The sequence below is a fragment of the Lepisosteus platostomus genome, chromosome 13 (assembly GCF_059453375.1).
Source record: "Lepisosteus platostomus isolate fLepPlt1 chromosome 13, fLepPlt1.hap1, whole genome shotgun sequence".
In the NCBI taxonomy this organism is placed as follows: domain Eukaryota; kingdom Metazoa; phylum Chordata; class Actinopteri; order Semionotiformes; family Lepisosteidae; genus Lepisosteus; species Lepisosteus platostomus.
The window spans coordinates 8,596,222-8,718,507 of record NC_142623.1 but is presented as its reverse complement, the minus strand read 5'-3'; the positions used below and the strand labels follow the sequence as shown (position 1 = coordinate 8,718,507).

The 122,286-nt window shown below is 36.2% G+C and overlaps 1 protein-coding gene and 1 long non-coding RNA gene across 3 annotated transcripts; one reads left to right on the top strand and one right to left on the bottom strand.

Annotated features, from left to right (window-relative positions):
- Positions 1 to 10,555: 10,555 nt before the first annotated feature.
- pacrg (PARK2 co-regulated) lies at positions 10,556 to 117,311 on the bottom strand. Of its 2 annotated transcripts, none has more exons than XM_088602996.1 (5): positions 117,075 to 117,308; positions 94,014 to 94,148; positions 58,474 to 58,645; positions 51,523 to 51,672; positions 10,556 to 10,956 (listed from the first exon to the last, which is right to left on the bottom strand). In XM_088602996.1, exons 1-5 carry the CDS (start codon positions 117,168 to 117,170, stop codon positions 10,796 to 10,798), a joined length of 714 nt encoding a protein of 237 aa, XP_088459122.1. In that variant the 5' UTR covers positions 117,171 to 117,308; the 3' UTR covers positions 10,556 to 10,795. The 2 variants fall into 2 exon arrangements, with proteins under 2 accessions (XP_088459122.1, XP_088459121.1); XM_088602995.1 differs by lacking the exon at positions 10,556 to 10,956 and adding an exon at positions 33,952 to 34,166 and having other exon boundaries at positions 117,075 to 117,311.
- Positions 78,804 to 119,804, top strand: LOC148649827 (uncharacterized). The gene is made up of 2 exons (XR_015925941.1): positions 78,804 to 79,098; positions 119,119 to 119,804. It is a non-coding gene; the product is annotated as an uncharacterized LOC148649827 (long non-coding RNA).
- The last annotated feature ends 2,482 nt before the right edge of the window (positions 119,805 to 122,286 follow it).

Genomic DNA, 122,286 nt, shown 5'->3' with positions numbered 1-122,286 from the left:
ATGAAGATATATGGCCCCTGTGGCAGGCAGACATCAGCGTAATATGGAAACGGTGTTTGTTTCACCCGCTGAAGAAACAGGACCTCACGTCTCACCTGAGTGTTAAAAAGCAGAAGCAGTCTGGGATCCCTGGACGTTTTCAGTTTGCAGTCACAGATTCAGAAGGATTTGTATAGCAGTACTGAATAAGGAAAAGGCCTCTGTTATAGCATATTGTAATCATTACTTATTGACGTCTTATACATACATTCTGTAAACTGATGTGTGATAAAGACCACAAGGTGCACATGGTACATTAACTAGGGCATGTATCATTTAGTGACGAGGACACGTGAAAGGTCACAAACAAGAATACTCCATTCGGACCATCTTACTTGTTTGGTTGGCAGTGTACAGTAGTTGGATGATCAAAGGATCTCTACCAGCCATTTCTCAGCTGTAGCAAACAATTGTGAAAAAAGTAGTATTTGAAGTTGTAAAGTTGCACTTCCTCTCTCTTTCCCACTGGTGTCCTCAGGCTTCATTGTTGATCCAGAAATAGACCAGTGGATTTACTTTGTCACTTCCTTTCTGAATTCACCAGCCTAGTATCAGGTCAGCTGGTGACCTCTTCCTTTGCAGACAGTGAAACACCTCTTTATTTATCTGTTACAGTAGGTAATGTCACAACGCAAGCAGGCAAAAAAAACAAAGAAAAGCAGTGTCAAACACTAATAAACAATAAGCTACAATTAATTATAGCTATAGTATTTGACAATGTGCTACACCAGCAGAGTTGCTAACACCCTTGTGACATTCAACTGCTCCCACTCTGGAAATTTATAATTACTCATGTACATTTATTGACCTTCTAAGTGGCCTCAACACTGTTCTTTTCTATGCTGTTCCAAAACAAAAGGAAATTAAAATGACAGTGTTTAAAGCAAGCTTCATCTACCTTAACAGAGACATTAGCCACGTTTGCGGTTTTATACAGTATGTAAAGAATGAAATGTGCAAGGAATGTGCAAGGAATTTCTTGCTAGATTTTTCGAGATACTGGGTGGCCATTGCACATTAACTCAAGGATGAAACAATCACAACATAATTCCTATCTACCCCGCATCAGAAACTTCAATACCTTGTTCTGTGAATTTCACCTTTATGGATCCAGGGAAGTTAGTTCCCCCCAAAAAATACCCAGACACTTAATTTGTAGCACAGAAGTGTTCCCAGGATATGTAGAATTCTAATGAATGTTTACCTAGTTTCTACAGAGTGTCTTTGTTTTACTATAGGTCAAGGGTATCCAGGGGATCATGAAGGGCTCAGGAGTCTTTAGGTTTTCTAGGTCTTTCTTAAGGCACCAGCACATGAAAACCTATGAGAAGCTTTAAAATTGATCCAATTGATCCAATAAGGCTTTGTCAATAATTGAAGTCATGAAGCACTATACTGGAATAGAAAAAGGCTATGGCCCTTTGGGTAGATAAGCTTGCTGTAAGTTGTTATCAAACTCTTGGTTTTTTTTTATTTTTGGTTGTTTTTCGCACTTGATTTGACGAATGGTGGCTCCTTATCAAAGGAACCAACAGGTCTTCTATCTGCAATGTAATATCTGGTATGCCCGAAGTATAAAAAGGCTTTAGAAGGTGGTCATTTGATTTTAGACACTATTTCAACACCCCTTACTCCGATGCCTTCCCCCACTAATGCCCTTTTTGAAAGAAAGTCAAGACTTCTCAGCACTTCCATAGCACTAAGCAGGGACCTGCCACTCTGCTTAGATAAATGTTTTATAGAATTCCTTAGATACCAAATAGCCACACAGGTCTGAAGTTATCATGGGACTGAAAAGTAACTTTTAGTTACTACGGAGAATGGTTAATGTGTTCAATACCACGTGTATGCCAGTTCTGTACTTTAATTAACTCTGCATTGCAAGCTATAACTACCCAATGCATCAAAAAAGAACAATTAGTGAACATCACTCTATGTTGTTCAGGAGTCTCCTCTGCTGACAAAGGTTATCAAGTCCCTTTTAAATATTTATAATCCTTCTGAGCACAGGCAGATCTTGAAATGTGTCAACAGTCTCCCCACAAATCTGTAACCGTGTAGTTAGTAAACAGAGCTCTCCAAAGAAATCCGGAGTAAAAGGCAAATTGAGTGACGCTCCGAAGAGAAACCGGACCTCTGCAGGTGGAGTAAAGAGATGTCAGACGTAATCTGGATTTTGCCCACAGCAGTGTCTAACCAGCTACCCTTGGCTGGGATAATATTTCACAATATTTTCTGGAGAAAAGCAGAAAAAACACTCACAGCCTGTGTTGCAAAGGCAGCTAAATTACTCACACGGGTGACATTTCATATTTTTCCATGAATACCAACAATGAAAATGTGAAGACTTCAGCATCAGGAAACATGGACTTGTTTCAAAGCCTTTTGAAGCAGGTTAGTTCTGGTCTTACTCCAGATGGAAATTTGTACCCAGCCAATGTTATGGTTCACATTTTCATATTTTCTTTTAATGGCAGAGATCCTAGCAATTAATCCCATTAAAAAGAATTGCTGACAATAATACGCATTTTAGTCTCTTTTAGGAGCACAGATCTAACAAAAAATGAATTTCATAACAGTTCGGAAGCAAATTATACATAGATTATACACTATCCTCTATCATGGAGGATGACATTCAAAATGCAATTTCTTCTACAAAGAGCACTGGATATTTATTTAAGAGACTCAGCTACCCACCTATATGTTAAAATAATACTACATCAAGGGAAATGGACAATGCACAGGAGGGGAGCGCAATCTGTGCCTCTTCCAGGCATCTCCACTGCAGTGTTTTGATACAACCAGCACCTTAATTGTTATATTGGTCCTGCTAATTAACAATTAAAAACATAATTGGCTGTGGCAACATTGTACATTGTAGTGGATTAGAAGAGTATCCCCCTGGATGGCGTGGAGGAAAATATTGTCTGGACAGTAATTTGATCATGTGTGTGTATTGAGGTCAATGGATACTTAATGGATACTGGTTATTGTATATATAACCCCAAAATTAAAGTTATTCATATAACAACCAAATGATCAGTCTTTAGAAGAATCACGGCTCTTCACATAGTCAAGATTTTTATTCAGGTGGTGATAAAAGCCTCTTAGTTGTTGTGTGAAGCAGAATTGCCAGTTTGTTGAACTTAATAGTCTCTGGGGAATCTTTGACCCGTCTTTCAAGTGCCCACAGAGGTGAGAATCAACCGGGGCAGGTCAGAACCTGGAGGGCAGATACTGTAGGATGTGATACAGGGTTACAGTACAGGTGGGGGATGTAAGAGCCACATGGAAAAAGTTACAACCTTAGACATACAGTAGGTTCATTTTCAAGCACATTTCCTTTGCCCTCCTTTGCTGGTTTGTTAAAATGAAAGCAGGGTGTTTCACTCTCATTGTTTCTCACAAATTCTGAGGGACATAACCATTTTGAGTGTCAGCTGCAGACATGGTTTTAGAAGCCTAGGAACCTAAAGTGCTATTATTATTATTACTAATATGGTCTATAGAGTGGATGCACCAGTAACACTTTTTTCTTTTTACCATAATAGAAGAGGTCAGATTGCTGCTGTATGCCCCTTCTGACAGTGTACTTACAGCATAGGGCTCTGTTAGGGCCCTAGAAGAATAGAACATAGAACATCCTTTTTTGACTCTACCCCCGTCTGCCTAGGTTCAAGCCTGCTCCTGTGCTCTAAGTAGAGCAACTGTGCGTGCCTCAGCCTAGAATCCACTGCACGGAGAATCCAGGCAGACAAAAGAATCAGAACGACAGTTTCAGCGTGTCCTGCACAGCCAAGCAGTTGCTTGCTGTTTGTGTCGCTTAAGATATTGCCTTACACTCTTGTACTTCCTGAAAGGGTTTCGTATGGGCCTGGAAGCTTTTGACCACTGAAAGTGATAAAGCACGCCTGTCAGGATCTGCATTTGCCTCCTTTTCCTGAAAATGCCTGATTTCTGCGCAGCTGTGACACAGCAGAGCAGAGGAAAGTCAGAAAGGTGCTTGCCCAGGCATCCCCTTGCTCTCCCAGGCTCAGGGTCCAAGAGCTAAACGCAGCTTTCCGCTCTCACGTGGTGGATTACTCCTCTAATCCAGTCAGTGGCTCCTGGTACCACATGATTGATGGTGGGTTTTCTTTCAAGTAGTGTAATCTAATCGAACCTTGATCCCATGCCACTGCAGCGTCAAGCCACCCAGCGGTAATGTGCTTTTGTTCCCACAGGACCAAAGCGGCACTGCGGTTACTCTCCAGCTGACACACCGCTGGGTGCAGGTATACTCCACGCATGTCGAGGGATGCCCCTTAGCTGGTCTGTTTTGCCAGAAAAGATAAGAGCTGACACTGACTTTGCTGCTTACTAACGGCTTCCAGACAATAGCTGAGGCTGAATAATTTATCGGCACCGCTGCTGGGGAGGGGATTTATGTCAAAGTCAGAAGTCAGAACAACCAGTGGCGACCTGTTCCTCTCACAGGTTCATTGTTAATGGGAAGTTTACTTATTTATCAAAAGTTAAAATTACTTTCGTTTAGCCTTTTGAAGACAAGCCAGTCAATGTTATTGACCACACTCTTTTCTTGTCATTATCCAGGTGCATTTTTTGCCGTCAAGGCTAAAATCCAGCTCCTGTCCCTAGCAGTATGAAATTGGTGTTCGCAAGCTGAAACCCAAGAAAAAGAAAGTCCACATCACAAAATCAGACAAACTCTGTCATCTGCCCCATTGCCTGTATATAAGAAATGGAAAAGAAAGGGATGCTCACGAATAAGATTTTTGATGTTCGTATGTTATACTGTATGTGACTGATTTGAACTTGGTGAGTGGTTCTAAATGTATAATACCTGAATAAAGGAAGCTGTCTTTGAGTTTGCACATGCTCAGTTGCTAGCAGCTTGGTTCAGACTGTGTAGGATTTGACTTCAACTAGACAAATTGTTCCCAAAGGGCTATTTGCTTCCATTGTGCTGTCCTCTCTTTCTTTATTGTTGCTTCTAACAATTTGCCTTTTCAAAGTAGAATTGACAATCCTGCCAATGCATAAACTGCATGTAAGCAAAGCCTGAAGCCCATTATTGCTCCATTCTGGCACAATTTGTCCTGCATACACAAGGTGGCTATAGAAGTCATCATAGTGCACGTGCAGATACATGCACGCACACTCACACAAAAGTCATTGTAGTGCACACACATATAAACAAGCATGCTCTCAAATAGGCATTTTCAAGGTACTGAAGAACAAAAGCTCCACTTGTCTGGAGTTTTAATTCTGCACCTCACTTTGATTTGTGAAACAAAAGGAGTTACACTCTCTGGTTCCACCCATCCCCTGAACAGTTAAATTCTTTCCTTTTTTTAACATTGTTATGTCTTTCAGCTTGTGTTTCCCAGGAAAGACGGAGCTACAGCTGGAGAAATGCAGCACAAAAGATTATGAGATACACTTGGGTTTAGAGCTAACAAGTTTTATTTCACTGACTTTGTATTAGCCAAACACTTAAAGTCATTATGACAGGAAAAATCTGTTATGAATACCACGTATTCAAGAAAAACAGTTTTACTATGTAATACTTAAGCACATTTTTTTTCAGTAAATATGCAAAAGCTTCCACCTCTATTCATTCATATATAATTCAAAGCTATTTTAGACATGGGTCTATATTTAGTGTGATGAATTGTGCCCTATAATTCTGATTAAATCAGAGAGAGATCACTTTATTGGGCATATAATTTCTTGTATAGGAATTTGTCTTTTTGCATACCCCAACGTGCTCTCCATGAGACGCACAGACACAAAGACAGGGAGAGAAGCTTGGGGTCAGAGCTCAGGGTCAGCCATTTATATGGCACTCCTGGAGCAGTTGGGGTTAAGGGCCTTGCTCAGGGGCCCAATGGAGTAGGATTCCTCTGCCGGGTGCGGGATACAAACCGGCAACCTTCCAGCCACAGACGCAGATCCTTAGCCACAGAGCCACCGCAACGCAGGAGCCAAATCAGTATGTACATCCAGGTATGAAGCTCCAGAAATTAATTTGCAATGCATTTTTGTAAATGAATTAAAACTAGTACTTAATATTTTTTACTTGTATTATTCAATAATTATTATTGTTGTTTTTATATAGCAACTTTCATGATACATCATCTCAAGGCAAGTTCCAATAAAACTATTGTCAGGAATACACAAATTAATACTGATCAGTATTTTATAATTAAAAGAGTATAAAATGAGACAAGATTTGAAAGTGCTGACTGACTTTCAAGATCTAAGATGGGATCTCAGTGCCTCATTTTGGAAACACAAAGAAAGCCAGAGTCCAGATAACACAAATGACATGTAGGTGTATAGGGAGTTATCATTTCACTGACATAGTCAGGAGCCAAACTGTTAAATCCCATAATGGTGAGCAGCAGTATTTCAAATTGTATTCCAAAATCCACAGGGAATAGCGCAAGGAAGGAAGTGAAATAAGTTCATATACTGTATATACATTTTAATTAAGATTTGAGACCTTAACATGTCATAGCTTGTTAAGAAATATATCTGGGACACAACAACAAACACTGCAATAAACAAGCCTAAATAAAATAGCGATAGTGTGGATTAGATATTCTGCATCAGATGGGAAGAAATATGAACAGATACAGATGATGATATAATGTTGCATAATTTACATAGAATCTGTTTGTCAACTATATAAAATAAAGGTAATTACAATGAAGAGTGAACCACAACTTATTGTCTTTCTAAATGCAAAATCGAATCAAATCCATCAAAATGGTAAATTCCTTTTCAAGCATTTTCCTTCTCATAAAGAAATAATTTTCAGTAAGTTAGTGCTTACTGTGAAAATGTGCTAGCTGACCTTGAATAAGTGTCTAAATCAGATAAAGACTACCTAGCTCTTTTAGTGTTTGTTTGTATTGTGAATAAAAAAATATTATTGGATTTATTTGGAAACCCACCTCCAAGACCAACTGCAAATTCAGTCCGATCAGAGGATGCAGAACCATAGGAGACTGAATCTTGATTGTTAATCAGTACAATATATCTTAGATTTATGGTTTCAAGTATATTATTAGCTAATGAAATCCCTTAATCTTACACAACAGGACAGTATGGAAATCACTTCCTCTGAATCAGTGCCAGCCTGTAAGTCAAAGAGCTTGTTCCACTAGAGCACAACTCAGAAATCATATTGAATAGCAATCACTGCTCTATCAACACACCACCTAAAAATCACGCTGGCACAAGAGATCGCCATAACAGCCCTTTTGTTTTCCTAACAGTGATAAACTTTTTTAACTTCATGGGTTTCAACAGAGAAAGGAAGCATTTCACAGATCTCACAGCTAAAGAAGGCAAATTTTGTTCTTCTGTGCTAATTTACTTCTAAGTAATAAGTAAATCACTAATTTACTTATTCATCTGTTATTTAAGGAGATTTCCAAGCATTGCCATTAGGAATCTGGAGAAATTAAATCTCAAGAAGCATTACTTCAGAGAAGAATAAATCAAATATGGTCAATATTGTTTAAAATGAAGACTCATACAATTCTCCATAAAATGTACATATTTTTGTTTAAAATTTTTGTTGGGCTTAACTTGCTCATTAGCAATGCAAATGTTCTGCCTTTTTTGTTTCTTAAATTGTTCTAACCGAGCGGCTCAAAAACAAGCTGGTAATCTCAGGCCTCAGGGGACCTTTTGTTCATAGCTTGGTAACTTTTGCCATGTGCATTTGCATTTATCAAATCCTGAAAGTAAAAGCATAAATCGCATTTTATGCTGATTAACTTCAATGATATAACCTAACTGAGCACATCAGAAGATATATTTCAACCTTAACATGAAAGAAGAGATTGAATGTAAGGTGTTTATAAGCATTGATCATTCTTGAGAGAACCAGACTACGGCTTTTTACATGTTTTGTTTTGTCGAAGAAATCCTAATTATGCAGTGATTCGTCCATGCAAATCGAAGGCATATTCTCAAACCTGAAATTCCTAAGGGAAGACCTAGTATCCAGCACAGATGTTCTACTTATTTTTCTTTCTAAGAAATTCTGATCCACCATCTCTTTAATTTGGCCTGCTTCAGAGGGTCTCCAATAGGTCCCAGGGCTTTTCTTGGAACTACCCACTAAAATATCTGTTGCCAAGATTTTCTTCCTCTTTTTGTCTTGTTGTACAAATATTAATGAATTTTGGGATTAAATTATCTGGCTTAAACCATCAGGAAAAGGGAAAGCTACATTGCACTTTTAGTGTTTAAAAGCAGGAGTAAGTATACTAAAGTACCTTTGTGTGAGTGGAGAGATGTTTCTTTGTTTATATTTTTTTCTGTTTTTTTTTTAATCCTGCAAATTCCGTTGTTTTGTTTCTCCCTACGTTTCTCCAACCTTCTGCCTTCCGATGATTCACACACTCAGCACGTGGAGGTCTAGCACCATATGCCCACAAGCAAAGTGGATTTTCAACATGCTTCGGGACAAGAGAAGGACAGGAAGAGCTGGTTTGCTGAACGGTTTCGTAATGGGGCGATGTTCACTTATCCCTTATTATTCAATTATTCACTTATTAAGAAACAGACCGAGCTGCTGCAGTTTATAAAGAGGAGGCTAAGGTGGCTTTTTGAAGATGTCTAACTTGGGTTTGGGTTCACCTTGATTACAATAAAAATCAAAAACTGGGGAAATGTAAAAAAATGTGTGTGTAAAGGAGTAACATCAGCAACCAAAGCTATGCAGAAATGCCTGCAAATGCTGAAGTATTTATGATAAAAATGTAGTTACAAAAAAAAATGCAGCTCTCCCTCAATTTAATAAAACACACCTATTACTGAGCTACTATACATTTTCTCATAATGTTTCATTACCTTGAGGAGAACCAGGATTATTCATCCTTCTGAACAAGCAGGGTTACAGCTCATTTAATTATTGTCTTCACAGAATAAAAGACCTGTCTAGACTAAAACAGACTTTAGTTTTAATCTCTTTGCTCCCCTATGTGAAGAAATCTGTGGCTAAACTAACCCTTGCCAATGTTAGGCATACAGTTCCCCACATCTCAGCCAAATTCAGTAATATCCATTTTTTTTCCCCAGGTTAATATGATTAGGATCCAACAGAGTGGGTTACTGATATCTGCAGCAGCAAATGAAACCACACAGGAATGCAGCTTTTCATCATTCCGATGGGCATTTCTGAGCATGCACAGACATGATACAGCAAACAATACTTAAGGGAGCTACAATTTTCTTAAAGACATATGGGGCACTCAAGCTTGTTTGCTCTGCTTTCCCTCTACAATAATAATCTTCTTGTAAATTTCAATTTTAATTTTAAACATCTCCTGGTACATAAGAGGAGTCAAAGGTATTGTGTAGAAATTGCAAGGTAGCAGCTTTTCATGTTGCAAAATAAAAGGAAAATGAAATTCTCTCTTGGTGCTGTAGGTGCTGGTGGTAGGGGTGAGGGGGATCAGTCAAAGACTTCACTCATATATGGAGGCTGAGTTGTTGATACCTCACCCACCCAGGCCGGAGAATCTTAAACTTCAGAGGGACAGCATAGCGGCAACTCTCAGCCACATCTGCAGTACACTGGTGTCATTCCTTGGGAAGATCCCCTGTACTTGGTTTTGCTAAGCCCCCTCTTCTATATGAACTCATCACACTGTAGACCCTTTTACACAGCTGATAGACAGCAGGCCTACTTGGCTTACTCCATGTGTGATGAGCTGAAATGCAATATCCCTAGGAGGAAGTTCCCGTATTGGAATTGTCAGATTAATAAATTAATACAATGCAAAGGTTGGGCAGAATATTCTACACAAACTGAATGAAAATTGAAAGAAATGTCATTTCATCACTCAAAACTTTAGAAACATGTAAAGCAGTGATACGAACAGCTATTGTACATAACAATGTTCTTGAGCCCTATCTTTTGATTGGGCATTGCAGAGCTGGTAGAGAAATTAAAAGATTTAAGAAGCATAATTTAATTGTTGTTAAAAATTCAGAAAATTTGGTTGGCATGGTGCATTCCAGTCCGGCATGCCCCTACATACTGTAGGTGGATAAAATCACAACCGTTTAAGGGGAAAAAGGGACTGTGCAGAACTAAGTATATCACAACAACACTGTTTTCTAAGGACAACAGCTTAATGTTTTTATAAGTCCTTAATTATATAAAGGACATTATTTCAAATAAAGAAACTTGCAAACATTTAGTGCACTAAAATTATTTACTGTATACTGCCTAAAACGACATACTTATGAAATTCAGATTTAAAGCCCTCCTTTAAGTAAAATGTTTCATAATTAAAACACACAACCCCTTTCTTCATTTTAACATCTGTTAAAAATTATTTTCATCTTTACACCGGAATGAAACCTAGTTAGTTGTATCCTAATGCTATCCCTGAAGTGGCTTACAACATGAGAAATACTAGTTTTTCTCCAATAACCCAGCACTCCACCTATCAGGAGAAAAAAATCTGGAAAAATTATAGGAAAATGATTGAAAAAAATGTTGCTTTAATGAAGGATAATTAATCTTTTTTTCAAAAGAAAAAAAATGTGCTTTCCAAAGGTGTTTAACAGGATTGGGAAATACGAACAGGTATTTCAAACAACAGAAATAAAGAATGCTGTTAGGAATTTAATCATTTACAAAGAGAAGTTTCAGTCTAATGAAAGCATGTGGTGCTGTGTGAGGGTCTGAGGCTGAGGTCTGGGAGTGTGTGCTGACCTCCTCTCAGTTCAGCATGCAGGACTCGTATGTGGGGACCATGTATTTGATATTGATGAAGGCGTCTTCGCCCCCATAGCGCTCAAACACCTCCAGCGTCTCCTGGATCAGATCCCCGATGTTTTCTCTCTTCTGTTGGCTGTAGTCAATCCCATCTCCAGAATTTACTAAACAAGGATGAAAACAATAGGACAGGGAATGAGGCTGAGTGTGAAAGAAAGAAGGAACAATAAAAAGGTGAACTTGTGTATAAAGAAAATATTATTCAGGAAAAATTTGTAATGTTTCAACAAAACACTTTCCTCAGACAAACGAAGGTACAAAAATGCACATCACCCACAAATGACTGCCCAACAACTATCTCAGCTGATTAAGTGCACTTTGTCAAATAGCAACAATACGTTACATGTATGATGTGTAAAATCTCTTTTATTTTATATATCAACTGATTCATTAAAAATTGAAATAACTGTGAAAATTGTTAAAGATCAGTTTCTTAATTCATTTCTTCTAAGAAACAAAGCTTTAAAGCCTTAGTTATACCCAACACATTCCCCTCTATTTCACTGTTCATTTCTCAAATCTATTCTAAACTGCACACTGCGCTGTACCTACTATGATATGCAATGGAGCTGCTGCACTTCAGTGGAGAGAGATGTGGATACCTTTCTGTATGTAAAGTACTATAGCATTCTTTGGGAATAAAAATGCCATATAAATGCAACAAATTATTACTTTAAGAGTGTACATCCTAGAGTTGGAAGAATACACAACAGGGCGGTCAGATGGAATCAAATCAATCAAACTCTATCAAATCAGTAACAGGACCAAGACGTGGTGTCACCCCAGTAAAGTGATTCATGTCTCTTACGTTTGTGGCATTCCCTGAATTGTCTTGTACTACACAGTATAAGTTACATCACTGTCCAATCTGCCAGCATATCACACCACACTCCCCAGACAACACAGAGGAAAGGGACACTTATTGCCCAGGCAACCTACTAATGTGTACACTTCTGCAAGTGAAGTGTCATAAGCTGAATAAATCAAGTGTGGCCAATTTTTCAAATAGATTTTAGATTTCTGTTGAGTTTAGCCCACTTAACATTCAAATTCTCTGTCCTTTTCATTTCGTAAACTGTGTTGAGCATCTGAAATCTGTTAATATCCCACCCCACCCCCCACCATCAACAAATGCTTAATTGCTATGATAATTTTAATAAAATATTAATTATTATAAATCAAAACTTATTATACTGCCACATGGATCGTGTCATTGAAGACAACCATAGAGTCCCTGCCTTCCATAGCAAATCTAAAGGAGCACTAAGAACTAAAGAAGGACTAAGAACAAAATAGGATCACTTTTGTACAAAGTTCCTTAGTTGTGTCTATTAGATGTGGTAGTCTTTATACTCGGGAGTCTTCTCCTCACAGGGAAAAGTGGTAGCAGACAGATGATTTATGATTCAGGACATGCAAATACTAACACCATGACCTTGTGGTAGATAAAACTAAAGCAATACGCACTTCACATGAGACCATTACTGTGAGTAAATGTACTGTATTAGCTGAAGAAGCTGCCTGGTATTCTCTGACACCTTTTCACACTTGGTTCAGTATGATCAGTCAAGGCTGCTGACTGAACTGCATTTTTTTTACTGGTTGAAACTCTTTAAAAAAATAGAAACCGGTTTAAAGCATAGTACACATATATTGAATTTCATTTAATTTTTCTCCTTCAAAGACACTGTTCCCATAAGTTGTTTTCGCTTTTTTTCAGACATGGTTTCCAATTGTGTTGTTCTGTATGATTCTTGATTGTAGTGAATCAATATTGCTGCTTTGATTGTCATCTGTCATTGGAACTATTCCAGCACAAATTATACTAAGACTGTTCAAAAGTGTGAGGTGAAGTAATGGGTAATTTTATCAGTGAATCACAGGCCTCAATGCTCAATACCTCTCTTGAAATGGCAATATGTGTCCCCTAAAACTATTTGTAAAACAAAAATAACACTGATGTAGACACATTCTGTCTCTCCTCATGTGAACTGTATATTACAGATTCCTGCTTTAATAAAATACAATTACACTTGTTTTCAAGATGTCTCTTCTTATTTTTTCTTTACTTATAAAATCTTACAGACTGGCAATTAACAGGATAGTTTTGTTGTATCATTTTGTTCATTTAAGAAAATGTAAAATCTTCCTAGTTTCACCAAAATTGATTTTCTTTATATATAATATAAATTATTTCTAGTTTATTGATACACTACATTTGCTTCTGTGTATTACAGAGAACACGATAAATAGTACATTGGTAAGCTTTTGGATTCAAATGCCATTGGCATCGAATAAAATTTTAAATTGGATTGGTTGACTACATATAACTTTAATTATTTTTCAAATAGAATAATTGAAAAATTGTTATTTTCACTAGACAGATTTTTTACAATAAGAAATCAATACAGGTAAATGAAAAGCATACTAATCTGCCTAAACTAAGTATAAAAAACTTCCCTTAGTTTTGTTTCCCTTGAAGGTTAGCTTTCATCATTAACAAATCACACTACCTTTCTAATTATTTATGTACACTATACATACTTCATGTATATACAATGCTTTCCTTTTTAGTCCTGTCTTGTGAAATTACAAAATGATGCATACATATTGTTTAAACCTGTAAATTAAATTAAAATGTATTCAAAACATGAATGCACTAACTGAAGACTAGCAATTTTGCCGGGCAGTGTTGGTGCCCTGGGCTCAATTCCAGACTTTGGGTGCTATCTGTGTGGAGTTTGTATGTTCTCCCCATGTTTCCTGGGTTTCTTCCAAGGACTTTCGTTTCCTCCCACTATCCAAACACATACTGGTAAGTTAATTGACTTTGGTAAGAAAATTGGCCCTTGTGTGAGAATATGTGTCTGTGTCTCTGTGTGCCCAGAAATGGACTGGCATCCCATCCAGGGTGTACCCTGCCTTGCCCCATTACTTGCTGGAATAGACACCTGCTCACTTGTGATCCTGAACTGGACAAAATGGTTACAAAATGGAAGGATGGAAATGTCAGCAAAAACTAAAGAGAAAAAACTAAAATATGTTGATGGTATAAGTATTCAGACCTGTGACCTAAATACAGCATATGTTGCAAGCACTTAGGCAGCAATGATAGCCACAAACATTTTTGGGTAAATATCTCACAAATATGCAAACAGTCTTGATGCACTTTTTGCCCATTTATCCCGGCTGATTTTCTTAACTTCTCTGAATATGCTCCACCTTTGGATAGAGTTTTCAAGAATCTCCACATATTCTCAATGGGATACAATTCAGGACTTCAAGCAACTCAAGGACATTTACTTTCTTGTTCTTTAGCCACAGTATACCTTTAGCTTTGTTCTTCTTGTGTTTTTGGTCATACTGAAAAGCGATTTTTTGTCCCAGTTTTAAGTCTTTATCAGAAAGCAGCGGGTTTTCTTCTAAGATGTACCTATACTTTTCTCTATCAATTTTCCCTAAGTCTTGGCAAACATCTCTGTTACTGCTTACGAGGAGCAACCTCATAACATAATACTGTGTCCACTATGCTTAAAAGTAGGGATAGTGTTGACTGAGTGACTGCAGTGATGTCTTGTCTGCACTAGATGTAACATTTTGTATTGAGATCAAAATGTTCAGATTGTGTCATCTGACCATAAATCAAAATTTGCAGTAACTCTTAAATGCTTTGTTGCAAACTTCCTACAGGATATGAGATTTTTTTCACTAATTGCTTTCTTTCCACCTCTCTGCTATACAGGCCAGCTTTGATTCCTGCATATTTTCTTCGATTTCAGTCATGGAACTCTGTAGCTCTTCCAAAGTTGTTGTTGGATCATAATAGAATTCCTCACCAGAGTCCTTCTTGCCTGGCTGCTCACTTTGAAGGCTTGATCTAGTGTCTATGAGGTGAAATGCATCTTCCATTTCGTGATATTGAATAAATTGTGCTCTGATGAATATTATTCTGTACCCTTCTTCTGATCTGTGCTTTTTGTTGACTTTATCCCTGACTTGTTTTGTGAGTTCTTTAGTCTTCATGGTTGAGTCTATGCTTGAGATTTACTTCCTAAGCACCGAACCCCACAGAGACAGGCGTTTTTATTCTAAAATAATGAGAACCAATACATCGACATAGGCTACTCTATTAATTGAGCGACTCGTTAAGGTAAATTTTTGCACATAAATTAATTTGGTTTTGCCGCAGCAAATAGTTTGAATATTTATTAAATAATGACTTATCCATGTTTTTAATATAAACTTTTTTCTTTTTGTTTTTTGCCTTGAATGTGTGGAGTAGGCTGTGTAATAAATTATTAATTGCTAATTCAGTAGAATGTCTGCAAAGTTTAAAGCAACAAAATGTGAAATCTGTGCTAGGGTCTAAATAAAGATTTGCAAGGCACACTAAATGTCTCTTGTGGTTTAGGCTTGACTGACCTCTCAAGCAAGAGATGAACAGGTGGCTTTAATTCCTGTGAATGGACACCTGCTTTTAAATAGAGAAACCACAATGTGTGTTTCTCATATGGCAATGAAACACACTCATTTTGCAGGCTGGCTCCTGAGTAAATCTGCGAACAATCAGCTACAGTTCACCCCACCACAGATATACAGCAGTCTCTGTGTGGCAGTCAGCTCAGAGTGACTGTGAAGATGGCAGCGAGTGTCTAAAGCCCCAGTGTACTGTAGTTCCCCTAGATTCCCACATTCGTACAGTGTAGCAAACAAAACTCTCAATTTTTACATTTTCCAGAAGGGATCATGCTGGGTCCTGTTTAAAACAAATGTTATTTAAATCTTAAATAGGATGCACAACTGAATTAAAAACATAAAACTGAATGGAAATAAAGAGCAACACTGCAATAAACATGCACCTGAATCACATAAAAAGGAAGATGTCATTTACAGAGCATCTGTGTGTGCCTGCTTAAGTTTGTAATCTGTCATGTTTTTATACAGTAATAATCTAGCTGCCTAATTCATGCATTTAAATGCCTTCCCTCCTGCAAAAACAATTATAATTTTAAAATGCAGTGATAAAAAACACAAAATGTGTTGATCTAAATATACAGGATCTTTATCTCCAAAATAGCTTTATTATTGAAGCTCCAGCCTGGCAAACAACTGCTTAGAAACAAGCCACAGGTAAACCTACACGTCCTAAATGAAACACTCAAAAACCTTTCCAGGAATGCACCATAATAACATTCACCTCAGATATTCATCTAAATCGTGAATATAATTTAAAAAAATAGCATTATTTTTTAAGCAAACGTTATAGATAGATAAGATGTTATTGATCCCGATGGGAAATTGACATAATGTCAACATAGTAAACTTTTGGTGAATCCAAGCATTGTTCTGCACATAAATGAGTACTGCCAGGCCACTGGCTTAAGAAGAGGTCAGAGCTACATTTGTTTCTTCACCTGGGTCCTCAGACTATGTCCCTGTCAACTGGCAGCTGTGCTCCATCTGTCTTTAAATTATGGGAAATAACAGCGAGGAGAGAGGAGACATACATTTGTCTAAACATTTCACAGTTCACATAAAAGTGACAAGGGTGGATTTAGGATTCTGGGGGATGGGAAACATCAGAAACAGACACACTGAAGAGTCAAATCAATCCACTGGGACCAAAGCTGTTTTATGGGGAGTTTGGAAGAGAAGCAGACATACTCCTGGGAACAGGTCAAAGAAGAAAAATGTGATATGGAAGAAATAGGATGTCTTCTGAGATAAAGTGAGCTACTTGATTAGTTTGACTCTGCGTGACATGCTGTGAATTTTTAGTATTTTTTTTAAATGCACTAAAAAGGATTTACAGAATCCTGAACATCTCTATAATAAAAGAATTAATGTACTACATTTGAAAATCACTGCTTTGTTATACACTGTTTTGACAATTAACGGTAAAAAGTAAAACTTTGTATGTAAAAAAGTTCAACAACATCAATTATCCTTTTGTAAAAAAAGAACAGCAAATCAGACTTGTAATAAACGTGCACTTGTGTTTTTTTCTTAAGTTTCTGTTGTTCTAACCAGCTGTGCTAAACTTTCTGTTGACTTTCCTCAGATGCATTAGCACTACTTCTTCTCTTTAGACTACCACCTGCTGGAAAGCTTGCTGTGTCAGTCTAAAACTTCTTCTGATCTTCACATAATCCAAAGATGCCCTCACTACCAAAAAGTCGACTGGTCTGGGGGAAGGGCTGAAGACAACACAGCTGCGGAATACAAAAATCTCTGATTCAAAGCTGGCATGCAATTTCCACTTTAGACATACTAAAACAAAGCGCATGGTATTAGACACAGTTAGAGCTATCTGGGCATCATGCTCAGCCTCCTGTGGCATAATCTGTGGCTTGTGCTTACATTGGCATTCTTGGAGGGTTTGATCCTTGCTTGTTTTGACTCAATATGTTTGGTATAAAGTGTGAACAACAAAGGCCACTTAGGCAACAAAGCATACAGGATTAACCAGAACAGGTGGTCTTTGCTTTTTGCTTGGCGAGTCAAACAATCAAATGATAATGTGAACAACAAGTTGCAAACACTGATTTGGAAGTAAGCATTTTGCCCATGGGTCTTTTAGGGATTAAATGCATCAATGATACAAAATGAACAGAAACTCTGTTTCATTACTCTCTAAAGACAAAAATCTGATGTAATTGTGGATATCTGAATTATCTATATCATTTGTATTTATAACTATAATATACAAACACTTTATTTAAAAACTGAAGGAATAAATAGGACAAGTTCTACCTGTCATCTTTCTAGATACCATGATACATCTCAACTAAGTCCAAATGTACTGGGTAGCCTTGGAAATGTGGTTTTGAACAGAAACAAACTCCTGTCCTAAAAAAGAGTGGATCAAAGGAAGAGACATTTCTTATCCTTTGTCTGAGTGAACCTGGTTTCTTTACAGATAGATATGTACAAACAGTTCATGTTTGAAATGGGTCCAGTATGACCATAACCCAGAAGGATTGTTCGGGATGCTTACATTGCACAATGCTCAACACCTTAAAGGTGGTGAGGAAGGAAATGGAACTCTAGTGCTGTTGATTGCATGTTGGCCCACTCTATTCCTCAATTCTTCTCAACTGTGCCAACAGTCTCTCAGACCACATTTGTAGCATTAATAAACCAGACAAATGTAATTATCTTGACAACCTGACTATAGATTTTCATTGATTCATTACTGTTCACAAACATAATCAAACAATAAATTTGTTTGAATCTCCAGAAAATGTTGCTGCTTTACAAAGAACTAAGTGAAGAGTAATTCATTAAAAATAAATTTAATTCTTAAAAAATAATTTAAGTGAAAAGAACCTTGAACCACAGCAGGGAGAAAAGTTTGCTTCCGAAGAAGAGGTGTGAGCAGAGTGAAAAAAAGCTGGAATTTAGTACCTAAAAACCTGAAGACCAAAGACATCACATGAAGATCTGTTTCCGTTAACAGTATGTTGAAAGTGGGGAGACAGAATGAGCTAGGAGCCTATCTCCAAGAACCTCTGCAGGCCTCTAATTAAAAACACCGTGTACTGTGCTCCAGGACTATGATACTCTCATAAAGGGTAAAGTGAAATAAATAAGTACCCAGCATGAAGCGTTTTGGCAGGGTGGTGTGAGAGAAGTCCCTCTTAAATTCCTAACCCCCCCCCTTCTCATTCCTCAACTCAGCAGAAAGATGGACACCACAGCTGTGACTGCACTAGGATACACAAAAAGACAGGCCACTGGCATCCAGTCAGATGCTGCCCCAACCGGGACTGTCTTTCTATTCATTTCCGTTTGTTTATTTGATCAGTAACAGCATAGCTCTTTATTCCAATAACCTCTTTGCTCATACAAACAAGAATGTTTTGGTGGGTAGTCACTAGATACATGAGAGAAAATAAGAAACTTGAAATAAGAAATAAAAATAAGAAACTGACATTTAAAGATATGCAACCAGCTGTGTGCAAACATGGGCAACATGCATATAATACATACTCAACAAGGGATGTATAGTGGACAGAATCACAGGTTAATTATAGATGTTTCTCAGGGTAAGTTAAATATTTAATAATAAATATATTAACACCTAAAGTATTACAGATCTTTAGGGCAAAAAAGTGTTTCAGGTAGGAGGATTATTTTTTTTTCAACATTGTTGAATGAAGCTATGAATTTACCTGCTTTTCTAATTAAGAATTTTCTTACTTCACAAAAGAAGAAAATACTTTTCTGAAAAGATATAAACTCACAAGGTCCATATGAGCAGAAATTACCTCAATCCATGTGTAGAATTGTAATAGTTTTAAAAAAAAGTTTTTTTACCACTAGATATGGTAAATTCTGGCAAAATGTTGTACAGTTAATTCAAATCACATCTATAAATGTGATGAGATGATAACCTAAATTATACATAATCACAGAAAGAAAACCTATAGAGCATCACTAATTTGTTTAAGGATTGGCGGACAAGTGATAAAAGGTATAGAAAAAATAATTCTGAAAATATGTCTTTTGGGCAATGCTTTAATTAACTTTAATTTTGCTTCGTTTGCTAAACTTAAATTATATGAAGACCATACATCTTAACTGTGGAACATTAGTGCTAACAGTAAAAAGACATCTGCTTCAATGGGTAATTTTAATTTTTCACAGTCTTGCACATACTGTAGAAGCTCTGCAATTAAAAGCAACACAAACTGCATTATGTTATTTGAGAACCAAAGGCACAAGCTCAACCATTTTGCAATGTGGAATTCTTTATACAGGCTAGAAGCTTTCTTGTGTCATTAACATTTAAAAAAATGTAATAGATATGCAGAGAAATTCATGAACCTTATAAAAATAATCATGTACACATATAACTTCCACTGCTTAAATTGAGACAAAATGTGTTTTAATATAGTAAGCTCAGAACCACTGTCCATTTCCAAGCCTGTTACAATCTATTTCTCTAGGGGTAATGCTAATTGTTTTCCTATGCAGTCTTGAAGAATAAGAATAACCCACCTATTGTAAATTTCCATATAAAGCCTCCATTTGTTGCACTAGATTAAAAAAAATAATAAAAATGCTAGTAACTGTAAGGAACTATATCAATTAACTCACAGCACTCTTAGTGAGCTTCTTAGTGTACCAAGGCTGGCAGGATATCATCAGTTCTGTCAGGTCTGAATAAAAGTGCCTGGGTTTTGCTAATTACAACAGCATCCCCAAGGCTACTCTTTAATTGTGGGGGACCACTGCCTTCCATGGTAACAAAAAGTTTACAATGGCATTTTATACACACTCTGCAGTAGACGTCTGATAAAAAACAAAAATGAAGAAACTAACAAAAAAGCACTTAATTTTATTTCCAGTAGAAGAATGTCTGGAGGTCGGGTTGTGGGTATTTAAGAGGCTGACAAAGCTTGGTGGAGGGGGTTGTGGTGGGGGAGGGTTTGCTGGGAAACAAGATTCCAGGAGGGGGACAGATGCCCTTTGTTTGCTCGGAGTGGAGCTCTCAGTATGAGATCAGGCATGCAGAGCTCACATTGTCTATGGGGTGGGGGGGTGGGGTGGGTTAGAGATCGGCTGATGGGGTTGCTGGGGGAAGGGGCATGTGGAACACAGTTTCAAGTTAAAACCTTCGACTCTACCGCAGCTGTCTGTCTGCACGAAAAGGAGTGGGTGTGGGCTAATGAGAGTGTTGGACAAAACTGTTGTTGACAGCATTAAGTGTTTGGAATGGGATGGGTGGGGTCTGTCAGTGAGGAAAAGGTAATGGAACTCAACTAGGCCTTGTTTCCATACCTTTTAAAAGAGAGTGTGGGGAATCTTGCTATTTATCATTTTAGTTAAGTAGCCTTTAACAGAAATCAAGTCCTCCCTGGGATAATTCTCTTTTTTTGTCTAGTAATGCTTATATAAATTGCATTGTGAGAATACATTGCATTTAAGAAGAAAAAATACACTACAACAAAGAAGGAAAAATAAAGTCTAACTTATTGTATTGTACAAAATTCATATTGTAAAACTTATGAAAGGTAACCACACAAAGGTACTGTATATAGTTGAATTTACTATATTCAACTATGTAGTTGGATAGGTTGTTCTAGATTCCCAGAATCCCCTTCATAAAAATCGCCTCCTGTTCTTGGTTTTAAAATAACTTCCCTGTACCTTCCTTTTTTACCTTATTGATTCATGTTTTACTGTTGATCCTGAAACATTGTATTTACTTACATGATTGTGCTGCAATGAGCTGTATAGGAATGCATATTATGGAAGTCCCAAATGATTTTTAAAAATACATAGTAAGCAAAATATTGACTGCTACATTCGTTGGATGATGCTAAAATGTGTTTTATAGAATAGCATTCTATAGATGGCACGGTTATGGCCTGCTTAAGTTTTGTTTAAAATTGCATATTAAAACTTTGCACATGTTTTTTTTTTCAAATTATGAGTGGTAATCTATTTAGAGATGTGAAGATATTTGTATACAAGAGATAGAGTAAGTAGAACAGTTCATTTTTGCAATCAGAGAAATCCAAAAATAACAACCATGTATAACAGCATATTGTAATTAAAGAATGCATAATCCCAGAAAGATTATTAAAAAATAATTGCACAATTCATAACACTGTCGATAGTTATTAATGGCTTTCCACCTACTTACCATATGATAGCAAATCTTGTACACACAAAATAATAATCTATAAAGACCTGGATGGAAAATGTGGTTTGTTTTAGCCTTGCACCTAAATGCTGCTCAAAAGCACAGTGATTCGCTTGTTTATCCAAAGCTGTCTTGGTTCTGATTTTTCAATATGATTGTGAACATGCATCAAATTAATTAGCAGACCTGCTTGTTTTTTTCAATCAGCAAGAGATGTTTCATTTTACTAGTCATGTACGGTAGAAATAATTTGCATTCCATTAAGATGAAAACTGGATTTCGAAAGCTCTTCGCTGAGATTTAACAAGGCCTATTCATTCATAATCCATTTTTAAAATTAGTACAAGCTCTACAGTGTAATATGCAGCCAAACAGCAGCAGTAAAAGATGTGTCCACTATGCCCATATAGACTAATCTTGCAAGCAGTGCTCTTGCTGGTGGCAGTGCCAAAAAGAAGAGAAATCAAGAAGGATTAATTAAGCATTTCAACAGCCGGACACAAGAAAAGAGAAGAGAGACAAAGGAGAGATACAGCACAGAAGAGAGAACCGAAGAACACGGTGCAAGGAAACAATGAAACGAAACCCTTAAATAGCACACGGCATGGCAGAGAAGGATAAGAGAAGAGTCAAATAAGAAGGGAAGCATGGAAGAACTACATAATTCATTTTTAAGCTTGAAAGTTGTAAAAATGCCCTCCATGAATGCTTTTCATACCTCCTCACAACTTTAAACAATTTTACACAAAACGTTTCAAATAATTTGAGAAACAATAAAACACACTGAAGCCGAGTCATTTCCTAAACTAAATATAATACTATTTTTTTGATAATATTTTGAAATCCTGTGCACAAGACATAGGACTATGCTGAATGTATAGTACTGGACTGAATTCTGCCTATACAGACTTTTACCTTTTTTCTTCTGCAGTATTGACAGCACTCAATGTTTCAGAAGTATAAAGTTCAGAAGTTAAAGAAGTATCTTTAATGAGCTCATGGGTAATTTTTTCTAATTAAAAACAAATGGAAAGCAGCTACATTTCTGTTTATGCTATGGTCTTTGATTTAGTAAAAGCTCGAACTATTCCAAAAAGCAACCAAGCAACCAAAAACAATTTCTACAGAAGAGAGGTAGTGCACATTTATGAGGATTTTACAACGCTCTGGGAAAACTAATGGCAAAACCACAGAAAACATGTAATTCACTGCATACTGAATGATATAAACGTGTCTCCTATCTGTTACTGTCAACAGCAAACTGATATTATTACAGACAAATTTTTACTGAAGCCCATTCTCATGTGCCTCACTAAATTAGCATTTTCAAAAAAAGATAACATGACAAATGGTGAAAATAAAACACAAGATAAAAGACTTTCTGAAACAAATAAGCCAGTGTGGTCTCCCCTGGTAATACTGTAGATACAACCTGGATAGGAAATGAGTGTGTTTTTGTGAAGGTGTTTCTACACTTCTAATAAACTGTCAGAGGCCATAACCTCCACTCAGCCAGAACTTTAGTGAGCGAATTGTCACTCAACTCATATGACTCTGCAGCAGGTTCACTCAGTTTGGATTAGCTAAGAGCAGGACAAGTCTAAACTAGTTACAGTATGGATACAGACATGCATAAGGCCATCACACTTCTAATGAGTTTCAAAGTAACCTATTTTGCTGCCAATCATTATCAATACAGTTAAGCAATGCCCTTTCTGTAACACACTGCTATAAGCTGACTGTAATGTCACTAATGCTAATGTAAAACAGAATTTTCTTGGGTCAACATATACTTTACTAATTGCCTGCAAGATATATTTTTGTGCCAATAAATGTTTGTGCTTTTTTCCGTAATGGATGGCACGTGTATTTTATGAATAATATATTTCACGGTACATTAGTTTCATGGATTCTGAATCTGACAAACGTGTTAGTGATAATTTTGCTCAAATGTGTTGCTTGCATGTAAATGTTTGTTTTACAGTATTCTGTAATATGTTAATTAAATATTCATTTATATTTCCATTGAAGAATTTGTGTCCTGTTTGTGCATATATATCTATGAACAATTGCAACCAGATGATCTAGTGTCGTTACAGTGGAACCTCAAATGTCCTACTTAATATTCCCTTCAGGTAGCCTGCATTCTACTGTGCAATACAAAATACTCTATTAAGTATGGTTAAGATTTTATTAATACATAAAGGAGATTACAAAAGGACATTAGACAGTTTGTCTCTTTGATACTAAGTGCAGTAAATACACCTTTTATGGCCTCTTCCTGACAGTTGGATACAGATTATTACTGCACTTTTTTAATTAAAAATATTTTTACATCATGTTTATTAAAAACTACCTCTAATGGGATCCTCCTTAATATCTCCCCTGGGCTAATTATCAGTATCTGTCATCACTGATATAGAGCTGAACTCATTTACACCCCGATGTGTTAATAGTGGCAGTGTTTAATTATGTATTAAAAAACAAAAGAAACACTTGCAGTTTATCAATGTGGGCCATATATTACTTTTATGATTGTTTATTTCCCATAAGACCAAAGATCATATTCATAAAATTATTAAAATATGCCTATGCATGTAGATGTATAATATCTATCCATGCATTAAAAGAGGTTTTGCTGTCCTCTGGAGTTAATGGTAGCATTCTTAATTCAAAGTGGGTTTTGTATCATGGATGAGATGTGTGTGCTAAATAGGAAAAAAATGTAATTAACAACAAGGTGTCAAGGGCAAAGGCACTCCACATCATTACTGTGGAGAATTCCAGCATTTACTCTTGGTGAACAGTGGAGAGATGTTAACAGTCACCCCTCCCGTATCCCAATTACTAATTTACTCTTTTTCTTCCCTCTCTCGTCAGTTCCTCTTTTCTCTCTTAATCTAGGATCTCATTTTCCTTCCTTGCTCTATAGCTCAAAACTACTTTTGTGTTTCATTTTTCTTCTCTGTATCATTCCTTGCCTCTGCTTGTCTTTTCCCATGTTTTGTTCCAGTTAATACATTTCTCCAGCATGTGATACCATTTTAAGGAGAGAGATGAAATCTTGAGGAAAAAATGCATGCAAAATACATATTTCTTGTTCTTGTGGTGCTCTCGTAGTCTGCAGGTTCAGGCTTGCTCATTTTTTTTATTTGAACACATATAAAGGGAGAAGCTTTGCTTGAGTAGTTTTATAGATTACTTTTTTAAAACACAGATATTTAATTTAAATAAATGCTGATCTATATTACTGCCCTGTAGTCAGATTTTGTCAGATGTCAGAAGCTATGCAAGGTTGGGCCTGGTCAGTAGCAGGATAAAAGATCACTAGGGAACATCACATTCCTTCCATAAGTAGTGTTAAATACTGTTGGTTGACCAGTAGGAGGAACTTTTCCTTCTGGATCACAACTTCCAAACCAATGCCCCAGTTTGGGAACCAGGGACACTGTTCAGTAGTAGGCCCTGTCCTTCAAATAAGAAATTAAACCAAGATCCTGAGTGCTTGATCATTACAGATCCCATAGCATTTTTCAAAAGAGTAGCAGTCTTAACCACTGTGTCCTGGATTAATTCTACACTGTGCTTACACTTCGGTCCTACCTAAACTCCCCCCTTAATTAGACTGGTAGTAGTTTCTCAAAAAGTAGTTTCTCACTTTTCGTCCAGTTAGCTGTGCAGTGTGACTGCTGTGCCTCGACCAGGTGGGCACTGCACTTCCTTGCACACCACATGTATGTATAATAAAGGGCATTTTTGCCCACCACCAGCCATGGACCAAGCTTACAAGCTACCACACACCGGTGGAATGGGTTTGCCTCACAGGCAGCTTTGCACTCATTAATAAAAGATTAATAAACAATGGTGATGATGGGGATTTGGCTTTAAACTCTCATTTTTCCCACGACTCCCCAGGGATTGATTTCCCCCAGCATTTTGCCTTTCTCTTTTTGTAACTGCTTCAACACTCCTTGCTTTTGAATTGCTTTCAAATAAGAAAGAAAACCTCTCAGAAGCAAATGTTAAAGTTTCGGCAGCAGGTTCATTTACATAAGTATACTGAAGTTATCATTGTTTATTCTAATTATTAACTCCTCACTTCTTTCATTTCTGTTTAATATCAGCTGAGTAGCTATTATGGCTGCACAATCTTTACTAAATTTTTAGATAGAACCTGGCAATATTCATTAGAGGTAAAGCAATACTTTTTTATTTGTGTCAGTCCAAACTTGACAATCTGTAAAACACTGATTTCTGCTTATGACTTACAAGGTCATTTCAGAGGGCAATTGGAAATAATTTAAATCATGAGGCCAATTTTCTTCTTTCACTACAACACAGCGATCATAGGACTATGAAATATTAGCCTGTGTGAGTTTTTCCTTAATGAAATATTGTTTTTCCAATCAATCTTTCCAGTGAATTGCCTCAGTGGAACCATGTACAAATTGCTGCTATTAGTATTTTGGTTTTACTTTTTTTCCTCTATTAGGTAGCATTTTTGTGTTAGCCTTTCCATGTAATGCAGTGCAAAATGAGTTATTGCATTTCAGATCGGCTGCCTGCTTGGCTGGCAAACTGGGGCAGGGCTGGAGAGATTACAATGAAGAAAGACAGCACTGGGCACTGCCAGGAGGCTCAATTTATAGCACCTGTGGATGTGATTTATGAAATGAAGAGGGTACATTACAATGAGCCTTGCCTGCTAAACCAGTGATGGGGATATGGGAGTATAATCCATTGTATCTAGTTTTGTATCAGTTTCAAACCAGACTGGATTATAAGATTGCTTCTTATCCAGCTAGGTTGTGAATCCATCAATGCAGAAATCAGCTCAGTGAGATACTTTCTAGGATACAATATTAACATTTTATGAAAAAGCTCTCTAACACACATTCATTCTGGTCTATATAGTTATATATTATTTTCAAATTAAAATGAAACCATTTGGCATGTTGGTGTGGGGGTAGTTAATTGAGTAATATTATATTTGCTTGACCTCCATTATCCGCAGCACAAAAAATATGTTACAGCATCTTTTCTGATACTGAACATTTACAAAGTATTTGTATACACTACTATACACTGCATATTTATACACTATTGTACTTTTAAGTCCAATGTAAATATGTAGGGTTATATTTTAACAGTACAAAATAATCTTAATCCTTTCATGATTATTGCTGTTTTGCACTCAAAATCAATATACTCAAGTGTTTAATGTTGTATCACAGTTGAATAACATATCTGTTTGTCATAATTACTTATCAAAAATACTATTAGTATTTTTATGCTGGATGTGATTTCTCATGTAATGTATAGAACAGCTTTTATAAAATTAAATCCTCCAATGTAGCAGCAATAGCACTGTAATACAAAATTGATTAGAGAAATGTCAGGAATCTTAGATGGTAAGGAAGCTGACTGTAATAGCCCACTGTTTCGGCATTGTTTTAGTTTATTTTCTTTCACATGTTTGAAAACCTTCTAAAATAGCATAGTTCTTGTATGTGTATAGTGAGGATTGGTACTAAAATATGAACTGTTACACTGTGAGAAAACCCTAATGAATTTTATTTGTATTCTGTGAAATGACCTGGCAACTTAACCTACTAAACAAACATATAACGAAATGCTTAACTAGAGTCTGTTTACTTAATTTTTTTCTTATAATGACGATGGCCTTGACCAGCAAGCATGAAAGAAGATAAAAGTGGCAATGGTCGAAAATGTTTGTCACTCTTGGTATGTGAAAGAGTACAAGAAAGAACAATAACTACAGAGTTATCCAGCGCAACAGTCTGATTATCTTTTAAGGTATATGACAATGTTGCCAGGGTGGCATGGTGACGCAGGGGTTAGCATTGCTGCCTTGTAGTGCTTGGGTCCTGGGTACAATTGTGGACCTGCGGTGCTGTCTTCATGCAGTTTGTATGTTCTCCCCATGTTCACCTGGGTTTCCTCTGGGTGCTCTGGTTTTCTTACACAGTCCAAAGACTTCCTCTTAGGTTAATTTGCCTTGATGTGAATGTGTGCGTGTTTGTGTCTGTCTGTAACCTGACTGTGATGGACTAGTATCCCATCCAGGGTCTACCCCATCTGTGCCTCTGGCTTCCCTTTGACCCTGAATTGGATGAAGCAGTTAGAAAATGAATGGTAAGAAAGTGAATGGAAGGATAATGCTGGTATTCAATACTGCAATTAAAATAATATGTCATATGTGACAGTGGACCACACCTCCTACTGCACTTCCCACTCCGCAGTGCGTGGGAATGCATAGCGACCACACCGGAGGCTAAGCAGGGCTGCGCTTTAAGATCGCCACACGCCCGCAGACCTCTGCAGACGACTACACATCGGAGCACCGCATTGAATTAAGAAGCACTCTGCCAGTACTCAGGCAGCTCCCAATCAAATCCAACACGATCACATTTATATCTACAAAAACACTTGCAACTAGTATTTTTATCAGATTTATTAATAATGCCAACTGATTAACCTGTTTAGAGTATCATATTATGAGAGGTTATGTACAGTACCTATAGACAGTGAAGAGCTTACATTCCCTAATTTTTCCTTCTTTATGTATATGAAATGACAACACGTGTGTAGCAACAATTGTGTACGTTCGAGTTTACATATGCAAAGTATGAGTGACCGAGTTTGCAAATATTAAAAGCACACAGTTCTGGATGTTTCAATTAAACTGCAATTATGCAGCATCTGAATGAAAAAGAAAAGGCATGCTCTGGGAGAGTTACTGGCACAGATATTGCAACATGACATCACTAGGGCATTCAGGGTCCATTGAGCATAACTAGATACTAGAAGCACTGCCAGGTGACTGGAGATCCCATTATTGACCCAGCCCAGGTCAGCTGTGATTAATGACCCATGATGGACCACATGGGGGCTTACATCTGTGCAACAATCAAAATGACTGTTAACAAAATTGGATATCACAGTAAGTGCATGAACCATCAAGAAGAAGGACACGAACAGAAGTAGACTACCAGTTTTTATTCATGTTATGTCATAGCTCTGCAAAAGTGATAATGGATCTTGTGGCCACCTGATTAAAATTACAGAGAGAAATATGCCTGCTTAAGCATCCAGTTTTCTATTATTAAATCACCTACTATTCACACGATTCATGCTCAAGTCAAAAGGCTAAATGAACAACCAACAGTGCCTCCAACCTGCCCAAACCCTCTAACCTGATGCTCCACAGTTGGGGGATACATAATACATTTACATAAACCAGTTTTTGACCATTGGTTTGGAGTCAAAGCAATCAACACTCCCATATTAACTTGTTAACAAACCCGTTCAAATTAATTATTTATTAGTAGGGAATAAATTCTGATGTTCTGACTCCCCATGCAGAACATAGAAGGAAACCTTGCTTTCTCTTAGAGCAGCAAATCAAGTGTCACTGGACAGCTGAGTTTTACTGCAACCATTTAGATTGCAGTCATGTGATGTGTGTGGGATTCTGCGGCCTTACACTGGAATTTAACCAGGTCACTCTCCACACAAGGCACACTATTCATCAGCTGGTAGGGAGAGAAACTTGTCTGGCCCAAATGAGCCAGCGTAAAAAGGAAGCAAAGACGCACCCGTGAATAATCCGGTCAAATCCATTTCCAAATAAAACTTTTGAGAATGCATGGGAAGACGTTACCAGGGAGTATAAGCTGTTTCTCAACATTCCAGTGGAAGGAAAACAGCATGCAAGGTCAAGTCTGAACCAATAAGTAGCTCCTTGTGTATTGTTTAACAAAGTGGCATTTAAGACCAAGCTCTGAGCTGTTTATTTTAATAATGTTTGGGCAGCTCTATACAAATGTAATCCAGATAGAAGTGTGGAATAGTGGTTTAGGCTGTAGCTGCCAGACCGGATGGTTGTGGGTTCAAATCCCAGGTGGGACACTGCTGGGGTACCATTGAGCAATGCATTTCACTCCTATTGCTTCAGTTGAAAAAACATCCTGCTGTATAATTGTGTGCTCTCCAGGTTGTCTTTGTAGATGGAAATTTAATCTCAGTTGATTTATCTGTTTAAATAAAGGATTACTGCCTATGTGAGGGCATTAAAATCTATAGCACAATAAAGGCTGAATCTAAGGAATGAAGTACAGTATTTAGAAAATGTACAATTTCAACTTCATAAATTAAATAAATAAATCCTCCACTAATACTTCCTATGTGACCCTGGAATAGATAAGAAAGTAGAAACATTTTATTCCAATTAACTGTCCTAAAATATAATCTATTAGAAAGCAGTTAGTCAGTCCAAGTGATATGAATTGTATTTGGGATAGGTACTTGTTATTGTACTTCAGCACATCATTTTAAGTCATTTCACAGAAGAAATAAGAAAAGAAGTAATGCCTTGCACACATTGCCCTGCTCCACTGAAGTGTTTAGAAGGGATACTTGTGTTTTGTTATAGCTTTACAGGCATTGAGATCTGAAATAAGAATAATACAATCTATAAACACTGAGACCTATGAAAGAAATGTAAACACAAATTCTTCACTAATTCTTCCTCAGTGATTATAATAATGGCAATAGTAAATAATGTTAACTACATGACAACTTATCAACTACTGTACAAACCAATCTGAGTCAATGTAAGAGCTATGTATTGCTTTTCATGCTTTTAAGAGCAGGGAAAAAGTCATCCAAGGCAAAAACAAAGGAAAGAAATATCTTTGACATTGATTCTGAAGTCCTGCACTTATAGTTACACATTCCAAAGCTCTAGTACAGCAATATCTAAGAAGAAATATAGAATTTGTAGGTTTAGAAAAGCAGCTGATTGTTCTTATTATGATGGATAATAAGGCTTTTCCATTCTGCTTTTCATAACCGAAGTTCCTGGCTTGATTTTCAAAGCTTCAATGAGTAACAAATAAGAAAAGGATTATGATGCATTTCCTACCACCTTTGTTAAAGCCCACCAAATATAATTGTAAAGTAAAAGTATAGCCACTTTAAGTAAATAACTTTCACCTACCACGCAAAAATAAGCTTATAGAAATTTATCTAGGTAACCACCCACAGGTACTTGATTCCAGAGCCAAACATGTGCAGTTCCACACAGTATGTTTGGCAGTTGCAAGGATCCAACTAATTAAAGTTAACAAACAGCTCCACAAGTTGCAGAGTTTGGCTTCATTCCAGACAAATACTAGAGAATCACGTACAATGCACATTACAGAAAACAGCTCTGCTCTGCCTTTAATCGGGTGTGCAAAATCAAAACAGTCTGGATGTTGCCCAACTATCACTTCCCAACATTGCAACTTCCAGCCACCACTGAGTCTCTGCTTTAGCAGGCAAAATCTTATGCAAGTTATGCTTGTGTCTTTTATGAATAATAATAATAATAATAATAATAATAATAATAATAATAATAATAATAATAATAATAATAAATACAAAGTCCTGTAATCATTACTCTTGGAAGATACAAGGTCTTCTTGTTTTCATTCCAACTTGAGCTGTTCAGCACTTAATTAAATCAATTATTGACTATTGATATTTGTTGATTTCCTATTTACTGTTATAAATTCCCTTTGGGAATTGTGGAAATTGAGTCCCCCAAGAAACCTGCAGGGCTTGACTCTTCAGGACCAGAAAAGCCAATCTCTAAATAGCATTAGTGACCAGCATTTTGATTTCTTGTTGCTAGTTATTAAACTGCTTCATCTATGTGTGATATTTCTGGTTAAGTCTGATGCCCCGTCACGTGATCTATAATAATAAGATTTCCAACAGCTGTATTTGTGCTGGATAGTGCAAATCAAATTTTAACCTTTCTTCACATGGCCAACCATCGGAAGAAACATTCAAAACTAACAAACTGAAAAACAAACTAGTGTAATCCTTTATTCTCTTTCAGTGAATTTCAGCGAATTCCTTTTCCGTGTCTGTATGTCCTTCATGTTTCTTTTCCACTTGGTTGCGCAGCATGAGACAGTACAGTAATGATGGTTATGTTCGCACAGCCAGCTCTAGCGCACCAGCTGTGAGTAACAAGCACATCATTGTTCTCAGCAGTCAGAATATTTATTATCCTCCACAGGGGAGGGATAGGCCTGGTGATGGGAATGAAGCAGAGGTGTGTGTATGTATAAATATATACCATATATTCAACTTTTTGGTAAGCCATAATCAAATTATGTCACTACACCGCACTGGCTTCAAGGGTACAATTTGACCAAGCTGTGACATCACTGTTCTGTGCTGCCATGCAAATTTCCATTTTAAAAAGCAATGACATAAAACAGCATTGGCTGTAAAGTCTATAATATAATGCTCTTCCTCATCATAAACCAGTCTTACCAAATGCCTTAGGGCCTCTTAACACATTACAAAAGTAGAAAAATAACCAATAAGAAGACAATCCCACACATAAATACAATAACAATGCAAACGTTCCAGACACAAAGATGAAATTAGTGGCATTGGGAGTTTCCCTGTTTGATTAAGATGCTGAAAGCTCTATAACACATTGGGGGGATATATTGAAAAGTTTAAGCAAATGAAGAACTCATTGTTATAAACAGGAATATTTTAGTTGTTCTTAACTTAATCCTTAGTCACTTACAGTATGTATGAATGTGACTAAGGATTGCTTGTGGCAAATTCTGACAGTGCAGAGAAAACAAATAAAAAAAACATCCCAAGGTTTGTGCATTTTGACTTAGAGGTGGGGAAAATAGTTTGTGCAAACATAGTGCAAAAATGCATGCAGCATTCTGAATCTTAGAAAGCTAGAAATGTAGAAAGCTCCTGATGTGTCAAGGTAGTGTTTGCCTTTTTGTTACTATAAAAATACAACTAAGCTGGGAAGGACTTTAGTGGTTGGATGTTTCACTGTTTACAGTGCAGTAAGCACAGGGACATTTGATAAGGAATGTTCAACAAAAGGATTAAGATTTCTTTACTCAAGATCTTCATCTGGCGATTTCAGGATTTGAAATTTCAATAAAAATATTCCTATTGTAAGAAAATAAGCCCTTCAATATTCTGATAGGTTTCCTTGTAGCACCTACGGTACAAAAATATTTTTTCTTTTAGTTTTACTGCTACAATTTCTTCACAAGAAATTGGTCCACAGTTTCATGAAAAGCCAAATAGAACAAGTACTGTAGGTTAGTTATAAAATATATTATAAAAAGAGAGTTGAATATGTTTATGGACCTTCTATAGGAATATTACATTTTCAAGATAACCCAGCAAAAAATATTGACAGATCTAAATAGATTTAAGCTATTTAACGTTTGTAATTACTGTGTCCAAAGATCCGTTCTAAAACTAATCTATGCATAACTGTTTATTTTTTTGTCTCCATTTAATGATTTTGATCTGGATATTTAGCAGATCACTTCTTTTTAAAGCACCTTGCTAATACTGAACAAAATGTGATGGAGGCTATTTATCATTTCCACAGCCTGCCTCAATGAAGATCACCTCTAGTTTTCAGAAAAAATTAAATTCATAATGCCTCATGCTTAGACTGCTGTGCCTTGAGTAAGCAAAATGAAAGGTTTCATTATTCATAAAATTTTTATAGTTGTGTGGGTATTTTTGGTGGTGGTGGGGTCTAAAGACATAATTTTGGTTTGTATATATTTAAGTGTATACATTAGCACAAAGGATATAGTCTGCATTTTGCATGGCTTCATGATGAAACATTAATGAAAAAACATTGTTCTGCTTTTTATTGTCCACTTAAGAAAAGAAGGCATTTTCCTGTTACCATATTACCATCTATGACAGTCCAACCAATTAATAAATCTCACTTTTTGTTTTGTTATAATTATTTTGTCTGTAGCACATCCAAAACCTGTTACTGGGTACTTGAGAAACGTTTCATTTTGAGTAATTCAACACCAAATATACAAGTCTCTGAAGAGTGTAGACTTCAGTGAAAGTGACTTCATCATAAGCAGATATGGAATGCACTTTTTAAACTTAAACTATATCTCATCAGACATTTAATGCATTCTGAGTTTTCATTTAGCTATATATATCAAACATTATGACATTCATGTTTTTGTGTATTTAATATTTTTTGTCCACTGAGATTACAGAACCTAGATTGCCATGCTGACAGAATCTACCAAGAGGCTGATCCATACCCATAACTTTAAACAGACGCACATTTAGGTTTATGTGGCTTAAGAAGAAGCTTAAGTATTGTCTTGGTATTGTCCATGCACTGTCATTCAAAGTAATTTCTACAGAAAGCAAAAATCAAGACTTTTGCATGTCAAGGTGGTTTAAAAAAGACTTTTGCTTATCATTTTAAATGTGTCCATTTCATTTCTACGAAAATGTGGTGCCAAGTCTGTACATTGAGCAAACAGCTGTTCAACCTTTGGGTGGCATCTTAAGCATGTACCAATAAATACCCTATCTGAAACACAAGCACCATCAGTCACTTTATTGTTCTCTATGAAAATAAGATCTCTAGACCATTCGAGGGAGGATTAGGAGAAGAATGTGTGGGATATACAGAGTTGCTTGTGTGCAGAGGGAAAGACAGCCAAAAACAGACAGCAGCCCAATTAAGTATGATCCCAGCGGAGGAGTGTGCCCTTGTCTGCCAGGGCTCCCACGGAACATCCAAGGACACTGCTTTGGCTGGATGGGAGGGAAGGAAGAACATTTGTTAATCATTCCTCCCAAAAGACGAGCTACTTCAAGGCTTTGGAGGCACTGATCAGCCGCTTGGATAGTCAGCCATCTGGGAGACATCACTCATGTACAGTACCTGAACACAGCACTGTACTGCAAGCAACATAAATCAACACATTGCTATGGAACAAACTTTTCTTGCTGGCTTCTTTTCATTTTTGGTGTTGTCTTCTCTTCACACCCAGTATCATGAAAAACAGCTGTTATGTGCAAACTTAAATCCCACTGAATAAAGCACAAAAAAAAAATGTGTGAATCATTTAGCAAGACCAGTGCCCAGGGAAATATATGACAGGATTCAACTGTTTTCAAATACCAGTTTAATGTTAAACTGTAAATTGTTGTTTTTTAATTTATTGTTGAAAATAAAAATGTGGTGCAATTGCATCTGTGACCAGAAGAAAGAATTAACAGAATAAACAGAAAACTAGCATCTATACATAAGAAAGAAGTTAAGTCTTTGTCTCATTGTCTACTGTATTCATTTACTTAAACCTTTGAAACATTGGACTGCAAGCTGGCTGGTTCATTTTCTACTAAACAGTTAATGTAAGGGAGGGAGAGAGAGCACAAGCAGGGAGGAGGTGTTGTTGATGAGTTTGTACTCGAGCACAAAATGGAAAAGCATTTCTGGTTTTCAGTGTGTGGAAAAAGCCTGGCTCTCAGAAGCATCCTTATAAATTTTACAGGATCTCACAGATTCAATCTGAGCTGAAATGCAAATGCTAGACTCAGATGGTGCTGTGGAAGACATGCGGCTGAGAGATTGGATAGCAGAAGGATTTTGACATATTGGGCCACACTCCCGGCAGGCCTCAGATTAGCTCCTGTAAGGCAAAAAAAGCTGGAAGACAGAGACTAAATTATGAGCCTTCTTGCAGTGGTGAAGGAGTATCCGTAAAGAGCTAAAGGATTTGCCCCAAGCTTTATGCCATCACTCCTCTATCTTCACTGATTTTTAAGGTAGATACACTAATGTCTCTTAGGTCAAAATATACTTGTTAGGTTACTACTAGATCTCAAATTATTGAATGGGCTTTCTGAATTTTCTTCCTTTTTCATTTTTGGGAAACATACCACACACATATAGGCATGACAGAAGCTTTGCCTCACCATATCATTAGTGATAATGCCAAAATGATATAAAACTAACAATTTTTCCCAGCGTGTTTCCCAGCGCTTATGCTTAAAGGTTCCAAAAAGACTACAGGGTCTTGTTATTTATTGAATTCGTTTTATTAAATTCTACAAACAATGCATATTGGCTTCCAGAAGGAAAGTAAGGACCCACATTGATTATGGACTGCTTTTGGTATAAAAACATGATTAAAGCTGAGAAATTAAAAATAAAGCTTTTTGCAGCTGCTTAAATATAACCTTTCTTTGCCGGAGGTGCTGTCCTTTTCAATAACAGCACAATATTTTACAATAAATAAAATATACTGTTTAGCATGAAAGTTATGCATCAGTGCTTTAAAGCTAGCTGTGACACAATGAAAAAAATCCACCTCTTTCACTTCTTCTGCTTTTTAACTGTTCTATTTCTTATGTTTACCTAGGCACAAACTGATCCAAATCTAATTGGTCACTGTAACGCTTTTCTTGTGATTTGCCAGGAGAAATAGAACACCTTAAGTCACATGTTCCAATTTCACAGAACTGTGAAAACAGAATCTGGGAAAACATTTTCTCTTGGAGCCCAGTATGAATCATAAACAAGTTTAATCACAAAACACCCTTCTTATACCAAATAACCACTGGTCTCAGCATAAAAACAGGAAATGAAAAGATTGCTGTGGAAGGTAGACCGACAGTTGAACTTATTCTTATTTTAATGTCATTTTTAGATATTTTGCAACAATCCTGTTGCATTTCCTTAGCTCTAGATTCAGAAAGAAGCACAATAGGGTCCAGTACCTGGCCAAGTAATTATCGGTCTACCCACTAATAATACAAAAAGCATAGCACTTTAAATGTTTGCATGTGGACAGAAATTTTTTAGATTCTGTTTTCATCAACAGCTTTAAATACTTTAGCCGTTTTGTTGCATTAGATACAATTTCTGTTGCATACTGCATGTGCAAACAATTATAGGCCAGTAACCCATTTGAAAAAAAGCTTACCATCATATTTTGTATGCTTTTGTTTGGTAAAGGTGCCTTTTACACTACAGAAACCCATCTCTGGGCTTAAATGTGGAAAACTGAAGATGTTGGGTTCTCTTCTTGAATATTCAAGTGATTAGTTGTTCAGGAGAAATAAAAAAGACCCACCACTGCAATGCTCTGTATGACCTAATGAGCCAGTTACTTCCAATCATATCATAGTGCTACTTGCTCCAGTCAGCTGTTTTTTATAACTGTGTGAAAAATATGTTGCTGGTTCAATAAAACCTCTCTAGACAGGATCATTGTGGGTTCTGTTTCATCATCGTAGTCTGCAAAAAACTGAACCTGTGCAAGAGCAAAATATATTTACTCATTAATAAATAATAATGTATACCAAAGCACACAGAATTAAAAAAGGCAACCATTTTCAAAATTATGATCCAAATAAAATATTCATACTGCTCCTCACTGTTTCTTGTCTCTACCTGAATATATATTAGATCACCACATTAATGCTTTAATCAAGCAGATGCTAAATTTAACAATAGAAATGAAAACCTAATATAAACCTCATCTTGGGAGCCACCACACTATATTCAGCTGAACTAATTAGCCCACAGTTAACATTGCTGCAGCACAGAAGCTTCACCTACCCTGGGCTCAGCCTCCAATTGAGTGTTGTAAAAGTTTAACTAGATGGAACTAAACACAAGGGGCTCAATTTGCTATAAAACTTTACAACACCTCTCCTTTCTTCCAAATATATATGAGAAAGCAGGCCACAGAAAGAAATAACTTCAGGGCTCACAACAAGCTTCAAGTCTAAAATACAAAGTTAGCATTTAGAAAATATGCATGGGTTCTTCCTTCTTCACTATCGTTTGTAGACTAAACTTATCAAATTGGGCCCACAGAGCCCTCATATAAATATAATCTGAAAAGGGTTTTAGAGTCATACAGATTTACAGTTTTCACAGCAAACAGCCAATTATTACAAATAAAACCTCAAACCACTATAGATCACGGCCGAACGGGAAGTGAGAGGATTTTGAGCTTCAATGTGTTGCAGGAAGGTGTAATAAATGAATCTAGAAGTTGCACAGCAATGCTGAAAAAGTGAAGAAATCCCAGATTTTTTCAACAGAATTTTAATTATGAAATGTCTAATTTCTAAAGATGTACAAAACACATGGATGTCCATCATAGCCACATTCTGTCTTCAGAGGACAAAAATTAATATTTATATTTCAATCCAGTCTGAAACAACATAAAAACAAACTCCATTATTTGAAACCCTTATATGAAAATTAAAAACACAAAATTGATGTAATGACTTCCAAGTTCCATTTCTGCATTCATGGCCCAAGTGGTAGCAGTTAAACTTTGAAGACATCACTTTATATTTGAGCAATATATTCCATGTGGAGCTGAGACAAATAAATAGCCACCGAAGCAATGGATTCATAATTGGGCACTTATCCATACAAACTAATCAGTGGTGGAAATAATGTAATTTCTAATAAAACAGGTGTGAAATAGGAGTCAACATTATGATTTGAAGCCACCACCAAGATAAGGGTGTAGCTTTTACAATATGTGTAGCACCGATACTAAAAACCTACTGTGGACTGGGTCTTTCACATGAAGAATTGTTATGTAAAAAAGGAAACATCTAGCAAATTACAATATATATTTCATGTTTTAATATCTGTACCTCATACTTCATAGCTATATCCTGTAGTAAATGTGATCATGTTGAACATATATGAAGGATTCAGAACAGAATGGATGTCATTCATCAGTCAGAGCACTATAGTTTACATGGTTTAAGAATACTTTCTATACCCTGCCACTGCCAAAATATTAGTAACTTCCAATCAGATTTGTGGACTCCAGAGGCAGGCAAAGTGAGGTTGGCTTGAGAAGCAAACAATGTACTTTCATGGATGGCCCTGGTCAGAACACTCACTAGATCTTAATCCTATTGATATAGTAGAAGAGGTGTACTTTGCAGTTCAGCTCCACAGTCCACTACTGTTAGTACAATGTCAGCTGAAGGCTATAGAGCTGGGAGAATGAGATGGCATTGGATAGTACATTTTTCAAAACACAGAATACTTTGCTCTTCCTATTCATACTGTTGTTGCTACTGACAGATGCCAAACATGTAATTCAGTGGTGGTTCCCAATATTGTAGTCAATGTGTGTAAAAGAGAACATGGTATGTGCTTTCTGTTGGTCAATTTAACCCAATGATGGGCAATAGATTCCCTAACAATACAGACATCAAAGGTTTTGTTTAGGTCTCAAAAATTTTACAGATACTGAGCCATAAGTTTGTGTATCTTTCAAATCATATAGTTGGAATACCTTGAAAAATCAATAAACACATGCAGTTCAGCCAGCAATAACACAAATTAACTGAGAGTCAAGTGTAGTTATCCTTGATGAGTTTGACATGCTTGGTTTATAAAGTGTCATCTTTCTCATCTAGAGCTCACAAGATAGCTAACATACTGTCCAACCATGTCCACCATTACTTTGGTAAGATATTCTGTTTTATTCACAACTCGTGAGTTTCCAGTGATCCTTTCATTCATGACCACAAGAGCTGCAGAATCTAGAAATATCCCTTCAGTCTGGTGTCTCATTCTTTTTCTGAGTCCTATTTAAGAAAATAGATGAAAAATTGGGAAAATCAATACATTTCACAAACTATGGATTTTCTGCTTCGGAGCTCTAACCTAAACACTAGATTCTAGTGCCAGATAGACATTTCATGGGGCCTGATAGGCAATCACTTCACTAACAGGGCACTTCAATATTTAATGCAAACATTCTAAAAAAGTAAGGGCTTCTGTCATACAACTGAAATTGACAATGATATTATTAAGATTATGTTACACACTCCAATAAAATGTCATGGGCACACACTAATGAAGAGCCTCCTAGGAAATAAGTCAGCTAAATTATTAAAGGCTTTCATTTAAAAATGTCCAAAATGAAGCTGAAATGATTTACATTAAGGCAGAAAAGGTCACAACAGTATTGTGAGGTTTAATTAACCTCCTCACACCATCCATGCTCCATTATGTCTATCAGAGCAAAAGGGATAAATGGATTGCCAAATAAAACCTGCCATTGTCTGATAGTTCTGTGATACAGCAGGGTGTTCACAGGGTCCTCGAAGTTTTGTATCACATTCAGAAAGTTCTGAGTAGTGGCACAGGAATGCTATTATTGGTGCTTTTAGTTTTGACCCTCAAACAAGAAGCCTTTACCTCCAGAATGAATCCGCACTGATTACTGGTTAAAGTATTCTCAAATTCAAAGGCGTTGCACCCAAATTCCTTTTGGTTGGTAAATAAAAGAGGCTTATTTTTTATCCGTCTGTTACAGTGAAAGTCAAAGATCAGTGTCTGAAGTCCGTGAATCAAACCTTTTAAAAGGATTGACTTGTTCAGTGTATACCTATCTCTGTTTCTGTCCTTGAGGAAATGCTTTCCTGTAATGAAACCACAAAGGCAGGCCAGACATGAAAACTTTGAAGACTATTTGGTTAAACAGAAAAGTAAAATAAAAACACAGAGAAGCCAGTGTTCTGCAGTGTCTAGGGGGAAAATATATAAAAAGCCTCTTACAGCATTTTTGCACATACATCAGGGAATTGTAATTAAATGCAGTGCTTGGCAAAACTACTGTTGAGAATGTGCTTTCTTTACCTTTGGACCCAGGGTTTTACAACAAGAGCAAAGAGTGCACCACACAGTTTTTAGAACCCAAACATATTTTATCATTTTAACCCCCAATGTGAATTAAAAACTAATTGCTTAGTTGCTATGGTAATTTTTTATTTCTAGGATAGAGGGCAATTGTCAGATCCTGAGAGGGCCGGGTTGGTCCCTTAATCCAGAACAAACGACAAAGTGAAGAAAGTCTCCCATTAACCCCAAAGTTGCAAGACTGCTTTAAGCATGGAACTGTAGTTGTCTCCAAAGGTTTTCCCATATTTGCAAAAGCAATTGTTAAAGCAAATTGGATACAAGGGAATCAGCAGCAAAGTTTTTATAACTAAATTAATTTGGCTAGATTAAATAAATCAATGCTAGTGTTACATTTGACAAGAAAAACAAACATCTGTATACGTATGGTTTACAAAGGAAAAGTATGTAACTGGCATCCCATCCAGGCTGTTTCCCGCTTTATGCTTATTGCTTGCCTGGATAGGTTCTGGCTTTCCTACGACCCTAAATCAGATGAAGCAGTTAGAAAACGGATTGATGGATGAAGGTTGTATGTATTATTTGTATGACCGAGAAATCATTTTTTTCCTAGCATCTGTTAAGTTAAAAGAGTTTCTTCAAATTCTTTGTAACACAAGAGCAACTTCTTTCCACTTCTTTCCAAAGTGTGACTTCTTTAAGAAATGTAAGAGATAAACTTATGACATTTCAAGTTTAATTTGAATGTAAAAGAATTATGCACCTTTCAGTTAAAGGGATACTGTATCTACAGGAGATAATAGTTACAGAAATCATGACTTTTTAAACGTTTAAAAGAAACAGCTGGTAAAGCTAAACATGAAAGAGATAAAGAAAATGTTTGCAGCGGCCTGCATTGTTGCAGTATGTTTTTTTAAAAGATTTGGCCATATGTTCACTACAATAAGATCCTAAAGGAGCCACAGAAGCCAAGGACAGCTTCAAATCGACTCTTTGATTTTTTCCTCTGATTCTTGCTTGTGTAAAATCCATGACGGGCTATTAGAACTTTGTTTCAAGCTGACCTGGAGACAGGTCTCTTTTTGTTTATCCCTTGTTCTATCCTTTTGTTTGGGATTTTATTTGAATCATGGCCTGAGTGCATTCCATTTCCTGGCATCAGAGTACCCTGGCCTAAGTTGATATTATTTTATCAGGAGCTCTGGACTGGTAGGATGCATGGTGCCATGGTGGGTAGACAATGGAAGGCCGGAGTGCTGCTGCTGATTTTAGAGGATCTTACAAAAAAAAAATTTTGAGTGGTAAAGGTAATGTTATGTAAGTTTTGTATTTTCCTTAAATTGTTTAAAACACAACAAAAGTTTCACACAGTAAAACTGTTTTAGCCCCCAGAGGCTAATACATTTGGACAGAAATCTTTAATTTATGAGTCTTTAATTCTATAGATGCCACTATTTATTTGTTAAATTATATGCAGATTAATCAGATATATCCAGACACATAAAACAGGCTTTAATATCATTTTTCAATCTAGTTCTTATTTTTGCCCCTTTTGCAAACTGATCTGGTAATGTCTTCATGGGTCAGTTTTGGGCATGGTGGTACAAGTCACATAGGAGTGTTGCAAAAAGGGATCATGTTTCACTCTCTGCTATGATCTCACTGCCTTATGACCCAAGGCTCAGACTGGAACAATACTCTAAACTTTAATTTGAGAGTGTGGAGTGTGTTGTATCTTCATTGTGTGTGTTAAGACACATATTCATAAGTTACAGAAAGGCCCTGTATAAAGTAAATGTGTCTGCTATTGTATGTTTTTGATTTTACCCACTTGGCTAAACATCTGATACTTGGCAATACGATTGGCGTATCTGGCCATTCTAATACAGTGAAGTGAGGCGAGTCACTCAGAAGTGATCACAGGAGACAGATTTATATTCACAGTGATGTGATGATAACATTGCAATAGGTAGAAAAGGTTTAGCTAACCTTCCACTGGACATTAGCTATGAGCTCTAAAAATGTCAAAAGAAAGGAACTTTTTCGATCACTAGAGACTAGAACGTTTGTAAAAACTCAGTTTAAATATTTATATGACATCTCTGGCCTTTATACATAGGAGCTACATAGGGGAGACAGCCTTAAGGACTGGTATTGGTTTTAGTGTGAGTAGGTCTGATGAGGTACAGCATGTGGGCAAGTCTGTTAATGGCTCAGTCACAGTGACTTGCCGCACTTGCCTTCCTGGTGAAACTCTGTACTCAGCAGTTGCTATGGATTGGAATGTGTTTCTACTGAATGTTTTTTATTGGTGATCAATAATAAAGCCTGCAGAGATTAGTGGCTTGTGCACTGTTGATAGGCTTCATTCATTACAGGTCTTTAATAACAGCTGGGCCCTTAGGATACTGTGGATGTGTTCAGGCGTCCAGTAGCCATGAAAAGATGCATAAAGCCTTCCCAAAAGCTGATGCTCAGAGTTGTTGGGCATTAATAAAGTGACTGGAACAGGAAATTCTCAATGTGTGTACTGTATGTTGTGATATTATCTATTCTACATTATAGGAAAACACACCTGTGCAATGCACAGACATGTATGATTGAGTCATTTACAAATGCAACAGGTTTTTTTCCGTGCACATCTGTTCTTTAGAACGTTATAAAAATACAACAAAGCAGGGTGAATAACGCTAATTATCCTACATAATAAATATTTCCCACTTCCTTTCATTTTGATGAATAATCAACCCCAGAATAGTAATGCCTGGGGTAAAATTACTGCAATATGCGAGAATGGATAGATCACATTCCAGTGTTGTGCTTATACTAAGTCCTGAGATTATTATTAGTTTTTGCACACGGTGTTTGATTATTTTAGTGGGCTAGTTTAATTTACCTCTGCCCGATGGTGTACAGTTAAAAAATGTGCACTATGGATATTGGCAGGCATTAATGAAACAATGTTCTATGCACGCACATCTTAAAAATACTTTTTTTTTAAATTGAAATACAATTATGCAAGTTATCAAATCTGGGTCATTTTTGTAGTCTACAGATAATATAGAGCTAAGAAATCAGAGTATTTGCAATGGCCTTTACCAGCATGATAGTCAAATAGGTGATTTGGTATCATCCACAAGACAAATGCTATCCACTAACCCTTTTTTAACTCATCTGCGTACTTTGTGAATGATTTATTGTTTTGTATAGTGCTAGAATAGTATAGGAATGAGTAATAAGGTATCCACTATATAAATATTTGATACATGGGCACATTGAATCATTTATTCTGATGAGTGTGGTATGTACAATGCAGGGCACATGCTCAGTCACAGGATACAAAGCTATTTTAAATCATTAGAACCAACCTTCCCAAGGAACACACTTGTACTTCATGGAGATTTCATTTTTTTTTTCAGTTAAATAAGATTTAGAAGTACAATATCATGTTTAAGTAAACTATTTTTGAAAAATAATTTAAACTGTACCAAGAATAACAAGACCAGCCTAATTGTGACATTAACTATGATTCTAAACACGAGAGACTTTGGAAATTGTGCAGCCTTGAAGTAGCATGTTAATACTCAGGCCATTTCCTAAAATTTCCCACTACCAGAACTGCACTTCACCTATAATTCAGCAGAAAATTTTTTTTTTGTCCATCTGAAATACCTTACTGATCACTAGAATAAATACTTTTATATAAAGAGAAATACATCTGTTTATATTAATCTAAGAAACTACATTAAAATATTGCAACAGTCCTGCATGTGATCCTTTCCTCTATTTTCTACATTTCTACATGAATTACTATATTATACATTCTAACATGCACATTTGCATTAGTGTTTAGGCCAGCTTCAAGAGAGCTTCAACACCCAGGCACCACTGACTTGTTTCATTGTAAAGACTCAAGATTTTCCATTCATGGCAACAGACTACAAACCAGGTGGTAACAACAGTTGTCAGTTGTCTTTTTTTCTTATGTATAACATATATATATATATTGAATAACACTCCTTCACCCTTCTGTGGCCTCCCATACAGGAGACCTTCTGAGTGATTGAATAGAGCAGATTTCCTGCTCTTGTTGCTAATACAATATGGCAACATCTGCTTGAGTGGATCTACTTTCAGAGGCAAGAGAGTTATGGAAGAAGATAGGACAACTGGCTCTGTGAAAACAGGGGCCTCTGTGACACAGCAGGCTCTAAATGGTTAGATGGAAAAACTATAGGATGACACTTTAAAAAGACATTAAGACACAGCCACTATCTGCAGTGACCATGTGTCACCACATAATCTTCTGCGAAACCAGTGCCTGGGCTTGATCTAGGCATCGCTGTGCTTCTGAACAAGAAAGATCTGGTTACTTTTGGTAACCAGGGACAGCAGGTGAGAGACAGCAGGTGGAGTCTAATCAAAGTTTCTCTTATGTACGAATGAAAGACGCCAAGTGTTTAAGAATGTATTTCCTCATTGAAAGGAAATTGTGACAACAAGGAAAAGCTCCAGTGTTTGAAAACTATAACTGTGTTTCGGGTGGTGCAAAACAATATAACATGCACACATGCCACATAACAGGTTATCTTGCTGTAAGATTGTGATTCAAACAAGGCTGGACAAAGGGCTGCACTCATACCTGGGAAACGTACAAACATACCTCTGGGAACGTCAAACACAATGATGTAGTAGTGTGCTTGCAGGGAATTCACTGGCTGGTATTATACTGTCACAGATTCAGCTGCAATACCCTGAATGGAACAAATCTAATGCAGGATATTAACAGCATATCTCCAAATATATACACCTTCCCTGCAGTAAATCACTTGTCCAATCCAAATGCTTTTAAGACGAAAAAAAGATACGGTGAAATAGCAGCATGTTCACTTTACTGAAAAATACTGGTCTTGTAAGCAAAATTATTTATTTTTGTGTATAGAAAAAAAGGTTTATCTATACAGTTTTCCCAAAACAATGCAGGAAAGAAATTCTGGACAACATATCTAAAACAATACTTCCCCCTGAAACTACACATGAAAAAGTGAAAATGAGCCAGGCATATAAAGTGTTAATGGTTTTGCGTGGCTTTTTGAAGAACTGAAGATATTGGTGAACTAAGAAGAAACAATCTACACTAAAAAAAGCAAGAAGGTATGCCAACTGGAAAAAGAATAAACCAACATAAAGCTGCATCTGTCTTCTTGCACAAGGTTAATGCACAACTCATTACAACTTCGCATTGTGGAGGGCTCTGACTGCAGCTGTCCTTGCTACTTCTATCTACAATACTGCGAGACCTATGCACAGATTTTGGAATCTTGTACAGTCATTAATAAAATTTTAATTGGGGTTGGGTATGTTTGTTGGGGAGGGGGGGCAAAGCACCAGGAACAAAGCACATAATTATGAAAATAAATAAATAAAACTGCCTCTCGAAGCAGAAATGGAAAGTGTGACATGCCGGTTGCCTGAATTCCTCAGATTATGCATGAGCTTCAGCCTTATCTCGTGACCTTTAAATTGAAGGCAAGAAATGACTTCAGCCCAGGGCTTGTGGAGCATGCCTGATTGGCTACCTGCTCAAACCTGCTGACAATAGAAATTAACAGAACCACCAGGCATATCCAAAGGGAAATTATTTTAATATATATATTTATAGTTTCTTTCTTAAACATGGAGAAGCAAAAAAGTCATTATGTGCTCTCAGGCATGCTGAGTAGGAACAGCACTGCAATTACCTTTTGCTCTGTTGGAACCATGCTGCATTGTATTTTAATAACAGATAGTATAGCGCATTTGATCAAATGATAAATATTACATACCTATGGGGATAAAGTGCCGACGTGACTGGAAACCCTGCTGTGGGAACAGTGCAGTATGGGAAATATACTGCCTTGAGGGCTTTTACAAAATGGGTTTTTAGGAGAATTAAGCACTATCATAATGACCCAAGAGCCTATTCATTCAGGATCACTGTAACTTTATTCCTAAAAATAACATGACAATGCTTTTGAAACATATAAGTAGAGCAATAGAAATCTATTCCTTTCTTTAGCCTCATTATTACCAAGTCTGGTTCTTGTTAAATCAGAATCCATACTTGTTGTTCTATAAGGTCAATAAAAATTGGCCTAATCATGTGCATGTTAAGTGCATTTTTGAAAAGCCAAAGCAAAATCATTAACACTGACAAAACTAGATCGTGTGCCTGCAAAAAATGCTTTGACATCAAATAATAATGAAATTATTTTATGCCTTTTGAACCTGTTTCTGAGTTTCACAAATTCACTCAACTGCTGACACAGATGTCACAGTAAACATTTTTCTTTGCTTTTGGCATATACACTGACATGCAGTAGGGGTTTTGATTTTACAGACCCACAAGGAGGCAATGAGTCCTCAGCTGACAAATTCAAAGCAATGTATTAATTAAGAAAATCACAAAACATAAGATAAGGAACAACAGCACAAAAAGATCCATGACAAACTGTATTTCAGATGGTATGAATCAAGAGATGATAGTAGCATACATACAGGGACAGCTACATTTAATAAATATGCAAAAACTAAATATGGTTCTACAGTATTTAAGTAAGGAATTAACTTGCAGGTTATATTTTCCATTAATAAGTGTTTTGTAATAAGCTGTTGAAAAGGTTTCAAAATCCATTCATTTAAAATAAAAAAAGAATAGTTAAAATATCAATACAAATTCCCATTATTATTACCACCATCCACACATTTAATGAACTATTTGTAATAACAAATGTCAATAATAGTATATTAGAATAATACTATACTCAGTAGATTATAAATTAGCAAAAAATTGTGCTTTTACATTTTTGCAATGCATATCCCAAAACAGAATTAATATTTCACTGTTTAAGGGTCAGTCTTTAACTTAATCGCTTTGTAATGTGGGAAACCTTTCTCCATGGGGGACCTAAGTGAGGCTTTTCTGAAATTTTGTCAAGAGAAAAAATGTGCTATACAGACAGACAGGGAAGAAAGCCACTGCAAAATGTTATCTATGTTGGCCACATTCCTAGCAGGAAGATAAAAGGGGCAAAATTAGCTAGATCACACAAGGGGTGGCAGTGATGAATAGCATATAAAAGACCTACAATACAAAGATAAGAGAAAAAACAAAACAAGAAACATTATTTCAAATAGGACACAAGTAAAATGGATGCTTAATCACCATCAATGTCATTTTTTCTTCCTTTGGAATTTGAAATTTTGCTTTAGTTGTCACTAAGATACAACGTCAGAATTATTGTTAACTGCATAAGTTCATTCATATTCTAAAATTGCAACAGAAAGACACAACATTAATGATGAGACAGAGTCAAGAGTTCTCTATTAAAACTGTGATCTGATCATGACAGAAATACTGCTGCTGTGATCAGTTTCTTGCTTAGGTCATAGTCATTATCATGCTAAGTCGATGGTTTTAAGTATATATATAAGTATATATATGTGAATATCCCTTGTGCAATCAAACTAAATCAAAATAAATTTAAAATAAAGAGCATTCATACTTCTGTAATAAAGTAGATGACTAATAAAAAATTAATTGTTATGAAGAAACGTAAACACTGCATTGATTTACAACCAATTCCATTGCATCACAGGAACAGAATGATGTCAGCACTTTCATGTTACATGCAGTGACAAAAAACAGGTTAAAATCTCCCTTTTGCTGTTTTCTGACAATTTATTCACTCAAGCCTGGAGAAGACAATATTATGAAACAAAAAGGTATACTGTGTATAATTGGCCAATATAATTACTCAGATCACACAACTTATAAAAAGGTAGTGTTTTTACACAGATTTATGGTCTAAACATCATTGCAGTTTTAACTATTGCCACACTGTACTGTGGACTGATATCACACTTAGTCAGGAGGTTTCCCATTAATCCTCCAGACCCTCAGAAGACAGAATGGTGTGCTATTTCTTTCTCTCCCAGAGGCAGCACTTGTTGATTACAAGGCCTCTATCGCTCATACGCAGACAGTCATACTCAGCTGTCCTTCGCATAATGCAGTGTTGCCCTGGGTGTTCTCAAGTTAATAAGTCTCCCTAGACAACTAACACCATTTACCACAGTGTCTGGTTTTTCAGATCTCAAAGGCAAATCCCACTTTTCCTTTCCTTCTGAGATGAGATCCCTCAGCTCCATGTATTTTATGGAACCACACAATCTTCCAAATGCCTGTGGCATTCCAGGGTTACAATGTGCCTTTGTCACCTGACATGATAAAATAAACAGAGCCAAACAACATTTTTTGAGCCTGCTACAGCCTGCCTGGAGCCCACAGTACTGGACATTCTATGTTGTTCATGGCTCACTTCAACACCCAATTGTAGTATCTGCTTCATACGTCTAGTGTTTTATTTGCACAAATGGTTGAATTAAGTAATCAAACACCTAGGTGGAATGTAAATAAAAAAGACCCTGCAGCTCTCCAGAGCTGCTGACCAGGTGCTTAGATAGGCACACATGTTATTTTCCACTTTCTTAAAATGAGAATAATCACTTCTCTATGACTTCCACAAGCTGTTCGTGTTAGGAATGCCTTGAAGAAAACAGAGTGCACTATTTCCTTGATTAAAATTAAAATTAAATAAAGTTCTTAATATAAATATAATAATAAATATTGTATTTTGAAAAGCACACTGAACCAAATTAATCTGATCTGAAATGTTCCTTAAAACCAAAAGATCATGTGGTAAAACATTAACATTATCAAAATTCTGCCAAAGTTAAATGTGATTTTAAATATCTGAATTTGTGTTATGCAGCAGAAATGTACAGAATGGTTCATTGCTGTTGCTGTGCTGCCTTCACACATGATGTAGACAGTATTTACCAGTGCTAAGTGATAGACCTGAAGATGGGAAAAAAAAATTAGATCACTGCCAGTTTGTGGCTCAAAGAGTAAATTGCAATGAGAAATTTGTGCCTAGCACGTGGAATTCAATTGGCGGAAGATCTGGGGAAGGACAGTACAAAGTTGTCTGTTTGCAGTGGACTGAACAAAGAAATGACTTGAACTGGTAGAGAACACTACTACAACTGAAGATATGAAGGTCCTCTGTGTGTAGCATGAGGGCACAGGGTTTCTGGACAGTAAATCTTTCAATTTGGCATGTAAGCTATTAGTTTAGCACAGATCCAGCTCTATTTTTCCAACGAGAAGGATTATACATTGTTTATACACAACACAGGATTTAGGGAAAAGCTTAACAGCAGAAACTCTACATTGAAACAATAATAATAATAATAATAATAATAATAATAATAATAATAATAATAATAATAATAATAATAATAATGGTAGGTACCATTTGACAAACCAGGATGAAAAATTAGAAGGTTTAGTGTGTGGGTGAAATCCTGAAGATTTTGATTTATAAACTTTCTTATGAAACAGGATGTACAGGTAATGACTGGGTAGGCTACTTCTGAACTGAAGGGAAGCTTATACATTTTGAATTATGTATGTGGATTAGTACTACAACAGAGCCCTATAGCTTTGCTATTGTTTTTAAGCAATTGTCATTACTAATTCAGAATATCTTCTCTGAAAATATTAATATTCACATTGTACAGTAGAATTGTAATGCTCAAATGTCTTGCTGCTAAGATTTTTTTTTATAATTAATGCTCTTGTTGGCTTTCCCCTTAAAAAGCCCCTTACATAAGATATTTATAGTTAGAAACTTCAACAGACCAAACACTAAATTACAAGGGAATATGTTTGTGTTCCCAACAGGTTCTTTCAAGGCATAATTCACTATATTACGATTTCATCAATTCAACAGTGCCAGTAACTCATTTCAAAAGGTCAAATTTCAATAGCAGCCAAATTGCAGGGAAATGATATAAAGAAAAGAAATAACTAATGTACACAGCCAGCTACCAGCCAAAGATAAACTATTCCTACTGGGCAGCCTTGCTAACTACTGCATTTATGAAATACAGAGTTTCAATGGTTATGGAATTGATTTGAAAGCTAATATTTGGAAGAGTTACATAAAGAAAAAGATTAATACACGTCCTTTTTAGCGGAACAGATAATATAATAGTATTAAATGATGGGATTAAAATGGATATAGATTAAATGTGAAGAAAAAAGAATGCACACCAAGCGCTTTTATTAATCCTGCTTCAAAATGATTCATTTCCAGTGCAACATGTTGCTTGCCCTTCTCTGCCTCAGAAGAACTTTGATCTTCCTCTGGAGTTTATGTGAAATGCAGTAGCACTTACTCAATCTATAAATGCCCTATTATGACTAATAGTAACAATTACTGGCCTTACTATTGTTATATTAAAAAGATCAGAAACACATGTGAGTCTTGGGATGTTCTTCAATCTGGGGTTCTTTCTATCATATTCAGTGGGAGGCATCAGTGTTTAACATACAGTATATCCCATAAACTATAGCCATGGCTAAAAACACAATAATGAGATAATGAGATTCCTGTCCAAACAGTTCTTTTTATCTATTTTTTTTAACTGAGTATAACCCTATTCACCACATGGAAGCCAAAAGAACATGTCTAACTACTGAGGGTAAGCGTGTATGTGTGCTTTGTTCTGCTAGTAATTCTGACTAAAGAAAGAAAACTGAAAACACAAATTTCCAGGATATTTACAGATTCAAATGAAGTCAGAAGCAACCCATTTATGTCTAACTCTACTGCAGATTCACATAGCTTTGGCATTGTTTTTAAGTTATATTCATTACCAAATCAATGCAATTATGGATTATGGTTGCATTGTGATATTTATAATAATAATTATAATAATTGCTTATACTCATATAGCGCTTTTTCTGGACACTCCACTCAAAGCGCTTTACAGGTAATGGGGACTCCCCTCCACCACCACCAATGTGCAGCATCCACCTGGATGATGCGACGGCAGCCATAGTGCGCCAGAACGCTCACCACACATCAGCTATTAGTGGGGAGGAGAGCAGAGTAATGTAGCCAATTCATAGAGGGGGATTATTAGGAGGCCATGATTGGTAAGGGCCAATGGGAAATTTGGCCAGGACACCGGGGTTACACCCCTACTCTTTTCGAGAAACGCCCTGGGATTTTTAATGACCACAGAGAGTCAGGACCTCGGTTTTACGTCTCATCCGACAGACGGCGCCTGTTTACAGTATAGTGTCCCCGTCACTATACTGGGGCATTAGGACCCACGTGGACTGCAGGGTGAGCGCCCCCTGCTGGCCTCACTAACACCTTTTCCAGCAGCAACCATAGTTTTTCCCAGGAGGTCTCCCATCCAGGTACTGACCAGGCTCACACCTGCTTAGCTTCAGTGGCTTAGCTTTCATATCACAAAAAGCAAGAAACAACATAACAACATAATGTTAAGTCCCCAGTGATGGAGCTAGGGCACAAGACACCGCTTTGACCTGGAGCAAAATAAGGTAGAACTCACTGTTCATGTTCTTGAAGATATTCAGGATGGGAAGGATCTGCCTGTAGTAAGGCACCAGTGCCTCTCCCACCATTTCTCCTGAAACTACCAGGTGCTGCAGGACCTTCAACGTGGTACAGATCACTTGCTTGTTTCGTGTGTTCAGAGCATCTGCAACAGCACAGAGAACAGCAGGGGCATCCTGTTAAAATACATAAGCAAACTGTATTTTTTAGCAATGAAAATCAGTGGAGGTTTGGTTATCTCATTTTAGCAATTGGATAACCCTTGATGTCTGACTGATTCTGCCCTTTGACATCTCCTAAGTGCCAGGAGAAAGAAAGAGAGAGAACAAATAAAATGACAAATTGGAACTCTAAAATCCTCTATCTGAAACCTGCTGGTTATCACTCTTGCTCATCTATCTAGAAGTCAGATTTTTGTTGCAAGCAATTTTCTTCACATTTTCCATGTTTCCGCTGTTATATGTCACATTTTCCAATCCACAGATGAACCAAAATACCAAACAGAAGCAGCAATCATGCTTTGAACAAAAGACTCTTTGAAAAACAACAGATGATGCAAGGATCTTAAATGTGGTCAGTTATTGGACCAATAGATCATCATCTTCCCAGCGTTTTTAATTTGTGCTGTAGATTTTGTTCAGCTGCACCCCCTGATGAGATCATTGTGTCTCAGTGGGCCTGCACTATACTCCAGAAATTCATTTCACATGATATGATTGATTTAAAACACACTAACACAACATGTCTAAGCTTTTCCTTTCAGTATCTGTTTGGTCTGTTCTGCTAGTTTTCTTCCGCATCTCACAGCTCCTACATTAAATTAAGCAAAATGATATTAATAAAAAAGCTGATGATCTTTAGCAGGATTTGATTTATGTTTAAGAATCTCAGAAATACTTGTTACTTCAGTTTGAGTTCAGATCCTAATTTAACAATTTTATTTGGTGGAAACCATATGTGAGTCATCTAGGCCACAAGTAATATACAGGACTGCACAGTTAGTCTTGTCTGTTCAACAGACAAGATTTTTTTATTTCCCATTTACACATAACCCCATTTATTGATTAGAGAGGTTAACCGAATATGCAGTGAACTAAATCAACAAAAATGGGCTGATAATAATGTTATATTCTAGTGGGTTTGCATAATGCTATGGTAACAAGACATAAGCTCACTTTATTTCTGGCACCCATAAAACACATCTTTTGGTCTTACAGCCAAGTTTCAAGTTAATGATGATTTAAATAAATATCAGCTATAGCACTGTCAATATACAGTATGAAGGAAGCAATAAGTAACATTCACTCAGTTTCTTTTAAGTGCTGAAGAAGATGCGTGTGAGGCACAGCACCTTTTGCTTTTTTACAAGAATGTTTATTTCAGTTGCTCACCTTTACAAAATAATAACAGCTTTTATCACTCATATTTCCTGGCATTACAGGTTATGTTGTTACAGCATGAACAGTGAAGAAGTTCATTTAAAATGACCATTTAAAGGCATGATCTTTCTATTCTCTTTAACTCAGTATCCATACTTCATTCTACATTCTTATTAAGAAAGAGTCCTTCACACAAGTGAATTCAGCATATACGGATACACTTGAGATCAATATCAATTATTTATTGTTATTTTTGGCCCTTTTATATTGTGCAGAGGACACAACAGCTGCAGCACTACATATTTATGAGATATCAGTAAGCAACAGGTGGAGTGAGGTCAGTCATAAAAGTATGAAGCCCACTCTCTGGCCAGTAAAATGCTCCTCTAGTAGTTGGATCATAGCGTTTACATAAAACCTATTGAATTCCAACTTCTAGCAGAGCATATGACTTCATTGAACTCAAATAGACATCTTGGAAATAGAGATGTTTTAGCTCACTTTTAAAAGTTAGCTAATTTGGAACACACAACTAATGGTCACAGATATCTCTGGAACATATTCTATGTCCAATACAGGATTTTAAACAAAAAAAAAATAAAAAAATAGGATGAAATAGTCATGTCAGTCACTGTGCACACCTTCACCCAACAGAACTTTTCTGTTGAGAAGAACACAAAAAACAGATCACATCAACACACAAAGAAGAAACAGCAACCACTTTAAGCAATAATAATGAAACATTTTTGTTCCCTTTTCTCCTGAAAATCAATTTTCTACAGCTTTAGCTTAAATAGCCACTGCAATCAGACATTTTTAAATGCAGCTATAGAGTGGAAATAAGAGAAAGCCAATCAGGGGCAATTTGGCTGACAGCACTTAACCAAGACTCCTGCAGATATCCTCCTCAGGGGGCTGTGAGGAGATTCTTTAAGACAGATCTGTCACTTCCATAGAATTGGAGGGGGGGGCTCTCAGGTGACTCAAAACATCTGCTTATCAGTAACACTCAATTCATCCCTTACTTAGCCAATACAAAGGGAGAATTTGTTTTTTCAGAGAATAAGGTGGCTCTTGACCTTTGTGACACTTGTGTACATGACACATTTATTTTTTTACACCAGGACAATTATGGAAGTGATGGTAGTACAACAGACAAGATAAACAGCACCTTATAGGATAGTTTATTCTTTCAAAAAAGCCACAGCAAAAACATGTTTTGGAATAATGACAGCACCAGAGCAGTGACATACTGTAGAAACACAAAGCATGCAAACTAATTTTCATTCAAATAGCACTTTTATCTTGAGAGTAAATTGGGACTCTAATGTGCTACACTGGATTCACATCTAAAGAAGTATGGGTACGAATGGCAAAAAAAAGACATTCTGAAACATATAATAGATATTATAAAGATCCTTTGAAGACATCAGAAAATGTATCTAATAGGAGCTGATCGTTTGAATGCACATTCAGTTTCCAAATATAGAATACCATTTGGCATTATGATTAAGTTACAACTATATGTACTTGAAATATTTTTGCAGTTACAAGAACACTGCTGAGAATAAAGTGTTGTTTTTTTTGTAATTAGGTTTTGTGGCATTGTAGGATTGTGTCTTGAGGGGAAAGAGCAGTTCTTTTCCTTTCTCAAAATAGTTTCTTAGTGTACATAGACGTTCATATAGCACTCCAGGGCTATATTTGAAGTATACAGGAATATATATGATACACAGTAAAATAATAATTATGGGCATAAACTGTTTGCTTGACTTTGGCATTTGGACTGTAGGTATACTTAATTATTTATCTGATCATGCCAGCTGACTGGGGTACTGCTGCTTCAGTTGGATCAGTTCGGTATCAATTGTGCTAGAATTTATATGAACTAAGTAATAATTTATTCATAGAACCCTATTAGATTGGTAGCACATAAAATTCATAAATCCTGTTTCTTAAATGTCAGGAGTAGGTGACATTTGCAAGATTTTTTTTGGCAGAAATGAAATGTATTCTTGTTTAAGCTTGGGTTTTACAGTTATGAAAGTTTAATTTGAAATCAAGACAGTGAAAATGTTACTCTAAACTCTGTATACATGAGAAAGAACCCTAGATTTTGTTATTGTACAAACCTATTAAGAAACCCAATAAAATACCATTATGCTAGGACATTATTATTTATTACATATATATCACAAATCACATACTCTTGTCCATATACTGAAATAGAACTTGAAATGAAAGAAAAAAAGAACAAACCAAAAGTAATATCTGAGAATGAAAATTGAATACCTGGGCTTGAGCCTTATAACTGGAAATATATTAGAAGTATGTTAAAGTTAGAAGTAAGCTTCCTAAAAAGCATGTCTCAAAGTATCTAAATTGCAACTAGGATTTGTTTATTTAAACAAATGGCTTTTTAACACATTTTGAGCCAGTACCATTTCTTTATTATGCTTGAAAAATACATAATTAATTATAGCAATAATTAATCATGGAACAAGTAATAGGTTTATTCCATGCTGAAAAGAGAAGAAAGAAAACACAGCGTTTTGGCCGTGGCGCCTTCTTCAGGTGTAAAGAAGGCTCCACGGCACCTGAAGAAGGCTCCACGGCCGAAACGTTGTGTTTTCTCTCTTCTCTTTGCAACATGGAATAAACCTATTACTTGTTCCTTTGAAGCCTACGCATGCTGACGCAGCTACCCACCTGAAATAATTAATGATAATTGTCCCTGCTCTGCATTTTTTATTATATGCATACCCCACCTCCTAATGGCACAAATATTAATCAACTCAGTCCACTGTTACAACTTTTGTGCCAACATAGGTGGGATACTAAGGCTACCTTCTTTTTATTCATACTTTGCAACCCACAGCATGTAGAGTGATGTACAAGGGAATGATGTACAGGGGAGTTATCATTGGATGGAGACATTTTTTAACCTGTCTGTTTATGACATTACTTTAAAAGCAGGACTTAGTCTGGTTGATCTTTAAACTCTTTTCATGGCAGTATTCATTCTGTAGCATGGTGAGCAATAGCAAAGTAAACAAAGACAGAAGGAACTAAATAACAGGACAGCCCTGAATTTTTTCCCAGCTGGAATTTTACATTTCACGCTGGCTTTTTATTTTTCTGTGTTACATCATTCTCTAGATAATTCCAAAACTGAAAATACATAAAGATTGAAAACAAAGAACCATACATATTCAGTATAATAATCACAATAATACAATCTGCAAATGCAACCACACTGATATATCATGGATTCACATTAGGGTATTGGGAGTTAGGGTATCATCAAAATTCAAAATGTTCAACAGTGTTGATTCAACTTGATAAGTGCCGGAATGAGATTGTGGTTATACTCACATTAGAGAACTTTTGCGTTTAAGATTACAGAGGCTTATTTTCTGCATTTGGAAGCAATTAATCTGCAATACGGAGACATGCTCCAGCAGTTTCGGCATGGTCAGAAATGTGCATCTTTTAATAATGAAGAAACTCATAACGGTATGCATTTAAAATTCCATTATCATAACTATGTGTGTATTTTCATAAAGAATATTACCTTTGGTCTAGCCTTAGAAGGCAAATGATTGTGCTTGCTAAGCCCAGGTATTAGCAGTCACTGTGTGAGCGGGAGGATGTTCTAAAAAGTAAGTATCTCATATTCAGATGCTGTTTGAATATAATCTTAAAAGCTCCAAAGATGTGGTTTCAGTCTTGTTAAAACGGGCAGCACAACACACCCAGAGAGCCACCAGCTAGGATAAATACACATATAAGTGTCTGAAGCAGTGAAACAGTTGAGTACACTGAGGGATGAAGAACTTAAGCACAAAAATGAAAGCAATTAATAATTAATACAGCATAAAAGAGCATATAATGTGAAAGTAAAGAAAACAAAAACAACTAAAGTAGAAAAGGTATACCTTTTTGTAAAGTTTCAGTAGTGCCACAGAATTAGTAATGTTTCCACTCCTCTCTTTTCTATTTATACCCTCTGCTGGCGCCCTAATGGAATGGCCTCACTGTCCCTGTGGTCTTACTCCTGCTGTTGAGGTTGTCTGTCACCACTTTGTGTTTAACTGGGGGGTGCTGAAGAACGGATTGTTTATTTTGAGCTCTGGCCATGGACTCAACAGGCGAGAACAACTGACACAGAGCTCAGAGTGCAGAGCATTGCTTGCAGGATTCCTTTCGTTTGCACTTTGTGTCTGTGTGTGCACAAATAGGCATCTGGCTGAAGGCAGTAAAAGGTCTGAAGCCTTGCTTGCATTGGAAGCTTAGAAGGTCAGACAGTGAAGGGCAATACCAAGATTGTGGCATTTTCATTGCCCACGTGAAAATGTGACCAGCGACTGGTTGTTCATATTACAAAACACTAAGTACTTCCGAACGGTAGAGTAACTGCGACAAGACTGAAGTCATGCTTATTGGCACCCCCCTTCAACTTCGTAAAGCCAGTCCTGTAACCCTATCTGTAGACGGTTCTGTACTTGAACTTCACTCTAAATTGAAAAACCTTGGGGTTATATTCGATTCTGGCTTACCATTCGACCCACATGTGCAGCATACTGTCAAAACATATTTTTTTTCACCTCAGAAATATCGCTAGACTACGCCCTATGCTACTGTATCACTAACTGTGGCTGAAAAGCTGATCAAAACATTTGTGTTCTCTTGAATTGACTACTGTAATGCTCTCCTTGCTGGGGTATCTAAATCTACTTTGAACAAACTGCAGTATGTCCAAAACTCAGCAGCCAGAATCCTGACCAGGTCTAATGCTAATGATCACATGACTCCTATCCTGGAGTCCTTGCACTGGCTTCCGGTCAAATTCCGTGAAGAATTTAAAATCCTCATGCTCACCTACTGTATAAGGCTCTACATGGCTTGGCACCTCAGTACCTGTCTGAACTATTATCACTCTACTCCCCACCTCGCAACCTTCGCTCTTCTAAATCTGCTCTCCTTAATGTCCCCCAAGCCCGTCTACATTGTATGGGTGACAGGGCCTTCTCCTGTTATGCCCCCAAGCTCTGGAACTCTCTCCCCAAGGATATCAGAGAGTCGCCTTCTCTAAACTCCTTCAAATCTGGACTCAAAATCCTCTTCTTTAGAAAAGCCTTTACTTAACTGGTTCCATTCTTCACCCCTCTGCTTTTCTTAGTACCACCATCCACGGTCTCCTCTATATATTGTAATTGTGTTTTATCTTGTGTATTATTTTTATTTATTGTTGTTGTCATTCTGTAAAGCGCTTTGAGAAGCCACCTTTAAAGGTGCTATATAAAATAAAGTTTATTATTATTATTATTATTATTATTAATATTATTATTATTAGTGTAGGTCATTGTAGCTTTTAGGTATTCACAGATGCTCCCGCTCACCACGAAGGAAAAACTTTATCTTGGATGCATTATTGAAAGACTTAATAACAGGTAACTAAAAACATGGATCTGAAAAATACCAATTATCAGTGCAGGATTCAGAATATGTTCTATATGTTCTTGTTTGTGGGATGAGCATAGTAACCCTGTCCAGACTAGACTTACTCTTGATGGGAATGATCAGCTGTGGGATGACAGGGAGGATCTTGGTGCCTCCATGCTCCAGCATATCGTGAACCCCCTGTCGTGCGAAGAACTCATAAGGGTGCACTGTCTCACACAGCCCATCAAAAAACAAAGGCAGGTAGTGGTGGTAGTCCAGTTTTTCAATCTCCACCTGGACAAAGACAAAGACATGGCAAACTGCCCTTAAGATACATTACCTGCATTTATCCACTTTATCTGTGGCATTCCAATTCCAAATGTATTCTATCAAAAACAACTTTATTAATATTGTTAATAAATCATAGTCTTCTATCTGCGCACGGTGAGGAGAAATGTATATCTTCTTTTTTGTGTCTATAAAAATACACAAAAAATAATACACAAGCTGTCTGCAGGGTTTTATTGCGTTCAAGAATTTAATCTAGATATTTACTTGTTAATTACCTTATTGTTTCTTGTAACTACAAATAAAAATAATGTTTCAGTCTTGAAACACACATATTCGAAAAAGCTTTAAGAGACTGTAAAATAACAGTATATATGTGGTTTCATGCAAGTCCATTTATTTCAATTGTTATAAGCCCCCTCTAAAAATTACCAGCCATGCAAAGTGAAATGATTGAACAGTAGAGTGATTACAGAGAGGTATACCATACTGTTCAAGTTAGAAACACCAGCTATCCAACATGAAGAGGCTATAAAGTGCATCTTATTTTGAAATGAGTGAGTGTGTAATCAGTGGAAATTTTCACAAAGGAAGGATAAACACTGCAGATCAGTCAGGGGTCTCTAACACAGTTGCATGACTAAAACCCTGTCAGATTCCACTGCTGATAGTGAGAATGTCAATGAGCCACTGGAAGATACTTTGAAGGTTTGACCTTGTGGGTCCCCATTAGTGTCTTTCATACTAGACATCAAAACCAGGCTCCTGAAACACATTTGCAGGCAAACAGTAATGCCCTTGCAAGTAAATAACATTAGCTTTCAGGTGCAGCTGATTACACTGAGGGTAATTTTCTTCCAACCTTGACCTCTTGCTGTGGTCAAGTCATGATGCTGTGAAAGAAAATCCATCAGAGGTGAGAATATTTGATGTTAGGAATATGAAGACCACAGATTCTGACACTGTCAGATTCTGGGATGGAGATTAAACTTTGGGTAACAGTGTTAATTCAGACATTGTAAACATGAAATCCACTAGCATATTATAGACAATCACCCATTTTAATGTTACTGTAGTCGGACCAAAGCGTAATGTTAGAGCTTCAGTCTGGCTCCCAAAATCTAGAACCTAAGCAGGGAAAAGCACAGGAAAAACTTATTTTAACACACTGCCAACATTTGTTTCACTGGCTCAACCCTAACCATTTATTAGTCTGCCTCCAGAGTTGAACCATCATCTAGGAAATTATCCAGATGTGTAGTACAGATTTTAAAATGTACCAAAATAGGAGAATCAAAACAATGGTTCTTAAAAATGTAAATGAATGCTTGGGGATCTATGTTATTCAGGCTGTGTGAGTTCTTAGGGGCTCTGATACAGGTAAGGAGTCTTACTAAGGTGGTGGCAGATGGATAACGAGCAGAATCCAGAATCACCCACTGATTTAATTTTTTAAGAGCATATAATAAGTCTTTCCTATTCTCTGCATTCAAGTCAATGAAGCAGGAGCACCCAGGATCCCTGTCTAAACAATTAGTGGACTGCAACAAAACATTGCCATCACATTGGCAATGCTGACTCAACCACAAAACAGTGCCACCCTCATTCAATTAGCTGCACCTCAAGGCTAAATGCCTTGTAGACACAAGTCAGAAGAGATGAGCAGTTACGTCAGTTAAATCAATGCTTGAAAAGATTAAGTGAAACGTTTAGCCACCCATAACAGCACCAAAGTCAATCCTGTGCCAGTCTTTTCTACACTTGTAGGGAAGAGTAATTGCCAGTTCCAGTAATATTACATTAATTTGATTTCCTTATTTTATTATTTATTGCCACAAGAAAAATGAAAAAATCTAATTGTTTCATATCTCTATGGGTTCTTCACCACAGGTAAAGAATCCAGTCTTTGGTATTACTGAAGTAAATGTAGTTTTCTTATTAAAAAGAAATCCAACAAGGAAATTTCTTTAATTGCTTATATTTCTGTAGCATTTGTTATGTGAAAGGATCTCAAAGTTACACACATGTAGAGCCACCTACTGGTCCACCACCATCACCTAACCTTGTTTAACTTCTGTGACCTGACAGGATCAGGCTTCTGTGTACTGTATACTAGTATAAAATGATTCTTCAAATCAGACAGGTTAATAGTATAGGTTTTAACATGACTGCACACAGCAGGTGCTACAGTTTACTCACACCTTTCAAAGACATAGGTGACACAGGTGTTTCTAAATTGTGTTGGTGTGCTTGTACTTGTGTGTGCTCAGTGATGGAGTGACATCTCATCCTGTGTGGTCTATGCTTCTGGGATTGGGTCCAGGTTGCCATAAACTTTATCAGGAACAAGCAGCTTTCTGGTAACGTATGAATTCTCTAAATCTTCAAAAGTTTATTATAGATATAAAGGTTACATACTGTATGAATTGCACTTGTTTTATAACAGATAACTATTTATTTCTGATCTGCATTAATACACATGTTCTTTATTGTTGAGTTTAACGTGCATTGTTAAACAGACACCGAATGTCAGTCATCATGAATGTCGTCATTCATGACATTCACAATACCACAAAGGTATTGCCACTAACAGCACATGACAGCACCATTGACATGGGTTCATGTTGTATGCAGATCTGCCTTGGTAACAGTGATGATAACAGTAATTGGCATGAAGGGGAGGGGGCAGTAAATCTAAAACAGGCTACAGTATTCCCTTTACTCTCCATGCAGTGTTGCTATAATTAGTCAGGCACATTATTTTTATCATAAGGAGGAAAAAGCTTCACACAAGCTTATAAATGGTCTGCAGTAAGTGAGGCAGCACAGCAAGTCATGCTTCATAAAGCTAAAGTATGACGCAATTGGATTTCTAACATCAGATCAAGAGTACGGCATGGTATTTAGGGGTTCAGGCCCTAACACAAAAACGCAATTGGAAAAGCTACCTGCCCACACACCCCCACCACACACAACCAATCATATACACAAATACACACAGTCTAGAAACACATTTTGATATTTAGAGTTGGATCTGTTGGACCAGTTGGATCTGACAATAAACCTTGGATCTTTTAGGTCAATTCAAGGACAGTGTTAAAAGATTCTCCAGCCAAAGAAATACAATAAAGCAAAATGATGCAATAAAACAACATTCATTTAAAAAAGGATTTTCAACATTTATTTAAAAAATATGTCATAAAGAGGACTTGCATGTTACAATAATTTTTTGTTTATGTGTTTTAGAGTTCTTTGCAGATAAATATATAGGCCTGTTCACAATGATAGGATTGGTCACACTACAAAATTGTTCTCTAAATAAGTCTTCACCGTTAAAACTAACTGATATAATAAAGTTCAGCATATTTGAGGCTGTTATGAGTGTTTCCACACAGTCCGTAAACAACAGAAAATAATTTTACAATGCAGACTAAAATAAACAATAAAAGTATTTTCAGCAATACAACAACTAAAGAACAATGAAGGATGAAATTATATGTCTCAGTGGTGAAAGTGGAAAACGTTTAGAACAAGAGTGTCCAAAGTTTACAGTAGTAAGGGCTGTATATCACAGATATTATAGGACTTGGGCTACAATGTAACAACTACACAGCTAATGAAATAAAGTTACCTCATTTTAAGCTAATGTTGTGACAACAATATTCACCTGATTCATCATCACATATTTGTGTTGCCATGAACAGTAACAATAACCAGCGATTCTTTCAAATGTAATGGTTTATATTACAGGACTATTGTTGATAAAAGCAATTTAATGAATAAAATCAGAAGTAATACATTATGGATTTCGGATTAAGTCAATGTGTAGGCTGCAATGTAAACGATTTAGCTCATTTAAAGTACTGGTAAATATAAGGCTGACTGTTGAAATAAAACACTTGCTATACCAATACATTTAACATGTACTCTTTCACAACAGCAAGAGAGTTTTTGCACTCAAGAAAAAGTTTGCTGTCCATCTCTGTCACAAAATATTTGTCTATTGCTCTTGAAATATTAAAAACAATTGTTTGTACCCATTATCTCTCACTCACTGAACGATCCATTACTATGCAACTATTGCTATGCATAGTTACTGTGTTATGCAACACATTTAAAAACAAAACTGTTTATGTGGAAAAAAAGAAAGCAAACAATTTGTTTTAGAAGTAAATATTTTAAATTATGTATTATTTTCATATTTACTTGTATTAGCTTCTCAGCTGTTTAGTTCATCTCAGGCCACACATGTGTTCAACATAGATACCAGTAATAAATGACGGCAGTAAATGACTTCGCCTGCCACATTCTGTGTTCAGACCATACTTTAATTGTTTAATAGTTTTAAATAATTAAAGAGAAATGGCTGATATGTTAAACAAATATGTAACTCAGGTGTTTACAAAGGAAGAAACAATAAGCCTCTGGCTAAAGACAGAAACAAATTATCAGTAAAATGTGTTTCCTCCACTTTGTCTCTGAACAATCAATACACCAAACATGAAACACTCATCTTAGTCATTTGCATATTGTTTTGTTTCACATAAAAGTTAGAATGGTTTGCAGACCTGCTAAAGTGGATGTGATTGTGGTGATGTTCTTTTATGTTTTGCTTCTGTGAGCATGTGAATAAAAAGCCAAGGAAAATGTGCACTGACATAGCTGAATGAAAATGTCATGCCTGCCTCAGGAGGAAGGAAAGAGACCACTGGGGTAATGAGGGCAGAAATGTCAGTGCAAAGGGTCACCAGACATATAGATGTGCCCTGGTAAACAATAGCACACAAAACCATACACCCGAAGAAGGCTCCACAGCCAAAACGTTGTGTTTTGTTTCTTCTCTTTTCAGCATGGAATAAATCTATTACTTGTTCCTTCAACACCATAGAAAAGCCATTTCAAGTGGAAAACACTAAGCCTGAAGAAGTTGCCTATGAAAATGAATTTGGTGGAGATATGTCATGACATAACATTTACATCTTCTCGACAATGTGGGGAAACAACAAAAAAGACCATCAGAATGTTAGGACATAAAAAGTTAAAAGCATATAATTAAATAATAAAGGAATTTGATTTAGAATTGTACAATGCATTAATAATATATTTAGAATTTTGTATACAATAAAAGTCACCACAAACCAAAAATTATATTGCTGTTCTGGTACCAATCCTGGGAAGAGACACCAGCAGACACACTCCCAGTCTCAGACAGAGGAGACTATGAAGTGATGCAATTCTGACATTGTTCAAGAAACGACTGAACGCAATCACTGAAAAAATTAGGCCGTGTCCTTGCCTCTCCACCCTGCCGGTTCGTCCCGCAACACCTGAGTGCGAACCTGGGTCTCCGGCGTAATGCAACCGGGAGCCAGCCGAGTGAGCTAGAGGAGACCTCCCCCACCCCAGGCGGCTGAGGTCCCTGCTACGCACAGGGAGGGCGATGACATTATGTGTCCAAACTAACTCCGCTACATTAGCAACAAAGTCAGTTGGATGAAATGAAGGACTTGCTCTTGTTTATAATTTGTTTATGTTCTTAAAAGTAAATAAAAGGTTCTTTTGCAGAAATATACAGGGTGATTTTGAAAAACAAAACAGACTGGATTGTAAGTACCTAAACCTTATTTAGATGCGTATAATCCCACACCCAAAATGCTCTTCTTCAAACTAAGTGAGGGCTTATTTTGAGTAGGAAAAGTATATTTTTTATTTTGAAATATTTTATCTTCTCTACCAAGCAGTAGGTAACTGTTTAAACAGCTGTGGAAAGCTGTTGAAATGTACTTCCGATATTAACCCTCCTTATCTTCATAGCAAAATAGCACTGAAAAACGGTTCTTATTATCCTTTCTATGTTTTACACAATTAAGATGAGTCAAAAAATGGAAAAGAATTAAGCATGCTACCGAGCCTGGCATCACTGGGAGCCAGAGACTTCCCCTGAAACTGATCCAGTTTTAAAGGTGAAACTAAAAAAAAAGACAAGATTACGCAGTGCATTGTACTGGGGATTAAAATAGGGAGAGGGAATTAGGCCAGAAGTGAAAAACCTGTGGCAGCTGGAAAAGAGATGTACTCTATAGGATAATTGACTGTTTCAGCATCTAGTGCTGTCTGCAATATGTATAAGGTTAAAAATGTGACTGCAATTCACTTGTTGTACTTATTCCCTGTGAACCTGCAAATATGAACCCATACCAACTGTTATCTACTGTAGATTATTGCCGTGCATTCACATCATATTAAATATGTGCAATTTCTATGATTCTCACAATTTCATTAAAGGATTTATGTCCATTAAGTTTTTGTGTAGCAGTTGTATTATTGTTTCTATACCTTGTCAAAACACTTTATCATAATTTTAAACAGCTTCAGCCTCGGACCCAGTTTCTTGTGCTGGGAGTACAACACGGTTGGTCAATTATGGAAATAACAGGCTTAACAAAACCTTTGAACAGTACCTTAGAAGTCTACTGTGATGCATACATTCCAATGCTATTTTGTAAACCAAATCCTTAATTAGTTGATTGAATTATCAATTGATTAATAAAGTGAAGAGCCGGCCAACTTAAAATCCATCAATGAATGGACTACAATGCAGGATTTGTCTTACTTTCCACATTACATGTATGTAATCCTCATCTATCTTTCCAAAGTCTTACAGAGCAGTGCCAATATCAGGGCTGTTCCTTCTTGTGGCTCGTTCACTGACCACCAGCCTTTTTGTTTCCATTTCAAATTTGTGTTGAAAGGAAAACATGAAAAAATGAATCATGGCAAAATATTTGCCAGGTGTAAAGTGTACCTGCTCTCACAAAAAAACAATCCCTCTACAGAATGCAGAAGATAAATTCATTAGCTAGCTCTACAAAGAAACCAGAAAAAAAAGTCAAATGGAAAACAGTGTCTCTGTACCACATCTTGTCACAAATAGCTCTGGCTGATGCTTTAGGCTCCTTTAAGGCCTCTAGCACACAGGGTTTTGGCTATAGTTTTTTAAGCTACATCACATTGACGCAGTGACGATCAGCACTACCATTCTTCTTCACAGGGAAACAACATTTATTTCCATGGGACTTGGGAGTGAAGGGTTGGGGGTACTCACATTGACAAAATATGTCAGAATCCATTTCCTCAGTTTCTGGGGGATATTTTGATTTACTAACTGCTTTCTTCATCCAATTCAAGGTTGTGTGGTATCCAGAGCCTATCTTGGCAAGCAATGAGGGCAAGGCAGGGAATACCATGGATGGGATGTAAGCATTGATTTATTTTCCTGTTTAAATGTTTTCTCGCCATATTTATTGTTTAATACTGATCAACACACTATTATTTTTAGTAATACAGAATCTGTTAAAAATTAAACTTTTATCAAATTTAATTGAATGCAAAATATATCTTGCTGATGTTGCCTTTTTTTCTTTTTTGTTATGAACCCCTGGTGATATAATTTTCTGCAATGTACAAAACCTCTAGCTCTGCTTGTTAGTCAAACCTGGAAAGGACCTTAAGCCCTCTCACAATTTTTTCCTGAATCTCCCTACATATTAACAGGAACAGGTAAAGGTTTATTCCATGCTGAAAGAAAAAGAAAAGAGACACACAATTTCTGCTGTGGAGCCATTGTGTCTCTTTTCTTTTCCTTTCAGCATGGAATAAACCTTTACCTGTTCCTTTGTAGCCCATGTATGCTGGTACAACTACCTACAGTACTTGTACATATTAACAGCCTGCTACCAGATCATTAAGGCAATGTCTCATTTATTTATGTGGCACCAATAGACAGTTACTGAAAAAAATAAGCCAGAGTTCCTCCACCAACGCTAGGAAAATGCCTCTTTTCCTGTTGCCACAATTTTACTTAAGCTATATAATTTTTATTATGAGGTTTTGCAAAGAAATCAAATAAACCCAGTATGTGCTGAAGCATAAAGACCAGTTTCCCACTCAGATACATTATTCAGTGTTTCTAATAAGTCTAAGTAGACTCATGACTTATCATAAGACTTAAGACTTAGGAAATTAAGAGATATTCGCCAACCACAGACTAAAAAAAATAATTATTTTTGTAATGTAGCTGATGGTTGGCACTGAAATTTAGAAATGTAAACTAGAACTCTTAACTTTACATCACTATTATTTAGATTCATTTTCCATGTCTGCTTTTAAATATGTAGGAAGACAGTAGAGATATTGTAAAAAGTATATAATTAAACATTGTAAATGGACATTAAATCCAATGATCCTCAAATGAATCAATCTTCTATGCTCTTCTGAGCAATCTGAAATAAGGTGTTCAGTCAAGAGTTGCGGAAGACTTGTCAGTTGTATGTAAAGGGAGTGCTTGATTTTCCATCACCCAAACGCAGCACACAGTGTAGCATATTTCTCTGACACTGAGATGTTAATATTTCTGCCTGAAAGGTAGGTCAGGATGCAGAGGCGGCCTCCTCCCAGAAAGGTGACTCAGGCAGCCTTTGAAGTTGGGTCAACATTTCAGGCAAAGGTTCAGGCGGGTAGCATCATAGAAGCACTGACCTGTAAAAGGTGTTGGGATAAAGCTTTTCTGTCTAAACTCTGCATTTTTTATGAGGTCTCATTCTGACAAAAGAACAATTCAGCTGGCATATTTTGCAAACTAGTCCATTTATTAACTAGCCTAGTAATGACAAAAGACAAATTTCCCTGAAATAATCCAGTTCAGAGTGGTTGATTAGTCAATTGTTTCTGCAGAATTAATGCTGGCTGTGTGCTGTTTCTCTGGCTGGGATTTCATTTTAGTAATTTGAGTCTAGTAATTAATGTATCAAATAGACAAATTTGTTTGCTGTGGAAAAAAATTCTACCCGAGCTCAAAAAATCACTAAAATCAAGAATAGCTCTAGATTTGTGCAGCCAGAGCTTTTTCAATAAGGGTTTAATCCTTCTTCTGCCGTTCCGGTGCAATTGAGAGGTAAAAAGCAATCTCTGTACTGCTTGAAAGTTACTGTAGGTGCTAACAAAAAATTACCAAAGATCTAAGTTTTCCACTTCTTGCAAAATGATTTTCAAGCTTCATTTAGTTTTTTAAAGGACAAAAAAAAACATTTAAAGTTTACAAAATGTTGATATTTAATGCAATTTTAGAGCTAATGAAAAAACTGAAAGAGTTGTAATTACAGAACACATTATTGTGACTCCAGTCTATGAGCTCCAATGGCAAAATAAGTAATACATTATTAGTCAAACTCATTATGAAAACTGGGCTCAGTGTTGCAACCTGTTTAATGTGGAGCTGTTAAAAGGCCATTTTATTTTTAAAATGTGTGATTTTTTAAAAGTTCTCCATTCCCTTATGCTTGCATTTTTCCTATAAAAGAAAGACACAGAGGCACATAAGATTACTATCTCATTGTAAGGCAGCAAAGTCACACGGATTAGACAATACATTACCGTTCAGAATATTTTCTGCATTTTTTTATTTCTTAAAATGAATTTAAAGCTAGTTCCTATGAACCATTAAATAAATGCCTTATAAATGCCTCCAAATCTATAGTAAAACATGGACACACACTCTGGTGATTGGGTAGAATGTGGCCACAGTAGATTGTCAGAACATTCTAGAAACATTGGTGATTTAAATCCACATAAAAATACACATTCTAATTGTATTCTAATCGTAGTTTATTCAAATGTTTTCTTAAAAATGTCTTAATATGAGACTTTTAAACAAATCTTTCAAAACATTATTATAGGAGAGAGAAAAGAGACTGTAAGGAAAGAGATCTCAGATCGTAAACTTAGAAAAGATAGACATCTGAGGATTAGATGAGAGTTCTGACAAATTATTGCTGATATCTAGATAGTTGTACTCTGAACTCTGTGGGACCTCACACAGTACCATGAAGACTGCTCTTCAGAGTCAAAAAAGAAAGTCCAGTGTCAACTGGAGGTATTCAATTTTGTCTGTAAAGTTTCTTACACAACATTCAGTTTTTAGCTGCCTTTACTTTACAGTGACCCACTCAGCAAGAGGAATATGAAAGGGCCGCCCTAGGCTGAATATGAAGCCATGCCTCAGTTCCACAGACCCTGCAGAAACACTGCTCTAAAGCTAGTGGCTGGCCGCATCTCTTTCTTGTCAATGCAGTGGCACAGAATTGAATGAAGGTACACATTGGTTACCTAAAACAAAAGTCCATTATTAAATCAGACATGCCCTGCTAACAATAAATGACTATTCCTGTGTTGGCATAAAATCGTATGATCTGCTGGATCACTGGTTGCCCGGGCTGCTGGAAGGCTGGGGGCAAACTTTCCACTTCTTATTAAAGACAAAGGTCGAGGGTATCTGTGGAATGTGCCATCCTGGGAGGGCCTGCACTCTCACTCCATGTGAGGAATGCACACATACTGTAGCTAGCAGATAAACGAGATCCAGTTCCACCACACCAATGTGCCTTTGGGTGGACATTAACTACATAACTACATAAACAAAACTCTGGAATGAGAAAAAAATATTTATTTTTTGTGACTCAATAGTAGGTAGTAAGCTTAACAATGAAACATCAGTGCTGAAAGTACTTTGTGTCCAACATACTATACATTAAAAAAAAAAAGTTGATTTCCTTACTTCTGTATCTGAGAAGAGGCAAACCAAAATGAGATAACATTTTTTTGCAAGTATGTTCTGGAAAGTTTTGTAAATAATGAAGGAATAGTGAAGTTTACTGTACATACTGTAGAAAGCCCGAGTAAAATGTGGTGGTGAGGGTGATGAAAAAGAAAATAAAAATTAAATATGATAAAATGAGGATGGCCTCCTTTTGTAGAAGATAAAACAAGAACAGGGGCAGAAACAGCAGGTTATATGGCAAAGACATTTCTTGTTGTAATCTATTATTTTTATATATTCTATATCATTCTATATATTATTATTATTATTATTATTATTATTATTATTATTATTATTATTATTATTGTTCTGTTATTTTATATAATATGATTATAAGGTCTCAGGTGCATTGTGGACGCAAATCGAGAGAGAGAGAGACATGTAGCATGTGTAATTATACATATATTATCTTGAATTAAAAAAGGATACATTGATTAGCTGCCAAATATCTCTCATTTTAGATATTTCAGAGAATCCCTACATATACACATTTTCTTAATTAACACATCTCTTAAGCTCTTATATAAAGTAGAAAATACAAATATTAAATACATATTGGCAAACATAAAAATGGTTTATAAACTATCTTTTAGCCAACCAAGTCTCTTTATTAAAAAAATAAAATATTTTGGCATGTTTATATGTAAGAAATTGCCAGCATTCTGTGAAGTTTACCAGTTATTTTATTAACTCCACATTGAACTGAAGATGAAGATTTGGATTCCAAACTTACTATAGTAACAAATATATTAATTGAAGTTAAGTGAAAGTGAGTGAAAGGCAAGATTGGTATTTTTTTACATTATATAGTGAAAACAGTATAGGCATAGTAGCCTACTTAAGATCTTTACAGATCCTCAGCCTTTCCTCAGTGAATTTTTAAAAGACAAGGTATATAATAAGTAAAATGGCTTTTCTTGTTGTACAACATTCTATAGATACGACCATTCCCTCTTCAAGTGTCCTAAATTCAGGTACATGCTGAAGTCCATCTCCAAGCTTGATTCAAAGAGATCATGCATGAAATCCAAAACTTGATTGAGTACCCTCATTACACTCATTCATCATTGTAATTAGCCATAATCATAGCTATCCTGAGAAAATGGAAGAACTGCTCCCCACACAGATCCCCTCACAACACTGGATCTAGAGTCACTTTGAGAAAGTAATAGGGTAAAAAAGTTAGTCTAAAAGAGAATTTGTTCTCACGTGGCTTATCTGGTTAAATAAAGGCTTAGAAATGTTCAAAAATGGAAATGAGACAGGCCTGCTGATGTGGAAATGCATATTAACAGTACTGTCCTTAGCAAATTATCACTGTATGACTGTATGAGAAAAAATGCATTAGCAGGTTTTATGACCCACTTGTTATCACTAGACTCTTTAGATCTTTATCCTTAAACATCATGTTTGCAGTCCTTGTGTTTCTATCAAAAACGTCCCCACTATACCACTCCAAAATACAAAACAAGCAGTTCCTAGATGTGTGCTTTTACATGATTGTGCCAGAAGTACATAGAACAATAACCGCGGCATCAAAGACATCTTTCTTTGGGAAGGGGTTACAGTAAAATCCAACCAAACAGATCCCACAGCAGCATGTTTATGGGATGTTTTAGAATACTGGAATTAATGGAATGAACGTTCTTAACAAACATTGTGGTGTTTGACGTCCCCTAGTTAAATCCGGATTTGACCACTCCAGTTGTATGCTGCCTTGCATTTTTTGGAAAAAATACAATGTATATCTCATTTCTAATGCACTTCTTAGGTGCTCTGTTGTTATTCTGTAGTGGTAATGCCTTCTAGACAAAGACTTTAATAACTCAGCAAAGAGCCTGAATGCTACAATCCAGAAGTTTTCATCAAAATCTCATTATGTATGCAGATCTGATCACTGTCATTTATTATTGAATGAAAAATCACTAGCCCTAATGCAGAGTATTTTATGAGAGTTTAAAATTTTAAGGACTTGAAAATTGACTGTTAAGTTGAATTAGAACATCGTTAGTATCTCAAAAGTATTGTCGCTGTAACAGTCATAGAATAAGAGATTTATATAAAAAACAATAGTTTAAAGATAAATACATTTTGCCAGTTTTTTTAAAAAAGCTGTCTCTATAATGTATCATTCTCACAATATTTGCATGATTGTTAACACATAAAAATACATTTCATGAGCTTAATGTTTTATATTTAAAGTATACAACAGCTTCAGAAAACTGATATAGTGATGTCAAATGTATTATGAAGAAGATATCCACACTGCTCTTTGCTCTTCTTGTATAGTAAGGAAGGTGGTCTTGCAAGATTATCAGGAGATGGGTGTCTTCTGTGTGTTTTGATCTTTCTGAGATCTTTTTGAGAGATGAGTTCATCACCTAGGCAGATGGGAAGGAGGTGGAATAGGGAATGCAGTTTTGAAGCAGGTAAAAGAGTGTGTAACAGGTGTATTGCTGTTTCTGACCCATGCTGTGAGGCCAAGGGTTACTAGTGACACACCTTCAATTGTAGCTGCATCTCCATACACAATGTCTAGTTCCAGTCCCTGGCTTTGACAAATCCTTTCAACTAAAGATTTTCTTATAATAGCTTATTTGCATGAAACCTTAAGCATAAATTGATGCAGAAACAACAGCATACAGCTGTCACGATTGTAGTCCCTCCCCCTTAAGGGCGCTCCGGCTCTTTCACTTTGTAGTTGATTTTGTGCACCTGCTCCCTGTTCCTGCCTCCCTACAAAAGCCAGACGCTCACTCTGTTCTGGGCTCTGCATTGGTTTCCTGAACCAGCCGAGTCCGGGACCTGGAGTGCCTGGTTCCGTTCCCCCTTTTTGCCCCTAACCCTTCGCTGGATCCAGCTCCGGTTTTTAACTTTGTCTCGTCTGTCTACAACCCCTCGCCGGATCCCGCTCCGGTTTTTTACTTTGTCTCGTCTGTCTACGACCCCTCGCCAGATCCCGCTCCAGCTTTTAACTTTGTCTTGTTCATCTTGGATTGATCACCCGGCTCTGGACATTTGCCTCACCACGGATTTCCCTTTAGACTCCTTTTGAACTGTTCGCCCTGGACCACGCCCCCCCTCATACCAGCCCTGTGCCTCGTCTCTTCCCTGTGTTTGTTCACTTCCTTCTGGATTGTGTCGTCTGCATAGGGTCCTGAAAGATGCTTTGCAACAACAGCAATGTATATATCAGTAAATGCATAGTATCAGTGAGTACACAGTAAGAAATAAATTATCTGGAATGTGAAGATAACATTAAGTACTCACTTAAGGGAATATATTAGAAACTGAAATCATAAAAAAGTTAAACACCATAAAAGTAGGTAAAGGATTGAGAAAACAGCAAAACAGGGAAATTCATTATTGAATTTTAATCCAAAAGCACATTTTGTTAAATTACATATTTTATACTGAGGCAAACATGACAGAACTGAATTTTAATACAGGTTGTTTTTGATGTAATAAAAATGAAATGCAATGATGTACCCAAGGGGAATGATAAAATTCCTCCTGGAGCAATTCTGGATCCTTGCCAACACTCCCCCGTTTTCTGATTTCATCCTGTTGTGTGGGCTCTGAGCGTGAAGTTCCCAAGCAGATCTTTAAAGAAATGCATGAGCCCAAACAGGATTACATTGAAAGCTGTAAAATATGTCCTATTAAAAATGCTGGTTGCAAGCATCTGTGCTGAAATTCCCAAGGATTCTAGTTTACTCGACCCTGTAGACAATGTGCCATGAAATTCATTTCCCCATGCATCTCTTTGCTCTTCATTAACCCCTTAATCATGGCAGCTGCTCTGAAACTCTCAACTGTCCACCTAGTGTCAAGATAACCTTTTTTCTCTGTGTCTGCAAAACTAGCAATCTTTCAAGCTGAGTTTAGAATTTTATAAGAAATTATACGAGGGTTGATGGATGGGTCAGCCTCCCTCCATCAGCACCATGGAACAAAAGGTTCAGCTATCCCTGGACTGTGTTATGCTGCAGAGTGGAGTTGTACAGTATATAACCATGTTGAGACAGCGGCAGTGCCTCCATCATACAGTCTGTGTTTTTTACTGCAGGCTAAGAAATGAACATATATTTATTAAATTATGTTGAAGCCTCATTCAGATTTCCTAGGGACCTGCTACATGGAGAAATCATGGTAAAGTATTTATGCGTCGCCTAATTTTCTTTCCCTGAATCAAACCTGTCTTAAATTCAGACATAGGATCCTGAAATCCTCTGTTCAGAGCAGATGCTTTTTGGTAATACTATCTCCTTACGTTATGAGCACACATGAAACATACTATATAAACATATTGTTTCTTGCAGTTTTTTGTAGCAACAACAAACAATAAAAGAATAAATTAAATTGCACAATGCAATTCATGTTTTTCTGTCTCGTCTTGAACAGAAAGGCTAGAAACTTTTCAAGATTTGCAATTCCTAGGAATGCAGGACATTTTGGCTGCAATATTTTAAACCATTGTCTTTTACTAATGAAATTAAACAGAATGTACAAATGAAATGAAGGCAATAATTGAACTAATCCCCTTGACAGACATGTACTTGTGAGAGGCTGCTTTAGATAATAAATGACTTTGAGGAGATGTGGTGGTAATGGGATAAAAAGGTAAGCTGGGGGTTTCTTAAACAATTTAGAATTCTTTTTTAGTAACTATTTGAGGAAAGAAGAGGACTGTGTGTGCAAAAAGTGAGCAAAACAGTTCAGAATACTGCAGCATCATGGCCACTTGGAAGTTGAGGTAATTCCTAATCTTCACTTGCCCAATTAAATAATAAATTCCTTTCACATGGATTGTGTAGGTCACATTTTCTGAGAAGCTGCTACACACCCTAGCACAGGGAAAAGTATAGTTTTCTGCCCTCCTTTTTTATCTAAAAAACACACAACAGATTTAAGTATTCTAGAATGCCAAAGAAAGTCTATCAAAATTGTCTTAAATGCGATTAGATTGACTTTATTGTCCATTAAAAGTGGAAATTGGTATTTGGTTTCCCTCATTACAAATAATACAATTAATTAAACAACTTAATGTTATCAATTCAATTAACAATTTAATTAAATTGTACTGTTGGTATTAGCTGTAACACTAACATTGGATTGTATTAACTACCTGATCTAAAATACCAAAATAAATGAGCATCCATAATAAAACAAGTTTTTTTTTAAGATTTCTTATTATTCCTAATTTTATCTTTTTAATTCAACATGAAGACACTTTCTCACTAAATAAGTGATCTTCTTATTATAAAAAATAAACAGGAGATAAAAAAGTCATGGCTAGCCATTTATAATCTTCGAAAATTGACATGTCCCCTTCAAGGAAATGAACATGTCCTTAAATTTCAAGAGGCTGTAATTGATAATAATGATGTATTTTCATCATTTGATGCAGGGATGCCAATGTACTTAATCTACAGCTGTTTAAATTAATGTTTTACTCAAAGAAGAGATCCGGGTGTCACAGTGAGAGTTCACAGTCCGGAAAATAACTGATTAAAACATGCATCAGAAATTTACAGTCGGAGCATAATTAAGGCAAACAAATCACAGATAAGGTAAATAATTGATATAGTTAATGGGACATAATGTTTATCAGAAAGCTAATTAATTAGAAATTAATCAGAAATTAAGATATTTATGCTAGATTATCAGTCACTGCTTGCAAGTACAGTTGTGCGTGACCCCCATTTAAAGACATACGTACATTGATGCTGTATACACATTACATAAATGGATGTCATATTGTGGTGGATTAGAATAACTTTAGCATTAACCAGAACTATAAATGCTGTAAACTTCTTAATAATCATAATATTGTATGAGTTATATTTTACCTGTCAATTTCCATCTTTGCTTTTGGTAAAGGGGCATTTTAAGTAATAACCTTGTTCTAATAAACAAGAGTAAAACTCATATTATTGTTCTAATAAATAAACAATAGTTAAACTCTCCATTTCATCACTATCTTTGATAGTAGGCTATTATACCTTGGATCTTAGCTACATTAAGCCTCCATTAAATTTCGCCTTCATTAAAATATGCTACTTGTTATATCAAGCAAAACACTTGGCTTCCAAGGAGAGAGTTTATAATGAGAGCACAGCAAAGTTAAACTAGCTTTGAAGTACTGATATTCTCTTCAGTCCATTTGAATTATGAATGGAGTGTTTCAAGAGTGCAACAGGCTTAAAGATAACTAAGGCTTATTTAAAACTCCTTTTCAAGGTACCACCAGTGTCATGTGCATCGTGCTAATAAATATACAGTAAGAGGATCAAAATACACAATTTTGGGGAGCCACTTTGCATTCCCCTGCCTGAGCTCTACACTTTTCATACCTCCAGTCAAAATTGAATGAATACATTTATAGGTACTAACTCCAGGTACAGGTATTAAGTTCCAGAACCTACACAAATTGAATAGGAACTGTGATCATTTTCAAGTTATTAACTTTCTCTGTGCATTTTTTTCAATTTTGGTTCTGTATGATAGTGAGCCATTCCAGGGTGATGACCTGGAAATTCTGTAAAGCACTAATTAATCTGAAAAATAATTCAATAGATGGGTATAAGCTGACTGACCCTACGGTATAAAGAAGGAACTCATAAGTAAAAAGAGAACATGGTAAAAGATCTACTCTAAAAGGAATATTTATAGATAAATGCTAGGAATAATAGAATCAACTACTAAACATGATTTCAAATAATAGTTGTTAATGAACATTTTACTGTGATTTTCTTAATAAAAATATGGCAAGTATATGTATAGATGTAAAGATTTAATTCTTTACATTTGCAAGAATAATATTTAAGGTTTCAGGTCATCAAGGATTCATGGCTGAACACACCCAACAAAATACTTGTGGAAAAAGAATGATTAGAAAGAAAAAAAATGCATACTTTAATAAAAGGACAGTACTGTCTCTGCTCAGATTTCATATAGAACATGAAAATAAAATAATAAGCAGCTGCCAGAGGGCTTGTTGCAGATGCTGTACATAAAGGCAGTTATCCCACGTTATCAAGGCAGCCAAATACTATACTGCAGTAACAGAGTATATTTGCATCATGTCAAATCTGGAGTTGAATGAATTGACATGTTTATCTGGATGCTCTGGCTGTGTAGTTCAATCACTGCAGGGTTTTCACTTGTGTAATAGACTATCTTGCAAGGGGTAATTTGTCGTCATAGTGGCAAATACTGGAAAGAGTTCTCTATCGCGCACAGCTTTAGGCTAGTTGGAGGCAATATGTGCTGATTATTGTCTCACTCAGCTATTTAAAGACCCAGTTTTACCAGACAATAGTCCCGCAGTGAATTACTACCTCAGGCACAGCAGCTTTGAAAAGCGAAGCTCTGTTTCTCAATAGAATAGGTGGACAGAGGACAGCTGACTCTTCTTGGCATCCTCACCTTGCACATTAAATGCAACTGAATTGCCCCATTTCCTTTAAGATAAATGTTACTACTGCTGATGCACGTGATTCCAACTTATGCGAAAAAGCAGTGTCCAACAGGAAAGGTTACTCAGAAAGCATTTTTCATTTTACAGAAAAATTCACAAGATTCAAGAAGACTTTTTTTTCATCTTAAGCATGGTACCTTGTTTATTCGAGATTTTCATATTGTTTAAGAAAAGCAGAGACCTGTCAAAGTCTCAACAACTAGGTAGAAATAAGAGAAATGATTCCTGCTCCACCACAAAAGAATTAAGTCTGTCTCTCTAAGTAGTGTTATATCTGGCATTTTACCTTGCAACTCACACTGTGGGTCTCAACAGGCTGTTTCGTTTCAATAAAAACACTTTTAACCAGGAGCACCGATGAGATGAAACATTTCTTCCATTTATTTTAGCTTCTACATGTCGGCCTGTGGAGATGCTAAAGGACATAGCAGCTATAGGCCGTCATACTGAATGTTCACATCAATGTGAACCCTGCAGTGGCACAGTAGCTTGTTTTTTTAACCATACAGAGATCAGACACAAGGTAGGAGAACTATACATGGCAATGTACTCCTGGAGCCACACCACAGCATTAGCTTGTTGGGTTTCTCAGGATGTTAAGTTGAAAATATCACATGCAGTAATAAGAATGTATGCCAGATTTGAGCACAGATATTAAATCATACAAGCTTTGTTTCTTCTGGTCTGTCATGATGCAAATCCTTGGTCAATGGGTCAGACAAATAGGCAATATTAGTGTAAAATGATCTGAAATGACAACAGGTTCGTGTTTAATTTATTTGTGCCTTTTCATATAAATTTCAATAATATTTCATATACAGTATTTCAAATAGCACAATATAAGAGCTGGCAGGAAAACAGCACAGTGGTCTATCCCTCATGTACAGTATTTTAGCCAACTGTATCTGAATGTATCTTTGTATTGCTGTTAAGTAGATCATGCAGCTTTTGCTATTGAACACTAATATGGGAAAAAATAATTAATTAAATCCCCTTTTAAACCACCTTAAAAGTGTTATGAAATAAGTGTTTATTTATTTTTGCTCAAAAATATTAAAAAGATTTAATGGTACAGTATGTATTCGGACAATGTAAGATGAAATAGTAGTTATTTGAACAGTACAGAACAGTACTGTATTTGTATTGAATTATGTCCTTTTTATCTTTTATATGCTGATTTATTATAAACCACAAACAGCATTGTATTCAGTATCATACGTCATACTGCGCTTGGAGCGTAGTCAAAAATGTAGATGTAGTCAGTTCAGAGAATGATTTACTCAAGCCCTGTTTTACTTTGCAAAGAAATACAATGACTATAGATAGCCCTTTCAATATGTTGTGATTTCTGTATTTATTTTCATTGAAGAAAAAGGTTCTAAAAACCTATGTTAAGCAGTTTAGAAGGCCATGTGAAAAAATATCTTCTATTACTTCTTTATAATAACCTTTTCTAAAGGTGGAGTGCATACTGCCCATATAAAATCTTGGAAGAAAGATATACAGAATCTTGCTAAAGTCTATCTACATTTGACATTCAAATTTTACAGCCCTTCTATTGCATACGTGATCAAACAGCACTAAAATTCCGTGCTTCTTGCCTTCTTTCTTGCACTGAAAGGATTTATTAAAGCAGAAGGTTAGAGATATCATAGGCAATTTTCTATGCGGTCCTGAGAAAAGAGGATTTCATTGTTAAAAACTATCAGCCAGAAGATGAGATATAATATACTATGCTCACTCTATACTATAATCTTGGAGATGGGCCGAGGCTAATGCACAGCTGACCTGCAATATAGAGCTTTCTGAAAAAAAGACGAAGGCGTCTGACATTGCTTGTCCTAAAATAAAGGAAAAAAACAGGAGAAAAATGCTGAAAGTCAAGAGGGTCTGACAGAGAAATGTTGCGCATAATTGCGTCTGCAACTAAGGCACAGAGTGATAAGGCAGGAGCCAATTGTCTCCTGTGTTTGCAGTTTTCCTGGCTGTATAAACTATCTCCACTTCCACTGAGTGGGCTCAAAAGCTCTGTGGTGAGGACAGGGAGCAATGACAGAGGGGGTTTATGAGAGGCATGCCTGCAGGGCCCACCCAACCCCAACACCAAAACCCTTAACTTTTCCAAGATAAGGGTTTGCAAGGCTGCCTCTCCCTTTTTGTTTGAAGTAGTTTTTTTCTTGATGGCTTGTGTCAAACAGAGGAGATGTGCCAGATCCCATATTTGTGATGGCTAATTCTCCTGATACTCGAAGAAGAAACGAGGATTCTTTTGGGAAAAGCCCTTCAGACTTACTGTCACTCCACTCAAGTGGTTACATGCAGGTAGGCCTATCATTGTTCCCTACTTGACTGTATATTAAACGGATACCTTGTATGGAGTACCTTGTCTGGCCTCATTTCCTAAAATAAGACTGGAAGTGATCAAGCAGAAAGGAATCTGCATTCCGTTGATAAGCACCAGGATAATTGCTGGGTGCTCAGCTTTAGTGTTGGAGGTACTGTTAAAATTAGACTAGTGATACCAGAAAACTGAGTGAGAGGCTCATCTTAATATTTAAGATTTTGAAAGCCTGTAATGGATGGAGGTATTTGTGGAGGGAGTGATATCATTCCAATTTGAAAGGATAAAAATAATTGTACATAATTGGAAAATCTTAATATATTTTTAAACATATTTAAAGAGGTAAAAGTAGAAAAAATCATTAAGTGCAATTATATAATATAATAATATAATAATATTTACACCACAGGAAAAGCAATCTTAAGAAGAGGAGAAGAAGTGAAGTATTGTGCATAAGACTGGAAACTATTTTAGCACCAAAATCCATGTTATTCTAAAGTATTTTTCTAGGAGATACAGTATAATGGGTCATTATTTTTATGTCATAGGGTGATCTGGTTGTTATAACATACAAAATATATATGGAAAACAACTTTAATAATGTATAACCACTTTAAATACTCCTGTGCTTTGAACAAGTAAACAAAAAGAGCAGTGTGGTCATTGCTGTGAATCAGACATATTCGTTTCTTTGTTTTGCTGTTATTGTAGCAATTATCAGTCACCCCAGAACATGCCCTTTAAATGAAAAACTGCTCTTCAAAAGGTTACTCTCATTAAACAAATTGATTGTGTAAATCCTGTCATCATAATCAATTGATTTACTGATTCATTTACATGACATACTGATTGTTTTTATTGGCTATGTGTCCATATCCAAAATGTTGATATGTCAAAACACCAGCCTCATCATGCCCAATTCCATCCAACCTTACTGGCAAGATAAGCGCAAATCTACAGTAAATTACACAGGGTTTATACGACAGGAACTTATGATTTTTTTGCATGGGTTTCTGGTTTGGATTGTTTTACACTCTTGCCCAGCTCACTTGGGTGATTCCAGATAAACTGGAGTGACTTGATCACAGCAGAGGTAACAAAACTTTGACCGCAAAGGAAAAAGTAGTCTTTCATACACATTTTCCGCTCTCGTCACTATATGGGGTCTTATGTCCCCACATTGTCACAGCCACAGGATGACCTTCCTCCTTCCTCCTCAAGATCTACTTGATATCTATCTCTTTGGGTCAGCTGGAAGTCAAGTTGTATCTTTCGCACAGTTCAACCCATATAGTTTCTGAAAGTGAAGCAATACTCTGGCATTAAATTCTCTCAGTTTCAGTGTTACTGCTGTGTTAGGAAAGTCATCTTAGAATGTGAGTGCAACCAGCAAAAGTTTTTTCCCTGAGGAAAGATTCCAAAAACGTATCATGTCCTGAAATGTTTGTTCTCTACATTCATGTTGGATGTGTCAAAGATCTATTTAAATATGATCCTAAATAAACCAAAGAAAATAAAACTAGTTCCATTATTCAAACATGAAAAGCAATTAAATGGTTCTCTTACATCTTTAATTTTTTTGATGTTTGATTCTTTAATGTTCCTGTTAATTAGATTCTAAGTGAATTGACATGGATTACATGTAGACTGACGATGTTGTGTAGCTTAGCTATTTAGGGTTCGTATCACTTAATATTTAAAAGAGAAGCCAATTTTTATCTTTAACTTATGCCAACATTCCTGCCATTCATCGAGTTTAAAAACATGACTGACTGTCTCACTCAGAAGTTCAAGCACTTAGGCTTACACAAAATGAAAGCTTAATTAACCTTGGCCTGAATCAATAAAGCCAGTATTCTCTCAAGTTAATGTTACACAGGACCTTGCTTTACAGATTTTAAGCAGCTTCCTATACCGGGGAAAATAGAAATTCGGAAATGCCCCAGTCTGAACTGATCACAATATAAAATAATAGCAAATAGATTTTTAAAATGTGTATTTTTTTAATTCATTGCTTCATAATATATACATCCAAAAGTCTATTTTGCAAAAATTCAAAATTGCTGGGGCCAGTATTTCAATTCTTCTTTCAAATGTCTTCCTGTCATATATAAACATCATTCATAAAACTAAACCCAAGTTGCTATAGACAAAGTACCAAAAGAAAAACAAAAAGTAGACTAAATGGAAAACAGTACACATTTAATTTTTAATTAAAAGCACTGAAAAATTACTTTCTCTTCACGTTCTGTATGTATTCAGTTAACATTCCAGACACCTGGACTATCTTATTGCAAGCCTGAAGCAAAATCTTAAAATCTTATAAAAAGAAATGACAAGAGGCATGCCAACACACTTGCACTTTTGCAGGAAAGCTTAAGTTGGTATAGAAAAAGCAGCTGTGTAGTTTTAAACAGAACTGACATCTTATTGAAACCTTTAGATCTTGGAGAATGAAATTGCAAAGACGAATAATTTGCATTACAGATTCATTTCTGAATAGCTAAAAAAATCAATTACAGTCTAAATATCCTTTTTTTCTATGCATGATATATTGCATATCCATATTCATAAATAAATCCTGCTTGTAGATTTGAAGATATTGCCTTGGGTTCAAAGACATTAAGTGCTGGGGAGTTGCAGCAGCAACAATTAATTTTAATTACAAGGGCTACTGAGCTCAATGCGAGAGCTGTGATCTGGAAACTTAAAATACAGAATTATAAGGAGTACTGGTAAGACTGCGGTTTCCTGTAAGTAACATCTCACTCAGTTATTTATGACTCTGGTGATTGCAGACACTATATTTTATAACCCCTTTTACAACAGTCCTTAGAGAGGCAGGCAATGTGTTGAGATTTTAGGCCTGCTTTTCTCTTTCCTTCTTTTCTTTCCAAGTTTAAACTGACAGCTATTAAATTTAGAGGGAACATTCAAGGTATTTATTTCAATTTTTTAAATAAGCCTTCCTATTCTCAAGAAATAAGTGCTTGATGTTCTGCATGCTTGTTTGCAGTTATATAAAAATTCAAAACATAAAAATCAAAGAAAATCATTTGGAATATTCTAATGGGATGAGAAAGATGTTTGTTTAGGATCAATGGTGAGACAGACAGAACACTTCTAGCAACCTGAGTAAAAATGCACTGAGTGTTACAGAACTTGAGCAAAAAACAAAAAGACTATAAACTGATATTAGCTATTAATTACTGCAATAGAAACCTGTCTAAACTTTAGTTGTTCAAGTAGGTAGCTGCATCAGCATTCGTAGGCTGCAAATTAATAAGTAAAAGTTTATTTCATGCTGAAAAGAGAAGGAAAGAAACAATGTTTCAGCTGTGGAGCCATCTTCAGGTACGACAAGTGTCACACACGAAGAAGGCTCCACAGCCGAAACGTTGTGTTTCTTTTCTTCTCTTTTCAGCATGGAATAAACCTTTGCTTGTTCCTTTGCTGGGTAAACTTTATGTATATCAGTTTCAGGGTTTTGAAACATAAAATTAAAAATCATTTTTATAATAGAAAATTCCCAGAAATTGAACTGAGTGAGTAGTAGTGAAGCATTTGCTAAAGATGGTTGAACACACTAAAATGGTATTTGCAATTGTATCACAAATAACAAATATTAATTGTGATAACTTTTGTATTGGATCACAGTTGCTATCTAATTCTATGTTATTCTTATTAATATCACAAACGTCCCACACTACTAAAAACACTGTACTTTCCATATCATTGGCAAAGGAGCTACAGAGGCATGAAACTAAAACACTGGCTTGTTTTATCTGTACTCTTCAGAGCATGTGCAACATGTTGAAGGACTGTAGGCAGTTAATTTTTTAAAGCCAAATTCCACAAATATCTCCTAGAACAGCTCCTTTACCTTAAGAGTGTTTGTAGCAGTGGAATTGGGGAAAAGATAAGAACTGCATTAAACTATTGCAAAGAGGACATATTCAATAGTTTTACAGTACTGCACTAATTACATTAGCAAATGCATCTGTGCAATTTCTCTTACCTCTCAAGCTTAGTTGTCAATTTGTCTTGGTGAATTAAAATGCATGGACATAAAAATAAAGAACGTCACTGTGCGTAAATCCTTTACTAGACTTAGAGGCTACATTGTGTCTGAGAGGCAAGCTTGCAATAATTTATACTAGAAGCCATTACAGTTATTAGAAAACTCACCCGGAATGACTAATCACATTCAAACTAGCCAGTGGGTTTCAGTCAGCACTGACAGGAGCTTGGATTCACATTCCAGCTAGACTTAATTCCAGCTATTGACGCTTATACACATAGATTTGAGAAGTGGCATTGCAGTTTCAGGCCTGTGCCAATCAGATAAATCACAAACAAAAGAAAATTCCTAGGCATGCATGGACTAAATCTGGAAAACGCCAGGCAACATGCAGGCCAACAGGACCCAGATGGACAAAGACATCCAGGATGATTGCTATATCCTCAGCATGTTTCAACACGGCCTAGCCTATTGAAACAAATTCCCTCATAAATTAGGGATCTGATGAGGAGCTATGGGTCATTTGGCATGAAGATTCCCTTTCAACTTTGAAAGGTCATTAAGTTTGTCTAAATGGAAACTGTTTTTTACACATGACAGAAATTGCAGGAGGAAAGAGGGGGCAAGAGAGCAGGATGTAGAAGGAATGAGGAAACAGTTTCTTGGGTTTTTTTTGAAAACACATTTTCTAGGGAATATGTAATGATGTTAAAATACTATTTTAGTCAATCAGTTAGTTAATTTTATTTCAACCTTGAATTACATGGATACTTATGACATATATACTTTTGGATGAACAGATCCTACCCCCAAAATCATATCAGAAGAAAATTTACATTTAAGTATTCAATTTTATACCTATATCATGGTAAGTGTTGGAAATAAATTAAATTAAAGGAACAAAATGCTTCCCGAAAGTAATATAGTGCCAGACAAAGTACTGTTATTTGCTAAAAATAAATATTTACCCATATTATTGTATACTTATAGAATACACTATTAAACTTAATTTCTGAAGTAATATACTGTACCAATGCTATATATTAAAATATAAATATATAAATATACATGTTATTGGCATACTGTATACTGTATATATGTTTACATAAACACAGAGTAAATGCATACAGTATTAGAAATCATAAACCTAATTTAATTTTTTGTGCTAATCAAGTGAAAAATATAGAAACAACACCATAACTCCTCTGACGTATAAGTATTTCATTACGTTTGTGGATACATTGGAACATTTTCAATGTACTCTAAATAGAGAGTGTTTCTTGGTATTAAAAAATGTACAAATCATCTGCACAGTCTTCAAAGTTTCTGGTTTTTTAACTGTACACACAAAACATGTGTCTGTATTGAAAGAAAACTATAATCATCACTGAAAACACTGATACATGTTTCTTACCACATAGAAATGTTGACTAGATAGGTGTTAGATTGCTTAGTGTTGCAATAGTAATGGAATGCAGACTATACAGTTTGCGTACTGATACTGAAAGAGGTTCTTCACAGGAGGTTATTTTACATTCACTGTTGTGGTACAGTATAAGTGAATATAAGAACTATTATTTGCACTCTTATATTATTACATATTTCACATTCACCCTGACTGGCCTGAAAGGGTAAGCTCAAAAAAATCATGTGAGGTAGAAAAAGCACGTGCCGATTCACTTATTTCTGAGTCCTAGCTGCCACACAGAGTCCCAGCTCATCCCCTCAAAAATTCAGTCTCAAGTCTGGCAAGCGGGGGATCCCACAGCACAACTGTTATATTGTCATCTCACAAGAAAGCTAATGTTACATGTGCTACATGAAGATTTGTGTTTCCCTACTAGAATGTTGTTAGATCAGGATGACTTCATAGGATGGGCAGCAAGTCCCAGTACAATACTTGATCAATGTAGCACTGTGCATCATTGTTGCCATCAATCACTACAAGTGGAGTTCTCTAGCAACAGGACAATCTTGTCCAGACCATCACACCTGGATCTCCTTATTAATCCTGGCAAGGTGTCTTGCAGATCATGGTCTATCACTGACAGACAGTGTTTGGCTGTAATGTCTTGCCAGGGTAGAAACTGTTGGATATGAACACTAAAGAAGGTGAGCTATAGTGTGTTGACTTAGCCCAGCCTCCAACATACTGATGGCACAAAAGTGTTATTCTCTTGATAAGCTGGGCATATTGATTGCTTTCCATGTTTTTCTTTCTTGATTTATTAATCAATTAATCAAATGACACCAAAAACATCTAATCAATATCCAAATACATAATATGCGTTTATACTTTATTTATCTAATAACATATTTACATACAATGATTAACTTCCTTTGATGCTCAGTATGTAACATATTAAATTCTTGTAAAACATCTGCTGGCTCTAAAGCACTAAAAGTGAGCATGTACTTTGATTATCTGCAAAAGGCAAAGGAAAAACAAGGTTTGTCTGACAACACATCTGTTGTTGAACTGTAGAAAAATACCCAGGGTCAATCCTATTATATTTGAATGAATGAAAATGAAACAGGGAAGGGTGGAATAAAAGTCTGATGTTTAATCAATCTGTAAGGAGTTCAAGGTTTAATCAGTCTCTTTCCTCGTCTGCTGTGAAGCATCAACAAATGAGGACATGCTCTACATCAGGCAGTCAGCTAACTCCCACTCATTAGGAGAGAGGCGCGCTCAGTTTAACCTCAAGGTCCGCCACTTGGCTAACCTGCCTCCCTTCTGCATGGCAAATATGCTCATACTGCATTTCAGTCGGGAGCGAGTCAATCAGACTCATTAGGGTAATTGAGACAAGCCCTTAGAGAGTAAAGAGCCACCAAATTGGCACCCACTCCTGTATCAAAAAGCGCACCTGATCTTTTTTCTTTCTTCAAGTATATGGTTACATTCAAGAGTGCTAAATTACTACTGCAACGCTTTAAACATCTCATACTGTACTAGCAGTCCCCATTGTAGAGTGAAAGCAGTGCAGATCTTTCCATTTAATCACAGCACTTCAGAATTAAAAAAAAAATCATGGCCTTCAAACATCCCCTTTTCTTGAAATTCATCTGCTAAAAAGAACTTAATTTCCTAAAATTCAAAATCAATGTTTTTGTTATTTTATGTATAAAATGTCTTAGAAAAAGATTGAAGGAAAATGTTAGTGACTGCTACAGTTCCCTTATCAAAGACTTAAAATGTAGATATGTATGTAACATGACATGACATTTAGCAAGCTGACTCAAGTAAATATTAAAAACAAATCTTTGGCTCTGCATGCTGTTTTTGGGAGTATCCAACAAAATTAGGATAGCCCAAAGGACAGTAGATCTCCTTCTTAATGCACTTTGAATGAAATGAAAAGAAAAATCAAATTTTAGTGTTGTTTGCTTCTTGACAGCATTCATGCTGCCTTTCTTCCATTTATTCCTCCCACAGAATGTAGCCCTGTTTCGTGTTATTTGTATATTTGTTTTTATATTTCTTTGAAAGAAAAGTAAAATGACCTTTGTTGATTTGCATGCTGCCTGTCTGCTTTTATACAGTGTAAGTGTCTGGGTTTATCTTTTTCATTTTTCTTACTGCCTTACTCCCATAGAAGACTGACTACAGAAGTCAAGAGTGTTGCATTTTCCAATTTGTGCCTCAGGCCCACACATATCTTCCTTAACAGATGCAAAAAGAATATAATTGTCAGGTAACTTCCAAATGAATAACCACGAGATGCTGTTCAGTAGTACACGATAGGCATCGTGAATACCAATGTTAATTTATAGTCACAGCTCTATAACAATTTAATTGTTTGTTATTAATAGATATAGCAGAGAAAAATGTTACAGAATATGGTTTTAGTATTTTACCAATTACAAACTGCTTATGCCAGCGTTATAAGAGCCTCAGGTTCTTGTGAATGTTTTTCATTTTACATTTTGTTTTGGCTAAGTATTGAGATTCACACTGTTTTTAGTTTACATATATTTTAAAGTGTAATAATCATTTTGGAAAAGTTTCTTTTTAGCAGTGTGACCTCAAGACTCAATATTCTAAATGCACCGACAAGGAAAATACAAACGTGCTTAAAACACACATGAGTAATTTCTTCTGGCAAACTTTACACTTATAGATGAACATTAAACAACACACTTCTCTGATTTACTGCTGTGTACCTATCCACTTAATAAAAGGCAACTGATTTCATTTAGTAGATTTCAGTTTATTACCTTAACAGTACTTAAAAAAATTAATGAATAACAGAAATGATAGACATCAGCCTTTCTTTTCAAGAGAATCCCTTTGGGGTCATATTCTGGAATCCCATCACATGCAAGTCATAACTAGCCATTTGTAAAATTGGCATAACAACCTGTGATGTTTCCTTAGAAAAGTGTTTTATGATGTCAGATGCATGCTCATTGTGATCTAATGACAGCATCTTTTAGGAGAATAAAGATGACAGTGTTTAAAAAAATGAAGGGTCTCTGCTACTTTATTTAAAGCTCATTGAAAAAAAGATAACATCTTAAACTGAAACACCCACTGAATTCAGAACCGTGGTTGACTTTGAATCGATATGATACTGATTTAATGGTAAACAAGACAAACCGAATCAAACCACAAAACATACCTAATTTATTTTAGAGATAATTCTACCAGGTCTACAAGAACTGAATTCAAAACATTAAAAGGACAAACTTAGGTATTATCTTATATACCCACCAATGCAAAACTTTAGACTTCAATACAAGTTAAATTGAGATATAAAAAACTGACCAAGATCGGTGGCTGCTGAAATCAAGATGATGTCTTTGTTTGCCAATTCCAAGTCAATGTGATGTACAGTAGTAATAGTTATCCCATGGGAGTTTTGGCAAAACTCTGAAAGCCCTGATTAATTATTAATTTATCTGTCTGATGCTTTGATCCAAAGCAGTGAATGTACCCCTATTTTTCACATGTATACTGTCTACACTGTGGCATATGGGTAACATACCTTAACTGAGCAATAACCTACCTTAACATACAATAACTGAGCAAAAACGTCTTACCACAAACCCCCAGTTATGATTCAATAGTCATAGTCAATACTCTAAAGTTGCCAGGCTTTCGTAACTTTTACTGAGCACACTGAGCTTCTATGGTCCAAAGTTTAGTATTTCTGTTGATTGTTCATTGACAGGTACAGTATATTAGCAAAAATAGCAATCAAACTATCTTCCATTTACCTCACATCTGAGGCAAATCTAAGCATCTTTAAATACAGTATTTCTTTTCATCCTTGTGATACAAAATGTAAAAACTAAAATTATATAAATGTGTAGAATCAAAGCTATAAAAATACATTTGGGACTCAAAAGGGGCTTGTTCTTTGTCTTCAATGAGCTATAAACAAAATATGCTTGAGAATGACAGTGCTACAAGCACAGAGTGAATTTGTTTAACATGACACAGGTTAGTGACATTGATAAAAACAGATATAATTCAGTCACATGAATAGTCACATGAATAATTAAATCTAAAATGAAAAGTAATACTCTTCACCTGATATGATTTAATAAATATTTTTGATCATGTGCTAAATTTTATATTGGCAATCAAACCGGGTTTATTGGCACCTACTGCTGCTCTTCAATTTACCAGAGTGTGCTCAGGCATAAAATAAGAAAATGGCATGACAATCTTGTGGAATATTTTAGAGACATCATTGACACCCTACATTTAAATTTCCCAAAACACTTTTATTCACATAGTTTTGTAGACAAAAGAGAAAATATTATTCACAAACAGCAAGGAGGTCAGGTCAACAGGATTAGAAAGTAAAAAAGTAAAAGAAAAGTATAAATAAGTGGACTGATGATGAAGAAAAGACGGCAAGCATATCACCTTGTAAGGTGCCTATCCATAACAAGGACATTGTCAGGGCACCTTTAAACCTGCAGTGTCCAGGATCTTTATATCCATCAGTAGAGAATAATCTCAAGGCACTTTGTACAGTGCATTAATCACGGAGACCCTTAAGCACTTACAAAGATTCTAATATTCTGACCTTGAGGTTACAAGAAAGACATTAGGGGTTCGAATGGGGAAGGAGGGAACAGCAGAAAAGCTTTCAAGGTAATGAAATTCTGCAATAATTTAACTTAAAGACTTGCAGGGACAGGCCTAGGATGAGAAAAAAGAAAAAGAGAAACAGTAGATTAAATTGCTTTTCATTTTTTAAGGCTTTCAGGCTTACGTATGCGTGTTATTTTTTTTTTAAAGATTCTACCACAAAAGCAAAGATAACAGCATTAGTGTCCAGAATGATTTGAATCATTTCAAAACCAATTAACCTTCGATGGAGTTGGGGGGGGGGGGACAGAGGAACATAGGAGAACTCAAAGACCGAGGACAGCTGTCCACCAGAGACAGAGAGAAAAAGGGAGGGGGTCATAGAGAGATGGGGCAGCAGACTCAACTGCACTGATTACATGATCATCCTCTCTCCCAATTGAAAGAGCGGAGCTGATGCAGAGCTCTGCTTAAAATCCACACTTGAATTCAGAGCAGTGACCCCATCCATTTAGTTAATTAAAGGTTCCATTTGGAAATAGAGCCAGTGGCATTCCAAGTGCCAATCAATATATCTCTCAGTTCTAAAGGTAGGGTGACAACACTGAGTGTAACAATGCAAGATTTGTAGTGGCAATCTCAATGCAGTTCTTGCCTGTGTTTCGCTTTTTGAACAGAACGCCTGTTTGTGTTGCCAGCCATCTGCAGTTGCATTTGCCAGCTGCAAGGAGGTGATCTCACCCAGATGCCAACAATAGATAGTTGTGGGATAGCAAAGAGGAAGAAGGCAGTCACCGAAAAAAGCGCATGAAAGCACTCTTTTGTGCCTGTCCTGGCAAATACTGCTAAAACACTAAACCTTTTTGTCTAAAATTAGGTTCCAGGATATAAGCATTTTTGCTCACAAGCTATGTCTTTTGAGGCAGTTCTATGTATTCTTTGTAGACTCTGTTAGTGTAGAATGTTTGAGTAGATATTTAAATCTCTTTAAAAGTATACCACTCTAAGAGTTTTTTTGGATTCAATGAAAAATGTGAACATAATCCAAAAGCTTAATATGAATTGATCTAGGGCTGAACAAATCAGGCATTTAAGAAAGATAATTTGCAATTTCCAGGGTAAGACAGTCTCAACTATAACAACTTCTCTAAACTGTCAACAGATATTTTCATTACAACTGCTGAAAGGCTGGAAACATTAACACAGTTATTGAAGCTGCTGTTGAGTCAGAATAAAATACAATGTAGCCTATAATCTGAAAAACAGAACAAAAGAAAACCATCCTAGCTGTTTCCTGAAGTTGAAAATGTATATTATCCCTATGTGTGGTTATCATCTGTAGCACAGACAAAACGACTGCAATCCAAACTTCACAGTTTTTCCTAGGACAGCTCCCATGAGAGTGGCACAGTCCTTGGTGTTGTGTTTATTTTTTTGTCAAATTATGTCCGATGTTTCTATTTATAACCTTTACTTTACTTAACCCTCTCCAAATTCCCACAGGTATTTTTTTATTTCCTTTTCCTCAACTAGCCTACCAAACAAACAACATGGTTGACCAACATTTTTCTCCTCACATTTTGGTGTTCAATGTTGCTACATATCATATGTGGAGACAACAGTAGAATTGAACTAATTTATTTTATACCAATATGCCTCATTTCTGATATCAACAATGTAAAACAATATATACCCTATATTTTTAAAACTTAAAAAAAACTTAACCTAGTCTTCGTTAATATGGACACAACTGGAATGTATAACTATTTGATTTCTGTAAGACAACAAAAGAATAGTGTATTTTGAATTATGTACCTACACAGAAGGCCAGTGAAAAAAATACCAATATGTTTTGTACCTATGCACAGAAGATCAGACTTCCACAGTTAAAAAGAAGAAACAATCTCAACCTGTTCCTTTATGTAGTCACCCATTTTCTTCATCTGCTTCAGAAACAATCAAGGAGTGGTGACAGCAAATGACTCACACAGCAGGTTTAGGATTAATTTCTAAGAAAAATTATGTACACGTCTTGATGTAATTGTCAGAATAAGTCATTCGTCCATCTAGCACATAAAAATGGAAATGGGCAGCTGGGGTAAAAAGCTTTTTTCATAGCGACTCTGACCTCGTCATCTCTCCCCACACGTAATTCAATCATTCCAAGGAGATGGATATCCATCCCACGGGAGCGCTTACACTCTCCATTTCCTAAAGCGCTTGATCAGATTAATTGATCGTCCCCGCTGCTGTTTCGCAGAAACTGGGTTTGCATTGATATTCCTATAAAATGTTTTCATTCCGCTTCAACTCCATAAACCACAGGACACAAGACACGACACTAAATCGCAATGCAAGAAGTCAGAAGGCTGCAAGCCAACCGGTTAACAAGTGTAAAACAGCAATCCCACTAGGATGAGGTAAAATGAGCTGCAGTCATAATAGGCCTAACTAAGGTTTTTGCCTTGATTCCTAGCCCCCTGAGGATGTGCATGTGATACCCTATGCAAAAAAAGGAGTATCCTCACAGCAAACTGTCAGTTTAAACAAAGAAAGGTTCTATTTTTATTGACCTATTGTAGTGCGAACATGACGTTATTTTTATTTGGTGACTCAGATATACCACACAGTCTTGTGCAAGTCTACCATGAGAAACTTCAAAAGATCTTTGCAAGATTGTATTTCCCACATTAAACATTTTATTTTCCCCATGATATTTGATTCCAACGCACAGACCCTGAAGCATGCTCATATCTGCACTGAACACATACACATGCAAAAGTTTTCTAATTTATACATCAAAAACTTAAAAGGAAATTGTTTCAGACAGTTGTAGTAACCTTACAACCTGGTGAAGACCACATTGACAGAATCTGGCAGTGATAGCCCTATGGTGTGCCTTCAGACCAAAAGAAGATAAAAAACCTTCTTAAGCAGATGCACTGCCTCAGCATTGAAAAGCAACACTCACTGCTCATCAAAAATACATAAAAACTAAAAACATTTCTTTCTTTCCACTGATACACAATCACAACTATACACAAGAGATTAATTTATCTGCACAAACAGTCCATAGCTATGTTTTTCCCTATAAAGTTTGTATAAACCTCCTGTGCATTTGGTAAACGTTCTGTAATTTTTCTTCAAAACGGGCAATTCCCTCTGTGCTTTAACCACATAAATAATCCAGCAAAATGACATAATTACACAGACAGCCGGTTCAAATTTAAAGCATTTATCCAACACTTTGCATTACTGGGAATTATTAGGGTTATGAGACTGAATTGCTAAATTGAATTAAAGATATGGCATGTAGTGTAAAGGAAAGACTGGAGTTAGTAAGTAAGTGGGCTGGGAAAGGCTAAAGCCCTCTTGGCTCTTTGGCAGACCTCTTTCTTTAAATGTTATGTGCAAAACTATCCCGTCCCATTCAAGCAGTCTAAAGATGTCAGACTGGAGGTAAAGGCAGATTGCTCAAGCCTTTACTCCTGAGCGAACAGGCATGCACTACTGCACTCTGCTGCACAGAAAAGGAGATGCTGAATATGCTGCCAGGAGCTTTAAGTGAAGTATGTCTTTGGATGAATTACTGAACTTTGGAATGTAACAGGACCCATGGCTATATGGGCAGTATTCCATAATATGTCTCCCATCATGTCTATCAAGTTTGTATCTGTTCATTTCAAAGACTAAAGCAACACAACAAAGTTTTTTCAAAGTTTAATCAAATTAATTTGGGATGCATACTTACTCTACATAGGGAGTTTAGCTATTTCTTTTTAATACATTAATACTTTAAAGTTTAAATCTTTTTTCCTGTTTTGCAAAAAAGAAATGTAGTAAATGAATCATGGAGTTAAATGCTTTGTGAATGTATCTTAATATTTAGCAGAAAGAAACATGAAATGTTCATTTGGTTATTTTTTAAAAGGCTTCTCATTCATTTTGCAACGCATTGCTCTTTTCTCAAGTCTGCTGCTGACATAAAACAGCAAAAGGGGCTATGAGGTGCAAAGACCAGAGCAAAGCAGAGTACAGGACGCACAGCAGGTTACAAGAAAAACCTGTGAGTCTCAGACATGATTATTCACTATTTTTAGACAGATTTCAATAACCTTAAAAGATTTACTAATCCACTGGATAGATCATGATTTTATTTTGACTGCCTTATATTAATTTAAAATGGATCTCTTCAGTGAATGGGGAGCAATGTTTTTTTTCATGGCTAGAAAAACAATTTAAAAGTAAAACTTTTTAAATACATTTCCATGGCACAAAAATGACTTAATTCTTACAAAGTTTTTAACTGTGTTTTTCCACATAAGCTGCATTAGGGAGACAATTATTTTTAAATTAGAACTTTGAAATTATACTATTTTTGAACTTTGAACTATTTTTGACGTTCTTCTGCATATTATCAACATAAGCTCAGTAATCACATCTGAAACATTTCCAGTAACCTTGACATGTATGGACAGGGACTTTTTTCTTTCACACTTACAATAAACGTACATGCAAATGCATGTACAGATACAAGCACAAACATGCACTAAACAAAATATGAAAGGAGGTTAATCATGCTGCACATCAGGGTTAGCTTCTGTGTTACTGTGAGAACTGGTAACATGTAAAGGCATTCCCTGACTAATTAAAACTCATGGAGTCCCCTTAGGGGGACCCTCATCATATCTGTAGATTGTATGCATACCACCAGGCAGAAGCAAACAAACTCATCTGAAAAAGGTATACAGTCTAGGGATAACAACAAAGTGATATTTTTTCTGGGTACACGGAGTTAAATAACATTCCTTCTGTCTGTACTTTACCTTCCAGGCTATCCTGTTTCCCTTTGTATCATGTTCCAGAGCTATTGGGAAGTCTCCTCGCTCATAGAATTTGCGAAATGCTGTAGGCTTTGCAGGTCTCTCTCGAAAAGCTCCAGCTGCAGGTGGTCCAACAACCTACAGGGAAAAAGTATGACCCATTTAAGACTTCAAGTGAGGTTTTAAGGTGAAAGACCACTGTTTTCACACTATTGTGGCTTTAATTATTTGCAAAAGATGTAATGCCACTGAACAGTTGTTTAAGAAATGTATGAATACTTCACTCTATCTCTGTACATATACAGTAGAGAAAGAATACTTTTTGTAAGGTATGCATACATAATATTTTTCTCTCCTTTTTGAACATAAGCTAGCAGAATTTTGTAATTGTGACATCTTTTTTAATAATTTCAGACCTAGAATAACATTATTTTTTCCCTGGGGAATACACATTGATGAACAAACTAACAAATACTGTCAACACTTACATACATACTAATTTACATTTACTTATATAAACATTGTAATACATCTGAAAGCAGAATAATAATTAAGCCTCTTAGCTGAGAAATGTTAGAATAGAAGATATTTTCCATCTTTTGAGGGAAAAAATCAAAGAGGCCTAAAGCTATTCAGTTTAGCATGTCATCAGAAATCAGAAAGGTTGATGAGTCATTCCTATCTGAAGTTTCATAGACTACACAACTTAATACTGTATGACTAACTAGGAAGCATTTGTAGTGACTGACGGCAGTAGATTTACCAATAAGTCAGTTCTACACACTGTATGACCAGCTAAGACTAATGCATGTCAGACTGACATGGTAAATTGATCAAACAGCAAGTAAGTTATTACCATATTTATTATACGAATCATAAATACTTCCTATAAAAGTGATGTTAATCAAGAAGAAAAAAAGTGAAGCATTTAAGATAAAGCACATAAGGTGAGCTTCCTGCAGTTTACCATAATAAATGGATACACTGCCAATATTGCATACAGCAATAACCATCTGGAGCTGGTCACAGATGACAGGACTGTATTTTTTCATATCCTGCAATTAATCTTCAGATTATTTCACAGTTCAGGCTCAACATTACAGATATGTGATTTAATTAAACCAGAGACATAAAATCAGCAGTTTTCTTTGGAAGGATTGAAATATCAACCAGAGCAGAAAGTGGGAAGTGAAATAGTGAGGGAGGTGTTGAAAGAATTCAGGACAAAAGATACAAATCATTTAAAATATAAATTTCTATTTACAGTATATAATATATCACATTTCTTGTAATACAGAGTTTTGAAACAAGATCTGGAAGCCATAACAGGGCACTATCATTTGAGAAGCAAAAAATTGTTATATTATATTCAGAAAGAAAAATAACAGTAAACCAACAAAGTAAATGTTAATCAATCCCTGTTTTCTAAATCCCATGACAGTTTTTAAACAGGACAAAATTGTCACTTTCATTTTTTATTACTTTCTAATCATTAACAGAACACTGTAGCAATTACCTGTTTCTAGAATGTTTGGTATAACATCTTGGTAAGGCTTCTAGTTAATATATTCAGCAATGTCAGATTAAATCAGGTGATTGCTTGACTTGTTTTTTTCTCATCAAGGAAAGCACTGTAGCTGGTACACAAAAATCATTAACTATAGAAAGTTGAACTGAGGTGGAGTTTTAAGCACTATAATGCTAAGCAGAAAGTAAGACAAGCACAAACACTGGTTTCAATATGAGTACATTTTGCTCCTACTGTATGTACTAAGAACACTCCCAAGAAATTATTGTATCTTTTAGTAGGTACACAAGATTGATTAAAAAAATGTTATCATTATGAGTATACTTGGATTAACATTTATGTCACATTTAGGATTTTTCGTAAAATTTATTGCACTCCATTCTAGCCTTCATTTGTGCTAGCAATATGAATTCATGGAAGTGCTCTAAGGATGTCTTCTACAGTCTTTCTGATGGAATGGAGTCCAAGGAATCTATTTGAAACAATCCTTCACTTGCAAATGTAAGGCTACAGACATTATGAATGTTAAATGCAAATCTATCTGATGTACACTACTGCTTGCAAGACATACTGTATATCTTAGTTTCAATCTGAACCAAATATCTCAAGATGAAGCTGTGGTATCATCTTATAAGCAGGTTCTGTTTCTGTGTCGTTTCTATGAAGCCATGAAACAGTGTGGTATGTTTTTGGTCTGGTTTGTTTTCACAAAGGCTGACCGACAAGAGAGGCATAATTTAAATGCAAATGGATCCACACTGTGCTGCTCTACTCTTCGAAAAAACACGTCTTGGTTTCCTGCTGTACTGCACTGATGGTCAAATCAGAGCTTAGGGACGATGGGCAATAGAGGGAAAGTCAGGTCTATGGTTATTAAAGAAAACATCTGGAGAACATATGGAGCAGCAGATCCATGTTATTAGCTGTCAGGTTTCTTTTTCTATTTGTTACAGGATCAATAGCCTTTTTTCATGGACCCTGAACTAGCTCCTGACCCCTTCACATAGAGGTGATTTTTAGGTCCAAGGAGACCAGCAAGTTAGTCCCACCAAGACCTGTGTCTTTTTTTAAATGACAACAAAGTGCTCAGATAATCCTATTAGTATAGTACATCCATGTGCTGACACGCAACTTTGATAGGGAAAATCAGTGGCTCATCAATTCAGATGGTAAGTTCGGTGTGGTGCGGCTTCTTGCTCATGCAGGTGATCCATCAAACAGACTGCAAGGCAAGTCTCTGTAGACGTTAGAGCAGCTATGAACACCATTGATGGATGTTTGGTAAAGGGTTGTCAATTTCCTGTCATCCCTTGTGAAGCTTGCATTTTCATTTCTTTTTTTCCTTTGCTAAGAGTTGTTGGGTTGTATCGCATGGCCTGTTACAAAGCCAGTGGGGGGAATGCACAGGCACACCAGAGAAAGCTCCTGGGCTTTTTTTTGCAGTTGAACTGTTATATAAATTAAGTACAGTTCAAAGTGGTTTTCGTTTCAGGCTGTAAGAAGTGAGTCACCCCATAGTCAAAGGCAAGGGGAGCTTTTTTTGATAAGGTCAGCCTGCATAGCATTGTAAAAGGAACCTGCTGGAATGTGCAAAATTAATTTCATTTATTTGCATTGTGCAAAAAAAAAAACCAATACAGTCCAGACAAATGTTTTTCAAAAACAGAATGATCTTTTTCAGGATATTCTTTACCAAGCATGGGAGATTTTTTGTGATATTATTCTAAGAATGCTTATTGATTTCAAGGAAACAAGAACTAGTGTAATATTTACAGATAAATAAGCAAGCAGAACACAAAAGAAGACCTGTATTTATCATGCAGTTGGTGTATATATTTTATATATAATATATAACTTATAACTGTTAACAAATACATAGGAACATAAGATAGGCAGATATAGATTTTCTCTCCTATCTCAAAGTAAAAGTAGTATTTAGCTCTAAAAATGATCCAAATGACTTATTTTGACCAAGATACTGAAATGGTTTGGCTTTATAATTGCATTAAAAACATATGACTACTGCACCCTATGCATATGAACAGTAGGGCAAGAGCCTCAAAGGGAAACCAAGTAAAATTCATTAAGCCATTTCCTTGTTAGTGCCTCTAGCCCTCACATACCAATTATTTTCCTTCAAACCATTATATGAGCAAACACACTATCTTCATTTGAATTTGAAATTGTGTTTTCCTCCAGCATTATAAAAGATCAATATTTTAACAATACCACAGTGATTGCTTTCAGAAGTCAGAATCTTCAAATGGGGGAACAGAAGTCAGCCAATTAATGAGGGAAAAGACACAGTAAATCTTTTGTCAGCTCAAATCAAAAATGGGATTTTGTACCAATGTTACGCGGAGCAGACAGTGGTGATACTAAATACAGTAGGAGCAGTGGGGTAAAGAATGGAACCAGTTAAGTAAAGGCTCTTCTAAAGAAGAAGGTTTTGAGTCTGGATTTGAAGGAGTTTAGAGAAGGTGATTCTCTGATATCCTTGGGGAGAGAGTTCCAGAGCTTGGAGGCATAACAGGAGAAGGCCCTGTCACCCATAGAGTGTAGATGGGATTGGGGGAAAGTTAGCAGACCAGAATTAGAGGGGCGAAGGTTGTGACATGGGGAATAGGGTGATAACAGATCAAACAGGTACTGAGGTGCCAAGCCATGCAGAGCCTTATACTGTAGGTGAGCATGAGGATTTTGAAGTCGACACGAACTTTGATAGGAGTAATGTGATCACTTGCACTAGACCTGGTTAGGATTCTGGCTGCTGACTTTTGAACATAGTGGACAATTTGGACTCATGGACAGTTTTGCCTGTAAGTGATCAAGAGTAACATATTACTAAGGACCTCTGTCCTTATATAATATGGAGAAAAATAAATTTGAAAATTATATTCTGATTCTTTGAAGCCCTTACACTGTGCCTTACATACTTACCCACTGTGCCTTACATACTTACATTCTTAAATGCAAAAAACAACACAGCTTAGGCATGTCATCCTCATTATTCTTTTATTTCCAGAAGTATCTTTTCTTGGCCTTTGGGGGGTCAATACAACTTGGGCATCTTGCCTTCAAAGCCCATTTCATTTCCGGAAACTAATCACTGATGTTCCATGTCCTTTATACAGAACATTACATTTGGAGTGTGTTTTAGTAATTCACATCTCAAAAGCACTATACAGTAAGTGATCACTAAGAGGGAAAATTACTTTATCAAGAACCTGCCTGTGCATCATTTGTTAATTGCTTCCAAAGCTCTAGTTCACTGGACATAGACTCAGCTTATTGCATATGATTTTTCCATTTATAAATCAGAAACCCTTTTTCAAAACTTATTTCTTAGAATCAGGTAAGCTGAGTAGTGACTCATTCTTTCAGCAACGGTTAAAATTAAACCCTGAAAAAATAATTTTCATCTTTGCTTTATGCAATGAGATACATTACACTTTCATGCACATGCACTGTAGCTGAAGTGAAACACTAGAAAACCAGTGTGTATCAATTTAGTTTATTTTTATTTTTATTACCCTAACAAGCATGAACAATGTACTGTAAGATAAATTCCAAATCAAAGCTATTTCTAAAATATTCATACAGTCAGCTAATTATATGTTACCCCTCCAGCAAGACATAAAAACATAATATATAGAGCCAGATTTAATTGCATTTTGTTTCTTACAGGTTTTACCTGTCACTGATTAACAAGCTTAAAAGCTATTCGATTGAATGTCAGAAGGTTCGGATATCTCAGAAGAACTAAGTTTCAGTACTGAAAAAATTATACATAGTGCCTTTAAAAAACCTTTCTGCTGAGTGTTCGCAGCAGGAGTAAAAGCACAAGAATGGATTAATTCATGACTAGCTGAAGGTTAGAAATCTGGTGGACAGAAACCCAGTGCCCATTCAAAGACAGATCTGCTGCCATCCAGATAAACTCTTTTAAGATTTCCTGAATTCTCTCTTGGTACAGTATGGCAAAACCACGAACTTTCTACTTTTCTATTCTTAGAGCAGGCAATAACCATTTATTTTTCTTTAGGCCCCCCAGGTAGAATCCTCATCATAACTGAGAACCATACTGACTCCTTCTGAAAGGAAGGAGTTAACCATGTGCACTAGAACTACAGTCATATGATGCTGGAATCAGTGTGGCTTATAGTTTAAGCTGACTTTAATAAGACACTGCAAATCTTTAGCAACCAGCAAGAGAAGTTAACTATTAAAGTTTGAATATATTGCTTACATTTATAACATACACTGCTAGCTAAATAGCACAGCTCTGCTGTTAGATGGAGATGAATAACCACAGCAGAGTACCAGAAAAGCAATATTCTTTGGTGGGGAGGCAGTTCTGTACTGCAATGCTGCATATTATTATGTCAAGTAGGCCTACAGATTTAGAAATATACATATATACTGCCACATCACTATCCACTTTTTTCGAGGTGTATGTCCTTTCAATTTATTTCTTATTATTTTATCACTTCTTTCAATTCTACTTCAGACTTCATGAAGGTCTGACATGCACACCACAGGACTCAGTCTGAAAGTACAAGCTGGCACTGTGAGACGTCCTATTCATTATGTATTTCAGCACGCTCTGAACTATTGCTGTGTTTTTTGATGATGAAAGATGTCAACTAAAGATGAAGCTACATGTTCTAACTAACTTGTTTTATTTACGACTCCAAGTTCTGTATGATAGCAGGGGGTAGCTCATATTTTTAAATTACCTTATAGTCTATTTCATACCACTTTTTACAGAACATAAATAGAAACTAACTGAATTGTTTTCAAAGAAAAACAAGTAAAACCCAGCATAAATGGGTGCCCAGTACTGACATAGTGTTATTATTCCTATGATGACATTTGGATTATTATAGTTGAATAGTCACATAATCTAAACATTAAGCTTACTTTCTTCATAGCTTCCCTTAGGCTAATTTACTTTCATTTACAGTACATAAAAACACATGAAGCACTTTATATTACCCAACCTATATAAAATGTAACTTAGTATCATAGTGCTTGAAGCTTTTCTTGGTCTATGCATACTTAAGGTTCAAGAAATATTGTGAAGATACTGTTCAGTCTTCACAGAGATGTATTGTAACATCTTGGTTAAAGAGGATCCACTGATTTTGCTGCCTACTAATCCTCATACAGGCAATCAGTAAGAAGCAAGATGAAGAAAATGATGCTAAACATTTTTATAGCAAACTACTACAAATACAATTCAACATCAGCACTAGCAAACTGAAAATCTCCATCATTCATTGGTTCATTTGATATTTATTTCTTTATTTATTCCAGGATCAACATTGGTAGCACAGTGGGTTTTTTATTCAGACTTTCTGTCAAAGGCAAATTCATTTGTATCCTGGAGAGGTTATTCTGCATGAGTCTTCACTGTCACAGTTTGATGCTTTAATGAAGGGACATTTTCAGATTCAATATCAGAGAAGGTGTTCTAATAAATTCAAAAAAACAGAATCTCTGTTGAAACAGAGGTTTGCAACTAAATTGAAAATCTATACTGAACAAAAATCACACACACGTATTTCACTTGCTGATCCATTTTCTAGATTCAGTTTTGTCTCAAACAATTAAAATGTTTTCAATAACTTAGGAATTTATTAAATTTACAATTTATAAATTTAGAGATTGAATTTGAGCAATGATAATTTGTACTTTAACTGTCCAGTGTACTTTGACAATAACACCTTTAAGATATGTCACATAGTTGTGGAGAAATGTCCGCATGCTCTATGGAAATAATGTGTAATAATAGCAGTAAATTAATCTGAATTCATATGAAGTATCAGTTAACAAAATGTATATGACAAACAATGCATCAAAATATAAAAACTAGGAATATTGTGTCAAAACTATTTTGTTTTTGTCAAGAAAACACTCATACCATGTTCAGCAAAGTGCACACTACAATGTAAGGCTGTCAATGTTTGATTAATGTTTAAACCCACTTTTATGTAATACAAAATCTCGTGAAAAAGACAGATTCAATATCTGGGTGGAAATATCAATATCAAGTCAACGGTCTTTAAGTAAATGAGTGTGGCAAACATTGTGTATTCCGACCTGCCAGAACAGTTTAGACAACATTGCATTGCATGACAATTTACTGCAATCAATCCCAATTCCTAAAAGGTAGGCAAGATTCAATGTTTGTGGTGTATAATGCCATAGTGAAGTGGGAATTTCTCTAATACTGCTTGAGTAAGAATTACTAACATTAAGGCAGCTGTAATTTGCATTTAGATAATTAGACAATCCCACAAACTGGAGGAGAAAATGTCCTGGATTAACATGTAGAGTGTTTGTGTTTAGTGTCCCTTGACTGAAATAACGTATATACATTCATAAATGACTAGTACACCTACCCAAGGTTATAAAACGAAACCATGACAGTAACAAAGTAGCTGGTGGCTCTAGCTGAAATCTGTGCTGTTCTGTTCCGCAGTGCATTTGGCTACGTCATTCTTTCCCTGGCTCACACCACTCACTCTGTCAGCTGCCATTATGCTAAAGCCTCACTGGAACACACAGACTGGCGATGTAATCGTACAGGGGAGCCGCGGGGCAGTGAAGCGTGTGCTAAATGTAATGCTGTAAGACAAATCATATCAAGCCGTGGAAGGACAAACATTTACCCATTCTTTATTTAGATGAGCATATTGCATAAATCAACGGTCGACCAAGCTAGTCTGGTGGGGGAGGGTTGGGTAGGGAGGAGGGTTGTTGAAGAAGTCCTCTTCGGGGGAACTTAATGCAGAGATACCAATATCTTTGTTCTTCCCAGACTAGAGCCAGGGCAGGCCATGTGGCACACATGGAAGTTATGTTTACCTCAGGATTAAGGACTGATAAACTAATACATCATGATCAGTTGTAGATACAGCATACGTAAAGTATACTGTGTGCTACTCATTGATGATCTTTTCATAACTGCCTCTGTCCTTCTCAGACAGGAATAAACACATATAGTCCACAGACATTAAATTCATACAGGTGGTATATATATATAATTCACGGTTACATGTATAAAACAGATGCTTTATATAAAAAGGTTATGCCATATACTGTAGATGTTACATACTACTATAGAGACTAACAGAGATCAAATAGTTTTTTCTTGCCTGTTAAAAATAATTTGCATATATTTAATAATCAAGTAATAATGTCCTTCTGACATAAATAACGAGCTTTTTCAATCCTAATGTCTCAAGATTATTATTGAAAATGTATATTTTCAGTGACATGCTAGTAGTGATAGGGTTATAGTAGTAATAGCAGAAGTGTAATACCACCTATAAACAAACTACAAAGGTGTTTAAAGTGAAATGGAGGTAATTCACGATCCATATGAATCTCTCAATACAACTCTACATGCATTATACCTGTGATACAAGCTGCGGTATATAGAAAAACCATAGTGGGGAAGTAACAACTTGTCGCATGACATCAGTTTCAAATGGTTAAATACAAGTCTTTTGATGTTGTCATCTCTTTGATGAAGGTTACAAAACTCCAGTCATTGACATATTAAAGCTAATGATACACAAACTATTGACCATTTAATGATGCATCCAGACACTTACTCACAGAGATTCTGGTGTTCCACTCCATTTATTTATTTTTTTTTTACTTTTGGACGTCACATTTCAATACTAAAACCAATCATAAGTGAAGTTTTGAAGTGATACATTCAGAGTGTACCACGCATTTCTCCGTTCAAAATATTTTTTTTTTCACTGCCGTGTCAACAGAGCCTGGTCACTTCAAAAATCATGCACTGATTTTCTCTTCTATGGGTTTATAACTTAAGATCATTTGTTGCGATAAAGGTCTCATTTGAAATTTTTACAAAACACAAAAAACATTATTATCTGAGGGTTTTTCAGATAATAGCAGATTAGCAATCAATGGTTCAACAAATGTGACTAAGACCAATAGCTAGTAGTTGAGAAGAAAGAGATCTGAAATATTACTGAAATACACTGAAATGTTAAGTATTTATTCAGAAATTGAATTTAATAACAGTGCTATTTTATTAATTCAGGAATGGCAGGACTGTTAGCTCCTTACCATATCCTCATATTATGAAGTACAGTTTAAATTTCAATAATGAGCAGCTATATATTTACACAGTGCAAGTAATAGAGTTATTTTCTCATAATTATGATCTGGCCAGATCTTCCAATGTGTACAGTATTCAGGATTAAGGTGATGTGCCATTACTAAAGCTTTACTGTCGGCTTCGGGGAATTTATACTAACCTGCATGCTTTCTAACCTTTTTTTTTAGTTTCACCCCACACCAATGTGTTAATGCATCTGTGCAAGAACTTAGTTTATAAAAAGAATGAAGCCAGATCTTGGTAAGAATAACTTATACCTTACTGGATTTATTTAACACACACTTCTGAAATTGACTTGACTTAGTGGCAGTGTATTTGGCAGGAAATGTACACCTTTCCATTGAAATTCCACTACTATCTGAATCCAGTATTGCTTTTATTATTTTTAGGTATGCCATAACTTCATTTAGTGCCTTGATCACCCATCATTGCTATTTTTTAAATTTTACAAATCAGTACAGTACCAGATAACATTTACAATATTTTTTTTAAAAGTAATATCAGACCAAATAATTGAAGTGAGTAATAATTAGGGTGAATGTAAATGCATTACAGTTCTAGTAAACAGGGATGAGGTTTGCCAAGAGCTGTTCTGTCTGAGTTCATCCTTAATTCTGTTATACTGGCATCACATTTAAAACTCACCCTTTGGCCACAAGCCTTTGTACATCACTTTCTCAGGCTGATTCAAACCAGTGTAGTTGTGTGACACAGCCAACAATGCTTGTCAGAAAACACCTATCCCAGGCCTTGCCCCCAGAAATGGGTCATGTTAGGAGTCAGCACCATTCTAAGCAATAGTGGACATTTCTAAAATAACAACAAATAACAATTTATTGCAATTGCCCTCACAAGATTAATAAAGTATCTATCCAGCTACCTATTTATAAACATTGCCATGGATGATATAATCCCTGGGGTGGTAACTTTTGCAACGTTTTCTCTTACTGTTTGGAGTTTCAGAACCAATTTCAGAGCCAGTTTCAGAAAGGTTCTCTTGCTTGTGTTTGCAACCATATGTTCGATTTATCTTGGTGCATTTTTCTTAATCTGGATTATTGCTTCAGACCTGTTCACTGAGGGAGTCCCTGCTAGGAATGCTCTCACACTCCTTTGCGCAGGCAAAGCCTTCTACCACATTAATGTCTCAATCCTTTTGTGGGGACAGGATATCATGGCATAACCTGGAAGAGGTGTTAGTGGAGCCAGCAGGGGGCACTCACCCTGCGGTCCATGTGGGTCCTAATGCCCCAGTATAGTGACGGGGACACTATACTGTAAACAGGCGCCGTCCTTCGGATGAGACGTAAAACCGAGGTCCTGACTCTCTGTGGTCATTAAAAATCCCAGGGCATTTCTCGAAAAGAGTAGGGGTGTAACCCCGGCGTCCTGGCCAAATTTTCCCATTGGCCCTTACCAATCATGGCCTCCTAATAATCCCCCTCTATGAATTGGTTTCATTACTCTGCTCTCCTCCCCACTGATAGCTGATGTGTGGTGAGCGTTCTGGCGCACTATGGTTGCCGTCGCATCATCCAGGTGGATGCTGCACATTGGTGGTGGTGGAGGGGAGTCCCCATTACCTGTAAAGCGCTTTGAGTGGAGTGTCCAGAAAAGCGCTATATAAGTGTAAGCAATTATTATTATTATTATTATTATTATTATTATTATTATTATTATTATTATTATTATAACAGGAGCATGCAGAGCAGATGATTTGGGGGTGTTGACAAGGGGGTTTCTATAGGTGGTGACTTCTTGCCATATATGACTACAACCTTCAAGGTGCACTAGAGTGGTTGTCAAGTGTGAAGGATCAAGTCATGGTTCTCTCCTGGAAAATAGTGGATTGCTTTCTTCAGGTGAAGGTGGATTCCTTAACTTTACTGTAGAAGTCCAAGTATCTTGTAGTGTTGTTCACAAGTGATGGTTGAGGGGAGCACAAGGTTGGTCAGTGAATTGGTGCAGCATCTGTTATACTGAGGACTGTACTGTTGTACTGTCAGTCCTTTTTTGTGAAGTGAGAGTTAACTTCTCAGACAGTGTTCTCCGTCTATGAAATTTACATTCCTATCCTTCCTGTATTTCCTATCCTGTAGTCATGATAAAACTTTGATTATAGAATGGAAAGGCAAGGTCAGAAGGAGTTTAGGGATCTGGAAGAGTCTCGGAATCTCAGAGTTCTTGCAAGTAATTTCAGGACTGCTATTCTCACTTAATTCAGGCTAGACCACAAATCTCATCAGTCAAGATCTTGCTTTTATCTTTATGTCTCTGGTTATAGTTTTCAAACATAGCACAGAAAAAAGAATTCCATGTTACTACTGATCTTTCATATTTGTCATTTTTATGGCAAGACATGTTTTAAAGTATGCAAAGATTCACTGCCTGATGCTGTAATCATAAGTATTCCCTATCTCATAACTTCTTATCTCAAAAGAGTTTTTCCAAGTTTTTCTTTAATTGTATCTTTTGCTTCACAGATTAGAGACTGAACAAATAGTGATTTACTCAATTTCCAGTGTTTTAATCCCAAGATGCTATGAATTCTCGTTAGCAGTAAAGGCACGACTGGCAACACAGTTTTTTTCCCTCTGGTATGCGAGAAAAAAGGATTAAATTAGGAGAACTTTGTTTATAGTTATCATTACCTTCTCTGCGGCTTTAATTTAACTACAATTACAATTCATTATTAATGCAAGGCTTAGTATGTGCATCACGGACACAAGTCCCTTACAACGCTAATCATTCCTTCGACTAACTAAATAACAGAGAGAATTGCCGAAGCGCAAAGATTTAAAAAAAAAAGAAAAAAGTTAGCATTCAAGAGGTTAATCCAGTTCTAATCTTAATGAAATCCATTACATTTTCTCTCTTTTTAAGTTCTACATTAATTGCTTTCTTTTTAATATTGTGCATGAAAACCTCCCAGAGGCTCTTTCTCAATGTGTGGTTTAGCTGAATCTTTTTCTGTGTCACCACAGTTTGGGAGAGAGCACAGGGTGCTGTGAGGGAAATTGGCAGTGATTGACAGCCATCACAGCCCCAGCAGCTCAAGACTGGGCTCACAAAGGACAATCTTGTCCCCATTTCTTTATAAGTTTCTTCCTAAGAATTATGAATAATTATTTACTCAGCAGAGATATTATTTTATGCACACACTACCACTTTACAGGTACTGCAGCCTTTAAATTGGAGAAAAAAAACTGTAATAATTTTTAAAGGTGGATTACCAATTAAAATGGTGCAATAAAATCATTGTTATGGTGAATGCAGAAATATACAAAACCAGTGCTAAGTGTGGTACTGGTAGGAGCACAATATTAAAACATGAAATCATGAATATGCAATTCACTACTTCATCTTATACACTACATTTCATTTATACAAAAAATAATATACACTTTATTTTGTTATTTGGTTGTGCAATAGGGTAATGATATGTCTAGAGATAATCTGAAGTTCAATATCAAGCAGACCATTAGTTTTCTGTAATCAACACAGACCATCCTGTCTGTGTTGCAGAAACTGCAGATGTTTTTCCATCAAATATAAGCAGTTTCCAGGACACGGTTTGTAACAGATTTCCCCAAATTACAGTGTTAATGTGTTACAACATGTATAAACCGTATCATCATCATTTGCTTATATCAGAATGTTGTTTGGAATATCTAGTCAACGATGCTTTGATACAATAGTTTTAATTGGAGCATAGGTAGGTCTGAAGTAGAAATCTATTATTGTGCATATACAATAATAATGTCTGTCATCAAGCAAGTTTTTGTGTTTAAGCTAAAAAAAGGACGAGATCCTGTAGCTCCTAGTAACCATATTAAGTAGGCGGACCAGATATCCTCTCATTTATAATTTGAAACCTTTCATATATTCTTGTGATGCCTGATTATGATTATAATAAAATAAAGAACTGTAGTGAAGGATAGGTCATGCATCAGCGCTAAGTTTCCATTTCTGTCTTGAATCCCATCAGTAACTCAAGCGCAACCCTAATCCTGCCTGTAGTAAATGAGGTCTGCAACATGTTTCATCAGCAGTCTGTAATTCAATCTACAAACTGATGCTGTACCTAGGGTCAAAAGGACATGTATTCCTTGAAGGAGTAAATCTGGGCCATATTGATTTGCTCCTCTCAGGTACAGTACTTGCTTAAGGAAACTGTCTGTTGCGTTTAAGGCATTTGTATTACAGAAGAGGAGTTTTAGAGCAAACTCTCTATTATTGCCTTTCTATTTTGCCAACTAGTGCATTTTTTCTTTTTATACAGGCACCTGACACACAGCTCTATGCAATAAATGGATAAATCTTTTTATAAGACAATAGTCTTTATCAAAGCAATTTGGTGAGGGAAAATTCTACCTGACAGCAGTCCTAATAGGAGATGACAGAGATCCATCGCAAATCACTTTAATTTTCTTCTGTTATAGCTAGCTCTATCTAGGTGGCAGTCTGGGAGCAAGGCATTATAAATTCATTTCTTTCTTGGGTCCTATTTTGTAGGCTAATATGCAATTGTCTTACAAGAACGTAATTCATTAATTCATTTTAAAAACACAACTAAGTATAAATGATAGGCATCATACTGATAGGTATGAAATTACACTACAAGGTTGTCTGTACAGTGCAAAGAGAAATACATGAGGGACACTTTTAGTTCATACATATTTATCGCTCTTTTGTAAAGGCATGTGTTGTTCTCCCATTGTCTTTAATTTCTGTTTTAAGTACACTTTAAAAGTCTTGAGACAATCCTCTCAAAGTTCGAAAAAATTATTTTGTCTCCATATTATTCTAGAATTTATTTTGCTTCCATTTGAACTCCTTCATAATCTGTCTTATGCGCACATGACCATGGGAAATCATTTTTTTTAAGTTCACATTAAATTTGTCTTTTTAGCTTATTAAACACTGAAAAGGACCTAAGAAAGAAGCTATTATTGATCCAAGTTTCTATGGCCACATATACACATACTGTATAAGTAACAAGCCTTATTTCAAACCTTCTCACGTTTACATGCACCAGGACTCAATGTTATCATCATATAATCGCTGAGAATATTATATTGACAACAGAAGGAGGAATAAACTAAAAACATAACAGTGTTTAAATGGTATTCCTGAACCTCTAAAGTCTGAAGGACTTTAGGACACTGTAGCCAACAACAATCAAGAACCATTGACTATTTAGTGTCTAAATGCTCTTTAGGCATCTATCCTGGGAAGGACTTTTGCTTTTGCAAAAGTGAGCTTCAGTTAAGCATAAAGTCAATGGTTTCAAATGAGAAGTCCAGTATTAAGAGCCTAACTGGAATTACAATATGCTGAATTGCTTCCGACAATCTCATAATGATAATCTGTTGGCTTTCATTGGCACAACTAAGGGACTAACTTCCTTTCTTCGTGCTTTCTTGTTCATACAAGTATTTTACAGTTCCTATTTGTAAGACAAAGCATTTTCCTAAAATAAAACTTAGGAAAACATAAATTAAACTTCCAAAAACCCCTAATCATCAATGATGATTCACATAAATATTCTTTCTCCACAGAACATGTCCCTTACATATACTGGGGGGACTAATGTACACCTACTGCACCTTGACATGTATGTTTTGGGACTGCTCATAAAATTTTAAATAAATTTCCTTTCCTTTGTCAATTATTTTAAACAAGGATATTCCTTGCCCTCACCTAATACTCTTGCTAAATGACAACTTCCATCTTGGTCTTTCAAATTCAACAGGAACAGAGCTCCCTATTGCTTGGCTCAGTGGTGCTAAGGCAGGGACACTGGAGGGTTACAATGCTGCTGTGTTCAAATCCTTTTTGCATGCAACATCCAATGTACTGTAGCTATTTGTATCTTAACAGACCTTTGGTGTAAACTTTGAGGGAGGATGGGAACATATGGGGCAAAATGTTAATAATAATAATAATAATTAAATGTTGCATTGTTTTGTTCTGTTTCTTGCAAACTTTTAAGTTAGTTTATATAAAAAGAAAAGCTTGGTTATTTAACTTAAAATTATTTTGTTCAAATGAGTATCTCTTGGCTATTTCTAGTAGAAATGCTACTTTCACTGAAAAGCTTCTTGCACTGAACACACAATATTTTTCTACACAGCAGGTTCCCGACAGTGATGGCTTAGACATCATATTTTCACTGTGAAAGAAAAAAAACAAGTCTGTAAAGTGAAGAAGTGCATTCACTCAATTTAGAAAACCTGCATTTTGTTAAATCAACCAATCTCATAACTGGTTGTTTTTTTTTTGTTATAATTTAATTTCTTTACAGATGGCTTCATATGTTGTGATTGAAACAGTGCTTGGCGTGATTGAAATGATTCATCTTTTTAGCTGCTGAACTGCTGACATTGTAGCATTAACCAGCTGAGATATTTTCCAGCAGTTTCCTTCAGTAAGCTGAAAATACGTTTGTTACGTAGTTATTATCAAAACATAAAGAGAATAAGAAAAGCTACAATCGACAATTTGTCACATGTAAGCCTTTTCTCACAGCCTGAATATGTGGGTGCTCTAATTCAAAATCAACACTTGCCTTAATTGAACACAAAATTGAGTGGAACTCAATTCATGTCTACACAAATCACAGTTCAGGGATAAAACAACAGGGTTTGCGGTGAATCACAGCATTTTGGAGCCGTTTTGACTTTGCAGTGGAGTTTATAAAAAGCAATCTATTATTATGGGATAATTTCAGAAAATGTAGGTGGATCACCACAGAGACTACCAGACAATAAAGGCAAGCAATTAAATTTAGCACATAAATAGGATACTGTTTAAATCTGTATAAAAGAAAACATTCTTAAGTAGATGTACTGCAGGAGAGTTGCATAATATAATTTCTAAGCCAATGTACCTATTAACAAATGCATTATTATTTCTCTTTAGAGAGTTAAAAAAAGAAACGAGACATTGTTTGGTGTCTCACAAGAAATGACTGACACTTGAACCCAGAGAAAACAAATCTTGTTTTTTTTGCCAGGGTTTCATACCTGTGCTTTGTTTTCCCCTTACTTTGAAAAGCACCTCTTGACAATAAAGAATGAGTAATACAGTTCTCAAGATCAAACTAGGAATCGTTACTGTTGCTCTGTAAACTTGATAGCGCTCAAATAATGTTTTAAATCTTTTTGATTTGGAAAGAAAAAATGCTGTAATTTCCCAGAAAAGATCTGTGAAAAAACATTTAAAATGGCACATCAGGTAATGTATTCACTGCATGGCTGTCATTCTTGCAACATAATAGACTGTGATTAAGCCTTTCCTTTCCTGAACTGCGTTACCATTGCTGAGGTGACTCTACAAGATATGAATATATTGTGAAGGATTTTAGACTATATTCATCTGTTGTGTTTGTAAGTACAAAAAAGTGAGGATGCCTTTGTAGAAATGAATAATGACGGGACTCCAAGGGCTGATAGCATTTTATCAGCTGTTTGCACTTTTCACATCAACTGGTTTGAATTGTTTTTAAATGGAGAGACATGTATTGAAGAGGTTGTGTACTAAAAATACATGAACCACACCAATCAATATTAACAATAGTGGGAAATGTGAAAGCCTGTTTGATAATATTTAACATTGTCATGGTAAAACATTTGTACATTTTAGGTTTTCAATTAGGTAAAACTAAGAAAGAAATTTGTTTTTGTTTGAATACTGTTTCCACTGTCTATGTAAAGCTCAAACAAATTATCACTGGATTTAAAACAGTGGCAGCTGTATGGTCAATCACTTTGCAATATTTATAAGAAACTGGTAGAGTTTTTTACAAGGTTCTTTCTACACATAAATACAAAACAGTAGTTTTAATTAGGCTAACAAAATTCATATGTCCAGCATACCTATTAGTGTGAAGGCTCTTTTTTGATGTACATGTACAACTTTTCAAGTTGAATTTTGATATATTTTTTAAGCGGACCTCAAATACACCACAATATAAAAAATGATTAGACATACAGTAAAACAATTGCAATACAAGTCTTAATGGTTCCATAAATGGAAAACCATAAAGAAGGTACAGCATATTAGGCTTGGATTTAATTACAGAATATCTTCATTATTATAAACAGAAGCAGTAGTAGAATTAATAAATAACTGATCTACACATAAGATAAAAGGCCTGTGCTGAATATATGCTGTGTAATCACATACTAATTAATGTATTAAAATACTTGATGTATAAATGCCAAGAAAAAATATAAATAATGTTTTCAACTCATCGTTTTGGCAAGACATTACAAAACTGGATGTACAGTATATAGCTAGCAACTGAAAGTCCATGGACTTACCTCAGGAGGTTTGGAGACCTAGACAAGTTCATATCTTGGACTAGCATCAGCAATGAAACAACAGCAACACCATGTACTGTACTTCCAATTCTAGACAACTGTTCTGTTTTTGCTATTTTAGAGCCTGTGTTTGTATTATTTACACCAAGGGGGAAAAAGAGCTATACTGAGTAGAGAACATGCTTTAGAGGTCAAAGCTATTTCCCATCAGAGCAAAGGACCTCTCTGGGTCATGAGGTTAAAGCTATTTATTTAGTTTTTAATCCCTGACTTCTGGTTTGCTGCTCTACAGAAAAGACAAAGGAAACATTAAGTTTGTTAACAGCCTGGGGCAGAGTTCTTTTTTTGATATGTTCTTGAAAATATCAGTCCCCTTAAATAGAATTTATTGTGGGTCAAGATTAGATAGCTATGATCTGAAGGTTGAGAAGATCAAATTACTACCAAATAAATGACATTATGGAAAATAAAGACAAAAAAAAATACATTCATAAAGTGTAGACAAATAGCTACCGCAAGGGAGGAGGCAGAGGCTCGTACAGTAATCACACGTGATGGTCATTGTGTAAACATAATGTTGACATATAGTACTCTTGTGCAAATTCACCATTTTCCTTCATGTATTATACTGTTATGTGAACTCTGGGTAAATAATGTATTGAAGTACTTATTGCTCACAGTCCTGGTATGAAGTGATAGGGGTGAGTCATTATGTAAGCACATCTTTGTAAACTATATGTAAAAGTATTTACATCTATTTTACTAAGGCTAATGTTGTTTTCAGATAAATGCAGACATAGTAACTGACCCGCTTTGGAGTACTCACATGCCATGAACTTTACTGACCTAATCTTATTTATAATGCCACTTTTGTTTATTTCACCAAACATATCTACAATCTGATTTAATTGTGTTCAGTCTCTGGCATCACCTTCATTTACGTCACGAAAGCCACAATGTCCAGAATGTCACTCGGTGCAGTCAAGTTCATATTGCAGCTGCATGTTCATTTCATTTATTTGATAAAGCTGATGTACAGACAGACTACAAAATGTGGCTCTGCAAGGCGTTAAGAACCTGTAACGGTTCTTCACTACAGCATTCATATCTACCTGTCTGCATTCTCCTGTCTGGAATTATACTTTCCTTTAACTTTTTGATGTAAAACCCTACTTACAAATAGGTCTTTTTTATTCGCTTAAGAAACATTTACCCTCAATTTCACAACACTGTCAGTTTGTGACACTTCACACTCTTCCACATCACCACAACAGATCTCCTAAGAACTACAAATGAAAGTGCTTAGCTGTGTAAGGCGTGACTTTCTGTCATTATATTGCCAAAAGTCATGTTAAGAAAATCCAATTACATATAATCACTTATTAAGAATTCCTCATAACTACTTGTATGAAATGCTTTTTTGGAATTAGAATAATTTTTCATTTGTTGGTTTTTCGTGTGATGTAAAAGTTTTCGTCTACTTGTCCCAAGAGTGGGAAATGACCCATTTCTTGAAGGTAAATTCAATGAAGGTAAAAATGATTGCCTTTGGCATCCCCCTAAAGCCCTTCCCGTTTCAAATCTACGTCACAGTGTTTCTCAAGCTTATTGTACACTAATTAGTGGAGCTGGTCTGCTACTTGATATGAATCAATTATATTCCCAATGTTTACCCTACACAAACACAGTCCATATATTTACATTGTGCTACCGCTTTAGGGACAGGGACGCAGGGGAATATAATTGTTTTAAAATCTCATTCAGTGTTGGATGTAACAATGGAATACAACCATTGAGATCAAAGAATCCTATGAGTGTCAGGCATCAAACACAAACACAACGTCTACTCCAATAAAAAGAATCTTGTCTTTGTCACGATTGTAGTCCCTCCCCCTTAGGGGTGCTCTGGTGCTTTCACTTCCGACTTGATTTTGTGTACCTGCCCCCTGTTTCAGCCTCCTATCCAGCCCACCTTAAAAGCCAGATGCTCACTCTGTTCCGGGCTCTGTTTGGTTCCTGTGCCTGGCGAGTCTGGGACCTGTAGCGCCTGGTCCCGTTCCCCCCTTGTTCCCCCCGACCCTCCACCAGATCCAGCTCCAATTTTTAATCCTGTTTGTCTTCGTCTCTGATGGACCGCCCGGCTCTGGACATTTGCCTCATCTTGGAATTCCCTTTTGGACAGCTTGCCTTGGATTCACCCCCCAGAACATCTGCGCACCTTGGACACGCCCTCTGCGTTCATTCCCAACTCCTGCATGCTTTTTTCCCCTGTTTTTTCCTCACTCTACCCCGGATTGTGTCGCCTGCATAGGGTCTGGAAAGAACGCTTTCGTTACAATCTTGAGGCTAATAATTCAATTCTCCAGCTTCACCAGCAACAGAAAAAAGGGCATATTTGACCTGATCAATAACAACTGCCAACAAGGACTGAAATGTGTGACAGCTAACATTTCCAACTGATTTATCTTCAGTAAAAGCAACAGACAAAAGGAGTTTAGGAGCTCATCTGACTGGTAGCATTACTCACAGTTTAAAATGGCATAAATATTTCATCACTGCTGAGGATTTTACAGCATCTTGTTACAAAAGGGCCAGTTCAGACTCAAGCAATAGAGATGAATAGCTGGTGCAAGTAGGTCTGTGGTGAAGAATGACTGTAATAAATGCCATTAATTTAGATTCATAGAAAAGCTGATAAGAAAAAAAGTGCCACTGGAGAGAGTCCACTATGTGAATAAGATAGAACTCCTACTCCACAAGGTTCTCAACAGTCAGACCACCATCACTTTTGATGTTCTCTTCTCGTAATACATCTCTTAACACTGACATAGAGGTTATCACGTATATAGTAGCACAGGCTTTGAGGGTTCTTGTATTTTCCAGATGTGCTCTAACTGAGCATCAGTGTGACATTTCTTTCCTTGAGGGGCAATTTTCCAGGGTGCTGAGTAATAACATCTGGCAATTTGCATCCCTTTTATGGGCATATGTCTTCACATAGTAATGTTAAATAGAAGTGAAAATAGAAGGCAGGGGGATGAGGTTGTCTTCATCTGATCCCCTATTATTTGATCTACCACATTTACCCCAATGGAGACCAGCAAGGAGTGGATATGCATGCATTAAGTTACACGCTTAATGACAACAAACAACACAACAAGATGGCAGTGAGCTTAGTCTAGTTATATCAAGTAGGTCATAATGACAAAAAATAATATGATATAAAATATGCGATATAAAATATATCACCACTGATATGGAGCATTTTATTTCCGTAATATCTTCACTCCTTTCACATATCACAACAGTGAAAAGCAAGTAAAAGCATATTAACAAATTATTTAAAATACAGTCAGGATCCAGCTTCCATGGAAACCAGAAACTAGATTACCTTGGATGTAAAAACCATAACATTCCCTGGTTCTGCATGAACACTGATAGCCAAAACATGTCTGAATACATTAAAATATAGATGCATATTAAAATTGAGTTGAGTAGCGCTAATTCAATAAGAATATCCACAGCTTTGAACAGGCAGTCCACAGATATGAAAAAAAGTCTGCAAAAATCTATTTTTTGGCAAATCTACAAGGTCTGTCAGAATATGTGAGGAAAGATAAAAAGCAATTAAAAAAACAACACATTTGGACTTATGTCTACTCTCACTGGAGAAAATATCATCAAACCCCTCAATCAAATGGATAGATTCTTTCAAACAGCAGGCAATGGCCTGGGTTAGACAGATCAACCTCCAGATCTCAATCTTATTGCTAAAGGATGGAATCAGTGTGATGTACAGTACAGTTCAGTCCCACAAACCATTAACCTCATTGCAGCCTCAGATGGAAGCTGTATTGGGGCTTAAATATTTTGAAACCATGAAGCAGACTTGCAGTGTCCTTTTCAATCTATTTTAGCTGATCAGAGAGGTCCAGGTCATTATTGTTCATTGTGGGATTCCATGTGTATTAGAAATTAGATGTGTAACATCTGCGTTTAGACTTTTTATATCGGTCTCACTGTAGTCCAGCACAATTCAGATACAAAACGCTAACTTATTTAAGCATTTATTTATTTGTTGTATGATCTGTGTCATCTGTGTCTAGGGTGTTTGTCATACTTTTTAAAGAATGAAAATCTCACTTTTCTCTCAAGTACTAAAATAAATTGTGATTTCTGTTGGGTTTTAGTATTAAACTCAATTTATATATTTTTCATTTAAAGCATTTTGGGAAGCAGTGATAAGTACAACTCAACAGTATATTGACATAATCAACATTTTATGACAAAACAACTTTTTTTCCCTCTTTGTGGTTACAGTTAGCAAATAAATTAAATGAAATCCATATGAACTATATTTTCACATGTGTTTTCATCTTAAAACATATTTGCTTAAAAAAGGCAAGATTAAATGTGTGTATCAGGACACATTAAACGTTACTGACCCTGGATTGAAATGACAATTTACAACTCCAGTTACACATTTACTTTGAAACTATGCCCCCCTGACCACCAAGACCTACTGTAGGATATAAACTCCTTAAATTCTTTATGTTACAAAAATCCAAGAAAGATCCTCTCTTTCCTCCCAAGTTAAAATTTCAGTTTTTAATATGGTCTTAACTTATGGAAGCACACAGTATAAATAAATAACTTACATTGTTCCCTAATTTATTTCTTATAAATTATAAATGGAACACATTACATATAAACATGCAAGACTACTGTGTGCAGTTCACTTTGAGTACATACTGTAACTGTTCTGCGGGCTGTGTCTGCCTATTCCTGCGTATTTATTTGATTTACTTGTAAACACCCCATTCATCAAAATGTGAATAACATATATCCTCTTCGAAGAATGCACAAAACACACGCGAAACCGAAATTCTATGGGAATAAATGTATCCGTAATGCATTCAGAAAGTAAACAGACATTTTGCACAGTACCGGAATTAGAGAACACACGGAGGGTTTTAAAATATCGTCAAATTGGAAGGACACCACGCCAGTGAAAAAGCCTTTCCTTCATTTTGCCATTTACTTACGACAGAGTTCTTCATGGTTGATTTCACCGTAAAGCCTTCAGTCTTCAACTGACTTTTTTCTTTAGAGGCTTCTAAAGTTCTCATTTTTGTGCTCATGGACTGCGGCAATGTAGTTTCAACTAAAAGGCACACGGAACTTTAGTACTAAAAATGTGTTGTTGTTTTTTTCGTCCAGCACCAGAAACAATGTTTCCCGTTGGGTTACCGTGTAGACGCGTTCTCGGTTGCTATAGAGACGACGTAAGACAGATGTTCTCAGTTGCTATAGAGATACAGATAGACGCTGGCTCAGTCGCCATGGGCACTTTCCGGCAACAAATGAATGTATCTGTCTGGATTGTATTTACGTTTTTTTATTTATTAATTTTACAAAGTCTTATTATACTACTCCTCGGTGCGTTACCATCTTTCTGACCTGTTGTACTGTTTTAAAACCATTAGTACTACAAATTGTTGTCCCTCTCCCTTAATATGTACGCCGGAGTTGGAAATGCTTCTGGAGTTTTGTTAGGAAGGGAAATGCAATTAATTAAATGCGAAATTATTGTTATTGTTATTACTATTAAAATTATTTCATGATTAATTTGATTGTTTAACCTTTTCAACTATGTCTGTCAATACAGACGTTATTTTAGCACTTCGGTAATTAATAATTTTAGATTGGCATGCACAAAAAAGGCAAGAATTTTTTTTACATTAACACATGGCATACAGTAATCTGTACAATAAAGCCTTAGGGGCAGAAAACTGAGTAAGATCATTTCACGCTGGATCACTTTAGTCATAGCTACCGTATTTTGTTCTCATAGTGACCAGGCTGCCAAAATGATAAAATCCAAACTTTCTATAAAGCTGTGTATACCCAGCTACTGGTATTTTTTTTACATTTGCCAGCAAGTCTTCTTGCAGATGGACTGTTCTATGACATAGGGTGTCATCCCCAGAAATTCTTCCGAGCTCCAGAGACCAATTTAACAACATGGACTGCATGTGGGTTCCCCACTCACTGGGGCTTACCCCAGAGGTCTGAACCCGTTTCTGGGGGGTATTGTTCCAACTGGAGTTGCCAATTAAACAATTAACTTAACGACTTCCTGAATTAGACATATTGGATTCTTAGGGTCTTTTATAATTAATTATATAAGGCATTCACTTAATTTAAGGTACAGTTACCTTTAAAGCCTCAAATCCAGGTTAAAATTATTAAAGTCATTCAGTTGACTAAATAACTAGACCAACAACGTGACTGAGAACGTGGGCAGAACAAAAACAGAGAAGACATTAGGCCCTCCAGGAACTGAGTTAAAGATTCGTCCTGCTTTACCCAGACAGTTCAGGTTCTGATGCATGTCTCTGGGTAAAATTCACCTGTCAGCCATGCTGTCTCGTTCTTCATCCAGAAAGCTAAAGAAAAAAAAGGTCTTATGTGAATTAAATAGAGACTGACAGTGAGATTTACCCCAGGGGGTGCCCCCAGGACACTGGCTGCACATATTAGAGCTGGCTCTAGGGCAGGAGCCGTGAGCTCTGGCACCTGCATTTCATTGCGAGTCTTTATTTCTTCTAGTCCTTCATAAGCAAAGTGATCATTAGCACCTCGGTTAATTAACCAATAAAGGACCAAATTTAATCGATTTACTGGATGTTGTGTTGAAGTCATGTAATAGCATAGAAAGAATCACTATCCAATGTTTACTGTCCCTTCTGAAGTGACAATTCACCTGAATAAGGTCTAAGATAAATATGCTAAAGAGTGTCATTTATTATTGTATACTGTAGTTGTAGCTCTGTGTACATCATACTAAATGAGTTTTTATTATTAAATGCTGAGCATTCTAACAGGCAGTAAAAGCATTTATGGCTCATGGCTGCTGAATCCTGTACTCCTGTGTTCAAGGAATGGAGTCACATGCCTGTGAGGACCTGAAGCCCAATTCAGAATGGAGGGATGTGGTCACAAGGAAGACCCTTATTTGGTTCACGTGTGTATTTGTTTGTCTTTGGTCCTGTGCTGTATTTATCAATTCACATGCTTTGTGTTTAGATTGGCAGAGGAATGCTGCTTTGAAATCCAAGAAAGAAGAAAAGCCAAAGAAGAGGACAAGATGAAATCCTGATGTTTGTAAAGAAGAATTGGCGAGAGGCCATCACCCAGCCTCGGACTCATAAAGATATTTCTGGTGACGGCATACTTCTGTGTGATTTTATGCAGACAAGTAGCCCAATTCATCGAATTGTAATTGTAAATCAGGATATATTCATTACCAAATGCAATGAGCAATATATCACATTTTACAGTATCAGCCTAGCTGTTGATTCTACCAAATTGAATGTGTCTTCGAGTACTTTAGTTAAAGATGTTTTGCAAATGGCCCATTTGTTCTTAAAAAATGTCTTAAAATAATGTTCATCTTGGTGTCAAGCATTACTGCATAATCACCTTTTAACCCCAGCTCAGAAAGCAGAGTTTTTTAGATTTACATTAGTAACCAAAAGAAAAAATACAGGCAGCAAAGTTAGCTCGGAAAATGTACATGTTATTACAAGGGAGATCCATTGCGTTTCGTTAGATTTATTTTATGTTTTATTGAAAGAGAAAAGAAACATACTTTTAATCAGATCCTGCTTCTTTTGCTATGGTCTCTATTACCCAAGGGGTCTCCTATGTAAATGTCCTTCAGCATGTCACTGTTGATTATTCAAATATAATCATCTTCTAATTGAATTTTATTTGATTTGTCAAGTGAAGTTAGTACCTTTATGGGCAGATTGAATACTGATCGATACAATGCAGGTTGGTCTGGTTTCCTTGTCCTATTACTTGATAAAAAACATGTCCAGTTTATGGGGTGGAGTTGTGAACCGATAGCCTTTTCAAACATATGTATACAGTATATACTATGTCTGATTCAGTGGTACAGATACTACCTACTGTATGACCTTCACCCTAATGAAGATCTTTCATTCATTCTGTATAATAATATTCCAGTGGGGTTAACTGTACTTTTCTGCCAAAATAGAAGAGAAATCTAAGGATTTCAAATATGAATACTACACTTTGGCAAAGCATTTTTGAGTTGGTCTCTAAAACTATTATTGCTTATGTAGATGTTTGTAAAAATTAAAAGCATATACTGTATAAGCAAACTAGGAGTTTCTAATAAAGTACTAATGAAAGTTGAAAATATAAATATGTTTCCAAAAAACAGGTTAAATGTCTTTTTTGATTTGTTGTACTTTCTAAGAAAGATATTAGAAATATTTAGAAATGGGCTACATCTGAAGACATTGACAGTGCCCTCTAGAATTATTAATAGCCCACAATGAAATTGGATGAAAACGCAGAGTGAGTTATGGATTAGATAATGTGTCTCACTTTAAAGAATTCTAATAGTATTATATATCATAATAGCTTTGCATAGAGCAAACTCTTATTAGTCATAAATAAGTAAACAAGTTCCAGAAAGCAGGACGGCCACATTTATTTACACCTCTGAGTATTTTTTCAAATAAATTTAAACAAAAAAAATCGACAATAACATTCTGGTGTTTGGAAATTCTGTGGAAGCCTCCAAACCTATATAGATGCTCTGAAGGTTTGCTGGAGTATAGAAAAGCTGGTAATACACAGTAAACAGTAGTTTAGTTAAGTAGTAGCATGTTAATTCATGGTTAAGATCAGAGAGCTCTTCATAGACAATACAGTTATGATCCAAAGCATACTGCAAATCCAAATCAAAAACATAATGGTTAATTGGCCATCTCAAACTCCAGACATCAGCCTAAATGAACCTTTGTAAATGTAACTCAAAATGGTAGTCCAATATTGCAAACCGAAGGGTGTGAAGGCTTGTACATGTCTCCTCTAAGGTATCCAAAGTGCCAGCACCTCCTGGCACAATAAAGAAGGCTTGAATAAGCCCCAGTCACCACAGAACTGGGACTTTTGAAAGAAAAGGGGGACAAATGACAACACTGGACCAAGGAGAGGACTCAGACACCAGGGACTCTACAGGGAGCAGCTGAGGAAGGCAGCAGTATCATCTCCCTCCCTTCATCACATTGGATTCAGAGAGATCATGGTGGGGGAGGAGCATGAGAGAACCACATTGTTCGGGGCAGCCAGGACAGGAAAAGATGCCTAAGAACCACCAAAGAAACTTGATGGAGGGTGTAGTTATCTACAAAGCAAAAAATAATTCCTGAATTTAGAGGTCATCCAATCTGTAAATATTTCAGATTTTGTTATTTGATGTTTGATTGTTTCTATGTTATCAGTAGGTAAAGCTGACATTTTTTGAATGGTACAAAATTAAACTGTTTTCTGGCATGCCCTAAGCATTTCCTTAATGCTTACCTTGGACTTGAATCCTAAAGTATTCTTTCTCATTCTTTCTTTTGATTCCAAGATGATAAACCCACTTTCCTATAAATGCACCCTCACAAGCCTTGTCACATTCCTACAATCAGGAAATAAAATTCGACCTCATCTCATTTTGTGCCAAAGGCGCACATCTCCCAGTCTTGTGACTAAGTGATGCAGGTCTATGTTGTGCCCGAGAAGCTACAGTACAGGACTGATAAAAATGTCTCTCAGTGCATCTTTCTTTGGCAGCAGAGTGGAGAACTGGTTACAGTCTTGGACTCCCGATCGAAGAATAATGTGTTCAAGTTCTGGGCGAGATGCTGCTTTTGTGGCTTTGGGTAAGTTCCTTCACCCAGATTACTTCAGTAATACCATTCTTCATAAGTGCCCTCTGATTGGAAATGGGAATTTGTTTTCAATTGATTTATCTGCTTAAATAAAGGATTAAATAAAAAGGTTCTGTGGGGCTCTGATTAGCTCCCTATGGCTAGTCAGGTGGCTTGGAATTGAATCACTCCAATTTGAGAACATGACATTTTCAATCTCAAATGTCACCTCACTCCCAGGAGTTTTTCATTCTGCACCACTGTTATTAATCTTCAGAGCGTAGGCAATTCCACTAAAAGGCCCTATTTGTTTTTATAGCTAATCCATAACAAAGGCAGCTATAAACAACAGAGGCAGACAAAGCAAGTTATTTTCCCCCACTGCATTAATTAAATAAATTAATTGTTTACATGCTATTGCACTTTTTCGTCCCAAAGAATCCCACAGCGCTTCACATACAGGAGGGGAGGCCCTTCAACTGCCACGGCAGTGCAGTGCCTGGGTGACACATGGCAGCCA

What these genes read in the sequence shown, in the direction of transcription:
- pacrg (XM_088602995.1), bottom strand. Translation starts at nt 117,170, where the DNA reads ATGAGCACAAAAATGAGAACTTTAGAAGCCTCTAAAGAAAAAAGTCAG. An exon ending in GCTGATCATTCCCATCAAGA is followed by an intron (nt 51,673 to 58,473) that starts GTAAGTCTAGTC and finishes GTGCTGTTGCAG; the next exon opens with ATGCTCTGAACACACGAAAC. An exon ending in TATCTTCAAGAACATGAACA is followed by an intron (nt 34,167 to 51,522) that starts GTGAGTTCTACC and finishes CCTCCCATCCAG; the next exon opens with CCAAAGCAGTGTCCTTGGAT.